The sequence below is a fragment of the Meriones unguiculatus genome, chromosome 1, assembly GCF_030254825.1.
Source record: "Meriones unguiculatus strain TT.TT164.6M chromosome 1, Bangor_MerUng_6.1, whole genome shotgun sequence".
In the NCBI taxonomy this organism is placed as follows: domain Eukaryota; kingdom Metazoa; phylum Chordata; class Mammalia; order Rodentia; family Muridae; genus Meriones; species Meriones unguiculatus.
In genome coordinates, this window is record NC_083349.1 from 113,753,407 (window position 1) to 113,897,585 (window position 144,179).

Sequence of the window (144,179 nt, forward strand, 5' to 3'; positions counted from 1 at the left end):
ATTAAAGTCTAAGTGGATCAAAGACCTCAACATAAAAGCAATCACACTAAAGCTGTTAGAAGAAAACATGGGGAAGAGCCTTGACCTCATTGGCACAGGAGACAACTTCCTAAACAGAACACCAATAGCACAGGCTCTAAGATCAACAATCAATAAATAGGACCTCATGAAACTGAAAAGCTTCTATAAAGCAAAGGACACTGTTGTCAGAACAAAATGACGGCCTACAGATTGGGAAAGGATCTTCACCAACCCTGTATCTGACAGAGGACTAATACCCAGGATGTATAAAGAACTTAAGAATTTAAATACCAACAAACCAAGTAATCCAATTAAAACATGGAGTACAGAGCTAAACGGAGAATTCTCAATAGAGGAATACCAAATGGAGAGAAACACTTAAAGAAATGCTCAATGTCCTTAGTCATCAGAGAAATGCAAATCAAAACAACCCTGAAATTTCACCTTACACCCATCAGAATGGCTAAGATCAAAAACTCAAGTGACAACTCATGCTGGAGAGGGTGTGGAGAAAGGGAAACTCTCCTCCTCTATTGCTGGTTGCAATGTAAACTTGTACAGCCACTTTGGAAATCAAACTGCTGCTTTCTCAGAAAATTGGGAATACTGCTACCCCAAGATCCAGCTATACCACTTCTAGGCATATATCCAAAATATGCTCAAGTATACAACAAGGACATTTGCTCAACCATATTCATAGCAGCTCTATTTGTAATAGCCAAAAGCTGGAAACAACCTAGATGTCCCTCAATGGAGGAATGGATACAGAAATTGTGGTACATTTACACAATGGAATACTACTCAGCAATTAAAAACAAGGAAATAATGAAATTCGCAGGCAAATGGTGGCAACTAGAAAAGATCATCTTGAGTGACCTAACCCAAAAGCAGAAAGACACACATGGCATATACTTACTCATAAGTGGATATTAGCCACATAATATAGGATAAACATACTGAACTCTATACTCCTAAAGAAACTAAACAACAAGGAAGACCCTAGGGAAGATGCTCAATCCTCATTCAGAAGGACAAATGCAGCAGACATCAGAAGCAGGAGAAGAAAGGGAATGGAAGAAGAGTCTACCACAGACAGCCTCTGAAAGACTCTACTGATTGAGGTATCAAAGCAGATGCTGACACTCATAGCCAAGCTTTGAGCAGAGTGCAGAGAATCTTATGAAAGAAGGGGGAGACAAAAAGAGGGGACAGGAGCTCCAAAAGGAGACCAACAGTGCCATAAAAACTGAGCCCTGGGGGCCCTGAAGAGAATGATGCCTAGCTAAGGGTAATGCATAGAGAGTACCTGGCTCATATGTGGCCTATAGACTCAGATTCCAAGTTGGGGCCATAGTAAGGGGAACAGGGACTTTCTCTGGCATGAACTCAGTGGCTGGCTCTCTGAGCACCTTCCCCTGGGGGATGCAGCCTTGCCAGGCCACAGAGGAAGACAATGCAATCAGTCCTGATGAGACCTGATAGGCTAGGATCAAATAGAAAGAGATGAGGACCTCCTCTATCAGTGGACTAGGGGAGGGGCATATGGGGAGATGAGGGAGGAAAAGTGGAATTGGGAGGGATGAAGTAGGGGGCCACAGCCAGGATATAAATTGAATAAATTATAATAAATGATAATAATAAAAAAGGAAAAAAAGAGGTTTATACAATATATTTTGATTATGTTCAGCAAAAGGCTATATACCCTTGGAGTGGGGGGGGGCTGTCCTTTCCTGCAGCTAAAATTACCAATAGTTCCATAGAAAGTGGTACCCAACTTCCATCTCCATGATGCTGTAGATTCTAGTATATCCATCATACTACAGGGGAATACCACAGACACAAAGTTGGGAGGGTAGGAAGGACGGTGAACATAAGATTTGGGGAGGGGTGAATATAATCAAAACACATTGTAAAATATTATAACAAAATAATAATCTGTTTTAAAAAGAACATATGAAGTTTGGAGAGGAAGTAGTAGTGGGAATAATGAAGAAATGGAGATGAGACAATAGGAGATAAATCTGATCAAAACATAGTAGATGTATGGAGGAAATTTTCATACAAAAATAATCAAAAGAAAGGGAAAAAAGACAATTCTTTTCAAAATGATTAAGTTAGACAAACTGATGTTTTGTTTCATTTTTTTTACCACCTACAGGAATAGTCTAGGTGGGAACTAATGCCTGCCTCCTATAGATTTACTCTCGTATACATACATGTTCAGCTATGTACAGCCGTCACAAAACATTATTCTCAGTCTGTGCAAAGTATCCTGCATTTGAGGGAGGAACAGGAAAAATTAAAAAGATCTGGTAAACAAAGAAGGGGCAGACGAATGGAATAATGAGAAGGAAATATAAAAATGGACTTTGATTTTTCTTTTCTTCACAACCTGGTACCTGACCAAACTTTTCTTTAGCATTGCTTTGATTTGCTTCAGGAAGTTAGTTCCCTACTGAAAAGCATGCAAGGCTATGTTTGACAGTTGTGTGTCAGGAATATTATAAATGAGACACTTACTGGACATGAAAAATGTGAAATCTTCTTCCAAGCAAGAGATGTTAGGATGTGTCTTTCCTATTCGATACCTCTCATCCTCAGTGTAAGTACCACTCTCCTTCATTTGGCCAATTAATGCTCCTTGTAAATTCCCTTCACAAAATAAGGGATGCCAAGCAGCATTCTGCCATGCAATGGGAAGACATTTGCATGTGCTTTGATTGACATGTGTCCAGCATTATATGCTTGTCTCCTATAATAGCACATACACATTTAGTATATGCCATGACCTTTTAGTAGTCACAGCAGATCTGTAAGGTAGTACTTTAATTTCTTCATTTTAAAGAAAAGAAACTGGGTTTAAGAGACTAGTAGATACTCACAAGTGGATCAAGCCAGCTAATTGCAATCTGAGGTGTTAAACATGGCTTGTTCTGACCTTAGAGTCAGCACATTATGACACTAAGACACTCTCTCTTTAATTGAGAAAAAGTGGAGTTATCCAAATGCACATTCCATGTGATTAAAAGAAACAGAAAAAAAAATCTGAAATAGAACTACCAGCTCTGTAGATAAAATATTTTGCCCTGATTCCTCTCACCCACTCAAAATGAAGAGCTGAAACTACCCACCACCTTATTAACTTCAAATGACCCCAGAAAGCATTTGGGACAAAAATGCAGCTACTCAGCAGTCTGGAGAAGGCACCAACACCATGAACCTTGATTTTTGCCTTCACTTTCAAAAAGAGGTCTTTTAAGTCCCTAAGAATCCAGGACATAATTTCGTGACATAAACTGTCATTGCAGAGAAAGGTTAAATAGCTTCCTAGCCCCTGTGTTGATGCCATCCATGGCTCAGAAAGAATTTGCTGTGTTTGGATTCTAAGCACGTTATAGAACCAAACTCAGGTTTTGTTGCCATTTCTATTTTATGGGTGAGAACAATGAACATAGGGATATTACATTTGGCCGGCCTAAGTGCAGATTCACAGACACTTCTCAGAGAAATAATAATACCAGAGAAATTAGAAAGCCTGGGGTGGGGGACAGGCAGTCAGGGCTGACCAATATCACAGGGACAACCCACCGCTACCTGCCTAACTTCTCTTTGTACCAGTGAGGCTTATCTTCTCTTCCATAGAGGTGATTGTCAGATTGCTCTAAAGCTTTGCTTTCTCCTCTATCTCTCCCCATTAGGTTGTGTCTTCATCTCCATGGTATTGCTGGTTGGCAGTAAAGTGTCTATTGTGTCACAGCCCAGGAGGTACTCAAGGTGAAAGAGAAAGCAGACACAGGATAGGGAGGGAAGGGGACAGAAAGAAAGAAGTGAAAGGAAGAAAAGAGAGAGGAAAGAGGAGAGGAAAGGAATGAAGGAATGAGATAAAAAGGAGGGGAAGAAGAAAGCAAGCAAGCAAGGAAGAAAGGTATATGGATAGAGAAGGACAGAGGAATAAAGCTAAAACGTAGAAGAAAAACGACGATGTGAAGGAGGAGGAGAGGAAACAAAATATGGAAAAAGGAAAGGAGGAGGGAGGATAAGTTTCTTATGGAATGAGTACAGCCTCCTTGAAGGAAAAAAACACTTGGTCCCTATTTCTTAACAGCAAGAAAAATTCTGAGCTCACTGCTATCTCACACTAGTGAAAATCTGGTTGACAACAGCTGGTCATTGGTTTTGTCTGGTCATCACCACATCCGGCTGGAGAGAACATCCTAAGGGGTCCCTGGATCTGGCAGCACCAGACTGGAAGAATAGGATCATCTCCTAAAGTTCCAAGGCAGAGAGGGTAGGCTTTCCATTCTGAGCAGGGAAGAGGCACCACAGTGGGAAGAGCCTTGGTCAAAGCAGGAGTGGAAATGGCTGACAGGCTTGGACCTCTTACTCTCTGCCTGGCAACCAACGCCTCCTGGTCATGCCAATTAAATTCCATTCCTCACTATCCTAAGCAAAGCCTGAGCCAGCAAAGCAGACCTGCTGATCCTCACGGAGGAAAGAGTGTTAATTGTAAATCTTCAAGCTGTGGAGATTCGACAGTATTAGTTGCAAAAAGATTAAATAAATAAATAAACCGGTTTTGAGGGGTATGTAAATGACAAACAGAACAATGAATTAATATGTAGCTCCGTGGAAAACACAGATCTGCCCCTCATTATGAAGGCTGATTTTGCTGTAACCAGGGGAAAAACGAATTGTTGGAAGTGTCTCCGAGAATGCTTTTGTATTAATGAGGGAAGTGATGTTGATTAATAGGCAGCCTCAAAGCTAAAGAGACAGCTCCCTCCCTGCTGTGTCCCTGTCATCTCTGGAACAAGTAGCCAACCAAGGCCCTCAGGCAGTGCACTAACTGTCCCCTGGGTCTGCTACTGGCTGGATCCTGGTGTCCAACCATACTCCTTTCAATTATATTGATAAACATGTTCAGAAACAATTGGCTTCTGTGAATTAGGCTGCATTAATACAAGAATCCAAACTTCTGGAGTGCCCCTGACCTTCACAGCTCACGAGCCTTCTCTTGTAACCCACAGCCCATCCAGGAAAGGATTTCTGAGTGTTAAGTGCCATAGCAGCATGTTTTTACCCTTACTGTCTTCTGACTCACCAACACTCTTGAACGTATTTAATATATTTCATGTCCGCATGGTTCTATGTAATATGCATTATATAACATACCTTTAGCATAATTAAGCAAGAGACTATAATTCTCATTTTATAGGACAGGAGTGTAAGTTCAGAGAAACTCCTTTATCAGTGTGTGAGAACTTGATCTTGTCTCTCATAGACTAGACATCTTTTCTTTAGTACAGTGGTTCTTGAGCTTCCTAATGCTGCAACACACAAACATATATATATATATATATATATATATGTTTGTGTGTGTCCTATCTACATGTACAACCGCCTGCCAGAAAAGGGCATCAGATCCCATTATAGATGGTTTTGAGACACCATGTGTTTGTTGGGAATTGAACTCAGGTCCTCTGGAAGAACAGATAGTATTCTCTGAACCATCTCTCGAGCCCTGGAGAGATGTACTTTTAATACATACAGTTCCTCATGTTGTGGTGATTCCCAGCGATGAAATTATCTTCTTTATAACTGTAATTTTGCTACTGCTATGAGTCAAAATGTAAATTTTTTGGAGATAGATGTTTGATAAAGGGATTGCGAGCCATAGGTTGAGGACCACTACTTTACTGGCTCTGAAGAAAGCATATGTTTAGGGGATGAAGCTCTAAACAACTCTGTTAGCCTCTGGGTCATACAAGCCTAGAGCTACCCAGAATGAAGAAAAGGTTCTCTAGTCTTATCTCCTGAATCCTAACAAAAAAAAAATCAGTCTTTTCTTCATGAAACTCAGGTGACATACTGGCCATGGTGGTTTGAATAAGAATGGACCCCATAGCCTCTTACGTTTGAATGTTTAGTCTACAGTTAATGGGACTGTTTGGGACAGATTAGAAGGTATGACCTTGTTGCATAAGTTGTGTCACTGGGGGAGGGCTTTGAGGTTTCAAAATCCCATGCCAGGACCAGTCTCTCTGTGTTGCCTGTGGATCAGAATGCAAATCTCCCAGCTTCTACTCCAGTGCCATGCTTGTCTGCTTCCCAGCATGATGATCATGATCTAACCATCTAAAACTGTAAGCAAAACCCTAACTAAATGCTTTCTTTTATGATAGCTGCATTTTCTATTGTTGGTGTCTCATCACAACAATAGAAAAGTAAGACCCTGGCATTGCTTTTGGCTTCTAGGGACAGAGAGGACTTGCTGTCAAGGATCAGAGGTCAGGGGCTAGGGGGTGGTTCTTTTGGTGAAGTCCTTGATACATGTGCATGAGGATCTGAGTTTGGATCTGCATGCCTATGTAAAAACCAGACAAGGAGGCACGCATCTTGGTGCTCAAGGCCACCAGATTGGGCAAACTGGCAAGCTCTATGTTCAGTGAGAGACATGTCTCAAACCTCTGGCCCCCAAACCCACATGCACAAATATATACACAGATAGCACTAAACACAAAAACACAAGATAATGGCAGACCTCATATGGTGCCCAACTCTGAGCACTTTGGCCTGTCTCCAGTTTCAGGTATACTTAAAAAAAATGGTATTCTCTGTAATCCACAGAACATAATTCTTGCCGAGAGAGAGACATTCTAAACAAGGAACTCTGTGGATATGTAAAAACCAGTGCTTTCACCAAGAGCACACAACCTTCAGACAAGCAGACTTAGTAAGCACAGAGCTTATATACAATTTAGTAGTCCATTTTGGGAAAGAAAATAAAGACACAAAAATACAATTTTGACTGTAAGTGAATATTTATAAAAACAAAATACAACATGTGGAGTTTTGTACTTTGTCAAAAAGCTGACAAATGCCATGAACAATCACGAAATCAAGGCAAATAACACACTTATATTAATCACTGTCTAACATACTTCTGGTAGCTTCCCTACATCCTTAGCTATTTATATGAACAGTTTTGTATCCTTTGAAGACACAGAAAAGAACCACCATGACCCAGTCACTCTGCCGGTTTCTCTTCACTGCCCACACACATCTGTTGTGAGGCACACGGAATACATTTGTAAGGTGGTGCACCCTGGCCATATGTATTCCTACCAGCACCAGGTAGCTCATTCCAGCAGACATAAGAGCATCCTACAATAGGATGACTGATCCACAAACTCCAACTTCTTGGGATTCTAATGTACTTTCCACTTAGCAGAAACATCAGTAGTTGCTCTATCATCCACAAAACAACAAAAGTGTTTGGAGCAATTGAAGAGAAAGCGTGTTTTTTGTTTGTTTGGTTTTGGTTTTTTTGTTGTTGTTTATTATATTTAAAATAACTTCGTTTTTTTTAATTAATAAAAGTGAGCATTTGATCATCAAAGTCACTAGTCTTTCCAGACTTTGAAAACGACTATGCAATGTGAAACTTTTATCTTAAGCTTCATTGTCTTCGTGATGAAACCACTTCTGGATCTCGGTCTCAGAAGTAGAAGCTGTGGGGAGCCCATGAAGAAAGCACATCTGGCATAGCTGAGATGACTTAAATTCTAAGACTGGAATCACTGCCCAAGAGAAAACGGACTCAGAGCTGTCTGGCTGAAAACGGGGACCTGAAAACAGCAGACCTGATGAACGCTCATAGCCTGAGATTCACACCTGCCTCTCCTAAAGCGATGCTTTGCCTAGCAAGGTCATCTGGTAGTATGTAAGAGACTTAGTCTGAACTTCCAATCTCTTTGTGGTAATGGGTGATTCCCATTGTGTGTGAAAGATGTGCATGCCCATACACCTCAACTCTACTGCTAACCACCACCCCTACATTCTGGGCAAGTGGCTGTCTGTCACACGAAGAAACATGTGGATATGTAATATAAAAGGAAGACATTAAAACAGAACAAAACGAACCCTTCAGGCACACAGAGGCATCCTCAGCCTACCCTGATGTTCATCATCATGAATTTGCACCTTTACTGAAAGCAGAGAATTTGGAGCTGGGGACATAGCTCAGTGGGCAAGGTACCAGTGTGAGTACCCGAGTTTGGATTCTCAGAACCAACGTAAAAAGGTGGGTGTGGCAGCATGTGCCTGGAATGCCAGTACTGGAACAAAAGGAGGGTGCTGGGTGCTCACCAGATAACAAACCCGTGAGTTCCAGGTTCAGTGAAAGACTTTGTCTCAAAAAGCAAGGGGAAAAGTGATAAAGGGAGACACCCTGCATTCACCTCTGGTGCCACGTATGCACACACATGCATAACACTGACACACACACACACACACAGAGAGAGAGAGAGAGAGAGAGAGAGAGAGAGAGGGAGGGAGGGAGAGAGGGGGAGAGAGAAAAGGGAGGGAGAGGAAGGGGGACGAAGGGAGAGAGGAAGGGGGATGGAGAGGATTTATAAAACTGAACATCTACTGATAAGGCTTCTCTTTAATTTTTGCCTTCAGTTACTTCCACCTGGTACATTAGATAAAACATAAATGCACACGGGACTGTACATTTAAAGCCTTGGCTATTTTAAGTTATAGATAATAGAAAAAGATTTTCCTGTATAATCTTAGCCTTATGTGATTTTCACCTTATTCACTGATTTCTGAATCTAGCACCTACATGAGATGTGACTTCACACTATTTTTGGTTCATTAAGTCAGGAAAGTAAATAATTTTCTTTTTAATAAGTAATTGCATGATAGACAGTTTAGTTCTATCACCAGGGGTTGGGGAGGAGCAGACTGGAAACAATAGCATGCAGCATTCTAATAAAGCTCTAGACACAAGAGGAAATTGGATCTCTAATCTTGAAATCGGATTGAACATGCTGGGGGGCAGGGAGAAACCACCATGCGATCTGGGATAACTCTTGTAAGGAAAGATGCCAAGCTCCCATCACAGGGCTTTCATTCAGGAATCTGTGCCTCTTTTACACATAGGAAGTTGCATATCACTCGGGAAAACTATGTTTGGTTCTATGTATTGAAAAGCCAAGTCTTTAATTTTTAATATCTACATCATTCAAATGAGAATGAGACAAGAAATTTTAAACAGACAAATAACAGCTACAAAGAATGTGGGACAGATGGTAGACATCATGGCGTGCACCCAATTGTCTGGTCAAATCCTGTTCATTGGCCACTCTGACAGAGCATTCCTAGCTTCCAAGTCCTCTCCTCTGGTTCTAGCAGATACTAAATGTAGCCTCCTCTTCATTTTAGTTGTGAATTCTTTTATTGTGATTGTTTAGATGTACATTTTTGCACTTACCATTTGATTTTATTCAGTCCAAGTGTTCATTCAGGACCTACAGTGTACCAAATATTATTCAGGGCATTGAAGACGGAACTGTGAGCAGATAGTGATTTCCTATTGTCTCAAATCATATGCCATTGCTAGTTTCATTAGGAGACAATGTTCCAGTATCAATAGCTTCATTATGGTTCAACTCAATGTTCGGGAACAAAACCATTAGTGGCAAGAATTTCTGCAGCTGAAATGCACCCTCCTTAGCTCTTAGGACAATGGACACATAGTAGACTCAGCCACTCAGTGGACACTTTCTTGACTCCTGCTCCACCTGTAAAACTGAAGATCAGTGTCAAAGGAGTCAGCAAATAGCTCCCATAAAGAAGCTGCATGAAGGGAATTTCCTACATCTTGTTTCTGATTTCACTTACCTTTTTTTTTTTTTTATGTATGATACACGTTCACTTTCTTACTGGCATGGTGATGGATTTCAATACCATTCATCATTCTGTGATTAAGAGTTTGAGTTATTTTTAACAGGATTTTTGACAGAAGACTGGTGTAATAATATGCAGAAAAACTAATATAAGTCACTTATACCAGAAACTTTTTCATTATTCTACTACTGTCACGATTGTGTCCAGTCAACTGGAATTTGTTTGGTTTTGATGGTTCTGGCCTTGAGCATGGTGTTCCTTCTAAAGGAATCATAAAATAATGTTTGGCTGAGAACATTTAGGTACTCTACGGTGCATTGGTAAGTTAACCTCTATTAACGTCGTGAGAGCCACCCACAGACACATATTTCTGTAAGAATCTGCCTGCTATAAAGACAGAAGGAGAAATGGTGGCTTCACAGTTACCAGAAAATTATAGTTTCTATAATAGTGTGGAGGGCTAGACAAAAGCCCTGGGGCTACAAGAAAGCTGCATCAGTGATCAGCTTCCACATATCATTAAGCTACATGGCTCCTGTCTCTCAGACATGCAGTGAGAATTAGGTCTTCTATTCCACAGATTGTTAAACGACAAAACAGATATAAAAGTACTTTATAAAGTGTAAATATTCAGAGGAAAAACTTTACAACTAAGGAAATAAAATTCTGAAAGAAAACAAAATGTGATTCATCCCGGGAATTCAAGGCAGAGTTCACAGATGGCTAAACCAAGGATTTCTAGGCCAATGGAGAAGTGGGGGCTCAATGAACTTCTTCTCGAATGAAATGAGAGCTCAGACTTGTAGTTCTACCCTGCAGGTATTTTAGGGCTTGCATGACCCCACAGAAAAGTGGAGACATTCCAAATGAAAAGAACATGCTGGCTTACCAAGAAAATAACTAGCTTTCTGATCCTGTCTCTATCACCATCCAGCAGTGCGCCTGGGCATGTTAGATCACTTAGAACCTCAGTGCCCATCTGCTAACAGGCAATAAAATTATCTGAAGAATAAACACAATCAAGTTTATAAGGTATCCGCACACAAACTGAACTTTTGAAATGTGGCTACTTTATTGTAGAGTCATCACACATAAAAACATGAGTTCTTATGTTGTGTAAGAGCATGAGATGTCACAAGAATACGAGTTGGATCGTTGTTGTTTCCACCTTTGTTTGTTTGTTTGTTTGTTTGTTTGCTTGAGACAGGGTTTCTCTGTGTAGACTTGGCTGTCCTGGACTCGCTTTGTAGACCAGACTAATCTTGAACTCATGGAGATATGCCTTCCAAGTGCTGGAATTACAGGCATGTGCCACCTTGCCCTGCTGTTGTTTTCATCTTAAAAGGGAAAAAAAACTGAGCTGTCCAAGGAAACATGCAGATGTAAATAATAATGCTATGTCACAAAGTTTATTTCTAATACTGATTCCTCCTACTACTATACTACCATTGTTCTTGGAATAGATCAAAGCTGCGGGTCTAGGACTGAGCAGTGTTTAAAATGTAATAACCAGACACCACCCTCCTACAGAAAACAGAAACATATGAGGTAGAAGTACAAGCTTCTTGGTGAGTTATTATTTGACCCTAATAGTAAAACAGTGGCCTGATGTTGTTTTGCAAGTGAACTTACTTTTCACCCTCTGGCATGCAATTTTCGTCTTAAATGTGTTATTGCTATATCTAACGAAAAAGTTTCAAACAGTAAGTTATCATGCATGTTAAGAACCAGGGGCTTCTAACCAATGTTACATCGTAACTAATGGCTGCAGAGTTGATGCTACCTGATACAAAACAGTGAAGGTACAATGTTGGTCCTGCCAAGTGGAAGTGATATTGAATCACTTGAGGATATTTAATATATGAATCATTTAAAAATAGTATATATGATAGCTGTTAGTATATGTAATAGCTAACGGATTGGCACTATTATGCCAGGAAATGTGTTGGTTTGTCTAAGCAATAAAATCACACTGATCAGGAACTAAAACTGGAACCACTACCACACTGTATGGGTGATAATCCAGTAGTGCCCCAAATCTGTCTGTCTTTTGCCAAAATACGTAGGTCCCAGATTCAGTAACTTAGAAGAGAGAAGTGTTTTTGCCTATAGTCACTCCTCCAAGTAAATACACAAGAGAAGGTTTTTGCTTTATTCATGATCATGAATAACGTTACAATCAACATATATGTGTAGATGCAGTGGAGGAGCCAGATTCTCCTACAGGTTAATTATGTCATTAAAACTATAGCCTTGAAAATGAAGAGACTGGCCTTATTTTGGTCCACCAGCACATCATCATGAGTTGTTGTTTTTTTCTTGCTCTCTCTGTAATTACTTCTTCCTGACTATCTACCATACAATATCAAGATCTAGCTACTAATGTGACATTTGCCCATACATTTAGTTCCTGATATTGAATCAGATGTATATACACTCTGTTATCATGTATACGAGTGAGAGTATATGTGTGTAGGTGTGTGCATGTGTGTGTGTGTGTGTGTGTGTGTGTGTGTGTGTGTAGAGATACGGGGGCCAGAGAAGAGGAAGAGAATACATATATACTTGTATACACTCAGCTAGCATTTCTGCTTCTTTGTTGCACTCTAAATACAGGACATGTTGGATGTAAGTGACATATCTAATGCTCCTCTGTGGCTCATTTCAAATTCTGATTCCAGGTGCCTTCAACTAAACAATACTGCCTCCATCACAGTAAGCCAAGGTCATCTAACTGGAGGGTGTTGACAGTTACAGCAGGGTGTTACCTATCACGCTTCTTAAGGAAATGGAGAAATATAGGCTCCATAAAGGGTTCTGGAATATAACAATGATTGAATGCCTTGTCCAAAGGTACAGATTAATGAACTGAAGTCAGCTTACAGGGGAGGTCTCTGGGAGCTTGTGTCATCCCAGGGGCTTCCTTCAACTTTGGCTCACTCAGCACTTTTGGATGTAAATTGCATAATAAAGAGAGAAGGTGTGTTGATCAAATTTTTGGATGACACAAGGGTGGGCTAGCTAGCAAATATGCTGAGTGATAGAACCAAGAATATGAGAGATTTGACAGGATGAATAATGAGATACAGCTAACAAGATGAAATTTAGCAGAGGTAGATATCAAATTTTCCCCTATTCAGTCCTGGCCAGGAAAACTATGCCAATGCCAAGAGGTCTCACTAGCCTGGAGGATTAGGCTGTCTATAGTGTAAGCTGTTTGTGGGCAAAAGCCCAAGATGCTTACTTCTTAGTTCAAAAGTCATCTCCCCAACATAGATTTTGAAAGCCTTGGATTAACAGCAGTCTTTGGGGGTAAAGACACTGAATTCAATATTAACCAGCATTACTATAACCATGTTTAAGTATTCATTAAGTACTTGGGCTTTATTATTCAATATATATTAAAGATAATCTTAATTTTTCCCCAGATTGAAAGCATACAGTTGAGCTTTGGAGTGCAATGTTAAAGACCGCACCTTAGATGTTAACTATAGTTTGATGATATAGTGAGGAAATATAACAAAATTCTATGTAGAACATGCTGAAGAGAATGATCATGAGAGATATTTTAGAATAGAAAGATAGCTTACTCAATAGAATATATTCTTAACAAGTATGAAGACTCACATTCAATCTCTAGGATCCTGGTAAAAATGCCAGGCAAGGTGGAAAGCACTTGTAATCCTAAGAAGACAAAGAGAGGTTCCTGGGGACTTGATGCCTAGCAAATCCAACCTAATTGGGAAGGCTCAGGCCAGTGAGAGACCCTGTCTCAAAGGTGGAAAGTTTGCCTGTTGGAGATGATACAAAAGGTTGGACTCTGCCCTGCATACCTATGTGCACACATGAATGGGAATCTGCACAGACGCGTTACTCCCACACATGACCTTGAATGTGAAAGCACATACATACACAACAATTTAGTAGGGTTTTTGTTGGAGAAAAATAAAACTCACACACATAAACATATGTATATATGTACACACACACATATAATGCACAGTTACTTCTTAGGTATACTGGGTTACCTCTGAGCAAACTCCCTAAATTTGAGTTCATGATCCATTTTCAGCCAAGTGACTTTGAGAAAGTCACTCAATCCTTCCTGCCTCATCTCTCTCACGTACAAAGTGTGAAAAGTAAAAATATCTCCCTGTAGGCTTGCTGTTGCAATTCTGTTTAGTGAAAACAAATGATGCCCATTTTACCCAGCTGCTGTGAAGATCAATCAAGGCAACACATACTTGTAGAGCATTTAAGAGTCACACACACAAAGGTGAATAAACATTCCCCAGGGAAATGGATAAATATTCCTCAGTGTCATCATTATAAAAAAGCACATTGTGGTGCTTAGAAATACCTGCAGATAGAGCACTTTGTAATGCAGCAGATGGCATCCCACATCCAAATGGCTATTCATTGGTCAAGGATGCTATAGAGGAAAATTTATGTCCGTGCAAATAGTACTTGTTATGTCTAGTTAAAATATGTTTTCTGACTAAGCAGGTCGAGGTCAGAGAATGCTTCAGTATGTCCCTAACATACACCCAGGTAAAGGCAAGACCTTTTTTTCAGGTCCATCACTCTAAGTGACCAGACTAGGCAGAAGTACTGCACTGAGTATCATGAAGGGCCTTGCAATCTCTGCCATTCTACAGCATCAAGACTGTAATGTTATAAATCTGTGAGTGATAATAATGCTGAAGTACATTATAACTGAGTTATCTAGAGCAAATGACCAAACCCCTTAACTTCTTGTGGTAAGTTACACAGAGCTCTATACCTACAACTCAGGGAACATCATGGAAGAGAGGGTGGAATGATTTTTAAGACCCTGATGACCAGGACATCTGCTGCAGTATACTGCCTTCTTTATATGGCAGGGAAACGGCACCCATAAAACTTCAACAATATGGTCACTTAAACAAGCCGACAAATTAGCAATACAAACTGACTTGCCAGCACAGATGGAGAAAATCTCTCAAGGGCCCACACCTCCATAGAGAGCTAGAGACAACTAGTGACTGGGGGGGGGGGGGGGTAGTCTTCTCTAGGGATTAAACTCTCCCTATAGGCTACCCAATGCCAAGTGGTCAGTCCTAAATGCATATACACATGATCAACACTAAGTTGGATTCACAGGTTGTATATATATACATCACTATATTCACATATATAATATAACATATATAATGTTACATATATATGTAACAATAATGATTTTAAGAGAGGTCATGAATTTGAGAGGGAGTTGGGGGATATGGGGGGAATTGGGGAGGAAGATGTTAGGGTGAAAGCAAGTAAATACAATACTCATGCATCAAATTCTCAAAAGAAAGGAAAGAAGGAAGGCAGAGGAAGGGAGAGGGAGGGAGGGAGAGAAAGGGAGGGAGGGGTGAATATACTTTACAGCGAAATCCAGAATCTTCAGATGAAAACTGAACTACTTCCACAGATTCAGCAGCAGGTTCCTCTCCTAATAGGTGAAACATCTGTTCTGATGCTGGGTACAGATTTATCTTTATCAAATACTGATTGGTCTCTGGCTCCTGCCAGCTGCTGCATCCTGGTGTGACCAGAACAAAGCAGGGCAGCTGTGAGGTGTCAAGAAGCCTCAGGAGGAAGGCGGAGAGAAAGCCAAGGAGAGCCAAGGAAGCACAAATGAGAGACGTGCTGGTCCCTGTCAAGAACAAGAGAAAAGTCAACTGTTTTCGGAGCTGGAGGAAACCAAATTGCAAACTAGGAAGATTCTCAGAGATCGCTCAGTCCATTCTCCTCTTTAAGTGTTAAAAGAAAGCTGTTTGAGAGGCTAGAGCTGTGGAAAAATTGGGTGCAGGTAGTATCGGTCCTGCAAACCAGGTTGTTTAGCTCTTGTTCCAGGGGTCTCCACCTAGACTGTGCCAAACCTATGTCTCCTCCATGGTCTCCCGTCCTGTAATGCTCCTCAGTGTGTTCACAGCAGGGGAATTTTAATCCAGCAACATGGCTGCTCTGGCAAGGGATCACATTCAAAGACCTAGGTCAGTGTGTTCAAGCTGAAATGCAGACACACCCGTGGTAAACACCTTTAATCCCTCTGGCTGGAATACATAGACACCTTTAGTACACACCATTAATCCCAAAAAATGATGGCTAATTGAGGGGCAGACAAGGTGATGAATCAGAAAAAGATTTGACAGAATGAGTCAGAGATAGGATACACCTAAGTCTCATGCAAGGAGTCTTTTCAGGAGAAGAGAAGCCAGTGAAAATCAGCACAGTAGAATAAGGGAGAGATAGCACAGTTCAGTGAGTGTGGTAGAGATGAGCAGAGGACAGTACAGTGTAGTACAATGCATGCGGTTCCATTGTTTGTGGTGCAGGCCGTTTGGTGCAGTTCATTTCGTGGAGTTCAGAGGCAGGTTTCCCAAGCAGAGCAATTCATTCAGAAGCTGAGAGAAGACCGATTGAATCAGACGGCTTGGAGAGGAGTTTTGAGCCGGACTAGCTGAGTTGAACCAGCCACCCGGAAAAGAACTAGAAAAGGTGAACTTATTCAGCAGTAAGTATCAGAGGCTGAAAACAGTCAAGGCCTAGATGAGCAGACAGAGGCTAGAAGCCGAAGCCTTCAAGGTTTGTTTTCACAGAAGACTAGATTGAAAGGAAACAAGACACTTTCAAGCCTAGGCCTAGGGATATTTACATAGAAATGTTTGGGGCTCATCCCAAGCCAAGTGTCAGTAAAGCTTGGGTACAGCTCTCATCTCACCTCCTCATCAAAGCAAATAAAAATGACATTTACAGTCCACCATGTCTCTTCCTGCTTCAGCTACTTCTTGGGAAAGAAGGATTGAGGGAGACTCCAGTGACACAATTAGAGAGCAACAACTATTGTTTGTTGTTAAATTTGTCAGGGAAGGGCTGTTCCAAAAGATCTGACAATTCCACATCATTCACTTGCTCTCCACTGCTGTCTTGTGAACACATAAAAGAGCAACTGTGACACCATCATATATGGCTGACTTCCCTTGTGTTGAATATAGGGTCATGACATGCCTCTTGAATGACCTAGAAACCTCAAAGGAGAAGCTAGAAAGCTAGATGGGACTGGTTTATACCTGCTTCCTCCTGTAGCCCATTTCCTCCAAATCCTTTCTTTTCTGTAGGCTGAGAACCTGGATATTCTTGGAAGGAAACTAAGTCATTAACACATATAAACGTGTCATGACCAAAACGTCCTAGGAGATTGGGAGGCTGTTGGGTGAGCTGTGCCTACCTGCTTAACTGCCAAACTGTACTCCTGCATGGCTTTCTAAAATTCCCTGAGAATCTGTGAATAGATTTTTTTTTTCTACTTGTAAACTTTTGCAACCTCTGCACCACTTAGAGTAAAATCCCATCTTTCCATGTGACCTAAACATCTGGTCATGCAGCTCCAATTCTCTCTTTGTAAATTTATTAGGCCACACACACACACAGAAAGAGAGAGAGGGAGAGAGAGAGAGAGCAAAATTATTACTTTAAAAAGAGAAAGTGCATTATTTTTGATATAAATAACTTCACAGCAACAGATATATTATACATATTTAAAAAAAGGCCCCCAGCTAATGATGTTCTTGGGAGCCTTCCAGAATCAAGCATTTAGTTGCTGCTGAGGCACAGCACTAATGGTCTAGTCTCCTGAATGAAGCCTAAACTAAGAATCCAGAGGCTGCTGGTGCATAGAAAGGTGACATATGGTTCACTACAGTTAGTTGATTGGGTAATTTTTCAAAATCTGCAGAAGTAAAAGGTTGCCACTCATTTATCAACCTGCCCAGTCTATGCTAACACATGGTTCGGTTCGAAGTCAACTACAAGCCACAAGGACAGTCTGCAGGCTATTGACATTGTCACGTTGATTATCACCTACAAAGGGAAGAACACATCTCTCTCCTGTAACGTATGCAGACGCATTGCTCTGTGTAATGTATGCAGGCACATTTCTCCAACATTACTTTAGTCTGAAAGGTGTACACAAGTTTAGACCTGTGTGCCAAAGAAACAGAAGAGTCAATGGTTTACCCTACAAGTTTAAAAGTGTTTGGCATTAGAAACAGATCATGTGGACTCTACAAAGCCAAACTAGTAAATCCTGTTGCCAGCTTGTCAACCCATCTTTGGCTTCAACATTACAGCAGCAGGCAATGGTAGAGCCAATGTCATTGGCTCCCTTCAACGTTACAACTCTTCACAGAGAGGGATGGTCCCCTGCAGTATAGGTAAAGAAGTATGAATTTCAGAACCACAGCTGCTCTTAATAGGCAGGTGTCTTGGTTTCATTTCCTGTTGCTATGATAAAATACCCTGTCAAAAGCAACTTAAAATGAGAATATGTTTATTTGACTCACAATTCCAAGTTATAGCCGATCACTGCAGAGAAATCAAAGCAGGAGCCTGAAAGCATCTAATCCCATCCACATTCAAGAGGAGAGAGAAAAATAAATATATGCCTGCATATTGCTCAGCTCACTATCTTTACTCTTATAAAGTCCAGGACTCAAACCCAGACAATGGTACCACCTATAGGGAACTGGGTAATGTGCAAAGGTCAATGTGCAAAGAATAAAGGACTGGAGGAATCAGCTCTAAAATGGGGCATCTGCATCTCACCTGTCCCCATAAGGCTCAAAAAGCCTTATGGATGAGAGGGTTAAAGATTGTGAAAGCCAGAGATAGGAGATGGCTGCAGAGAAACAGTATTTTCCAGAGATGGTAGGGCGATCACCCACATGAACTCAGAACAGCTTTGAGAGCATACACAACGTTTGTACAAGATCAAGCTGTACAAAATTCCAGCCTGGGATTTTGTAGTATCATTTTTGGTTGAGAAGCTATTGGCAATTGGTAAATGCAGGGAGAAAGAGAGTCAGTTTATTTCAAGGATATGGCCCCTAAGAGGTCGCTGAGTCTCTAGGAGATATGCTTACTCTCTTGCACGTACAGCCAGAGCTAACTGGATTTAGTGTTTTAAAAATAAGATGAATGAGAATACACATCTAGAGGAGAAAGTGATAAAGGGGAAAAGAGAGGATTGGAAGAAAGGGAATCTGGGGTAGGTTTGATCAAAACACATTATGCCATGTATGAAATGTCCAAACAAAATGTATATTTTGCTATGCAAAAATTCATTTCTAATGCTAAATCATCACTTTTGTACTGTTTTGTTTTTGTTTTTTGTTTTTTGTTTTTGTTTTTTGCTTAGTTTATTGTGTCTGGTTTACAATAAGCATCTGTTTTTTGAAAACATAAAAAAGGACAGGTGCCTACCACAGAGGACCTTTGAAAGACTCTACCCAGCAAGGTATCAAAGCACTCATAGCCAACTTTGGGCAGAGTGCAGGGAATCTTAGGAAAGAAGGGGGAGATAGAAAGGCCTGGAGAGGACAGGAGCTCCACAAGGAAAGCAGCAGAACCAAAATATCTGGGGACAGGGGGCTTTTCTGAGACTGATACTCCAAACAAGGAGCATGCATGGAGATAACCTAGAACCCCTGCACAGATGTAGCCCATGGCAGCTCAGTATCCAAGTGGTTTCCTTAGTAAGGGGAACAGGGACTGTTTCTGATATGAACTCAGTGGTTGGCTCTTTGATCACTTCCTCCTGATGAGGGAACAACCTTACCAGTCCACAGAGGAAGACAATGCAGCCAGTCCTGATAAGACCTGATAGACTAGGGTCAGAGGGAAGGGGAGGAGGACCTCCCCTATCAATGGACTTGGGGAGGGGCATGGGAGAAGATGAGGGAGGGAGGGTGGGATTGGGAGGGAATGAGAGAGGGGTTTAACAGCTGGGATAAAAAGTGAATAAACTGTAACTTACAAAAAAATATACAAATTAAAAAAAATCTCCCATAGACATGTCTACAGCCCAAGCTGATAAAATCTTTTATTGATACTCTTTCCTCAAGTGATTCTGGATTGTGTCAAGTTGACAACTAAAGCCAACCATCACAGTATGCATTCCTTTCTGGGTATTTTTATAGATATCTTCGGTACCTGTTTAATCCTTATTGCTCCCAGGACCTGCCACCTACAGAATGACAGTACAGGGAAGACCATATAGAAATGACCTGCAAGTTTTGCTTATAGTTGCAAAGTTGGAACCAAGAGCCCTCTTATCCATATTTGCACGCAATTTTCTGAATTCACTTTAATGGATATGACATTTCATTAATTCTGATTCATTGTGTACTCAAGCCAACATGCATGCAGTTTAGACCCATTTGCTGACAGAAAATGGAAGCTGAAAAATTTTAAGTCAGAGTAATAACTGAAGGTGTGTAATTACTCATTACCCAATCAGCTAGCAGGTTCAAGGGGGCAAGAATGGTTTGGAGATAAATTGCAACTTTTGTGAGTAAGTCTGACAGCCTGGGTTACTACGTGTGTTTCTTTTGATTAATGACACAAGGAAGAGAGGCTTAGAAAAGTTCTCAGTGATTATGCTACTCCTAGGCTGACCCTTCAAATGTTTCTACGAGTTACCAAGGAAAACATAAATTATGTGAGCAAAGTGTGAATTCTGTAAAAACACACAAAATGTTACATCCTCAACTCCTGTGCTCTAATTAAAAAGAAACTCAAAATGATAGACCCTAGGATAACACCAGGATGGGTGATTCCTTTCTGTGACAGATTTCAGCTTTCTCAGAAAATGCACTTACTAAAATGAAAAAAAAAATATAGCAAACACAGTTGGAAATATTTATCATTGGTTAACGTAATAGTCTGTCTTAGCAAAAGTACTTCATGAGTTATGACATTTCCAGTATCTTTCTAATCACTATTTCATACTGGTACAAATATAGTCAAAACAGTAATTCCAAATATATATAGATATGATTTTCAGAGGTAGAACAGCTATGTTCTTTGGCTTTCAGTCATGAAATGGATCCAAGAAAATCTCTTTTCAGGTGTCTGCCCTCCACACAAGCCTACTCAGATGCCAGTAAGAGGTAATAGTAAAATAATAGCAAGGCAACCACAAAACAAAAATTCTTTAAAAATAACTCTACAGAGTAGAACCTGACAGTGTCCAGTGAACTGACACATAAGGGGACTAAGATGCAGGGAGTCTTTTGGTCATCGGGTGATTTGGAAAGCATGTCAGCATGGTGACCACGAGAGAATTTTGTTCATAATAATTAGATGGGGCTCCACTGGAGGAAGAGGAGGAGGAAGACAAAAGGTCTGGATGTGATGACCATGACATTAGTGCATAGACCAGAGGTGACAACTCAGGTTACTGACACTCTACATGATTCTTCAGAAATGTTGGTGCCAGCCACATGCTGAGAATGATCGAAGGGAGCCCAAACCTGAAGACCTACCATGTATTCTTGATGAAAGCCTGAATTAGTGGGATGGCAGAGACAAGAGGGAGGTAGAGAAAGAAGCCATGCAATGGAGAATTGTCCTGATCTATGGATTAAGTAAATATGTGAGGTGAAAAGGGGAGATAATGGAAATAAGACTGGATATATTTATCATTCTAACCAGGAAGTCACTGACCTATAAAGAATAAAAATATCCAGAAGAGGAAGTTATAACACAGATGAGGGTCAAAAGTGGCCACCAAGTTGTAGTTCTGGATGATAGACAGACAATAATCAGTGTGGCAGGCATCACATGCACTCTCCTTGACACCGTTTCTGACACAAATCCCCCATCAACTGTGCAGGTAGATGGTCTTTGCTTTGCCCTTCTTTCCTACGCAGCCCTCATTCTAAACATGGGACTAGCATCAAGTAAGGATGGCAGCATCTATCCCCGGAGAACGCAAAGAGTCAGTCCCGTTAATATTCTACAGAATAAATCCGGCAGATATTATGGTGGGCAGAGGTGGCCTTGGAAGTCACAGAAGTTGGTTTGTAATGAATATAATCATGGAATTTGAGAGCTAGAAGACCCTTTGAGAAAACTCTGTAGGCTGTTTTTTTTTTTTTAATTGAGGACATATTTTAAAATTGAAATGTTATATGGACATGCGAATACATTTTTTTCTGTTTGGAGTTAGAGCTGAAGGGATCTGTTGGAACACAGGAGACAGCTACAAAATACTACACTGCTAACACAGATCCTTTATTTCTTACACACTGAAGCCTATACCTGGGAGCCAGAGAAACATAACTATGTTGGGACTGGAACACTGGGCTGAAGAATCCCATACAGGATGGCCAGACTTCTCCAGGAAAACAGGAGGGGCTTCAGTTCTACTCGTTCTACTCAGCATTACACCATTCTGGGGTGATATACTATAGAATATGTTTGAAAGTCTCCTTGAAATCCAATAAAAACTATACGGAGTACCCTTCACATAAGAGTATCCTTCACACACAGAGTTTCACACACACACAAAGGGAGAGATAGAGAGAAAGGGAAGGGGAGGGGATGAGAGAGACACAGAGAAAGACAGAGAGACAGGAGAGGAGAAGAAAAATGAAGAGAGGAGAGGAGAGAAGAGAAGAGAGGAAAGGAGAGGAGAGGAGAGGAAAAGAGAGGACAGAAGGGGAGGGGAGGGGAGGGGAGGGGAGGGGAGGGGAGGGGAGGGGAGGGGAGGGGAGGGGAGGGGAGGGGAGGGGAGGGGAGGGGAGGGGAGGGGAGGGGAGGGGAGGGGAGGGGAGGGGAGGGGAGGGGAGGGGAGGCAGGAAATCATCTTTGGAGAAGGGAGTTGCAAGCAATGGAAAGGACCCTTGACCTTCTGCTGCTACTGCTCTTCCAGTGCCGCAAAAGATGAGTCCAGCATATACAAGAGCTGCTGGCTACTTTGACCAGATTCAGCATCCCTCCTCTCATCTCCTTATCTATACCAAGTCTTTCTCAGCAATAAGCCTTCACATAGCCCTTGCTTGTTTCTCAGCAGATTCCTCCCCTGCATGGTACCTACTCCAAATTTTATGCCCAAAACTATTACGCAGAGACTCTCACTGCAGCCCTGGCTTTGGGGAAAGGTTGCCTGGGGCCTTCTCCTACTTTGAGAAGGAAAGGAAGATTCTAATTTGCTATGATGGGACATGAGCAATAAAATGTTCATTAACTTTAATTGTAAACACTTTAAGTCCCAATCATTGTAATGAAAGGATAAATTGAAAAATCAAGAGTTAAGTACCCTTTTAAAATTTCATATCTTCTATCTTCACCTGGCCTCTTAAACCAGACAAAGTCAGCTTCAATGTATAAAATGTTATCTACCCCTCAATGATCTCACCCAGCCTTCTTGACCTAATTCAGGCAGCTTCTCCATCCTTATTCATTGCAAGGTGTCCCCCACCCATGGCACCAAAGTTTCTCTCATGTCTTAATAAAGGCACTTTATTTATATTATAATATGCTTTATTTTTTCCAACTATACTTTCCTACCAATGGCCCGGCAATAGGGATTTAAGCTTAGCAATCTCTCCATGATGGCTGTTAATGAACTGAATTATTTAAGTAAAAGTCCTGACAATTCCATGAGGCTCCAGGATACATAAGTGTATTTAGTTTATATCTCAAACTGGATTGTCTAAGTACTGAAGAGCCTTGGTGATATTTCAACCATTTTGCTGTGTGCTCAACACTTCCAATAGTCGACCTAAATGCTAGCTTGATATGTACAGACAGCCTATGGGTAGCTGGACTAGGTCACCCATTTTCCACGTTCAGTTCTCTGTCTCCATCTAGGATGCTATTATAGTTCTTTATATACTAGGATTTGGGAAATGTCATGGACAAAATCTTCTCAGGAATGAAATGACTTGAAATAAAGGCTTAAATCTATGTTTCTAACCCAAAAGCATGCACACAAATCATCAAAAAATCATTCCGATCACTTTTCTATGGGCGAAGTTAAGTAGGAATGTACCCAGGAGCCAGGGTCTTAGCCTGCCAGGCAAATCAAATGGCACAAGGCACATAATTCCTGCTTTATTCTCACTGTGATTAGAATGGTAATTGAAAACTACCTCTCCATAGACTGCAATGTCTTCATTTGTGCAAATGATAACTATGACTCTTTTCTGCCCTGAAACTACTAAGATTAATTATCTACACTTCCTAAACTGAACGATTTCCTCCCCCCCCCCCAAAACTAGCTTATTTCTGTGCTTTTATATATGTTTCTATAACAGTAGATGCCGACATTGGCAGAATAAAAATTCTTCTATTTAAGAATCACATTTTAAAACAGGTGATGGCTTCTAAGTATATTAACAAGAGTATGCTGAGCCACAGTTCCACCTATCCCCTTTATTACATGTGGCTGGACAGAATAAGCCCAAAGAGAGATACTGAGTGAATTCTGGAGGGAGATGCCAGAAAAGAATTGCCATTTGTAGTATGCACATATGGTTGCTGGTGTACTGATTTGTCTCTGGAATGTAAAACAGAATCAAGAACACATGTGTATGTTTTCACATCCACAATAAAGGTCTCAGCTACAGAAGGATGTCTTCTTCATCAAAGGCAGAGGCCGTAGGAAGAGGCCCAGGTTTCATCACATCATTGTGAAGGTGCAGCTTAAGCTTGCAGGCTTTCAGCTGTGTGCATGCAAGTCCAGCCTGGTTGCAACCTTCCCTTCCTATCTGTCTGCCTGTAGACTTCACATTTCAGCCTCAGATGTGGTGACAGTCTCTGAGAACTGCTTACCCAGCCACATAATTATTCCCATATTAAATCCATACATTGGTAACTGTGGAAGATGGAGAAGAAGCAGGGAGCAATCCTGTTTCTGATGGTTCTATTTCTCCTCACAAGTGTCAAATGGACATTAACACATAATGCAGAATTCTAGGTTTGTGAGGGCCCCATCAATCTTTCTTTGCTTACAAATCATGCTAGATTTCTTTTTTTATTAATTTTTTACTTTTTTACACTAATTACATTCCAGCTATAGCCCCCTTTCTCATTCTCTCCCAATCCTACCCTCCCTCCCTCATTTCCTCCCATGCCCCTTTCCAAGTCTACTGATAGAGGAGGTCTTCCTCCCCTTCCCTCTGACCCTAGTTTATCAGGTCTCATAAGGACTGGCTTCAGTGTCCTCCTCTGTGGCCTGGTAAGGCTGCTCCTCCCTCAGGGCATGGGGGCCGGTGGTGGTCAAACAGCCAGCCACTGAGTTCATATCAGAGACAGTCCCTGTTCCCTTTACTAGGGGAACCAGTTGGATACTGAGTTGCCATGGGCAACATCTGAGCAGGGTTTCTAGGTTATCTCCATGAATGGACCTTGGTTGGAGTATCAATCTCAGAAAAGACTCCTGTGCTCAGATATTTTGATTCTGTTGCTCTCTTTGTAGAGCTCCTGTCCTCTCCAGGTCTTACTATCTCCCCCTTCTTTCCTAAGATTCCCTGCACTCTGCCCAAAGTTTGGTTATGAGTCTGAGCATCTGCTTTGAAAGATTGCTGGGTAGAGTCTAGATTTATTTTTTTTATTTTTTTTATCATACATAACATTGTCAAGCCTTTATTTTTTTTTCAATGCAGTTTATTCAGGAACCTTGAACAATCCTCGGACCCCGGGGAAAGCCAGCCCACAGCTTAAATAGCCTCTGGGTAGCCAACCCAGGCGTGCCACGGGGGCAATGCAGATAGGTCCACATACATGGAAGCAAGCCAGATCCTCGGCCTTAGCCAAATGTGGAGTTGTTCCTGACAGAGAGCACTCACCTTCGGGAAGGTGGAAGGCGGAAACCAGCTCCATCTTGACTGACAAATCTGACATGAGAACATCAAGTGAGCAAAAGAAAACAAAAATTTAAATTCTTCCTTCTTGATTAATATTTTAAAATTATTTTTCTTAGGCACTTGGGAGTTGGTTATGAATTTGAGTAGCAACTCTGTAATTGTTTTATTGTACATTCATGATCCATGTCTCCTAAATTCTGATGCTCTGTATCTCTGTATCTCTCTGTTTCTGTCTGTCTCTCTCCCTCTTTCTAACACACTCACACATACACACACATGCACACAGACATACACATACACACATGGAGTCAAACCAGATAGCCTACATCTAGGCCAGTCAAGAATGCTCAATGCTTGCACTTCCTAAATTTCCCAAATGTTTCAATACTTAGCCTGAGTCATTATTTCTTGCCCAATAGAGCTAACAAGATTGAACATATATAGTGTGTGTGTGAATGTATGTGTAAATATTTATGTATAATATACATATATATGTATACACATGCATCTGTATGCAAAGCTCCAAGGGTAGTATCCAGCATAGATGACACTTCCCTGACTTCTTTCCCCATCTTGAAAGCTCACCTATTGTTCCATTTCCTACCTGGAGACATTCCCAACAAAGCCACCCTGAAATGACTTCCTTCTCTATTCTACTGTAGCAAGCATGTTAACACCTTTGTGTTGTCTTCTCCAGGCACCCCACCAGCTAGATTTCATGTTTTTAGACAGGGAGCCAAGTATCATGCCTCCAAATTAATGAAAAAGACTTGCATTTGCCTCACGCTTCGCCTCTCATTGTGCTCCGCACCTACATTTCCTTAGTGGATTCCCACAGTGAGCACAGTCAACACTTGTGAGTACAATGAATGGCCACAGTCTGTAATCAAGCGACACTTTCAAAAGCATTAATCTTACTCTATTGCTGCTAGTCAGGAGCAATCTGAGTGGTCAGAAAAAAAAGAAAAAAAAAAAAGGTAGCGCTACCAACAGATGGAATGGTTATTATGTAAGAAATGCTGGTGATTTGGCCAACAACTAACGTGCACCACAAGTTACCGCTCATTCAGATTTTAAAGAAAAATAAATAATAGAAGGATTGAGTGGTGACTGCTTGTTGTGAGAGTGCTACAAAACCAGCACATGACCTGGGTCTGCTATCGGAAAGATCTGAGAAGCTACAGAGCAGAGTGTAAGCTCGCTGTCTTCAATATAAATGCCGTCTGCACAATAAGGACCGATTGCCAACTGCAGAAACTGTCAACAACTTTCAAGTCAAAGTAATATTGCCTTTGAAACACAGGAATGGGCAGATGGGTCTTTGTCATTGCATGCATGTAATGAAAGTCTCGAACAGTTTTTTTTTTTTAAACACAAATACATCTATGGAGAGGAAGATAGTTTTAAAATGTCATAAATGAGGCAAATTTAATTTGGGTTTTAATATACTAAATTATACATTCTATTCTAAACAAGTTTATAAATTGAACAAGTGTTTTTAAAGATAATTTGGGTCTTCAAAATCACAAATTAATCAAGATGAATCTCAAAAAAATAGCACATAGATGCTCAGATTATTATTACATTTTTAATTTACAGAAAAGGCCAGAATAGCATCTAGCTTTACAGACTCCTTTGCTTAAGACCTCAGGTCTTGGCAGAGTCTCCAGTACTCTTATTGGAAACTAGGACTCCAAGGCAAATTACCCTGACCTGAGGTGTGTAAGAAGGAATGAGTAGAAATACATTTCTAAAGCCACTTAGATGTGTTCATATCAAAGGCCATGGAAAATGGATTAACCTTGCATTTGAAAGAATTGTTTGTCAGAAATCAAAGGCTATATTTAAGAAAGAAACACAGAGTAGGAATGAATGGACAAGGAGTTTAGCCAAAGGAGATATGTAGAGCACAAATCTTGTTTAGCAGCCTATGGATGATAATAAAAGGAATTTGGTGATATCCCCATGTTTTATTTGACAATAAGTCCTTTGGCTCTAAAGACAACTTGATTAGAAATAGAAAATAGGCGGAAGTTGCAGGAGTAGACACAACACTAACAAGCAAATTCATCATGAAAACTATAATGGAATACAAGTGGAGGATTACTCCAATTTCTCTTAGAGATGAATGTGTTTTGAAATTTCTGGTCTCAGAACAAGAATGTGAAGTTTCTATTTGGGGGGGGGGATGTCTGTGACATTTTTAGCCTTATAGACAACTCTATGGAAAATGATTGGTCAAATGTTACATAGTGTCGTAAAAGGACTTGGACTAAAAATAGAAACTAGCCAGCTGCTCATTTAAAGTGCCCGAGGCATTCACCCTTGGAATTTGTTACTATCACATTAGAAACACGAGACTCCAGCACTATATCATAACAGAGTCTCAGTTTCACTTATTTTAGGTATAAAATACCCCCAACAACAGCAAAATAAAGAGAAAGTGGGTTTGTTCCAAGTTATAGTCCATCCTTACTTGAAGTCAAAGCAGGAACTCCAGCAGTGAGGCACATCCACTGTGAAAAATAATAGGAAGAAAATGAACATGTAAGTGCTTGGTATTCAGCCCACTTTCTTTGCTTCTACAGTCCAAGACTCAAGCCCAGGGAATGATGTATCACAATCTGTGGTCTTCCCCTGCAATTAAGGCAGTAAAGACAATCCCCTTCAGATATGCTGCTAGGCCAACCTGATGGAGACAACCTGATGGAAAAGGTTCTTTTCCCAAGTGATCCTACATTGTGTCAAGTTGATAATCAAAACTAGTTAATGGACAGAGAAAAAGAGCTGAAGAGTTTCAGCTGCCCAGAAACCTCCACAAATAAAAAGATCGATTTCCTATTCCCTTCCCCAGCTGGTATAACACAGCTTCATGATTTTACTATGAATATCAATATTAATATATGTAAAATAAAGATCCATTCATGCTATAGAGGATAAAATCTTTTATATAAAGTGATTTGTGTATGGATTTTCCTACTTAATATGCAGGATTGGTTTCTGCTCCCTGAGAAGGCTAGACCTCTTGCCAAGCCTAAAATACAAAAGGCAGATCTGAGTTCCCTCACAGAGAAAAATCTGTGTTGGGAAGATTATTTTTAATTCTCCTGAGTCTTAACTTTCTCTTTTACAAACACCCTTCATCACAGGCCATTGTCTGCCTAGGAAGTGCATTGTCTGTCATGGCAGACAGAGAACAAGGCCCATTCAGATATAGAAAACAATGTATATTCAAACTTCCATTGAATATAATCAAGAGGGCTTGTTTCACATCACAGCGTAATGATGCTGAAGCAACCAGGAGATCTCTGCAACATCATCTTAGGCCTACTCAAAATGCATGAGGTCTTGAAAATGCTTATTAGATAACCCAGTTTGACCTCTCAGCTTCTTCAGTGAGTTCTCCACTATAACTTGATGGAACAGTTGCTTTTGAATGAGCCCAGGATACCCATTAGGAATACAATGTTGTATGCTAGTGACAGGCTTGGCTGCTCAAATCTGTGTATCTCAAAGTATGTCAGGAACATTAGAGAGAAAGTGGGATGAAGTGAGGTTTAAATATAATATAGTTATTAATGGGCTTCATGCCTGTGAATAACAAGGTTGTCTGTCTGTAAAGTCCTTTTCTCAAATGATCCAAAGTTATCTAAGACCCTAAAAAGTCTACTCTAAAATGGTTCTCTCAATATTTCCACTAAATTCAGAGCCAGATCTCATCAGTGCAAGGAAATGCTGACCAAGCCATGTTCAAAAGAAAGAAAACATCCTGGCAAAAACAGAGCTTAGAAAGGTTTGGTGAACATGGCTCAAAAGGGCAGGTGCAATCTTGTTGAGATATGGGTTGTCTTTTGCTTCAATGTAAAATGTAAGGATAGACAATATATTAAAAACAAGGATACTTACCCCATCAAATAATTTCAGAGTAATATTATTCTGAACCAAAGGGATCAAAAGTCAATAGCATGTCCTTAAGTGACAGAGTTTGTAAAGTTGTATCCTATTAGTGTTAGTGGAGAACAAAATTAGGAATGTGTGTTTGTCAGGGTCCACCCTAGCAACAGATGAAGTGTTCAAGCTGAGTAACAAAAGCAGCAACTAATAAAGAACAGGGGCTGGTGATGGCTCAGTGAAGAGAGGTGATTGCTGCCAAGCCTGATGACCTGAGTTTGATCTCTGGGAACCATATTGTAGGATGAGAAAATCAAATCCTGCAGGTTATCCTCTGACCACCACAGTACCCTGTTGCACTTCCCATAAATACATAAATAAATAATATATTTTTAAATGAAAGTGTTCTGCAAGAGAATAGGCAGAATGTAGGGATGTAAAGAAGGTACACTTGACAGTGCAGTACCATGAGGCTGAAAATTTCTAGTCCCAAATTAGAGAGAGACTAGGTGGAGCTGTAGAGATGGCTCTAGGGTTAAGGGTACTGGCTGCTCTTCCAGAAGTTCTGACTTCAATTCCCTGCACCCACATGGTGGCTCACAACCATCCATAGTGAGATCTGGAGCCCTCTTCTGGCATGCAAGTGTGCATGCAGACAGAGCATTGTATACATAATAAATAAATAAATAAATAAATAAATAAATAAATAAATCTATTGAGAGAGAGAGAGAGAGACACTAGGGAATGGGGTTCACATTCTATACCCAGAAAAAGAAAAGCTGTGGACAAAGCTGTGAGTGGGGGCCAAGATCATTTTATTCAAGATCACCTAATCCAAAGTTACTCCAGAAGATTAAAGGCAAATGATATCTAAAACACACACTCACCTTCCTCTTGCAGAATTCCCCAGAAACACGCAAAAAGTGTGAGGAAGAGATTGCACCTGTAAGGACACAGGAAATGGTAAATGTACACATTATGGAAAGGCCACCTGTAAAACCCCCATATTATTATCATCATCGCCGTGATAATTCCAGTAATGAGGTGTGATAGCTAATCTCTGTTGTCAATCTGATGAGATCTATACTAATGCCTCTTGTCATGGCTATGGGGTATTATCTTAGTTTGATTAATTTAGGTGAGAAAATACACCCTTTATGGGTGACATCACTCATTTCTTGGACTGGACTCTGTGAAAGGAAAGTGGGTGGAGCATAGAGAACACGGAATTGTTCTCTTCTTCCTGATTGCAGATGCAATACAGAGCTGTTTCAAATTTCTACTCCTTGTCTTCTCCATCATAGTGGACTGTATCTTAATTTGGGTTACTATTGCTATGATGAAGCACCATAACCAAAAACAGACTTGGTGAGTTTATTTGGATTGTGCTTCCACATCCATCGTCCAACACTGAAGGAAATCAGGGCAGGAACTTAGACAGGGCAAGAACATGGAGACAGGATCTGATGCAGAGGCTGTGGAATGGTATTGTTTGCTGGCTTGCTCCCCATGGCTCATTCTGATTTAGAAAATGTTCTACAGCAGTGGCTCTCAATCTTCCTAATGCTGTGACCCTTTTATACAGTTCTCCATGTTGTGGTGACTCCCAACCATAACATTACTTTCTTGCTAGTTCACAACTGTAATTTTGCTACTGTTTTGCATTGTAATATAAATATCTGATATTCAGGATATCTGATATGGGACCCCCAAAGGCTCATAACCCACAGGTTGAGAAAAAGTATTCTACCAGCTTGCCTACAGCTAAATTTTATGGAGGCATTTTCTCAACTGGTGTTCCCTCCTCTCAGGTGACACCAGCTGTGTCGAACTGACATAAAATTAGCACAGACTTAGCATCTTAAATCATGAGCCAAAATAAATCTTTCATCTCTTAGGATGTTTTTATCAGACTGTTTTATATCACAGCAACAAGAAAAGCCACTAAGATACACGGATAACCCAAGCTAATGTACTGTACACATATTAACTCAATTTTACATGCTCATATGGCTGAGTTCTCACCTTCTCCCTAGCAGATTGATTTCACTGAAGTAGGTCGGAGCCTTCAGTACATGGAACCATATATTTATCAAACAGAAGAAATGCAGCTGCATACCAGGAGTGAACATTTTACAGAGAGAAATGCCTGCAGGATATCAGGCTGCAGTAAACATAGTCCATAATACAAGCTCTACTGTGCAGCACAGCTCTTCAAACCTCCAAGTAACCATTGCCTCTGTGGATAATATATTTTCTCACTTAGGCACAAGAACAATCTAACCAAGACCATTGTTTTCAAGTTCACAACTCTAAGCAATACGTTCCGGGCCACAGAGTTCCCAGAGGTCAATGAAAGACTGGCTGGTCCTATCGTGTGAAAATGCCACCCATGGGACGTAATGATGAGTAGAAAACAAGCCCACTGCATTGATGGGAAGTCAATCTTGGAATTTCCTTGCAGTACTATAGAAATTTAATCATGATGGCATATAATAAAGACATAAATAAAGCCCCAGCCTCCTCTAAAGCCTGGGACAGAACTAGGAAATCTCTAGAAAGGTGATATTGACAGGTGATGCTCACCTTCAGAACCCAACAAAGGTCTTTTAGGTAGACCAGCTGACTATACTTAGGCATCTGCAGTGAAACCATTTTAGTGATATATGATGGTATTTGAAGGGAGCTGATAAAGAGCTATGTGAACTAACATGACCAGTATTCTTATGACTATCTTCGCAAATGTTTTTGGGCTCTAAATTGTTCAGGAATGGTACCTACTTGATGATTAGTGATATGAAAAATTCCTCCTGCCTACAACAGAACCTGGGGAAACAGCTCAGAGAGGTGCCATTTATATTGTTCCCCAAATCCCAGGGCCATTTTTGGTCCTGTGTTCATGAATTTAATAGCCTGCATATTCAATGAGCTGCAGCAGATCATAAACTTGCTTTCAAATGAGAAAGATCATAATTGTTCTCCAAAGCAAATATTCAATTCTGAAATTAGACTTGCTTGACAATTTAGATGGATTTTTTCATTGCCCCATGCTTTCAGTTTCCATGAAAAGCCTTCTCATTCAGCCTCCAGAGACTCCCAGCTTTTGCCATATTGCCCCCAAAATTATTAACATTTTAATCTTGCTTTAATTAACTTTCGCTCCAATGGGATAACACTGACAGGATCTGAGATTGCAAACCAGAAGCTGAAAATCTGGCACACTTGATTAGTGGCTCAAAAGAATTGTGGAGACCAGGGGAGAGCTCCAGGCAAAGAGAACCACAGAGAGAGAAGGTATGAGAAAACTTCTGCCCCAGTCACCCTCTGACCCACTCAAGCACTATCTCTCATCTTTACAAATCAAAATGAGGCAAAATACCTGAGCAGAAAGTCATGTGATTTTCATTTGTCAAGATAGGGCAGCCAGGCATCACAAAGCTTTGGGGAGCTGAGGAAAGTAACATAGCTCCTCCAAACATATCAGTAATTAGAATATGTTTTGATTTAAATAGGAAAAGGGGGACTAGAGTCAGGGGGTCAAGGGGAGATAAATAAGGACAAAGTATTATGACATATACAGCTGATAGCTAGGATGAAATGTAACAGTAAAATCCACTACTTGTAAATGCCGACTAAGCACTAAATAAGTACACTAATACATACATACATACACACAATCACACAAGCACACATGTACACACACATACATACAGACATGTATAAATAAGAAAGACTGAAAACTCTTTCTACTACATAGGTTTCAGGGCATATGTGTGTCTTCTTGAGCGCTTTTTTTTTTTTTTTTTTTTTTTTTTCTCCTTGGAATCTTACTGTCAACGTGCCACATGGCTCCTTACTTGATTTTCTCCTTGTTTCCTCCCTTTATATTTACAGCCCCCTTGATAGTCTCATTAGGCTTCTGGCTTCAAGTACCATTTTAACATCGATAACTCTTAAACCTACACTTTCAATGTAGACATTTCTCCTATAACATTACCTTCACACCACCCCCAAAATGTTGCTTTGATTTCCTTCAAAGTGGTCTTCAAATGTCATTTCCTTGTAGAAGTTTACACCGAGTGTCAACTTAAAAATTACATTCCTCCTGCTGTACTCACATATCAGAACTAAGACAAGCACATTGGGGTGGCAAATCTCAATGGCCAACTTGGCAAATCTCAATGGGCAACTTGATGAGAATTGAGTCACCTTCAGCCATGCCTGTGGGGGATTCTCTTGGGTCAGGTCATTTGAGTTGGAATGCTTGCTCACTGTGGGAGACAGATCTCCTCAGGACAAGATTCTGGACTGTATAAAATGGAGAAAGTGAACTGAGCAAAGGAATTCATGGCTCTCTTCTTCCTGGCTATGGCTTCAACCTGAACAATGTCTTCAAACTCCTGCTACCTTGACTTCCTTGTCATGTGAACTCTACCCCAAACGATGAGCCGAATAAACCCTCCTTTGTGTTGCTTTCACCATGATATTATATTACACCAACCGGAGAAATAACTAAGACAGACATTTAATTTTTTCATTGGAGGTCCCATAGGTACCAAACTTACACAGTCACAGACATCTTTAAAACAACAAATGAGTTCAGTTTTACTTCTACACAAGAGCAATTAATTCTCTAAAAATAAAATTTTAAAAATCATCTCATTTACAATAGCACCTGACTATATTACCAGGGTGACTACTACAACCAAGGTGGAGCATAGCAAATGTTGATGAGACTGTGAAACAAAACTGGAGAGTAATATGTGGACCATTACACATTAAAAGTTATGATATGGATGGACCTTGAAAACCGTATTAAATGAGAAAAGCCAACTACAGCAGGTCATACGTTATGTTGTTTCATTAATAACAATATCCAGAGTAAGCAACACTATAGTTTGTGGTTTCTCAGAGTTTAGAGACTTGGGCATGGTTACTGACGACTCAGTGTTATAGGATCTTAGAGAAGATGAAATCATAACATGTTCTGGATAGCAATAATCAACCATCTGTTTAAATGAGTACATTTTATTACATATATTTATCAATAAGATTTTATTTTTAGAATTTAAGTTGTACCAGTGAAAGAGTTGAATTTCAATACCTTATAACACTTACTTCATTAACTGATATATACTGCATTTCTTATATCACATGCTAACAGATTGTATAAATCATTTGTGAATTGTTTAAAATACTGGCTTTTGCAGTCATTTTAACTAGAAAATAAGCTAGGCAAGAATGGGGAATCTTTGTATGTCTTTGTCACTTTGGTACAATTAGTGCTTGGAGCACAAGATGGGGCTAAGAAAGATTCCTAATATGTTAGCTTTCTTCAAGACTTCAATCTTAACTCAGGAGAAAACAACAGTGATCATGTTCCCCCATGACAAGAAGTTGAAAATTTCAGGCTATAAAAACTTAAAGATCTTAAAGATTTTGTTCGTTGAGTGTCTTCTAACTGGTGGTGGTAGGTTTAAATAGTTCAGGGCACCATGACTTCTACCCCGTGAATAGACGAGTATGCGGATATTTAACCAGCCTTATTATGTATCATATGCTAATTGCTGGATCTATTAGTGCATTTTTCAGCACTGTGACAAGGCACCTAAAAGAAACAACCTAGGTAAGGAAAGACTTATTTTGGCTCACTGTTTCAGGAATGCCACTTCATCGTGGCAGGGGAGGGAAAGCAGCTTTCATGACTTTCTCTAGGGAGCTAGGACATTGGAATATACCTTGCTCACATCATCATGAAATGCAAAGCAAAGAACAGGACAAAAATCAGGTCTGGACTAGAATCCACAAAGGCCACTCCTAGTTTGCCAGCTAGATCCCATGTCCCAAAGTCTTACAACCTCCAAAAGCAACATCAACCTCTGGAGTTCATACACTCACACTCATGTGCCTTTGGGGAACCCACAGTCCTAGGAATGTAGAGACAGCCTCAAAGGTTATTGCCAGTGGGCATTCCATCTTAAACCATAGGCCAGGCATCTTTCCTCTGCTTCAAAAAATCCTCACTTTATTTATCTTCTTGGTTTATTCTATTCACCTTTCAGGCTCCCCCTCCCCGCCCCATGTCCACAAAGCTTTCCATGCTGCTCAAGTCCACACTGCCAGCCTCTTATCTGACACCAAGCAATATGCATATGACATGTAAAACCTGAAATCAATATGTGTGTGCACATGTATATGCATGACTCCCTCCTCCAAAAGGATCATGCAACTAGCAGGAATTGCTATGCAGTGGGCCCCTAACTGAAATAGATGGTTAAAAGGCGGTTGACAATGGTGATTTGTATGTTTTGTGTTCAGACAATATAAGAAATCAGTCCTTTGACAGCAAAAGAAAAAGAAGAGAAAAATCTTCATGGTCTGCATAAAAGTGTAACTATTACAGGTGGCCCAATTCCCAGTTACTTTGTTCCTGACACCAGAGACCCGTTTTTCAATCAAACTCACAGCAGCTGAGGAGCTGGAAGGCTGGGCTGGCATCTGGGTCAGAGGTTCCCCATTAGTGCTGGCAGATTTTTCATAATCAAGACACTTCTGAAGGGCTGAACCCTATTCGGTGGCAAAGGTTAACGATTCAGTGTGCAGGGACTGCCGTGCAAGGCAGGGCATCAGACAGCTCAGAGAGAGCCGCCACCAGTGGACCTGTTCTTGCTGCTCCAGTTACATTCTTGAGTCTCTTGGACGCTTGCCTTCTTGCCAAGGAGTCACTCAGCAGAGAAGACTCATTAAGCAGGCTGCATTAATCCTGTTTTTCTAACCCTGGTTCATGTTGATGCATTTGACAGTCAACATTTTTTGAGCAGTCCCTCTGTACACTATTGAAGTTGATGATGCGCAAGCAAGAGAGTTGCAGAGTGAAGGGGTCACCTGCTGAGTTCAGGGTAGACTGGCAATTGGGAGAGTTTTGCATAACAATTATATCTTGCTTTCGGTGGCAAAATATTAGCAATATAGAAAAGACTGCTTACTTCACCTCCACATCATTCCCAGTAGTGTGGGCTGCTGCAGACCACAATTATTGGGCAAAATAAACTACAATTGTTTTTGATTAAAATTTGCTGGCATTCCTTAAGAAAACTGTTGTTTCCAAGCTGGAGGGAATTGTTTCATAAAACAAACCTCTCTATAATTCATAAGATTTTTATAGCCTACTGATGTTTTTCCCTTTCCAAGAACACTTCTGAGGGCATTAAATGAGCTGTTTGGTGACCCCACTGTTCTTTCAAATTCAACCTATTCTGAAGAGAACCATCGCATTTCATTCTTTGTCTTCTTTATCCCTCACACCCTTCCCTAGTATCTGTTAATAGCATCTCTCTCTCTTTACTTTTAGACATTACTTTATTAAGCTCTACTTAATCATTGATTGTGTTCAAAGTCAACTTAATTCCTCCATTTCTGCATCAGCATAGCCAGATATATGAACTTCTGCTATTTGCCTGAAGCTAGTGATATAGAAGTTTGCAAATTTAAATATAATTAGGGACATGAGTGATAAATATGATTTTCTTCAGAACACATACATTTTTTATTTACATTTTCAACTTGATCATATCTGGATGTAGTAGGTGTTGGGTAATGGTAGCATTAAATATATTCAATAGTTTACAGATTTAGTAACACAATGGTAAATTTAGTTTTCTTACTTAGACCATAGTATACAGAAAAGGGAAAAATGGAGTATAAAATCCAAGAGGCAGCAGTGGGACACAAAGTAACTGTTTCATGACAGGAAGAGGATGCAGCCAGCCCTGACGAGACCTGATAGGCTAGGGTCAGAGAGAACGGGAGGAGGTCCTCCCCTATCAGTGGACTAGGGAAGAAGAGGGAGGGTGGGTGGGACTGGGAGGAGGCGAGGGAGGGACTGCAGTGGGGATACAAAGTGAGTAAATTGTAATAAATAAATACATAAATAAATTAAAATTTAAAAAAGACTATTGTGCTATCTAAAAAGTTCCACACTCAATAGCATCTCTTATCTTAAGGAGCTAACTCCCATTCCTTCATTTAACAGATCTTCTGTTAGCCAATAAAAGTCTTAAATCCTTCGAGTTACATAGAATTTCCTTTTGTGTACAGAATGTATAGATACCATGTGAATATCACATTTTCATGTGGCTTAGTATACGGTTATCCATAGAAACAGAACGCACACAGTACATGCACACACAGTGGAGTTGAGGGTTTACTAGTTCTCCTTTTGTGGCATATACTTCTCAGTATATACTCATAGCTAAAGAAACATACACAGAGTATGCGAGGAAATGGAAACCATTCAAATGAGGATAAACAAATATCAGTTAATAAAGGAACTAAGCCATATAACTTTCTTTTCACAGGCTCTTAAAAGCATATAGGGAAAAATAAACATTTTCAAGTAAAAAAGAAAATGGAGGCTCTTGTGTGTCTCCATTGGATAATGTCAGTCCGGCAGAAGCCGGAAGTGGACTATCTCGTAGAAATGTGAAATATGGCCTTCTCCAGTTGCTTCAAAACCAGAAATGGTTATTGACTATGTCCTGAATTTTAGGACCTGATTGCTATAGATGTTAGGGATTGTTTTCTTATTCTCACTCCCTGGATCACGAATTGGAGTTCTATTTCTGTGTATGGCCTAACCATTGTCCATTTATAAAATCCCCTACAGGGATAGAGAGGGATGACAAGGAGAAAAGTTCTGCTGAGATTAAGACAGTGTGGGATCAATACTTAAATTCAACCTACCCTGTCTCAGAGCACTGTGATGTGAAAGGTCTCCAGGTACAGTTGGTACCCAGAGAGGAGAAATCGTAGCAGATAATAATGCTTTTAGCTGTTATTTGGTCTCAAGCCTTGATCTATGACTCCGGTAAGCAAGAGAAAAGAATTCTCATGCCAGGAAAACTTTTTAGCCAGCAAAACTGTCTACCTTCTTTATTTCCCAAACCCAAATCTGGAGTTTTTTTCACTCTTATCACTGTAATATAATAAAGGAGGGTGCAAGGCACGCTTGTAACATGAGATCAAAGGACAAAAAGAAAAAAGAAGAAAATATGTACCCCAGGGACTAAATAGCTTCTGAACTCACCAAGACTGCTCTCTCACATACCCTCACTTTCAAGAGGAGAAAAAATATATAAAGGTATACATTATAAAGGGCCATTGAAAGTCTGGCTGGATAGAACTCCCAGATGAACTAGACCTTATAATGAGGCAACATTGTTTTACTTTCCAACATGATAACTCAATAAAATCATCCAGCCTTGGGCCTGGGAAGATGGCTTTGCCTGTAAGTACCTGTCACACAAATGTAAAGACCTGAGTTTGGATCTCCAGCATTCACATAAAAACTACACATGATAGTGTGCTGCTATAACCCCAGCACTGGAGATAATAAAAGAAAGGAGCTTTAGCCCACGGGTGATCTCTGGGTTCGGTGAGACAGGCTGTCTCAAAAAACAAGACGGACTGGCATTTTCTCAGAAAATTGAGAATAGATCTACCTCAAGCTATACAACTCCTAGGCATATATTCAAAATATGTTCCACCATACAACAAGGACATTTGCTCAACTATGTTCATAGCAGCTTTATTCGTAATAGCCAGAAACTGGAAACAATACATATGTCCCTCAACCAAAGATGGATAAAGAAAATGTGGTACATTTGCATAATGCAATACTACTCAGCTATTAAAAACAAGGAGATCATAAGATTTGCAGGCAAATGGATAGAACTAGAAAATATCCTGAATGAGGTAACCCAGACCCAGAAAGACACACATGGCTCCTATCTTCTCTACTTCCAGTGTTTATCCTTTTTGCCCTTCTGAATGAGGATTAAGCATCTTCCCTATGGTCCTCCTTGCTGTTTAGCTTCTTTAGGGCTATAGATTTTGGTACATTTATCCTATATTATATGGCTAATATCCACTTATAAGTGAGTTTATATCATTTGTATTTTTCTGTTTCTGGGATACCTTACTCAGGATGATCTTTTCTAGTTCCCTTGGTTTGTCTGCAAATTTCATGATTTCCTTGTTTTTAATTGCTGAGTAGTATTCCATTGGGTAAATGTACCACAATGTCTATATCCATTCCTCCATTGAGGGACATCTAGGTTGTTTCCAGATTCTGGCTATTATGAATAGAGCTGCTACAAACATGGCAGGAGCCTTCCACAGAGGACCTCTGAAAGACTCTACCCACCAGGGTATCGAAGGAGATACTGAGACTCATAGGCAAACTTTAGGCAGAGTGCCGGAATGCTTATGGAAGAAGAGGGAGATAGAAAGACCTGAAGGAGACAGGAACTCCACAAGAAGAACAACAGAGCCAAAATATCTGGGCCCAGGGGGCCTGCAGAGACTGATACTCAACTAAGGACCATGCATGGAGAGGACCTAGACCTCCTGTTCAAAGAAAACCAGTTAGCTGCTCAGTTTCCTTGTGGATTCCCTAGTAAGGGAAGCAGGGGCTGTCTCTGACATGAACTGTGGCTGGCTTTTTGATCACCTCCCCCTTGCCAGGCCACAGAGGAAGATGATGCAGCCAGCCTTAACAAGACCTGATAAGCTAGTGTCAGATAGAAGGGGAGGAGGATCTCCTCTATCAAGAGACTAGGGAAAGGGCATAGAGGAAGAAGAGGGAGGGTGGGTGGGACTTCGAGGAGACAAGGGAAGGGGCTGCAGTGGGGATACAAAGTGAATAAACTGTAATAAATAAATATATAAATAAAATAAAATTTAAAATACACACATGGTATGTAATCACTTATAAGTAGATATTAGCCATATATTACAAGATATCACAATACATCTATAGACCCCAAGAAGATAAGTAAAGAGGAAGGCCCAAGAGAGGATGCTTGAATCTCACTCAGAAGGGGAAATAGAATAGACAGAAGAAGGAGGGAACAGGGTAGGAGGAGGGAGTGCAGGGGGAAATGAGGGTGGGGATTAGATGTGGAGAGTAGATGGGCAGGAGGTCAGAGGGTTTGGAGAAAGAATAGAAAGTGAGAGTGGGGGCATCACTGAGACAAGCTGAAGACATGCAGGGTAGGCTCCTAGGAGGATATAGAGGTGACCATAGCTAAGAATCCCAGTAGCAGAGGTTATGGAGATTCAAGAGGCCACCTTCTAGCCAGACAAGACTTCTAGTGGAGGGAAGGGAACATCAACCCACCCACAAAAACTTTGACCCAAAATTGACCCAGACTACAATATGTGTAGGAAGAAAGAGCAGAGATTGAAGGAAGGTTCAACCATTGCCTGCCCCAACCTGAGACCCACGGCATGGAAGAAAGCCAACCCCTGACACTGTAAATGATACTCTGCTATATTTGAAGACATGAATATAGCATAGTTGTCTTCTGAGAGGCTCCCCCAAAAAGAATTGAAACAGATGCTGAGAGTCACAGGCAAACATCAGTAGAGCATGGAAAGCCTTGTGGGAAAGTGGTGGGAAGAATAGAAGGACCCAAAGCGGACAGCAGCTCCACAAGAAGACCAACAGAGTCAACTAACCAGGGCCCATGGGTGCATTTAGAGACTGAAGCAACAACCAAGGACCATGCCTGGAGTGGATCTAGGCCCTCTACACACATGTAGCTGGTGGGCAGCTTAGTCCTCATATGGGTTCTCTAGTAAGGGGAGCAGGAGCTGCTTTTGACATAAACTCTGTTGCTTGCTTTTAGGTCACTTCCCTCTGGAAGAGCTGCTTTGCCAGGCATCAGTAGAAGAGGATGTGCTCAGTCCTGATGCGACTTGATGTGCCAGGGGTGGGTTGGTGGAGGAGGGGCTCCCATTTTCTGAGGAGTGGGGGGTGGCTATAAGAGAGAGAGAGAGAAACAGAGACAGAAAGAGGAAAAGGGTGAGGGAGAGAGAGAGAAGAGAGAAGGTCATAGTGGGAGGAGAGGAGGAAGAGGGTACAATTGGGATGTAAAGTGAATAACTTTTTTAAAAGTTAAAAATAGGATGGAGAACAATATAGAACACATTTCATGGATATCTGTCCTTCACATGCACATATGCATAGCTTAAAGAAAAGTCCAGACTTGTTCTAGCAGGGAATGTGGGATAAGCTTAAATATCTTCTCAAAATTGAATCTGCAAATTACTTTAGTAGTCTTTTCCATTTGTTACTTACAGGAGACACTTGCCCTAAATTGTTTTTCTATGAAAAGAATAGTTTGTTAAAGTTTTACAAAATTGCATTATGGGACTAAACTGACACTTATAATAAGCATTTCCCTGTTATGGGTATCAATGTTGTTTCACGTTTCCACTATAAAAATAATGCTGTGCTGAACACTCTAGCCTACTAAACATCATATAAATCTCTGCTGTTGTCTTGAAGAAAAGTTCTGGGAATACAGTTAGGTATCAAAACCTAGGGACACTTTATGACATATCGCTATTTTATTTGCTTGTTTGAATGATTATTTGTTTTGGGGTTTCTTGAAGCACAGGCTATCATCTAACTCAGTAGGTAGCCCCAAATAACCTTGAGCTTCTAATTCCCCTGCCTCCGTATCCCAATTGCTGGTGCTACCAGTGTGTGTAACCATGTCTGGCTCAAGAATATACATTCATTTTTAAAAGTTTCGTGTGTGTATGTGTGTGTGTGCATGTGTGTCATGCACAGATAAAGGTCAGAGGATAACTTTCAACACTTGATCCTCTCCTTCTACCTACCATGTGCGTCTCAGGGATTGAACTCAGGCCCTTGAGATTTGCCCCTGAGCCAGGTCACCAGCCCAGGAACTCATATTCTTTCTTTTTTTATTTCAGTGTATTCACTTTGTATCCCAGCTGTACCCCCCTCCCTCAGCCCCTTCCCAATCCCGCCTTCCTTTCTTCTTCTCTTCCCATGCCCCACCCCTAGTCCACTGATGGGGAGGTCCTCCTCCCCTTCCACCTGACCCTAGCCTATCAGGTCTCATCAGCACTGTCTGCATTGTCTTCCTCTGTGGCCTGGCAAGGCTGCCTCCCTCCCTCAGGGGGAGGTGAACTCAGCCACTGAGTTCATGACACATATTCTTAAGACCCTGAACATGTAATTCTAAAGTGCTCTTCAGAAACTATTATGGCAATAATGGAATGGAAAAGAAGTCAATTTGTTTCATCTTTTCTGTACTTTTTTTTTTTTGCTTTATACAATACTTAAATAAAACTATAGCATTTTAATAAATATAAATATCTTTGTTATTTATATTTCTTTAATAATGCATATGAACTTACACATTATTTCATACTAAAGAACTCAACATTTTATGTTGATTGACAAGGGAGTATTTAACTGAGTTTAATTAAAGTAGAATTAATTTTGTTATATGATGCAGAAATATAACAGTATTACATTTTCTAAAGATAAATCAATTGTTTTGATTTTAATACTCAAACAATTAACTTTTTCAAGAATCTAAAATACTATGAATTTAAATGTATCCTATTGATACTGCAAATTTCTTTTTTAACTTTTCATTTGTTTTTCTGTTCTATCTTTGATAACTTTTTCTTCTCGAAAGATAAGCCTCTTGGTTTTTAATCTTTGTGTATTTTTACAAATAGTAGATGTTACAAACATGTATTTTTTTAAACATTTTTAAACATCTGAACAGTCTTCTCTTGCTAGGTAAACTTCAGAGTAATTTCACCAATACTTCAAATAAACAGTCTGACTTCATGTGGAAGAACATGAAAAGTATAAATTAATTTACAGAAAGTCTGCATGGCTACAGATCAGTCTTATCTCTGAATATGGTGAGTCTTTGCATTTACAGAAAACATCTTTACATTGCCAAATGATGCTTTGTGCCAGTAAAGATCAGATCACCTTAGAGTTACAGAATTTCCCATTGTCCTATGATTGCCCCACTTGCTTAATAATCTGCACATCAGAAATGTGTATGACCAATAAGTGACTGTGATGCTGTCTCTGTGCCTCGCTGTAGGTACTTCCCTCTCACATTTTAGGCTTGCTGGTTTATTAGCATACATAGCCTCTAGTCCAGTGATTCTTAACCCTAGAAGCACATTGGATTTACTGGAGGAGATTTCAGACTGCTTGATCCCCAGGCTTCTGCACGACCTACTAAATGAAAATCTCTAAAGTAAAGGCTCTTGGCACCACTGGTTCTCACCACAGCCCTCTGGAGGGTTCTCATATGAAGCTAAGTTTGCAGTCTGCTGGCATTAGTGGTCAAGTGTTTAGGATAAAAATCAACTGGAAAGCTGGTTAAAAATGCAGATTTTCACAGCACCGATAACTTTCTTTTCTAGAGTTTCTCATTTGATATATCTTGAGTGGACATCCATCATCTGTATTTTTAACAAGCATTTTGACAAACATTGCTTTGATTAACATCTATCTAATACAGATAGGAGGCTGGAAAATGATTTGATTCCACTGCTTGCCTAAAGGAAAATTTATTACTGGATAATCAGAAACCATGGCTCATAGCCCTCCTACATGTTAGAAGCTGATGGTAAATTTGGAGGAAAAAAGAATATCTTCACACAAGCTTTTCTTATAGATATTCTCACATAAATACAAATGGTACTCTAATTCCTGTGGACATTCATTTACCACAACTATTTCCACCAAAGTTCTCCATTACAAAGGTTCTTCTTGGGTCTGTGTCTACCCCTCCTCCATAATTTTTACCCTTTGAGCAGGAGAAGAAAAAAGGTGGAAACTGGGTGGACCCATCAGCAGTTCCTTAAGCAAGCAGGATTTTTTGTTTGGATTTTGCTTCATGTGTGTGTGTGTGTGTGTGTGTGTGAATGTCATAGCTCTCATGTGGAGATCATAGAACAACTAATAGGTTCTATTTTTCTACTGTGTGTGTCCCAGTTACCTAAGTCAGGTTGTCAGGGTTGACATCAAGCACCTTTACCAACTGAACTATTTTAGTGGCCTGGTCAGCAGTTTTTGTCATCTATTTTCCATTAGTGCAGTCTTGCTGATTGTGTGGCTCCCCAAATATTTCCTCAAAGCTGTAGGACACTGTCTATCTTTCCATTGGCAAAAGAGCCAACCTCCATGGTGGTCGTGATTTCGATGCAGATACACACTGCCAGGAACCACACTCCTCTGAGACACCTGGAGCCTATGGACTTGTAAGCCTTTTCTCAAAAAGAATGGACGCTTTAATAAGAATCTCTGAGACTTAGGTCCTGACTTCTGCAAACATTACTTAGTATATTATAGAGAAATCACAAGTTATTGTCATCACAGACATTTATTGAAGGCCTCTCTGTACTAAACACAGTGTTACTTCATCATGAATGTTATTTTTTTATTGACAAGTCCTATATATTTACTGATGGCAAAATGAGAAAGCTGGGACCCTTGCCAAGCTATATTTCCACACAGCCATCACATGTCTCTGTGGCTTAGGGTATAGTACGTAGATGGGCAAGGGTCTCCTCATCCAGGTTCGGCTGCACGTTGAAACTCTCACCTGCCTGCTGCGCTAAATGGAGCGAGAAAGAAACCTATCTGAGCAATTCAGACAAAGTGGAATTTGTTTTGCTGCAAACGATTCAAATCATTAAATTCAACAAATACCCATTAAGCCTCTATTATGTGTAAGACTGTGCAACCCTTTGCAAGTGCCAACTATAAATTAGATTTGGTTTATGTGAAATCTTCTCTTGCTATTGCCAGGCTGCAGTGGTGTGTTTTCATTTGGGTTTTACTTGTCTGATCTTTTGAGAGAGAGAGGACACACACACAGAGAGAGAGAGAGAGAGAGAGAGAGAGAGATCCTCTAAGTTGTGTTAATATGACACACCAGTGATGGAGCAGTTGCAAGGACAAAGAACAGATGAAGAGTAGAAGAGGGAGCTGTTCACTCATGCAGCAGCATCAAGATCCATGGGGGATGACTTTCCACTGCCTGATCCCATCTAAACTGGTGGGATAATGTCCTTCCTGAGCTTTTTGCTATCTGGGCATGCCAATTTCTCATTACCCCAACATGGAGTCACTCCGTTTGTTCACCCTCAGTGCTCTTCATCCCCAGTACTCTATAAAGATTTGCAGATCCAGACAAGAGATGGGAGATAAGTAAGCTCCAGGCCCCCCGGATCTCTGTGTCCTGTCTGTGGTATGAGCAGTCCCTTGAGAAATGCCCACCAGTGGACGTGGTCAGTGCTTTCCCTTTAAAGTGGCAATAATAAGGAGATTAGTGTTTCATTAGATCTGCTATAATTCCTCTCTTGATCTCCCTTTTGAATATGTTCCATGGAGACCTGGGTTTCGACACTTAATATGCAGAAAGACAATAAGGAGCTTAAGATAGACACATCGCTAAGCCCCCTCTGAACCTGGGAAATCAAAATTGCAACAAATGCCTCCCAGTCCTCGGGAGTCTGAGGCATCAGTGGAGCCGCGCTGGCAAGGATGATTTGTTCAATATCCTCCTGCATACCCCATGGAGTCTGTAAATAAGGGGAGCTTGCACTCTGCCCCCTTCCATATCCACGAGATCAAGAAGCCAGACCCAGAAATGGTGCTGAGGGCATGCTGCATTGGCACCTTCATCTGAGCTCACTTTATCCAGGTGTTAGGAGCCAGAGAGATGAAATTTGGCTCAGGGAAGCCAATCATTGTGGAAAGAACACAGAATTCTTCGAGTCTGTTCATTTATTAATTCAATAGTTCTTTATATCCACTCTACCACCCTAAGCAAAGTTGGGTTGCCTTTCTACAGAGAGCAACATATCAGAGACCATCCATGCACTTCTCTCCTAAACGGTTAGTAACTAAATGTAGAGGGTCATTTTTTTTTTTTTATTAAAGAGCATCTGAATAAGGCCCCCAAATACCCTGGAATAAATTGGAGAAGAAGAAGAGTTTACTGTGCCAGATGACAAGAAAAACAAGCTTCTTGTTAAAGAGTTTGTTCTAACGGGGAAGGATGGATGGATCAGGTCAAATCACAAGAAAGAGAGCCTCTGGATAGTTTTTCTGTTACCCAGAATGGCAGCCAGACTGAACTTCCTGCTATAGACAACTAAAAAGGCTGGACTTCATGATTTGTCACAAAAAGAAAAGGCATTAAATAATTCAGCCAAGAGAAAAAAGAAGCTTTGAAATTAAAAGTGATCACTAAGGCCAGGTTTGGATTTAAACATTCACAAAATGAAAGAAATGTGAATCTCAGGTAGATCAACTTAGCCATAAGTAAAATTAAAGGATTGGTAGATGGGGGTGTGACATGGCTGAATCCTGAGAACAACACTAGCTAAAAGAGATCAGTCATAAAAAGCTATCTATTACTCATTTCTATGCATTATCCAGAATAGGCAAATATATGATAGCAAAGGATACATTAGTGGAGAACAGGATCTGGGAGTAAGGAGAATAGAGAGGAATTCAAAGACTCAGATAATGATGAGAACTACAAAACACTGAATACAATTTTAAAAAAATCACTGAATTGTATATTTTTAATGAGTGACTTGCTACATAATATGAAATTATATAGCAAAGCTGCTAATGATAACAAAATATATTGGGTGAGAGACAAAGGGAATGGCATATGGAGTTGGATTTAATGATAAAGGCTGAAAATTTAAACTCAATATTTAACATTGTAGAATCCTAAAAATAGAGCTCAAATGGAATTACCCCACATAGCTGGACAAGGTTACTTCCAGAAGACATAGGTTATGCAATGAAAATCACTGTCTAAAACATGGAATACCTCCCTATGAGGTATTAGCCAAAAAGGAAACAGAGGGTGTAAAAAACACAATATTGCCATTGCCCTTAGTTACCCAAATAATTATATGGTAACATCATGTTGCTGCTAAACACTTTGGTTTCAGAACACAAGAGACTTCAATCTCAAACTACATAGGAAACATCCTCCTTGTTGACAAGCTTCCATAGTCAAGGAAAGGTTCTATGGAAGCTCTCATAGGACAAAAGACATCAGTGGTTTGACCCAAAGCAGGACCATGAATGCTTCAGTACTGAGTGTCCAGGAAAGATGTGCCCACTGGTACAGTAGTGGCATGATTATTATGGAGTTACTGCTCTCTGACTGAATGTAAGCCTTTCACCACAGGAGGAAATCCCATGCCTGGTACCATAACCCTAGTCAAAAGTCCTTGGTTTGAGAGGTCCTGGGATGTACTGGTTGGTTTTGTCAACTTGACATAAATCTAAACCTATCTGAAGAGAAAGAATATTAGTTGAAAAAACACCTTCATAAGATTAACCTGGAGATGGTGCACACCTTTAAAGCCAATACTCAAGAAGGCAGATTTCTGTGAGTTTGAGGCCAGCCTAGTCTACAAAGCAAGTCCTGGACAGCAAAGGCTACACTGAGAAACCCTGTCTCAAAAGAAAAAAAAACAAAAAAACAAAAAAACAAAGCCTGTACATAAATCCGTAGGGAATACTCTTGGTTAATGATTGATGTGGAAGCGCCCCACCCACTATGGGTAGCGCTAATACCGGTGCAGACAGTCCTGGGATGCAGAAGAAAGTAGGCTTAGCAGAGTTATTAGAAGTAAGCCAGTAAGCGGCATTCCCACAGAGCTCTGTTTCCGTTCCTGCCTCCAGGTACAGGCTCGGGTTCCTTCCCCGACCTTCATCAGTGATGGACTGTTAGCGGAAAGTGTACAATGAAGTAAACCCTTTCTTACCCAAATTGCTTTTGTCGTGATGTTTATCGCAGCAATAGAAGCCCTAACTGAAACAGAGGCTCCCTGTTATTTTGGTGAAGGACATGACATCACATTGGCTCCTCGATGTTTCTGTTTGTAGCCATAGATTGGCACTGCTCTGAGCCTTGCTCAGAGAACCTTCTCTTCGTAGAGTGTAGCAGTCTGTCTTCAGTCATGTGTTGGCTGGTGACATCACCAGCCTCCAGTGAACAGTGCTAATTCGGTGTTCACATGGATAGCATTGGGTAAACTAAGTGAGTCACAAAACAAACCCAAACTTAGGTATCTAAGAAAGGGCCTGGTAGGGATGGAAGAGGGCTTGATAGAAATGGGAAGAAGGGAAGAGACAGTGAGAAGGAGAAGGGAATCAGAATGGATTATACACATGTGTGAAACTGTCAAAGAACAAAATTAATCAATAAAAAAAGCCTCAGCAAATGTCAAAGCCTTTCATATTGCTTTATAGACAGAGCAGAAAGCAAGTAACAAATCATGGTAAAAAGTTGACTAGGAAAAAACCTCATGATTGTAAATATAAAAGCATACTCCCAGGTCACTCAGACATGAATAAATTAATATATTTTTATATATATTAAAACATGTTGAAAGCCAGGTACTGATGCTGGAAGCCTTTCCATTGAGAAATGCTATTAGAACAATACTGATCAAGAAACCTGTGACTCTCCCCCTGAGGGGATGCAGCCTTACCAGGCCACAGAGGAAGACAATGCAGACAGTTCTGATGAGACCTGATAGGCTAGTGTCAGATGGAAGGGGAGGAGGACTTCCCTTATCAGTGGACTGGGGGAGGGGTATGGGAGGAGATGAGGGAGGGAGGGCAGATTCAGGAGGGGGAAAAAGGAGGGGCTACAGCTGGGATACAAAGTGAATAAATTGTAATAAAAAAAAGAAAAAAATACAAAAAAGAAACCTATGACCTCAAGTGTTTTGATTAGAAAAATAAAGGGTAGGGGAGGCAATGAACAAAGCATCTGTCCTGAAACGTAAAAAACATGAGATAACAAATATAAAATTAAACCCAAAGAAAGTAGAAGAGAGAAATAATAAAGATAAGAGAAGAAGAAATTAATAAAACAGAAAAGCAACCTACAATAGAAAAGATAAAACAAAAGCCAAATTTTGGCATCATGTGGAAAGTAATAAAATTAACAAACTTCTAGGAAGATTGGCCAGGATAAAAGGCAGAAAATGCATGAATAAACTATACTATGGATAAAACAAGGATTTAATTAAAGATTCTGTGATGAGATAAGGGGAGCTTATGAAGAGTCTATGCCAATACACGGGAATTTAGATGAAAATTTACTTGCCAAAATAAACAAAAATGTTAAAGTGAGCTCAGAGAGCATCCAAAGCAGAGCGGTGTCTGTGTGGGATATTTGCTGAGAGATTCTAGAAACACACAAGCAGGTGGTGTCCCCCCGGTCTATCCACTATGTAGAAGACATGGGAGGCTCCTCAATGCTACCCTGAAGTGCTCATCCCTAAACGAGATGCATAAGGCCTAACTGGAATATGTGTAATACAATAAAATGAAAGCAAAGGTTCACAAAGACATTACTGAAGCTTGGGCCAAGAGTGTGTGTTGGTATGTGTCAAGACAAAGAGGAAAAATGAGAGAGGAAGATTGGAAGATTCTGAATGTGCAGCTGAGACATTCAACTCGGTTTGGGACTAGATAGAAAACTATGAAGTTGTTGTATAATATGATCAGGCTTTTAGATTTAAGGGGCCAATGCAAAAATAGACGTGTGATAAGATCTGAAAATATTCAAAGATCAAGTATGGCAGCACTTTTGAAGGATATTATAATAGCAAGGATAAGTTGTGCCCATTGAGGGATAAGTGACAAGACTATTTATGAGGATAAAAAAACTGCTCTAGTGATTGGATTTGAGGCCTTCTATACAGGAACAAATTCATGCCTGGTATTCTAATATCATCAAAACTCATAGCTCAGGAAGTCCAGGCCCTACTTGGGAACCTACCATTGTTTTCCTAAATTTTCATATTGTCGAGCTAACTTCAAAATCTTTTTGTCTGTAGTGATAGATCTGTGCTGCTTCCCAAGTTAATCAGAGAAGCTTCATATTGCAGGGAGTAGTGAGACTCATAATTGTCCAAGGTGCCAAGAATAAGCAAGTAGATAGAACTAATGTATCAAACCAAATCTTTCTCCCACCAGGGTCATTAAACATCATGGAAGATGGAGAAGGAAGAATGTATGGTTCAAAGTGTATGGTGAAATGCTGTGAAATGCTCTCTCCCGGTCATGAAGATAACTGATACGCAAACATCAATTCACAACAGCTATGGTTAGATGTATAAGATAAAGCTATCAATGCTACAGCATACATGGAGGAGGAGCCCCTAGGCCTCACCCCTTTATAGGGACCTAGTGGCAAGTGATGACTGCTAGAAGAGGAAGAATCTCCTTCCTTTCAAGGAGTGGCCACTGGCAGGTTATCCATGCTCCAGTATGTGACCCCACATCCATGCATATATGGGCAGCATTAATTCAACTCAGTGAGCTTAAAGAGTTAATATATTTAAAGAAAATTTTAAATTGTGAGACAATACCTAATTAACCTTGAAGAGACAAAGAGAGAGTTAATAGTATGGAGGGTGTGCTAAACATGTCAACCCTAGGTGGGTAAGAATTTTCCAAACTGCAGATAATTAGCACATGGGCCACATGGAATACTCAAGATGGTTGATATGTGAGGACACTCCGCAGTCCCTCCTTCTGGCCAGCACCAAAGTCCACTGCACAGAACATGGGAAAATACAAAGATTTGAACTCTGGGATCATGGCCTTTCATCCTGGCTTTAACTGGGGCTATGAGTAAACAGGGTCTTTACTGAGCAAAGGTCTACTCTACTACCCTTTAAAGAACCATGCCATGTATGGTCAGCACCAAAGTGGGCTTATTCTAAGCATTGATGAAGCAGGTCCTGTCAGACATGTCACAGAACAAAGGAACGACCTCCTGGAAAGTCAATAGAGGAAGAACATCACTGAGGAAGCCAGGCCTCTGCTTCTCAAATGGCCCCACCGAGAAGCATCTCACTCTTTCCCATTAGAGGTCTGACTGATAACCACGTCATTCTATGTCAAGCGAACTCCCCCTATATCAGTCACAAGCTGCCTCTGAGGAGGCAAAGATTCTGCTTAGTCATGGAAATGAATGCATTATGAAGCAACCCTCTCTACTAAAGTTGATGTGTGTGGTGGCTCATCATAATTATCAACTTGATAGGATTTAGAAACATCATGAAAAAAAATTCTGCTATGTTTGTGAGAGATTCTGTTTATTAGGTTACTTGAGGTTTAGGAAGATCTACCCTGAATGTTAGTAGTATCATTCCTTAGGAGTACAGTCTCAGGATAAATAAAAACAAAACAAGATCATCTCAATGATTCATCTCTTTCTGCTTCCTGACTGGGTACAATGTAACCTGTTGCCTCCTGACCCTGTTGCCACACCTGACATGCCATTATGTACAACTGTATCTACTAGAAACCGTTCCTTCCCAAGGTGCTTTCATCAAGTGTGTTGTGGCAACAGGACAAATAACTAATACAATGATGTTACCCACAATCTTCTCAAGCCCTTTCTTAGATCTTCATGTGGTCTTCATGTTTACCACTGATATGTCTATCAGTGTCATGGCTAGGCGGTTGTGGTCCACACCTTTAATCCCAGAGCGCAGAGGCAGGCAGATATCTGAGTTAAAGGCCAGCCAGGTCTATAGAGTGAGTTCCAGGACAGCCAGGGATACACAGTAAACCCTGTCTTGAAACAAAACAAATAAACAAATGATCAGGGTCATGGCCTATGGAGATCTAGACTAGGCCAGGAGTTTCAGCTGTATATCCTTTGAATAAAGAACAAAATAAAGATAATGTTCATGGAGATCTAGAAGGAGCTAAGAGTCACAGCTATGTATCTTTTGAATGAAGAACAAGATAAAACTCCTGGTTCATGGAGATCTAGAATGAGCCAAGAGTCCCAGCTCTATATCCTTGAATGAAAAACAAGATAAGAGTTACTAACGCCTACCTTGAATCCTAGGTCATTCACTCATACTCTGTGAGATGCAAATGACTGTCACTAGACTCAACCACTGAAAACCATAAATTCTCTGAAGATAGATGAGCCTTAATGTGCCTGAGAGCCTGACAAAGGAGCTCTTCAGTTACCTACTTCTGAGCCGATATGGAAGAAGCATTCCAGCTAAATTTGCCACTAGAAAATAAGACTGTGTCTCTGTTTTGTATGAATGGCATCCTATCCAGTTTCACTAAAATGAAACAACTTTTCCTTCAGGACTGCTGATCACTGGGTTAGGCTTCTTTCTAAATTAGTCTTGAGTTAATACAGGAGGAAAGTTGAAAGCTGGCAGAGTATTTCCTATTCCATAAATAGCCCCAGGTTGCTACTCTCCTTTAATGCTTTCGCGTGCATTTGATGGGTGTTCTGGTCTCTTTTGCTCTCAGGCTCTCAGTGACCATTTCCTGAAGCTTTTCACCTCCCTAGTCCAGGTATCCGAGAGACCAAAACCCATCGAGATTAAGACATCTCACTTGCACATTTAAGAAATACAACTGTCAAAATGGTAAGTCACTAAGATAATTTGCATGGATCAAAGCAGGGCCTCTCCTCACAATAGGAGAGTTTGTGCTCGTGAACTGCAGCAGGAGGCAAGGCTCAGGAGATGATGGGTTTAACTTAGTTCAACATAGATCCTGCCTGTCGTGGCTAACAGAACCATTGGATTTTTTTTTTCTTGTTGTGTACAAACCAAACTGTTTCTTTCCTCATAACAGATATACATAGAACAAACTTTTTCCCTGGTATAACCAGTATTCTTGATTTGCATACACTGTATGACACTGTTGTGTCACAGCTTGATATGTTGGCATTGTATCCACTTTCTGGATACCCTGATTATCCAGAACAGAATTTTAAATATAAGTTAGAAGAAAGCCACTAAGAGCCGATTTACAAAAGACCTAAATAGTTCATTATATCTACCAAGCAACTTACATAAATAAATAAAGACATTAGTGTACCACGGCACTTACCAAGCTCCTACTATGTATCTTCACAAAAGATGCTGCCACCTAAGAGGGACCAGAGCAGAATCCCAGGGTGAAAATAATTGAATAATAATTGAGACAGTTGCATAGAGCCTCTAAGCACTGCTCTTAGCATTTACTGTTCGTTAATTTCATATATGTATAACATTCTCCAAACTACCCCATGGGTAGATTTCTGTTACTATCTGAAATCTTACTTAACAAAGAAATTAAGATAATTAAATGTACAGTTGTGGAGATTAAGCTATTAAGTGAGAGCTGCCACAGTTTGTAGTAGCTTAAGTGTCTATCTATAGTGTTCAGGAGAGTTATCTGAGGGAAATTGTTACCATTCGGGTGCCTGGTCTTCCCATTAGACTACTGGCTGGACCTAAAATCCTAGAATTCTGGGATCCTAGAATCTGCATTTTAACACAGTACATTGGCTGTTCAGCTAAAGCTCTACTACTCTTGGCACTTTGACAGTGTAGTAACTGGGCCATGAATGAGCCCACCAGAAACTCCATAGGAAGGGGTGAGTAGAAATGTTCTCAATTTGCTCTCTTCCCATACTTCCACAGTACCCATTGTTGAATAAATGAAATATTTGTTGAATAAATGAACTTATTCCCAGGGCACCAAAAAGTGTAAAAAGAAGTTTACTTTTAATACAGTTCAAAACCCACTCCATAATCTAAAAACTGGCTCACACTATTGAACAACTTCAGCAAATCTTCCATGCTACCTGCCAAGGTCATAGTTTCAATCTCACCTTCAATTATTGATAGATAGCCTGATAATTTGAGAAGAGAGAAACAGACTTTTTTCAAGATTTGGAAAAAGAAAATCCTTTTAATAAGAGATCCCATCCTGATTACATGGCTCTTATCAGGAAATCCCTTGAAAGCTGAATTCCAGAAGGCAACTATTAAAAATGTCATTGAAAAATTGGAAATTATCTGCTTACACAGCTTAGAACAGACCCAGGAGGGATTGTGTGTGTGGTGCAGAACAAGAAGTGAAGATTGTTCTTAAAGTCAGACTGGACTGGAGTTGTTTGAACTCCTTTGCCCCACAACTGAACTGTCTGCAGCATCCCAGCTCTGACTTCCGTTGCCCCTGCCCCCAGTAAGCATGACCCACAGAATGAATTCAGATGAGACCTATAGTACGGTGTATACAGGCAGAGTTTCTCTGACAGACTCATGGGAGCTGCTATGAAGGATGAGAATGGGCAATGGCCTAAGGGGTTATTGCAAAGCAAATACTTCAGAGGAAAGAGAGCGGGAGAATGGCCAGACACTATTGAGCTGATCTACATATTTAGGAAGGCTTTATACCATTTCCTCAGTTTCTAGAACAGACAGCTTTCCCAAGGGGTGGGGCGAAGGGACTCCAGTGTGAATGACTGGCCAGCTCATTTGATTAACTCCTAAGGAAAAGGACATCATTGTATCTTTGTCCATTACCTTGAGGCCTCTGTGTGATGGTAATGTTGTGAAAACGGCTCAGAGAAGACCAAGTAACTTGCCCTTTAAAGTCTACAGAAGACTGCAGCTTCTTTCAGTAGCATATCACCCTTTCTGGGAACTCACCCAATGCCCTGTTGTTTTCATGATTCCTCTCTGTGTTTTTGTGCCCCTAGCCCTCCATCTGTCACATCACAAGGCAACATGAACAAAAAATACTAGTGTACCTCTAGAATTTCAACTGCTGCTCTGCCCTGGTCAGTTAGTTTGGATGTAGCTCAGGCAATAGTTTGGTTCAGCACTGATTAAACTTCTTCATTTAACCCTGAACTATGAATGTGTTCGGGAGGCCTTTCAAATCCAAGAGCAATTGTGCATGTGGTGGGAAGTAAAGAGACATTTGTCTTTGTTTTTCCTTCTCTCCACCCTTGGTCTACTAATTAAGGAGTATCAGCTTTTATAGCCATGATGAGTGAATGCTCTTCCCGGCTTTCAAGCTGGCTTCAGAAAATTGCTATCTCCATAGCGTACATAAGAGACATGGACAGAACAAGCGAAGGTCAATAGAAAAATGACCTTGTTGCTCCTCTCATCTATCTGACTTGTCAACCAAATACTGAAATATTTGGTAAGGTAGACCCTCGCAGGATCCACTTGTCACAGAGTCATATTGGTTCTACCTGGTACACCTTCGGACATTTTGATGACAGAATATTGGCACACTATTTGTCTAATATCTTTAACAAATAGTGAGATTAAGACATAAGCCAGGAATTACTGTGATCCCTTGTTTCTCATTGTTAAACACAGAAACTACAATTTTAATATCTTGTTGAAAGAACCTTTTAAGCTAAATATGAATATGGCTTTATCAGGGATTAATGAACTGTATATTGTTAAGTCATCTTATCGGGGAAAATATTTGCCTTTGGGGCACTGAAAAGGAGCCACCTCCCTTGTATCAATATCTGACTGAAGGAAAATTCTATAAAACACATATACACTGATATTTTCTTTCTACTGAAATACGTATTTATCATATATGTATTCATCAACTCTCATGCCTGCTGTCAGATCTGGAAAATTAGCTTTTGCATCTACTAACTCCTCTGTGGGAAAGGGGTCCCTCGTGTGTTTAACAAAAGGGAGCTTTATTGTTTATGAGATTGAAAAATAAAGGTTGCCATGGCTTTAAGATCTGGTGATTGGTAATCAGTTTTCATAAATGACTGTGAATCACTTTTGTGCTAGCCGGGCTTTGTTTGGGATATGAGATAGCTGTTCTGTCTTACAAGGAAGGAATTATTAATGTTCCCTCCCTGGAGGGTTTCAATTTCCCCCGTACAAATAGCTGTATATCTACCAAGTGTATGTTCACCGTGCCTATCTATGAAATTTAAAATTATATGCTTTGTGTAAAACAGAATATATAATAGACTCTGAAATTGAATAAAACTTATTGGACTCATTTTTTATCCTTTGTGACATTTTTTCTAGTAAGAGAGTTCACACAAAAGGCATTGCCACCAAGGAGCCAGGAATGCAAAGTCCTGTCCAATTTAAATAATCACTCCTTTCTGTCATGTTTTACAAAGAAGTGTATTCAAACATGCTCTTTGAGCATTTCTATATTCTGCTCTTAGTTTTCACAAATATGAGCAGGCAAAGATCCCTTAGCCCTTTTGTAGGTTTTTGTTACTTGAAAAAAAAAATTCTGTCTTGGCAATTGTCTTATTATAAAAATAAGAGGGCTTTCTTCTGAGATAAATAGGACAGAGGGCCGACTCTCATGAGTATGTAACTCAGTTTCAAATTTCACATCCTCCTCTTCTCAACAAATGTGGTAAAGAGGTAAAGTCAAAGATAATAAGGGGTTCATGGCAAATCTGATCATGTCATTTGCCTTTGTGAAACCTTCCAATGTCACCCATCTTAGCATCTCCAAGCTTCTTAGCATGGCTTACAGACTCTGTAATCTATAGTCCTCCCATTTCTTAGGATCTATTTCTGTTCTCAGATCGTTTTCTCCCTCTCTCCCTCCCTTGCTTCCTCCCTCCTTTGCTCACTTCTTCCCTCTCTCCCTTTTTCCTTTTCTCCCTTCTTCTCCCCATGGGATTGAATTTAATACTGTTTACCTAACGCTATATAAATTATTGAATAGCGGCACAGTCTGAAGCTCTGCTGACAGAAAGAACACACCCACAGTGGGAATGTATGTTGATTCCCATGAAAGTGAAATAAAAAGGCCCAGCGTTCTCATTTGCCACCAAGAACCACTTGCTATTTTCAAGGAACAGTACTATGGGAATATTCAGCACCGATCTTCATTGCCACAGACTAGCTAGTTGGTAGTGGTATTAGACATTTCTAGCTTCTTAAGTCAGACCACATTGTTGAATCCACAGCACCATCCAAATGTGAACCTGCCACAGTGCGTCATCTTTCCATGCATCGGTCATGCCAGCATTGAGTGAGCTGATGTCAGAGGCTGCCTGACATAGTATGGACCAGTCATTTTTGCCTTCTTGGTTATTCGACACTCCTGTGGCACTATTACTCTAGTGGGCACTAATAAGTATTGTAAAACATCCCACGCTTTGTGGCACTTCCCATGTGTTTATTCATATATCACTGGCCCAGTTTTCTTTACTTCTGGCCTTCTAATTTGTATTTGCTGTTGCTCATGAGTCTGTAGACAGAAAATTTAGGGACATTTCTCTTTTGATAAAATGTGGCTCAGTGAAGTATTCAACACTCTTACAATGACGTTTTCTCCCGTTGTTTGTGAAGAAAGCATGAAGACTATAGTGTAGAGGTGTTATTTTTGGCTTTTGTGAATAAGTTGACAGATATGTAAATAAGATCAGGCCGCTTTTCCCTTCTTCAACAGCTTCGATGGGATCTTCCACCTGACAAATGGCATGAGCATGAGCTGAGGGAAATTCACAAATGCAACAATAGTGGGTACCACAGAGATTTGGACTATCTGCACATGAATTTGTGTCCTCCAGCCCTGTTCATTTTTCAACACACTTTCCTCCTGCAATAGCTGCATGGGTTTATCTGTCCAATCTATTGTGAGCTTGACAGGACTCAGATGACACAAGGTTGTAGCCACATGTTTGTTTGGTGCTCCGTTGTCAGGCATTCTATCTGTACCGAGCTCTATCTATACCAAATGCTTTATTGGAGATAGTGTTTCTTTTGGAATTTCATTCTGTTTCAGCTTGGAGCTGGTCTCATTTCCCTCATGGCATCTTTTTCATCTACTGATATACCCAACCCCCAACAACATGAGGTCTACTGGATGAGGTGAACAAGGTGGCAAAGCTATGAAAAAAAATTCTCCTGCTCTGGGCTCTGGCGATCTATTCTACTATTTTACACTGGGCAGCAGTGATATTACTCCATGTGCAATATGCTGTCAGTGGATCTGGAGCACTGGTTCCCAACCTTCCTAGTGCTGGGACCCTTTAATACAGTTCCTCATGTTGTGGTGACCTGCAGCCATCAAATTATTTTGAGTTGTAACTTCATAACTGGAATTTTGCTACCGTTGTGAATCGCATTGTAAATATCTGATAAGCAGGGGCATCTGATATGCGACCCCCGTAGGGGTCATGCCTCACAGGTGGAGAACCACTGGGCTATTGGGTCTTGCAAGCATTGCTGTGCTCCCTTCTCCAAAGCAAAAAGTAGTGTGTGATAATTTATCTTTCCTTTGCAAAGATGTTGTGCCAAGCCTTGGACAACAAGGTCTCTAAAACTGTAATGCGAAGACTATGGTATTGCTCTGCTGCAGAGCATGTATCAAGAATATGCATAATTTGTAAAACTGTACACACACACACACACCTTATTGAATGGGCACCAACACATTATAGATCTTTTAATGCAGATTTTTGTGTCACGTGCTGTGCTTGTATGAATATTATAATGATGCCCATGTAAAATATAATACCTAATTAAACTGAAATATTCACTGAAATTATAATTGCTTTTTTCTAATTGATAGAAATGTGCATTTTCTCAAATTAAAATGAAGGCATCTTAGGGATGCAAAGGTAAGTAAGTGAACATGCAAAAGTTAGTACTGTAACTCAAGAGGTAAAGTTAGAAAGAGGCTGAAAGGAAACACACCACAAATACATAATAATTGATTTTGAATTTTGCAGTAATGAACAAAAAGGAAAAGTTTTACACACACACACACACACACACACACACACGAAGCTCAAACTAATAATGTGAACTTCCAGGAACTATTGAGACATTTTCAGCAAATACATAGTGAATTTGATAAGCCAGCACATGGCAAACTGCTCCCTGCTCTCAACAGTGAGAAAAGCAATCAATAAAAGTCACCTGACATTAGAATTAAACATCCATCGATAATTTTGTAAATTTTAACAAGATTTGAGTGTTTGCCAAGGCCAGGATGTCTTGAATTAGTATACAAAATAGAAAATGATTTGTAGATGTGGAAATGATTAAAGACACCATCACTATTTCAGTTATATTTATCTCAAAAATTATGTGAAAAAAATATATAAGGCCTCCAGCTAAGCAACATAACAATTATACTTAGAATACCAAACACTTCTAACAGTATCAAATATAATATTGGTATAAAAGTTGAAAATCTCAATACTTTGGCTATATCATGCAGTATCAAGAGATGTGACACACTTAATATTTTGGTATATTTTTTCTCAAATTGACTTTCAAATTTTGGAACAAATTGCAGTTTGAAATCCATAAACATCAGAATTGTGACATAGACTTTTAAAAAGTCTTTACATTTCTCAAAGATAATTTTCACTTTGACAGAACAACAGCTTATGTACTCACCAGAGATGGTGTTATAACTATATTAAGTAAAATTGAAGTTGTTGCATTTTAAATCAAGGTTATGTGTTTCCACCATTGATGTAATACATATTGGTTTTTGGTTTCTTTTAGTTTTGTAGGTTTGTTTGTTTGTTTGTTTATGCACTATGAAACAGAGACTGACTCTGCCTCCAAAGTGCTGACATGACTGACAAGTGCCCTCATGTATAGCTGCATACATGTGGGAATATTTGTCTTCAGCTGTCTTGAAAAAAATATCCATCCCTCTATACTCTTGTGGTCAAAATCAAACCATTATCACATCCTAGATATGAATATTAGCATTGTTGGCATACTTCAGTAAGGTGAAAGGTCAGAAATTGTGGTGAACATCAAATCCCATTTGATTCAGGAGTCCTGTTCTTATAAAACCTGGGTAGAATTTGAAGGATATTAGATTATTGCAAGCTCAGTGAGGTAGTAGCCCCAGGCACAGCTGCCTTACCTGGGATGTTAATGATGATACCCTTGGGTACACGGCATACAGCCATTGGTTTGTCGATTGGCTCTGTTCCTGCTATTGCCAAGAAGACTCAGAAATGTTATGGATCCACATCATTTACAAAGGGTAGGCTCATACCCTTCTATTTTTTTAAAAATCAGGGGAGATGCTAACTCTCCTGCCTTCTTACATAGTATAGGCTGAGGAGTCCTGAGCCAGTACAGTCCAATAGAAGTAACACATGTGACATAGGATTACAAGCCCAGTTTACACGTTATAGCAGAAAATTATTAGTAAAAGAAAATGCTGTTAATTTTAATAGCACGATATTTAGTTTGATATTTCTAAAATATTATTTCAGCATGAAACAATAAAAAAGATCAGTGAGATTTTTTTTGTACAACATTTTCTCTACCTTTATGTTTTACACTTACAGAGCATCTCAATTCAGGTGCTAAATTCCCATCAGGATATAGCTGATAAAAAATTTACTATTGAAGAAGTAGATTCACATTCCCAAGATGTTCCAGACATGCCTTAAAAATTATAGATAACTAAGTCAGTAACCAAAAACAATGTTTGTTTTAAAAACTGTATCTATGTGAACAAAACTGTAGTATATTTAAAAAGAATTATTTTAACTTGGAAGTGTGCTATATGCTTCAAACTGAAGACTATTAAAGTTAACTAAATTCATTAACTCTCAAGTCAAGTCAGTATTATCAAAATAAAATCCAAAGAAGCAGTGTATTTGGAAAACAAATTTATCAATATAGAAAGCATTCTTCAGACTTTTCTCATACTTTTATAATCAATTTATATAATCCATAACCATACAGGTCACAGTTAAAATCCTTTCCATATTGATTCATGTTGAGACCATCTATAATATCATTATTATTAATTTGAATTATGAAAAATTTCAATTTGTATGTAAATTTGTATACTTGTGAACCAAGTTCATAGACTTTCATTTTCTTTAGCACTTCAAAGTTAGATTATATGCAGTAGGAACAATGGTGAGAAGTCCTAAATTGTGTTGTCATTTTTATCTTTGATTATTGAATATTTGTTAAATACTTTTCTGTTTCAGAAACACTGTAGTCTATTGAAATTAGACTGCATAATTCAGGAAACTTTTGAGCAACTTTTCCATGACTCAACAAAAAAGGATACAATTGTTTAGCCAATTAATTCCAAAGTTCCTTACCCTGGTATTTACTACAGTGTTTGTTTGTTTGTTTAATCTACATTAGGGACACTCCAATGGGTATTTGAAGTATAGGGGCAGGTCCAAGTCTTCACATAGGTACTGCTAATTTCATGAACTGATGTATATCTATTGCAGTTTTTCAAGACCAACTATATATTTAAAAAGGGAGAAATAATCACCAGGCATTTGTCAGGGCCCCCATAGTCCTCAGGCTAACAGGAAAACCATCTAACAACCATCTAGGTTGTTGCCTCTTAATATCATCTCATTTTCTATGTCCAATGGTCCTGAGGGTGGCTGCACCTGACCCTTTTCCTAATGTATCCATCAAGCCTTTCTAAGGAAGGATTTGGAAAGTCATGGCTATGTGTGTATGTCCTAATGTCACATGGTCCACCTTCTTAGAAATTTAACCATCTCTTTAAAATGCTGGGGTTTTTTTTTGGTTTTTTTTTTTTCAATGCAGTTTATTCAGGAACATTGAACAATCCTCGGACCCCGGGGAAAGCCAGCCCACAGCTTAAATAGCCTCTGGGTAGCCAACCCAGGCGTGCCACGGGGGCAATGCAGATAGGTCCACATACATGGAAGCAAGCCAGATCCTCGGCCTTAGCCAAATGTGGAGTTGTTCGTGACAGAGAGCACTCACCATCGGGAAGGTGGAAGGCGGAAACCAGCTCTATCTTTTATTTCTGGATGAAAGTTTTGTTAAGTATGTGATTATTGTGTAGTGATCAGCGTTTATAATAATCTTTTCATCCAACAATGTCATGTTCTTTGGGTTGGGGAGATGGCTCAGTAGTTTAAAGCATTTGCGGCTCGAGCAAGAATTCTGGAGTAGAACCCACGTAGATGGTAAACAGGGGTGGCTTTCTGATCATTCCAGTCTTGGAATGTAGAGAGAGGGAATCCCTGGGAAAATCTGGTTATTGACACTGGACAAATGGCCAACTCTGTTTTTAATTGAAAGACCCTGCTGCAAATAATAATGTGAAAGAGCCATTAAGGAATGTTTTAGATATTAACTTGTGTCATCCACATGCATGTTCACAGAAATGCATGCATATACACACATGTATACACACACAATGCTATACAAACATCCATACAACATGCATGTACACACATGCACACAACTACATGCATGCACATACATATCACCACACACACACACACACGTGGGCGTAAATACCTCATACATATGAAAAGAAGAAAAAGGGATAAGATGTTATTTGCTTATATTCATTCCCACTGCCCTTCCGTGTCCTTCCTCCTGGTCTCTTTCAGTTCCATAAATAGTCCCCTTCTATCATGTAGGTGCGTGTGCATGTGTGCATGCATGCAAGTGCGCATGTGTGTGTGTGAGATGTGTATCTGGATTGAGACTTCACATATAAGAGGTATCCTGTGATATTTGTCTTTGTGAGTCTGGCTTATTTCACTTAATATGATCAGCTCCAGTTTCACCCATTTGATTATAAATGACATGATGTCACTCTTCTTTAAGGCTGAATAAATTTCCCTGTAAGACATGGAGAGATGGCTCTGTGTATAGGAGCAGTTGCTCTGTAAGCATGAGGAGCTCAAATCCTCAGCACCCACATCCAAAGCTGGGCATTTCTGTGCATGCCTCTGGCCCCACCATGGTGGGGCTGGAGGTGGGATGGAGACAGGCAGACTCCAAATCTTTGCTGTTACCAGACTAGCTAAAATGGTGTGCTTTTCAGTTCAGTAAGAAACTGCCTCTAGGCAATAGAACAGGGAGCATTCTAGGAAGACACCCCCCATCCTCACATGCAAACCACACACATATACACACATACACACATTCAACCTCAAAGTTTCATGGGTTTTTAATGTATGTGTGGGTGTATGTGTGTCTGTGTGTGTTCATGTGTGTATATATGTGTGTGCTCATGTGTGTGGGGGGGGAATATACATAGATATAGAAGACATCATCCTCAGGAACATTGTCCACCTCCCTTGACGTGGAGTTTCTCATTGGCCTGAAATTCACCAATTAGGCTAAAAAGAGTGCACAAGGAGCTGCCTTCTATCTCTGCCTCCCAGCTCTGGGATTACACACGTGAGTCACCACACCAGGCATCCTTACTTGGGTCCTTACACTTGCAAGCTATTTACTAGCTTAGGCGACCCCCGAGAGTGGAATAGGAAAAATTAATGCTTTGAGACAATTGGCTTTCTGAGTAAGATACATTTGATGGCAAATACTAGAAACTGAGACTGGTTCCATGGCAATGGAGTCACAAGAGAATGCATTAGGAATCAGGAACTTCCGAGCTACAGTTTGAGCAAAACCTAGAGAGTAGCAGAGGGAAACAGAAGGCACCATCAGCTGGGGAGGAGGAGAAGCCACACAGGGCCTTGAGGCTGCCGGAGGAGGAGGTTTTCATACAGACGGCTTGTCAGCCAGATAAACCCACCACAATTCCCATGAGCTAATTTGTGCAAGTACTACACGGATACTTAATTTTTCCCAATTAACTTTTTTATGTTTTTCATTCATTATTTATGACAAATGTTGTTGCCAGATCTTTGATTCTTGTCTTCCCTCAAGGTTAGAATTTATTTCTTTAAATACACAAAAAGAAAAAAAAAAAAGAAGCTTGAAGTATGTCTTTTCTGATGAAGTCTCTGAAAAAGACATGGTAGCAAAAAACCTTTTGATGCTTCTCTGGCTGCCATTACATCAGATCTCTATAATTCATCATTATATGCCAATTTAAAGGGTCGGTAGTACAGTTAATGGCTTGTGCCCAAGATACGGATCCCTAGTGATGCCCTGTGTGGCTTTACATCCCTCAGCTGCAGTCAGATATTAGGCCAACTGGCAGCATCTCAGGGCTGCAGCTCCAGTTCTAAACACACAGAGCCCACTTAGGGGAACTGGTGGCTTATTATTTTCACATTGGATAAGAGTATGCCCAGCTAATCCTCGGTAAAACCTTGAACAACCTTCTCCCTCCAGCAGTTTTGGAAACCTTAAAGCTATCAAAACTCACAAGTGTTACCTTCAAGTTAATTTAAGTCAGTCAACCTAAGGCTCCATCTTTCCCTTCCTAACTCTGAGTACGAAAGAACGCCATTCCAGGTCACACACACTCTGGGTTCCCTTTCCACCAGGAACTTGTCCCCACCTTCTTGACTTACCTAAGCTGCGGATTCCTCCTGAGAAATCACTCTGCTTCTGCTGCATTTGGAAACAGTTTAATCATCCGTATGCATATTCCAACAGTTGCACAGTACTTCTGAGGGATTCCTCCACTACTTTTTCTATAACTTTCTTATTTCTTAATAGTACTTTTTTCATGAATTATTTTCTGTTGCTGTTACTATCATCGTCATCATCATTATCTCTTTGCTCCCAACAAAAAAAAAAAAAAAAAAAAATCTACAATGCTTGGCCCACAACTCTCTTATCTACACGGAGGGTTCCCAGGTCCAAATAGATGACCTTCCAACTCTCCTCCCCCCAACACATACTCACTCACATTTACACACACCCATGCTCACCTAGATACATTCTCATCTACTTCATCTTCCTTGTCTTCATATCATAAAACTGTTATTGCCAACAATCACTCCACTGCTGAAATGAAATTTAAATTAGACATTACCTCTGAGTACCACAATGTCTAGTCATGACCCTTCTCACATCAATACCTCCCACAATCAATCATCAAGGCCATGGAAACACTGATTATGATGTCTTCTACTCCTTTTAAGATCAATTCTATGTTTATTCTCTTCCTTGTTGTGCTTAAATACTACGGTTCTCCTTTAATTTCTTGCCCCAGGTAATGGGCATAACTGTCTTGCCAATCTGCAACCAGTTTAAGGTTCCTTCACTTAGCTGGGTGTGGTGATGCACACCTTTAATCCTAGAACTCAGGAGGCAAAGACAGACAAATCTCTGTGTTTGAGGCCAGTCTATGGAGTGATCCCCAGGACAGCCAGGGCTACATAGAGAGATCCTGTCTCCAAAAATAAATAATAAATGAAAAAGTAGGTAAGTAGATGTGTAAGTACATGAGTAAGCAAACATTCCATCACTTTTCTTTTTAGTTCTGGTAATGTATCCCTTCTCATCCCTTCTCCCCTCCATTCCTTTTCATAGATTTCTCTTTCCCTCTTCCCCCTGGTCACCCCTTCTTTCCCCTTCTCACCCACAACTCCCCTTGTATCTTCCTTTTCTCTTCAGTCACCATTTTGTTGTTCCCTATAAGACAGCCACTTATCCTGGGAATGTTCTCTCTAGAAGTCTCTGTCTTTTTCTTATTTATACTTAAGACAGCAACAAAATGCCTTGCAGAATGCTTTTCCTGGACCGTGAGTCAGTTTAAATCATGCAGGCAATTCACATACATTGCTTTAACAATATAAAAGATATTGCTTTATTAGTCAGGATGGCTGTAATTAAATAACATTGTGCATGGCATGGTTCATTGTTTGTCCCTGTCATCTGTTTACTTCCTTGGTTTTCTGGATCCTTCAAAGATTAGAGCAAACTACCCTCCTCATCTCATTTTCAATTCTACAAACTGGGCTGTTTATATGGATATACTTCCTGAGTACAATCAGCTCCTTAACAGCCCTTCCTGCACAAAGTTCCTTGAATCCTTCATATCTGCCTATTTTTTGCTTCTTAAGAAATCCTTTGATCACTTCCCCCTGAGAGGGGAGCAGAAGAGGCCACAGAAGAGGAAAATGCATCCACTTTTGATGAGAACTGATAGACTAAGATCAGAAAGAAGGAGAGGAGAACCTCCCCTATCAGTGGACTTGGGGAGGGGCATGCATGCAGAAAGGGGAGGGAGGGTGGGATTGGGAGGGGAGGAGGAAGGAGCTTATGGGGGGATACAAAATGAATAAAGTGTAATTAATAAAAAATTTTTAAAAAGTTAAAAATAAAAGAAATCCTGTCATCTGACAAAGGGCTAATATCCAAAATATATAAAAAACTCAAGAAGTTAAACAGAAACAAATCAAGTAATCCAATGAAAAAAATGGGGAACAGAGTTAAACAGAGAATTCTCAATAGAGGAATACCGAACAGCAGAGAAACACTTAGAGAAATGCTCAACATCCTTACCCATCAGGGAAACGCAAATCAAAATGACCCTGAGATTTTACCTTACACCAATCAGAATGGCTAAGATCAAAAACTCAAGTGACAACACATGCTGGAGAGGATGTGAGAACAGGGAAACTCACCCCCTTTGCAGGTGGGAATAAAAACTTGTACACCCACTTTGGAAATCAATCTGGTCCTTTCTCAGACAATTAGAAATAGTGCTTCCTCAAGGTCCAGCTATACCACTCAGGCATATATCCAAAAGATGGTCAAGTATATAATAAGGACATTTGATCAACCATATTTGTAGCAGCTTTATATGTAATAGCCAGAATCTGGAAACAACCCAGATGTCCCTCAACGGAGGAATGGATACAGAAATTGTGGTATGTTTACACAATGAAATGCTACTCAGCAATTAAAAACAAGGAAATCATGAAATTTGCAGGCAAATGGTGGGATCTAGAAAAGATCATCCCGAGTGAGCTACTCCAGAAACAGAAAGACACACATGGTATATACTCACTCATAAGTGGATATTAGACATATAATATAGGATAATCATACTAAAATCTATTCACCTAAAGAAGCTAATCAAGAAGGAGGACCGTGGGTAAGATGCTCAATCCTCATTCAGAGAGGTAAACAGGATAGACATTGAAGAAGGTGAAAACAAGGAACAAGATAGGAGTCAACCACAGAGGGCCTCTGAAAACTCTACCCAGCAGGGTAATAAAGTGGATGCTGAGACTTATAGCCAAACTTTGGACAGAGTGCAGGGAATCTTATGAAAGAAGGGGGAGACAGAAAGACCTGAAAGGATCTGGAGCTCCACAAAGAGAGCAAAAGACCCAAAAGATCTGGGCCCAGGGGTCTTTTTTGAGACTGATACTCCAACTAACAACAATGCATGGCGATAACCTAGAACCCCTGCACAGACGTAGTCTGTTGCAGCTCAGTCTCCAAATGGGCTCCCTTATAAGGGGAACAGGGGCTGTTTTTGACATGAACGCAGTGGCTGGCTCTTTGATCACCTCCCTCTGAGGGGGAGAGGGGCAGCCTAACCAGACCATAGAGGAAGACAATGAAAGACAGTCCTGATGAGGCCTGATAGGCTAGGATCAGATGGAAGGGGAGGAGGCCCTCCCCTACCAGCAGACTGGGGAAGGGATATGGGAGGAGATGAGGGAGGAAGGGGGGATTGGGAGGGGATGAGGATGGGTGCTACAGCTGGGATACAAAGTGAATAAATTGTAATTAATATAAAAAATAAATTGATATTTTAAAGAGGTTAAAAAATAAAGAAAACCTGTCCTTGTTTTCATATCAGGGGAATTCTAACTCAGTCTGAAGATTGTGCTCAGATATCCAACTCCAAGCAAGTCCAGTCCTTTTCTTAATGAATCCCCAACATTCAGCTCAAACTTTTTCTGAGCACAGAACTCTTCAATTCCATGTATGTGCCTGTGTATCCCACAGAGAAAATGCTTTCAAAGACAAATCCATCTATTTAGCTTCACATCCTTCTGACTTTGTACATGGAAGACAAAATTCAACAATCACCAGACAAGTGTGCTATGGTTCAAAATCCTTACTCAAAATTTTCATTATTTCCCCAGTTTTAGCTATCATTTTCTATGCCAATTGTCAGCGAATCACCCATTAAAATGTATGCACCATATATTTTACTTTAACCAGTTGGTATTTATAGACAAAACTGTCTAAACTGAATTGTTTATGTGTTCATGAGAAACAAGAAATTGCTAAAGGCAAAGTTAGTTGTTTTGACCATACATTTTTTTTTATTTTCTCCCACAGGAAGATGATGATGCTGTTCTATTTTAGAATAACACATAAGTCTAAGTAAGAATTTATTAGAAGAAATGTGTTTTGTATGTTGAATATTTCTTCTCATCCTATAAAAACCTACTACCATCTGAATGAAAAGTGTGAAAATGGAAGAGAAACAATGCAAAAGGTTGTTTTAGTTGTTACTCTAGAGTTTGATTAATGACTAATTGTCTTGAACATAATAATGTTGTCTCACTGGAATAATATAAAACCTTTAGATCGTTATTTACTGTATCTAAAAGGAAAGCATTTATATATTTAGTTTTGCTTCTCTTTTACAGTAATTTTATGTAAGGCTAGGTTCTTTGAATTATATCTTGTACTTGGTAATATCCCAGTACATGTTGCCAAGGATCTAACTTGAGTGTCCACTCCCTGGCATCTATATTGAATCCATAACATAGTATAGAAGCTAGGAAAGTGTGTTAAACGTCAGTAGAGAATTCTGCCTTCCTCCTCTATTTGTTAGGTACTTATGAGATACAAAGAAATGTATTTAAACTATTGGGATATGGTGACAAAAAAGGGTGACACCATCACTTTCTTCCTAGAGGTTCCAGCCTACAAATATAATAGGCCATTTAATAGAAATTACAGTTCACGTTTATAAGTGGCATTATAGGGGAAGTAGAGGGAACCATAATAGTCGCTATGAAGCATGGATTCTACTGAAAAATATTCACCATCCTTAAGGCAATACAGAATTCTTCAATGTACTTATCTAATACAGTTGATCCTAGAATTCAGTAGGCTCTCCCTAGCAGGAGGAGCAATTGGATTCAGTCTAACACCGTGGTTCCCAACCTTCCTAATGTTGCAATCCTTTAATACAGTTCTTCATGTTGTGGTGCCCTTCAGCCATAAAATTATTTTGTCGCTATCTCATTGTAAGGTTGCTACTGCTATGGATTATAATGCAAATACTGATATGCAGGATATCTGATATGCAACCCCTGCGAAAGAGTGTTTGACCCCCAAAGGAGTCATAACACACAGGTTGAGAACTCGACTGTTAGGCTGTTAGACTACACTGTTAGACTTGAACAGTTTGGCTTGCCACATATATCTAGGACACCATGACAGTTGTTAGACCTTAAAGAGATTCATTGTTCAATACTGTCAGGTGGAAAAATAGACATTGGAAAAAACATCCTTTGTCTTTCAAACCATTAGATACCAATAAATATGCTTAAATTCATTCTAAGAGTAGACATTAAAAAATAAGGTTTTTAAGACTGCTTACTGTCTGGCATTTAGTAAGTCCTCAACTTTATCTCTTGGATAAACAAAAGAATAAATTCATAGGCTCTTAGTCATTTCCTTGGATCATGGATAACACCTAAGGTTGGACTCAGGGCTGTATTATTATTTAGCCCTAAATATATACCAAAGTCTTAAACACCAACCTTTTGAAAAACTATTTTATGTGCATATGTGGTCATCTGAGTAATAATGGCACTCATAGGTTCATATATCTGAGTACTTAATCACTAGGAATCATACTACTTGAGAATTAAGATGTGTGGCTTGCCAGAAGAAATGTGTCACTGGGGGTGGGCTTTGAGCATTCATAAGTCCATGCCAGGCCCAGTCTCTCTTCCCACTGCCTGCAGATCCAGATGTAGAACTCTCCAGTACCATGTCTGCCTGTGTGCCACCATGCTCCCCGCCATGATGATAACAGACTAAGCCTCTGAAACTGTAAACAAGTCCCAATTAAATGCTTTCTTTTATAAGAGTTGCCACAGTTGTGCTGTCTCTTCACAGCAATAAAACACTGACAAACACAGTATATGTTTGATTTGTGTATGAGTCTATGGTCTCCACAGAGGACAGAAGAGAGTGTCAGATGAGCTGGACCTGGAGTCACAGGTATTTGTGAGCTATCTGACACAGGTGCTAGCATCCAAAGTCACCAGTTTCTTGTAAAAAGCAACAAATGCTCCTCCACTGAGCCATCTTTCCAGCCCCAACAACAACCAGTTTGGAAAGATTGAGACCCTTACAGAAGAGCCCCGTTGGGTCAGATGCAAATGGAGAGTCTGTACTTTGTTTTTAGACTTTCATGCAAAGTTGACCCCACCAGGTCCTTTAGCACTCTAGGTCTAGAGACAATACCCACCACATTCACAAATAGATAATGACCACCAAGAAGGCAAATGTGGTATGATTGCATTTACTTCATTTTTCACTCAAATTCAGTTCTCTCCAAACAACAACAACAAAAAAAAAATCTCAGGAATTCTGAAAAGGGCCTACTTTTTAATGCAAATATAGGAAAAAAAACTGTCAATGATATGAGACTTCTAAAATCCTAATCAGCTACTCCCTTGGTATAAAACTGCTCCGTTGAAAACTTGAGATGTGTCATTTTCAGTCTTTACTTGGCAAAAAGAATTGTGTTTTTGCCAAACCATTTAACAAGTGTTTGCAGCACTTCAATCTGTCATGGGTTATGTTTAATAAGGTGTGCGATTCCACAGCCACCAACCCCCAACCAGGCTGAGTGGAGTCTGTCACCTGCTGGGAGGTTACAATCACTCTTTCTAATAAGGACAGATAGAGGAAGGCTCAGTACCAACAACCAGGTGCCATTTGCAGTGGGAGGAAGAGAGACATATCAGAGATGGTTCTCTGAGACTAACACAGCAAATCAGTGTGACTGACATGCTTAACTGAATAGGTGACAAACCATACCCAAAGTAAGCCATGGTTAAATACCACCTGACCTCACTCTTCTCAAGTACAATGAAAATTAAAGGGCCAGTAGATAAAAGATCTTCAGAGGATCAGCATTCATCCTGAAGCTTCTGAATAAAACATCTTTACTGATGAGGGACCAAGGTAAAGAAAGGTCAAATGCACTGTCTAACACCCAAATCAAGGAAATAGTTGTGTCTAGCAATTTAGTCTCTAATCTAAAAAATGTTCTTCCTTAGAGCATTCCAAGTCTCCTAACTAAAAGCTCTTTAGTTACAGAACAGGTTATACAGTAGCCCCAAGGGGAGAGGATATAACCCATAGCAGCTGGCCACAAGAATGAACTGTCTTTTAAATCACAGTCTGCAATTCTTTTACGTTTCTGCAGATTTTGTATTCTACTTTGTGAAGCATCTGGTTGGCTTTATATCAAATCGGTTTTCCTCAGAATTGCTGGTCAAAACTCATGTTTTGCAAAGATGCCATGTTTGTTTTCTAGTTTTGCATATCCCCGGAGCTCTAGGTACCCAAATTCAAGTAGCATATCCTCTTGAATGAGGAAACAATCCTAGGTTCTCTGGCTGCCTTCACTGTGTCCTAGAGGAACTTTGTGTTAAGAGCCTTATCATATAAACATCATTACTTCACCTGAGGCATCCAAAAGGATTTCTTTGAGAAGTATTTAGAGTGGAACAATACCAAAATTAACCACTCTCTTTACACAATTCTTTTTAAAATTTCATTTATGAGAATTGTGTATGTGTGATGTTCTTGTGTGTGTGTGTGCACGTGTGTGTGTGTGTGTGTGTGTGTGTGTATGCACAACACAACACAGAACTCAGAGCATAACTGTGGAATCACCTCTTTCCTTCCACCTTTACATGGGTTCTGGAATTAGAGGTGAGGTCATCAAGCTGAGCCATCTTGACAGCTCTTATATCAGCCTTTGAAACCTTAACACTCCAAGTAAAAAGTTTGTCCTGTGTCCCATGTCATAAAACTTGTGTAACATCAGGTAAGTCCCTTAAGACTTCATATATAAATACATTGGCACCTTATCTTCTGAATATGTATGTAAGAAATGCAAAAACATGATGGCCCAAGGTGACTGTGAGTTGATTTGGAAACCAGAATTGGGTGGCTATTGTAGATTCTGGTTCCATTTAATAAGTCCAAACTTGTTGTCTTGGAAAAAAACAATATCTTGAAGTGGGAGTTAAGTTCCTTCTTTCAATATCAATTCATCTGTATCTCTTAAATGGATTGTATTACAACCATAGCCTGATATCTCTAATTACTTTAGATATAAAATATTAGACATCAAATGCACAGTAATAGGTATGACATCATGCTGAATATCTTATTTCTGTCACAGAGTTTTTATTCTGCAGCTTTATAATGTCTGCTGCATACACTGCTTATCCATGGCTACAAGTCAAGTAGGTATCCAACCTTTGCTGGAACACATCAAGATATAGCTTCTTTGATGGGTAATCTCATATGTCATCTTGAGTGGACCATGAAGTATTTAGATATATTGTCCAATGCTTTCTTGGGGATGTGTCTATGAGGATGTTTCTGGATGGGATTAGCATTTGGAGAGAATGAAGAAAGCAAATGGTTTATCCCAATGCATGTGAATCCCATCCAAAAAGTCGAAGCATGAGTAAAACAGAGGGGCTTTCTATCTTCCTCTCCCTCTCTTTCTCCCATGTACCATACTCCTATACTGCTCCTTTTTTATGAACTCAATCTCGAACTGGATCTTACATCATCCATTCCTCATTTCAAGTAGTTCAACTCACACTGCAGCTGTACCGCTGGCTCCCATTGGTCTCTAGTTTACAAAGTACGGATTCTGGGCTTTCCCAGGCTCTGCAATTGTATAACCATATGTATATACAGATCTGAAAGTGCCTGGAAATTACTGGTGACCAATAACTACAGCACTGCCACTGTCCCAGGTGCAATCACACAGCAAATGTATTTATTCCTCCTGTTTTGAAATGTTTGCTTTTAAATTGGAGTGTTTACTCGGCCTATGCTAACTTTCATAGCTGTCCCACAGCTGAATTTTATGGTATGACTACACATTGGTCCCACAGAGGAATTTATGCATGTTTCTTAAGTTCAATAAAATATTATTTATATGCACTTTTATGTATTGGTAAGATTGACATTGCCCTGGCTTGGTGCAGTTTATGATTTCTTATTTGCTGTTTTAATATAGGCTTGACTTGCTGGGATTTTTATTAGCAATGGGGAAAGACTTGGAGAAGGCTTTTAGAAATAAAAAGTTGTTATTTAAGACCTACTATAGTGCATAATTAAGTGCATAGCAGTGGAAGATGGCATGGTACACTTAATAGGTGAAATCAATTACAAAGACAATTCAACAAAAAGGTTTGGGATTCTACCCACAGTATTTGGTCTCAGAGGTCAGCTAATAATCCATCCTTAGTTGTATAACAATACCTGGAAGCCATGCTATCTAATGAAAGACTCAATGACCACGGTGCCAATTCTCTAATATTCCAATATTAAGAATAGCATAGTATCCCAAAGAAATTAGTTAGACAACAAAGTGCTCACAAGCCAAAAGGGGCCTGCCAATGTCCTTGATAGCTGAAAAGGAGGGTTTTACCTGGGGTCCTGTCCATAAGTCCATTCCCTTTGTTTCACCTAGAATATTTTTCTGCCATCAAGAATCCATTGCACAGTCCTACACTCCCCGACAGTCTTACTGCAAAAGGCTGGACCCATATATCTCTCCTATGTTTAGCATCTCGAACCAAAGACACAGAGGGAAATCCCACGTGCTCTGATACATGTAGTCTGTAACTAGAAATTCACATTGTATTTCTTCAGAAAAGATTCCCAGGGTACTAAGCCTGAGCTCATATTAGATTTTACAATTATGTATCAAGTGCCTAGTTATACCAGGCCCGGAGCCAGGCACAAGGTAATGAGATAGAGGCTCTGCCCTGGGAAGGCAGCCAGTCATAACTGGATCCTTTTTATGCAGTGTCACAGGTGCTGGGAAACATGTGGTTATGAGAAATTACAAGAGAGTCACTAACTCAAGGCTGGAGTTCAGAAATGACTTTCTAGAGAGAAAACTGTACTAAGTCTGGAGAAAGCTGAGAATGTAAATGAGACAAACTGAAGATTTCCTTAAACTTTCATCCAGTACCATCTTTACCTTCAAACTTGCTTTTCTAAAAGTAGTTTCATAGTTTAGAATATATATAATTATATATGTGTGCATATATTTAATATATGTTTTACATATAGGATTTTCTTTAGGTAACTATATATATGATATATATTATATATACATATATATTTGGTGATTTAACATATAACATTTGATATGTATCAAATGACATATATGGCTACTTAAAAGAACTTATATATATATACATATATATACATATAATACATTTCTATATATATGTATTATCTCATATATATTTTAAACCATGGGACTACATTCTTAGAAAAACAGAATTTAAGTTAAAGATGGGACTGGATAAGAAAGCCATATATGATATATGATATACACACACACACACACACGTCAAAGCTATAGGGCATATTGTCCTCATTCCTAGGGTTCTTGGTCAGGACTACCCCATGACACAAGTCAAGGAACCACCTGCTTGATGACACTGACCTCCTCTCTCTCTACCCCCCACCCCGTGTTTGGTCTATAGCATCTCACAGACAAACGGAGTGCCCTGCTGCAAGTGACAAATCTGACCAAGGATCTTTCCTTCCTTCCGGGGAGCAGGAAGATTCACTGGGAAAACATCTAGCTGTCTAAGAAGTCTGGAAATATGGAGAAAATACGTCAGTGCCTAGCTGTGAAGGGTTGCTCTCCAAACATCCAGGGAATGGTTACTGACCACAGACTGGATTCTCAATTCCATTGCCAATTCTGCATTGGAAGAAAAATCTCAATTTCTAGGTTTATAAATAAATTGAAAAAAAAACTGTATGTTCTCACTGAAACTGTGGTGCACATTTTTGTCCTCATTAAATGTGATTGCTGCAATAATGATATATACCCCAAACTCCTTTAGCTATTTAGGAGAAAACTTAGGCTCCAGCAAAACCTCAGAGCAAAGCATTAGGATCACTCCCCCTCCAACACACACTTTTTTTTTTCTTTTTTGCAAACCAATTATGGTGCTGAAGTGGGCGAAACATCCCAAGGAATCATCAAGAAGATCATATAGTAATTGGGCCAATTTATAGTAGGTAACTGAGAAATGCCTAAAATTGTCATTTCTCCTGGTTAGGGCTGAATAGGAAAGAATGTGATTAATAAATAGCTTAAGCAGCAAACAGAAGGTACTTACAATGCACGAATGCTCCGGGGAGATGAGGTATTGAGAAAATCATTACGATAAAGTACAGGCAGACGTTTTGCTTAAAGGAGCTGAAACAACTTTTCAAAACATCACATTAAGGGAATATTTGGGATGGAATTGCTTATTAAGATTTTCTTTAAGTGGCCATTCAATTATCAGGTCAAATTCTAGGTGCATTAAGGTGAAATTCAATCAAGGACAGTATTTTTGTGGATTTTTTTTTCCTCAAGGTGTACGAAAATCCAAGGGCCCAGAGTCAGGCTGTTTTTGAGCTCTCCTCCCATGTTCTGTCCAGAAGATAGTACTCAGCACCTTATGCAATACCATAATTCAAAGGGGCATTATTTGGTGGATGGTAGGCAGAGGCAGAATATGCCATTATCCTATTATCAATCTGGGATAGAAACTATGGCACCTACTAGCCTATTTTATATAAGATGTTCAGAAACACACCTCAGAGATGAACAGATGCCATCCTTCAGCAGGCTAGTGAAAGCCCTGAAATGGACAGACATCTGGCACTGACATTGAAAGGTCCTTAGTTTGGAAGCGTAAGGATGTGTGTCTTGGCTTTGTTGCAGTTATTCTTGTAATTTATTTTTCTTTTTCAGTTTCCATAGGAGATAGCCATTACTGTTGACTAGCCAGCATCTTTTCTGTCACCTTCCAGAAACAACAATCATCCTTCTTGGGAAGCCTGCTTGTCTTCCAGATTGCACTGAGGTGCTCCAAAACACAACAGTGCCTTTCCATGCCCGCCTTACAATGGCTGCAGGAAAACTTCACCCAAGCGTCACGCTTGGTGGTGCCTCCGTAGTCACAACATCGAGCTCGGGGAAAATGTTGCAACCCAAGCCACGCTCATCAGAAGTTTCCCTTTAGCTCTTACAGTGGGTGCTTCTGATGAAATATTACAAAGTGCAGATAAGGGCAGTCTGGAGCTGCCTGCACTTCCTCACCAAATCTAAGAGATGCGTCTGTAGTTGGAGTCCTGGGCGCCAGTTCCTTCTTTCTATTTCTTTCCTGTGTTGCTTTCCCTCAGAGTTTTGCTCTGCATCCCTGCTAGTTAATTCCCTACTAGACCCCTAGTTATAAGAGTCTTCACTGTCATCGCTTGAGTCAGTGTGTCATGTGCTAATACAAAACAGAAATATGTCTACAGCAAGGTGAAAAGGGAAGAGAGTTTAAAAATCCTGAAACCCGGGGGATAGCTGCAAGTGTGGAGCATGTTCGCCCTCAAATGTGATAACTGTGGATACATGAACGCTGACTGTGAAGAGCCTGTGCTGTCCTGCCCTTATATGTGAGGCTTAGAAAATAGAGCAAATGCAGAAGGAAGGAATGCACAGAGAACCACAGATATTTAACAGCGCAAACAGGTTTTAGGAGTCCAATTATTATAATGTACAAAGTTCATCCATAAAATGGTAGGCATTTCTCATTGATGAACATATTCAAGGAGGCACTAGATATCAACAAGGGTATATTTGAAGTGGTCTTAACACTGGGGTATATAGCTGATTCCAGATTCTAAAAGTCTAAAAAGAATTTAAGTCACGGATTTACGAGTATCAGACATGAAGCTAAATAATAAACATTTTTTTAAACGATCCAGGTCCATTCCTGTTAGTAATAATGGGAGCCCATAAGGAGCTCCTTATAAGGGAGCCTGTTTGGAAAGGAAAACAGTAGCTTCCAGAAGTCTAACTGTATATTGCCATTCCAGCTTAAAGTGCTGGGCTGGACATTCTGGGGTACAAGTAGCTCAGGCTGAAGAAAATCATAAACAATGCATCAGTTCCTGGACGTCACTTGTGTATCAATTTGTTAATGAGTTCCCTCAATTCCCACTTTCAAATCCATATTCTACGTTGCTCCTGGCATGAGTGCTCTTTCAAAATTGAAGACCATGATCCATTTACTCACCATTACATAAAACCTTCTAATGTCCCTTTAAGGACATCAAATCATTGTCTGTGAATTTTAAACCCACCTAGAAATCATCAATTTAACAGTCCCCCTTTACCGTACTCACTTTGGCCCCACACTGAGCTTCATGGAATTTCCCATGTGCTCCTTGTTATTTCTCTTTCTTTGCATAATAGTTTGAGTTCCTTGTTTCTACCCCAAATAACTTCGCAGCAGCAATCAGATTAGTAATGCTTGTTTACTGTTCAAAGATCAGTCAAACATCACTATTTAGGAATGTTTCTTGCTGTTTACACTCTTCTTTGTTTTCCAAGTGTGGTAGCTTCGACAAATGGACAACCTGTCACAGATTTAGGCACAGATTAATGATGGTATGATAGAGTTTTGGCTTTAAGTAATGGACACATGTAAAGGTTCCCTTTGAGGACTGAAAGCTACTCCAGCACAGTGGACGTGGACGGTAACCGTTACTACAGAGGGATTGCCCATCATCAAGGGAGCCAGATGTTCTGAAACCTGAGGGCACCGTCCACACTGAAATGTTGTTTTCACTGTCACTCACTCTGACAGAGCTGCTTCCAGCCTCAGGAACTTCACGTCTATACAGCAACATCCTGGAAAGAACAACTCCAAATAAAGAACACCGTAGCTGATCCCATCTGAGTCAGTCTTGAATCAATGGGTTGTAAAAGCCAAGACATTTTAAAGAATAAACAGAAACATTTGTTCCCATTCCACAAAAGTTGCTGAACATCATCTGTACCTAGAGCTGGTGGCTCGGTGTCTTTGTTGAATGTCATCCATGAATAGTATACCTAACAGCATCCCATCTCATCAAGAGTCAACAATGGAGGTAGAGATGCTGTTGTTCTCCTGGCTTTCATTTCACTTCATGCCATAGACCTATGAGACTCAAGTACCATTCTTTCTGTTTAGTGTTCAGTTTTTGTTTGTTTGTTTTGTTTTTGTTGATCAGTGTCTTGTTGTGTAGCTCTGTCTGGGACTTACTTGGAACACCTGGCTGGCTTCAAACTTGCTGCATCCTCTTGCCTCTGCCATATTGGCTGCAGGTGTGCACCTAAATCTCATCTTTAACTACATTTCTTTTTGTGTAGAAGTGCTAACTTCAACAGTAAGGATTAATGAAATTCAGGGTGTGGGCCAGATAGGTTGAGTTCTCTAGAGTTCCATGACTATATCAGATATGTAATGGATACCCAACCTTTTGACACTGCAACATTAGGTTGCCTTTTACAATGTTCGTGTTCAAGAGATGTGCAGCTGGGTTACAAAAAATATTACCAGAAACATAATTTAAGATATTAATTGCAGTCATTTGTTATATATGTGTGTCCTCAGCATACATATGGTGATCAAAGTTCAGATGCTTGGAGTCTTCCTTTTCCTTCCTTCTAGATCCCAAGGACTGAACTGAAGGCATGAGGCTAGATAGTACATACATTTTCCAGCTGAGCTATCTCACCAATCCATCACAATGTCTAAAGTAAATTTACCATTTGGAGGTCAGATTCATTCTGAGCTATCTTTGGATGCATGCAGCATACAGCCAGTGGGGTGCATGTTAAATGTGGCCACCCAGGAATATGGGATTACAAAACAGACAAAGGGAGCAGGTGAGAAAGATGGGAAAAAAGATTAGTTTCATAGTTATATGAGTTCCACCCAAGCTCTATTAAGCTTCATGTCCAGTTGAAGAGATGAACAACACACAAAAAATAATCTCAAATATGTTGATTGCCTTGGTACAGTGTTGCCTTCAGCCCACATAGTCACTTTACACATGCCAGACTCTCTTTTTGAACACCAGAATCTAAGCATTCCTTTCATAGATGCTGATGAGGAGCCAGAAACCTAGGTAGAGAAGGTAGGCCCATTATTTGAGCAATTTTTTATTGGGCTTTAACTGTATACATTTAAGGCAGACCTTCCATAAAATTCAATAAATGTAATGTTAAAAAATGAAAAGGCTTCAAATAATGAACTTGGGTTAAATCAGGCTCTGAGAGTCATTACAATCACTGTCATGAGGATGAATTAAGAAGGTTGTCTGTTCTCCAATTTAATAACACTTCTGACCGCCTCGTAAATTGTGTGATATATGTTCATTTGGCATCCAGTATTTGATTGGCTTGCTCCTCCAACCCTTCCTCATAAATTAATGTCATCATGAACATAGACAGGTTCTTTCCTCCTTTCTCTGCATCCTTTTTAAATAGCTATTAACCCTTACTCACCCTCAAGACACTATTAACCTAAAAAAAAGTAGGCAATTAAAAGACTCAAGAATCTCTTCAGTCATCAGCATATCTAGTTGCAAACTTTTCAGAAAACAAGATATACATGTTTTCTTTTCAAATGACCTCAAAGAATACTTAACATATCTTCCATGCGCTAGGTTCTGTTTTGGTTCCTAGTCATACAAGACAAGCCTAAGCATTGTGAAGGTTCACAACTAGTTAGAAAATCAAATACCATTCAGGAAAGAATTCTACTGACACCAGGTTTTAAAGGATATACTGTAGCTAATGTGAAGGAGACAGAACATTCAGACAGCAGGTTTAACTTGGCAGTCAGGTTAGAAGAGCAAAGAGTACTATGGAAAGATATTGGTAAGCAGCCAGGTGTGGTGGTGCATACCTGTAATCCCAGCACACTAGGGGGAAGAGGCAGGTAGATCTCTGTGAGTTCAAGGGCAGCCTGGTCTACAAAGTGAATCTAGGACAACTAAGGCTATGCAGAGAAACCCTGTCTCAAAAAGCAAACCAAAGAAAAACAGACCAAAAGATGTTGGTAAGCATCCAATTCAGTCTTTGTAAAGCCAAAAATTTGGTGAGAGGAGAATCTTTGGGAGCTATGAGAGTTCATGTCTAAATTACCACAAAAGAGGAGTCACCAGGGCAACGTATAAGCATTGAGTCAGGAGCAAGTTGTATACTCTTAGAGGAAAAGAAAAAAAGAGTGAGCATTGAGCATCACTTATCTAAAAAAAGGAATGCGTTTTAGAACAGTTTAAGCAGAAAGAACAAAATAAAGAAATTGTGAAAGATGTTGGTGAGGTATGAAACAGTCATGAAAAGAAAAGCAACATGAACCATTTGTTTAGATTTTATCATAAGAGTATTTTCTGAGCAGGGGAGTTTTCTGAACATGACCAGATTGCCATTTCTTAAAGTTTATAGTAGTTGTCCTGCAGAGACTGATACACAATGAAGGACCATGCATAGAGGACCTAAAAACCCCTGCTCAGATGTGGCCGATTGGCAGTTCAGTCTTCATGTGGATCTCTGTGTGAGGGGATCAGGTGATGCCTCTATCATGAGCTCAGTTGATTGCTTTCTGATCACTCGCCCCTGATGATGCAGCCTTGTCAGGCCATGGGGAGGAAGAGGATCCAAGCAGTCCTGATGAGACTTAACAAGCAATGAGCAGGTGGCAATAGGGGAGAATTCTCCTTTCAGTGGTCTAGGGGAGGGGGATGAGGAAAAGAGGGAGGAAGGGTAGGATGGAGGAGTTGAGGGAGGAGGCTTCAATCAGGATATATAATGAATAAATTGTGAAGAAAAAAATAAAAGTTTTAAGAAAGCAACTTAGAAAGAAAATCATAATAAACACTCATAGCAATAAAAAACAAAGAAACAAACAAAATAAAAAAAAAAACTTGTTTGAGACTCTGGAGTGATGGCTCAGTGGTTAATAGAACTGACTTCTCTTCCAGAGGACCCAAGTTCAGTTCCCAACACCCACATGGTAGCTTACAACCATCTGTAAATCTACTCCCAGAAGATATGATGTTTTCTTCTGGCCTCCATGAATACCAAATCACCATGCATTCAAATGATATACAGACATGCATGCAGTTTTCATGATAGTGGAATAAGAATTTAAGTTTGGTATGCCAGTTTTGTTGAAGCTATAACCTGAATAACAAATTATGATTACTTGGCTCTAGGAAATTACAAGGGAATGGAGAGAAAGTTTTTAGATATGAGAAGTTTACTGGTCAGATTTATATCACTATGCAAAATACCTAAGATTTTTACAAAGTCTTTTAAATGTCAGAAAGGCTTATTTTGGCTTCTGGCGTCAAGGTGTCAGCCCATGGTCACCTGACTCTATTGACTTTTGGTCTGTGGTATGGCAAAATAAAATGATAGCCAATAAAAAGAAAGAGATAAGAAAGAAGCCAGAGACCCAATGTGTCCTTCAAGGACAGGCCTCTAGTGATGTAACTTCCACCAGGTACCACCTACTAATGCCCTGCCACTTCTAATGGCACCAGAAGCTGACATTCAAAGTTTTAACATATGACACTTTCAGAGAAACTCCTCATCCAAACTACAGAACGAAGTACTTGTGAGGTGAATGAAATAGGGTATAATGGTTGGTTAAATGTGACAAGTATGAGAGTAAAAAAGTGTGAGTAATGATGCCCATATTATTCACTTGGGCAATGGACACAGAGGAGCCATTGTCTGAGGTGAGACACTGGGGGTGAGATTAGCAGTTGAGGTCTGTCTGTGATAAAGTTGAGAATTTCCTTGTGGAATTCTGGGGGAGGTGGGAATTTTAGTAGGAAGCAGTGAATATGCATCTCGAGGCTAAGAGATATCAGGACTCTGAGGACAGCTTGCTCCCAGTGCAATACCTCTCTTTATCTAGAATTATATGCTCAGGGCCTTGACTATGGAAGTGAGACAATGGTATCAAATAGGAAGAAAGCATGCAGCCAATAGCCAGAATCTGAAAGAGCTTTTAGTGCCTGCTTGAGAAAAATTGAGCCACTCAGGTTAAAAGTGTCTAAAGAAATCACAACATGAGAAAAGTTGATGGCACCATGGGAGGAGGGGTTATGAGTACTGCCATTTGGTTATAGTTTGAGGTCTATTTGTAGCTGGAAAGAAGATTGAGCAAATATTTTAGGGAAAACTGAGTGAAAGGTAGAGAGACTTCATTTTGTAAGTGATGTGGACCACAAGGACATGTTTAAATTGGAAAATATCACATGGTGTTTTGAGATCATATTTAAGCTGGGAAATGCCGTGTGATGTTGAGAGATCATTGGCGCCTGATGTAACAGAGAGAGCAGCAGAAGGAGAGGTGTGTGTGGAGTCGTGTTGCTTGCGGTGGGTATAGTCACCTGCGCTTGACTAGTCCTGGCCTCCCGAAAAACACAGGAAAATCAAAAAATAGTTCTCATGAAGAGGGCAAACCTGGCTTGGGAGAACCACATTCGTTCTCCAAACAAACACGCCATCACTACTCCATTCTAGACAGGAAAGAAGTCTCATCAGAAAAAAAAAGGCTGCCTTACAAATCAGCTTGTCTTCATGTGGGTTTCACACACAGTAAACAAAAGTGACTGGTAACCCACTATCCAAGTGAATTTTTCTGTTTTGTTCTTGGAGACAGGGTTTCTCTATGTAACCCTGGCTGTCCTAGAGCTCACTTTAAGACCAGGCTGGCCTTAAAACCAAGAGTTGCCTGCCTCTGCCACCCAAGTGCTGGGATTAAATACATGTGCCGCCACGCCTAGCTCCAAGTGACTTATTTTTAATAATGCAAAGTATTTTATTGTTATATAAGTTAGAAATACATAAAGATAAAAGCCCAAAAGAATAAAGTGCTTTGAAACATTTCAATTCCAGCCTCTGTTTGTTTTTGTTTTGTTGTTTTAATTTTTAAATTTTTAATTATTATTATTTATTACAATTAATTTACTTTGTATCCTGTCTGTGGCCCCCTCCCTCATCTCCTCCCAATCCCACCCTTCCTCCTTCTTCTCCTCCTATGCCCCTCCCTTAGACCACTGATAGGGGAGGTTCTCCTCCCTTTCTATCTGATCCTAGCCTTTCAGGTCTCATCAGGAGTGGCTGAATTGTCTTCCTCTATGGCCTGGCAAGGCTGTACCCCCCAGGGAAGGTGATCAAAGAGCCTGCCACTGAATTCATGCAAGAGACAGCCCCTGCTCCCCTTACTAGGGAACCCACTTGGAGACAGAGTCTATGAGCCACACCTGAGCAAGGGTTTTAGGTCCTCTCCATTCATGGTCCTTGGTTGGGGTATCAGTCTCTGCAGGGCCCCCAGGGCCCAGGTTTTTTTGTTTGTTTGTTTGTTTGTTTTATTTTGTTTTGTTTTGTTTTGTTTTTCGGCTCTGTTGATCCCCTTTTCAAGCTCATGTCCCCTACACGTCTTTCTATCTCCCCCTTCTTTTATAAAAAGCAGCCTACCACAGATGGCCTCTGAAAGGCTCTACTGATGAAGGTATGGAAGCAGAGGCTGAGACTCATAGCCAAACTTTGGGCAGAGCGCACAGAATTTTATTCAAATGACTTTTAAGGGCACAGCTTCATTAGTCTCCTGAATCTGAACTTGAGCATGAGGCCCTGGAGGGAGCATTTCAATAAGGTACTGGACTTCTTCGCGTTGTGTGATGTCATTGTACTGAAAATAGAAGACCAAGGCCACGACTGTTAGCCATACGTCAAAGACTATCTGTCCACAGGAATTAATGAGACAATGCTTATCTACTGTAGACTGAAGAGAAGTCCTGGTATGGTAATGTTATGCTTGATGTTGTTCTCAGAGACCAGTAATGCATTCAGCCTCTTTAAGATCTTGTGAATAAAGACTTCTATTGAGACAAGACTAAAAGCATACACGAAAGACAGGACTAAGAACAAATGACAACTTGGTGCAATAAAATTATACAACCTGGTGACAAGAATCATATCCTTAAAACAGAAGCGTGGAGAGAGAACCATAGTATCACTATTACATGAGGGCCTGTGAAGGGGCTAATAATTACCCAGCTCACAAGCTAACAAGTTAATGCAGCTCGGTTTCACATACACTTGCTTAAGTGGGGGTCAAAAGGACTTTGCTCCTTAGAATCGGAAGCAGTAGCCAGACCATTTGCCAACCCCACATCAGAAGCCTCTACCTCTGTAGTGAAAAAAAACCAGTTTTCTATCTTAGAGGAGGTATGACCTTGACCTTCAGAGTTGCTTCCTGCAAACAAACCTTGACAAATAGCCCAGATAAGGAGTGGCCAGCTCCTTGCAACTGGCATAGCCAGCAAGATCTGTGGGCACACAAGAGAGGCATGAGGGAGTTTAGCACAGCACTGGCCCTGTTCCACTAGTGCTGGCCTATAGATCTGCAATGCAGCAACTTAGTATGTAATTTTTTTCTCTTTTAAACAAGGGGGTCTTGTTCCAATGACTAAGGGGGACCATTAGGGCTCACTCCTGTTCACAGATGTCACTCTGAAGGTGCCTTTATTAAATAAATCTCCTTAATGAGTCCTTAGTGAGCGTACTATGATAAGTAGGTCAAACCTGGGTGAGAAAGAGAGAGAGAAGATTTAGTTATTTTTTTTTTCATCCTTTTCAGAGCACTGCCTGGTTTTGTAATGTTGAAATCAGAATATTTCAGCCTGAGGAAGAAACTTTCGCTACTTCTCAAAGAGCTCACAATCTGCCACATAAATCAGAGTGATGTGGTGAGTTGTGATAAGCACGGTCACCCATGTGCAGTCCCATCAAGTCCTTTGTCCTCCCCGGGAGAAGAGGAAAGGCGGCTTTATGTCATCTCACAATATCAAATTATCTGCTATTTTTTAATATTGAACATCTTAAAGTCATATCTGGGGTTGTTCTGTGAAAAGTGAGCCAATGAATAATTTAGAATGGTATCTTTGCACCTTTTCCTGCATATAAAAAATGTAATCTGACTTAATTGTATGTTGCCATGATAACATTAAAAAAGTCCCTAAGGGATAACTGGGACATGCCCAGCTTAATGAAAAGTCAAAGGACATTACTTGAATTTATATGCACTCAATTCTCGTGGTCACGCTGCATATTGTCTAGGTTCTGGTGCTGGCCTCCCTCTCTGGAGAACATGGAGTGCCTAGAGGTGTCTGTGGTGCCTTGACATTGCTCAAACAGCTAATTAACTGCTTATCATAAATTTCTCATTTGGAAATCAAGAGGCTTATGGAAATCTGTTGGAATCACAAGTTGGGATCCATGCAGCTTCACTGTTTATTAAAGTCAGAATCCTTTAGATAGTGACAGTTTTTTTGCTTTAGTTTTGGTTTTGGTGCACACGCACGCGTGTGTGTGTGTGTGTGTGTGAGTGTGTGTGTATGTGTGTGTATGTGTGTGTGTGTTTCCTTGGTCCTAGGGTATCCATAACTTTGAAAGCCACGCCAGGCATTGAAACAATGGCATTTACAACAACAAAGTGATATTCCTAAAGGAAAACCATGCAATAGAAGCAAAAATTACCAAGGTAAAACATGTCTTTATTGTGAGAAACTCCACTCAGAGCTCGTAGAGTCAGATGGAGGAGGTTGCCAGTGCCATTTTTGGTGGAGAGCTAGGTGCTGTAGTAGACAATCAAGTCAAAAATCTAGGCATAAACTGGAGGCTAGTGTCAGGCAGTCCACGTCATGAGGGTTCAATGAACAAAGAAAAGGGTGAGAATGCACATTCAGAATGTCAAAGAGACTTGGTTGAACAGTACTTGAACAATGGAAATCCCCTTAGTTTCAGCTCAAAAACCATTGCTTCTAGAATGTGCATCCCTCAGGAAACAGTCCCTCCTGTCTCAGCAATGAGCCAGTACTTTTACCAGGCGCTGTCATGTACTGACATAGCATTGGGTTTGAAGGCTGCTTAACTTTCCTTTCATGCTTCCTCTCACTTTCCCCTCCCTCTCTGAAAACTCCTGCCTCATATACTAGTCTTCCCTTTTATAGCCATATTCTGGTCCTGTCCTCTCTTCTCTTCTAGTTCCTCTCCTATCTGTATGCTTTCCTTTTATCTGCCTACCTGAAATATGCCTGTTCATTAGGCACAAGTCAATTGCTAGCTCCTTTAGAAGTTGCTTCTAGCAATTTCTGATTGCCATTCCCTCCACCAGAATTCTTTATTCCTTCATCTTTGTAATTATGAGGTTTTTTTTTCTCATCACAGATTATAATACCTAAAATGATTTTGACTTTGTTTAAGCATTCATGTTAATTTCTCCCTAGCTCACCGGGTTATAGCTATTTTTTGAGCTTAAATACCATCTTTTCCTTCTTCTTCTGACAAAATGGAAGACAGTACTCTAAACTCAGCATATGCCATATATATATAAAAGGGATATATATGTATATCCCTTTTTCAGTGTCACAGTGTTGATTTTGACTTGAGTTCCTCTTTGTTCTTGGGGCATGTAAATGTCTCCTCATCTTTCCCAGGTAACAGTCACAGTAAGTCCCAACTTAGTCTCTACAAATGATGGAGTGAGGTCTTAGATTAGACAAATGAATAGATATAACACCACCAAATTGAAAAAAAGACTCAAACCTGCACCCAAATCTGATTTCCCTGTTATCTTGATTAGAGACAAGGAACTTCACTGCTAGGTCAATAAGGAAAATCCAGTACAGTGGTCTAGCCCTCAGGCGCCATTGGCTTTCCAACAACCAAATGTTCTTAGAATCATGACAACTATGAGGTATTTCTGGCTCTCCTGGACCCATGGCTTTGGACAACCCTAGCTATAATGAAACCTCACAGGTAATTGCCCCGTATGGCCATCTGCTTCTAGAATATTTCATTGGCGACTCAGTCCCAGAGAAAAATTGAGCTCAATTTGGAACCTTTGTGGTCAGAGTTCTTTGTTACAAAGAAGTGAAGTTCTGGCTTGTTTTTCTTGAGTGTGGTGGTGCTGTTTGGGAAGGTTGTAAAAACCTTTAGGGCATGGTGCATCATTGGAAAAAGTAGGTAATGAGGCTGGCCTTGAGGTTTTACTTCCTGTTTCGTCTTACTTTCTGTTCCTTCTCCACTCACTGACTGCACATGTAATGTGACCAGCTACTTCCCATCCCTGTCATCATGAAATTCTACCACAATGGACTCTATCACCTCAAACTGAAAGCCAACCTTTCTTCCCTTGAGTTGTTTTTTTCCAGGTGTTTAGTCACAGCATTGAAAAAAGTAACTTATTCCAATGAGGATCCTCTTGCACAGGTGACAGCCTGAGGTACGTCTCCTTACTTGTCTCCTTTGTGAATGTTGCATACATATGTGCATGCTCACACATTGTCACAAGTAAATCGTATGTACCTTAACTCTTTCCCTAAATAAGGGTAACAGAGAGGAGAGTGGAACAAATATCAAAATTGATAAAGTTAAATTTCTGAAGGATTTGAGTTCATGGCAAGACTGATTTTCCCCCAAAGCACCACTGTTTTCACAGGAGGACTTGGGTACCTTGGATGGCAAGTTCTAATGAGTTTGTGGTGAGGACAGAGAAAAAAATAGCTCTCTCTGGGGGCACAAGAAGTCTTCACTTCTCCATGTCAGCTCAAATTAGACACAAGTGTGACTTCTGAGAACTGGTGACAGCAAAGCTGATTGCATTGAGTAGCAGGTCCAAACCATAACAATAAAGTCCAGTGACAACACTGTGTGTTCACAAATATTCCTCCCTCAGCAAACCCAGAAAGTAGACATCATAATTTCCCTCATTTTCTGGATATGGAAATAGACTCATGGGGATTAGGCAATTTTTGCAGATTTGCAGAGTGGTGGGAATATCCATTTTACAGTGGAAACCTCACTCTGATGATGTCCATGGTCTGTCTTTCCTTCCAGGATGCAGTCCTGTCTCTTATTTGGAACCTCCAACTAAGAGCCAAATCTTGCAGCCTAACAATTGCCAGTAGCTCTTCACCTTCTCAACAGGCCTAGTGCCAGCTGCTGAGGCAAGAACACGTAGCAGCATCTTAGTCATCTTCGTTCCTTTATATAGATATTTGTGTTTGAAAAGCATTGACAATATCACTAGTAAGACACCCGCGGCGGTAGAAGAGAGGGATGGGAGCCTACCACAGATCTCCTCTGAAAGACTCCACCCAGCAGGGGATCAAAGCAGACTCATAGCCAAGCTTTGGGCAGAGAGCAGGGAATCCTATGGAAGAGCAGGGAGATATGATACAGAGGGGACAGGAGTCTCACAAGGAGACCAACAAAGCCAAAATGCTAGGCCCAGAGGGAACTTCAAAGACTGATAGATACATCAACCAAAGACCATGCATAGAGAGGACTTAGAACCCCTGCTCAGATATAACCCATAGACAGCTCAGTCTTCATGTGGGTTCCCTAGTAAGCAGAGTAGAGACAGTCTCAGACATGAACTCAGTGTCTGCTCCTTGATCAATTCTCCCTGGTGGAATAACATAGCCAGCCCACATAGGAAGAGGATCCAGACAGTCCTAATGAGACCTGATAGGCTGGGATCAGACAGTAGGGGAGGAGGATTTCCCCTATCAGTGGACTAGGGGAGAGGGATAGGGGAGGAAGAGGGAGGGAGGGTGGGACCAGAGAGATCAGAGAGGGGGCTACAACTAGAATACAAAGTGAATAAATTGTAAATAATATTAAGAAGAAGAAGAAGAAAAGGAGGAGGAGGAAGAGGAGGAGGAGGAAGTGGAGGAGGAAGAGAAGAAGAAGAAGAAGAAGAAGAAGAAGAAGAAGAAGAAGAAGAAGAGGAGGAGGAGGAGGAGGAGGAGGAGGAGGAGGAGGAGGAGGAGGAGGAGGAGGAGGAGGAGGAGGAAGAGGAAGAGGAGGAGGAGGAGGAGGAGGAAGAGGAAGAGGAAGAAGAAGAAGAAGAAGAAGAATGCAATAACCCAAACCAGGGTCTTCTGCTACCCAGTAAATGTTTAATCACAGAATTTAATTCTGCTTATTTCAGTTACTCTTTGCATAGATATGTACCCAGGAGCAAATCAGGCACCTCTTAGAGGAAGTCTGTGAAAGTGGAACTTAGATGGAAGCTCTATAGAAGGTAACAAAACAGATGTAAAGAGTTATGAAATGTTCCCCAAAGGCTCATGTTACAGGGATGGTCCCTAGCCTGTGGCATACCAGGAGACATTCAGAATTTAGGAGGTGGAGCTGAGTGGGAACATTAGGGCATTGATAGTAGGCCCTCAGTGAAGTAGTGAAGCCCTGAACTCCTCTTTCCATTTTGCACCTTGAGCAGTTTTGCTCTGCCATGAATTTTACACCATGGTAAGTTGAATTCCCAGAGACTCAAACATTATGAACAAATTTAAGTTTAATATTCTGGCTACATATTAGGCTTTAATAAATATTAGTACCCTTTACATTTGCCAATATAAATTTTAACTAGATTGTTGATTCAGGATTAAGCTACTGTGATATCTATAATATTAAAATTAACTTCAAATAACTTATAACTCAGTGTGTTACATAAAGCAAAATGATAATCTATACAAATTTTTAGATGCTGTTAATTAACACATATTTTGAGGTAGGGTCTTATGTATCCCAACCTAGTGACAACGTCACTATGCAGCAGAAGATAACTTTGGGACTTTGATATGCCTACTTATGCAGTGCTGGAGATCCAGCACCAGACTTCATGCATGACAGGCAAGCACTCTACCAACAGGACTGCATCTTCAGGCCTGCTCTGTCTTTTAACAGAACACAAAGATTGGAGCGCCTGGAATATGAGCTGGTCCACGAGGAGTAGACTAACTTTGAAACCATGATCCAAGGAAGTCTCTTTTGAAAACCCATACCAGGTATAGAATAATGACCTAATGCAAGGAAGTCAATTGCAATATGGTAGATCTATGGTAGAATTGTATAAATGCACTTAAAAAAAAAAGACCTCTGGGCATTCCTACTAGGCAATGCTAACACTTCACAATGTGATTCACTTCCATGAGTATGTATGTATCTATATAGATAGCTGTGTCCATTCAGTGGCACCATCAAGTCTATTTCATACTCTGAGTTCCAGTCAAGTGTGCTTTATGCCATCACTTTTGATGTTACTCCTAAGGCTCCAGATTCAAGTCTTTCTCAACAGTAAAATGTTCCAGAAGTTTTTGAGGATGTTCTTGGAGAAGCCTCCTGATAGCCATGACAATCAAGTGCAGCTTATACCCCACAATGCTGTCACCTATCCTCTGAGCCCTATTCACAGATCCAGTCCATCCACAGACAAGGGTATCTCTGGCCATAGAACAGGAAAATGGAGCTGCCAAAGAATGGAAGTTTTAATGCCTTGTGCTTGCCCCATTTTTCTGGAACTTGATCATGAATCCAACCAAACTTGTTCTTCCAAGAGCCTCCAGCCAACACAAGGCTGGGAAGGAGGAGGCAAGAAGAACATCTTACAAGTAAATCCTAGTTATCTATCCTCTCAGGATTATTTGCTTGACTGAAGCAAGCAGTGGACTTTCTTCTTAGACATATTTCCTGTCCTTTGGGTACAGGAACTGCTGAGATATGATTTTACTCTTGGATACTCAGAGATGTTTTGTTTCCTTTTGGCCCTTGTTTATTTTCTCTTTCCACTTCTCCCTCAGGAATCTGGGGTAGAAAATATGATATATGTGTGTACTCTCAATGTGGTCCTAGAAATAATATGTATGCATGTGTTGTTTCTCCTGAAAGGGTGAGTGAATTTCCTTACCTCAATCTGATGTGATTGGCTGCGGTTGCAGTCGTAGAGAGAGTCTAAGGGAGACTGTCAGGTCAGGTAGAGAACATGCTAGAATAACCAAGGCTTCTAAGGTGGAAAAAAAAAAACAATTTTGACACATTGGAGAATGTATCTCTGTGTGGATACTGCCGAAGTTGCCAAGCCCTCTTCCCACAGTGACAGCAGCCTCCCTCAAACCTCCAGACGCCCTGTCTTTCTGTCACATTGTGAAGAGCCAGCCCAGAGCTATATTTTGGTCTTTCTGTCAGAGAAGACTTAAGAAGTAGGAATCCCTGCCTGAGTTGCCGGCATTGTTGATGATGCTTTCGGGTATTACACAGAGGTCCTATCTAACGCAGATGGAAACAGGTGGGAGGAGGGTACTAGTTTTACCTACCCCTTCTGCGGGTAGCTCTCTGATCTTCATGTGAATATTGGTAATGTTTTTATGCCCCAAATTTGTCTCGATTTAGAAAATCAACTGACTTTATTTTAGCTTGAGATGGGAAATGAGCAGGGAGTAAAATCTTTATGTGTAAGCAGGAAAGTTAACACTAGAGCTAGTGTGGAGGTAGGAAGGCAAATCCATTTAGCCTTTCTTCTGTGCATTAGGGACCCTTGTGAGAAACTTGCAAGCAACCCAGAGAGAGAGAGAGAGAGAGAGAGAGAGCAGACAGCAGGGAGTGAACAAAGCAGATACTTAGTGCATATAGATAATATCCAACTCCAGTATCAGGGAGTGTGTGGCCAGGGAGGGCATCTCCTAGGAAACCATCAGATTATACCGGGAGAGACAGGCTTTAACATAAAAAGAGCTACAGGGGAAACAACGCACCTCGGCTAGGAACAAACTGTGTTCTGCAACGCTCCAGTCATTCCTTGTACAACAAATAGGTCTGCATTGCTCCTGTGGATATAGCTACACCCAGGGCGGGGACTCCGCTGCTTCGGAGTCTCTGTAAGAATAGCATTCTCACCTACTAGGGAAATAGGAAAAGCAGAGAGCTGACCACTCACCTTTCCAGTCCACCTTTGGGCTAGGGGCACTATCTGTAATAACAGTGCTACTGAAAAGGCATGAAACTTAGAAAGAGATTTCCTATCGGCTGAGCTGCTGCTACCTGTGGGGTCCTGGCAGCTACTGACAGATAAAAACACTCTTGGGGAAGGGAGGATTGATGACAAGTTAAGAACACTTGTTGTTCTTCCAGGGAATAGAATTTGGTTCCTAGCATACACCCTGGGTAGCTCAGAACTACCTGAGATTCCAGCTCCAGGAGACAGGCACACTCTTCTAGCACCCTCAGTACCCCCCACACATATACACATGAGTAAAAATAAAAATATGCAAGAAGGAGCACCTTGGGTAAGATGTTCAATCCTAATCCTAAAACAGGAGAGACATTGGAAGAGGGAGAAAACAGGGAACAGGACAGGAGCCACCAGAGGGCCTCTGAAAGACTCCACCCAGCAGGGTATCAAAGCAGATGCAGAGGCTCATAGCCAAACTTTGGGCAGAGTACAGGGAATCGTATGGAAGAAGGGGAGTAAGTAAGACCTGGAGAAGACAGGAGCTCCACAAGGAGAGTAACAGAACCAAGAAATCTGGGCCAGGGGGTCTTTTCTGAGACTGATACTCCAATCAAGGACTGTGAAAGGATATAACCTAGAACCCCTGCACAGATGTAGCCTATGGTAGCTCAGTCTCCACGTGGGTGTCCTAGTAAGGGGAACAGGGACTGTCTCTGACATGAACTCAGTGGCTGGCTTTTTTATCACCCCTAAGTGGAAAGCAGCCTTACCAGGCCACAGAGGAAGACAATGCAGCCAGTCCTGATGAGAGCCAATAATCTAGGGTCAGAAGGAAGGGGAGGAGAACCTCCCCTATCAGTGGACTTGGAGAGGGGCATAGGAGGAGATGAAGGAGGAAGGGAGGGTATGTTTGGGAGGAAATGAGGGAGGGGACTACATCTGGGATACAAAGTGAATAAACTGTAATTAATATTAAAAAAAATTTAAATACATCTTAGCATGTAAATCATTCTTTGTCTACTACCCTCCCTCATTGTATTTCCTTTCCTTCACTTCTTTCACACACACACAAACACTCACACACTGTGGGGAAAGAGGGTCTGCTCCACTCATCTTGTTTGTAGACTCACTTCCAGAATTCATTCATTCTTTTTTTTTTTTAATGAAATAAGATTAGAAACTAGGGAGCTGACTCATGGGTTAAGAGCACTGGCTATACTTCCAGGGACCTGGGTTCAATTTTCTACATCCTCATTGTGGCTGACAACCATTTGTAACCCCGGTTCTAGGAGATTTGATACCCTCTTCTGGCTTTTGCAGATATCAAGCATGCATGTATGCACAGATATATATGCATGCAAAGCCTCTATACACATACAATAATATTTATAAATAAATAAATAAATGACTGAGTTTCATTTAGGATATGCCTTCATTCTTCCGTCTGCCTCCATGGCCATGGGTAGGCATGGGTAGGAGGGCCTGTCATTTCCAAGCAGAGGCTCCCTGGGCAAAAGCAGCCTCCATGCATAGCACCAAGTCCCACACTGATGGCCATGGATCACACAGAGAACATAAACTGTTAGTACTCTCACTGATAACGTGAAACTATTGGTTGCCTAGCAACAGATAGGGATAGCGCAATCATAAATAAATATACTTCGGGAATAATTTTCTGAATCTTGTCATTTAGCCATTTAACAAATAAAAGCTTCAGGGGATAATGAGATTCCAAGGTTGCTGTCCCTTTCCTGAACATGTTGCTTCGATCTGGTCAGGGACATATTTCATCTCAATGTTTCTCTTGCCCAAAAGTGTCCCTTGAGGATGAACATGCAGTCCAGCACTGGTAATGGAGGACACCAAGCTGTCCTAGCTGATTTGGATCCAGAGCTGGCCTGTGGTCTGGTGACCAGAATTCTCTGGATTCATGTGATTCTCTAGATTCATCCCTTCATGACAAGGGATGTTTTACCAAGTGATGTGGAGGGAATTAAAAGGACAAATTCTTATCATGTACAGAAAAAGGAATGTTAAGAGATGTGACTGTCTTTGGTTGGGGAGATGGCTCAGTGGGTGAAGTTCCAGTTGTACAAGGCTGGGGGCCTGGGTTCAGATTACCAGAACCCACAGAAAACCAGACAGAGAAAAAGTACCATGCATGTTTTCGCACACCCACTGGGAAATGGGAGGCAGAGATAGGAAAGTCCTTGGAAGCTTGCCAGCTGCCTAGTCTGGCACACACAGTTTTGAACTACCTCTACGTTGCCGGACATGCACAGCTGTGCTCTCACAAATATGTGTGTGCAAGACAGACAGGAAGAGGGGCGGGGCAGAGAAAGAGTCAGAGATTTTTGAAAAGAAATGTAATTTTCTTAAATGAAGAGGCTATACACATAAACCAATCAGCATATTCCGGTGGAAGGACATGTATTTGTTTCAGGACATTCATTATCACTCATTACGGGAGAATAAAAAGGCAATGATTTAAGATGGGACAGATCTAGCCAAGTCCTAGAGTAGTGGCCCAGCATCTAAAAGTCAAGCCTTAACTTAGAGGATTGTTCTGAAAGATGTTGCTTCAAACTGTTGCAAGGAATATACAAGCTAAGCAACACAGGGTGCCTTCCAGTGAGCATGCACAACAGGTGCTTGATAAACAGGCCCTCCGCTGATTCCACTAGACAGAAACACTCTTGGTTGGGTTCCAGAGAAAGCAGCTTTAGGTGCTGCAACATGCTCCAGCAGCACTGAGAGAGAGCTCTACCTCGGCTTCCTTGCAAATGCAAACCAATGGTCCAGTATCACTCACTGCTAATGCTCCATGATACCAGCAGGAAAGGAGCTGCACTCAGTACTACAAAACTCTGCAAACTTGAAGCCACCCCCCCTACACACACACACTCACACTTTCTCTCTCTTCCTCCCTCCTTCCAGCTGTTAACGTTACTTTTGATTCAACCCCCGCCCCACGCATCCTCCACCCCACCGGCTCACTTGTCCACTGTCTCTCATTCCGCTTCCACCTTCAGCCTTCATCCCACACGCTCTGACCTTCCCTTCCCCTCCTCTTGCTAAATTTAGAGGAGAGCTGTCTCCCTGGTGTGAGAGGTTGGGGGCTGTGGCAGCGGGGTACTGAGCCGATCTCGAGTTGGCTGTTGGCAGTGAGGGAAGGACAAATGTCAGGAAGACCTGCTGGCTGGTCACCCTCCCTTAGCCTTCCCCCAACCCACCCCACATCAGCTCCTCAACAGTCTCTTGACAGGCAGGGGAAGGGGAAGAGGGCACGGCACGAGGGCCTTTGAAGTTTGGCTGCCTGTCACTGCAGCTCAAAGAGACCGAGGGCTTGTCAGAGCACAAGTCGCTAGGGCTCTCTGCCTTTCCCAATTAATTCAGTTGGCTCCAGAAGGAAAAGATTGTGATCTGCCCGGAGCTGAGTCACAGGCTCAGCTCGCTGGTGCGACACTGGCACGTCTTAAATCCTCAAGCGCTGGACCACAGCCATGGCACAAAAGTTTACTCTGTCCTCTTGGGGTAACTTTTTCTAAGCGCTGGCCCCAAAGGAAGTGTGCAAAGATTTCCTTCTCTTGGTCTGATCCTTGGTCTAAGTGCTTGATGGTCAAAATCAGGAATCCTGATCCTAGCTCTTCTTCCTTCTTCGGGTTTACTTTTTCCTATCCCCCAAGTCTCCCTGAAACCTTCCACCAGTCATTCCTAACAGGGTAATTAATCGCATGCAACTTCTGGTAATATATGAAAGAAAAAGCGTAGCTCCTCTGAAAGTTGGATTAAAAGGGTAGAATGAACAAGAACAAAGAACAGTATGTGTGCTTAGAAATACCATAAAGAACCTCATTGCTTTGTAGGCTGCCCTAATTACTTTTCTCATCGCTGTAACAAAATACCCGATAAAAATAATCGAGGAGGTTTGCTCTGGCTCACAGTTTGAGGGTCTAGCATATTTTTTTTTCAGGCTGCAGGATCCTGAAGCAGTTGTCACGTGGCATCTACAGATTAAAAAAAAAATAGGGGCAGGTGAATTCTTTGACTCAATTCACTTTCTCCTTTTCATTCAAAAATGAAAGGAGAATGAAAAGTGCTTATAATTTCCAGCAACACAGGTACAGTCCTCAGAAAAAGAACAGGGACCCTAAAACAAATACCCTCACTATTTTGCACACTCTTCATCTTTATAATTGTTTTCAGTTTTAATTTGAAGTGCCCCCACTCCCCTCAGTCAGTCCAGGGGATACTCACATTCATCTGTGTCTATTCTACCTTCTGTTTCCCCTTCTGGAGCTGCCTCAGAGCTGGCCTCAAGAGCTGCCTCTGGAGCTGGCACAAGCACCTAGTGGCCAAATCTATATATTTCAAGCATTTTCTCAATGAACACACAGCAGAATGGGGCAGGGGTGGGCTTAGGGTCAGGAAGAACCTTATTCTTGATCCTGGAATGGTATCAAATTGGCATCCAAAATGGGTGAGAGATAAGAAAGGAGAATATTATGTGTTAAAACTAGTCATGCCTTCAGCAACACCAAAGATTCATGGGAAAGACTTAAGGCAGAGTATCTGTGAGAAGAACATGGCATTTGTGTTCGAAAAGAATGTGATCATCTTAAGGGTAACAGTGTGCTGGGGTGGGCAGGGGGCACTGGTGCAGAATTTAGAAGTCTCAAGTTCTGGTGTGTGCCTTATTTATTGTCAATCAGCTGAGTGGTTCTCAGTGAGTCCCTTCACCTCTTTGAGCCCTGGTCTCTCAATCTGTAAAAATATGGACCATGAATGCCAAATGAGTCTCACAGGAACGATATGGGGACCAACTTCAGTGGCAGACGGGGAAGAGCTTTGTAAGGTGTGATTTGGAAGCCGTGGTTGTACAGATTGTACTAGCAAGACAGCATAAGGGCGCACAGAAAGAGTCTGAAGGAGAAGTAAGCCCTTAAAGTCATAGGCTGAAAGACAACGTGAAGTCAAGGAGCCAGGTGTGCTCTGGGTGGACGATACTGGATGAGTGATGGCTTTTGTGGAATGCCAGTACATGGAGCATGTTAGACACAGTCCTGACTCTAACCTTGAATCACTAGCATTGTTTCATTTGAACTTAGACTAGTCTAGTGAAGGACTGTTTACTTGTGTAGTGTGCCATACCCAACTCTTTTAAAGAAACACAATGTCAATAGAGTCACTGCCTCCTGAAGACGGTGGGCTTACAGAGCACATTCAGTTGACAGTGTATCTCAGTTTCCTGAGCCAGGACTAGCTGAAGTTATCAAAGGATCTGGGTCGTTCCTCTATACCAAAAGTCTTACTTCCAGCTGGAGATCCAGGTCTTGATAGCTGATCAATCAATAGTAAGTAATTTTGTTCTTTCTCCTGTCTCATGGCTTCCTTGTTTGGTCTTCCTAACATATATTTATTTCAACTTGGTGTTACTTATGTCAAAACCAGCTCTTACATGGGAGAGTCATTCACTGGTTCATTATGGCTGAATATGCAGTATTCTTCAGACAGAGCAAGACACAGAGTGATGAGGAAGAGTGTGTAAGCTTTACCTGCTTAATTAAGCAAATGACTCCTGCTCAGAGAAACAAACGCAAACTACATCCACCATGTCTGAGAGAAGAAGAGAAAGAGTGTCTAGAGATGACCTCAGCGGAGGACACTGGCGACAGGTTCCATTGTGTCAGCCACAGTGGGGTAGAAGCTGCCAGACCAACTGCTTTGTCCTGGAGTTCTTATCATACTGTCATGAGAGGTGGCAACTGTCCTTAACACTCAGACTACAGGGATCTGCACCCTCCAGGACATGTGGAAGCACGCTCTGACTTTATGTCCTCATGTAGAGCAATGGCAATGAATATTTAAAGGTATGGTGTCATAAAACTGTGGGATATGAGGAAAACACAAGCCTTTAAGGCCTGCTTGCTACACATTGCACCAGAACACGCACATTTACTGCTCCCCAACTGCTTCTTAACTCACTCACACAAATGCCACGCCCGCACACTGGCACCGTGCCCTTCACCCTGGAAGTTTAAAAGTCACAGAGAAGACATCTAAAGGGTAGAAAAGAGTGAGGCAGAGGCTTGGCTGCCTCTGCGAGATCTGAGCGAGCCCGCGGGAGCCAGCACTGCACAGCTGCCCGAAGCTTCAATGAAGTGCCGGTGAGCACACAGGAAAAAGATCTGGCCAGGCAGTGGACAGTGTCTGGACACAAAGACAACAAAGATTTCCTGTTCCATTCTCATGTTTAAGTTAATTCTCATTACAGTGCTTAGGAGAATATTTTCAACTGGAGTTGTATGACCAATGCTCAGGATTTATTTCTACATTTATATATTAAACTACCAATCTTATAACTACAGTATTTGCTGGTACATAGACACACATTATGTGTGTGCATACTTCTTCAAACACTCTGACATCTGTCATGTTCGATAATGTATATATTTCAAGTGACATTTTCGTTTCATCCTGATGCTGGCTATGCCATATCTGAACATCCCATGGGTAATGTTTCGATGGGACTAAAGTCCTATAGAAGAATTTTAATTCAGAACAAGGCTGTTCTGGCAAGAGATACATCCAAAGATATTCCAGGTCTGGGTGAGCCAGCAGGAATACAGACACACCCTTAATCCAGGAGACAGCAGCAAGCAGATCTGATTTCAAGGCCAGCCTGGTATAGAACAAGTTTCAGGTAAAGAAAAGCCTGGGTTCAGGAGTGGTGGTACACACCTTTAAACAATGAAGGTAAAGTTAGTTTCTACAAGGAAGCACCTCATGCTTGAAAGTGATGTCTAATTGAGTGGCAGAAAAGTGACAAATCAGAGAAAGAGTTGGCAGAATAGGATACACCCAGAAGAGAGAGAAAAGGGAAACTACTTAAAGGGCAATACAAACAAAGAGAGGAGGCAGTTTTACTGGGACAGTAATAGGGAGACAGGTTGCAGAGAGAGAACTCAGTGTAAAGACCAAATGAGCCAGAGAATGGGAAGGAGCCAGGAGATTAGAGCAGATTGCTTAAGACAGTTTTGAGGCCAAGTAGAACAATTCAGTGGATGAGGGAAAAGCCAGATTGGTGTAGTCAGCTGGGAGAGGAGTTTGAGCCAGAAGAGCTGAGTTGAACCTGCCAGCCCAGAGCTCAGCCAGAAGAAAGGGTGAACATATTAAGCAGTAAGTCTCAGAGGCTGAAAACTAGGTTAGATTGTACGGAGGCTGGAAGCTTCCAGGAGGAGGCCTAGGTTAGCAGAAGGAGGCAGTAAGCCTCCAAGACAACAATTGAAACAGAAGGAATTAAAGTTCCTTTTGCAAGCTCTGAGAGGAAAGCAATGTTTCTTGCAAACTTCCCAAGTTCTTGGTCATACCAGGACTACCTGTGACACCCTTCATTTTGGACACTTCTGTTATGAGTATAGCCATAGTATTCTCTGGTCACTGAAACCTAAATCAGGACATTCCTAGAATCTAGATTAGACCAACCTTGTCATCAACTAATTTCCACAGAGCTACAGAATATAAATGAGAATTTAAAACTGCATCCCACCTACCCCCCACCCCCAGCAGCCATTAAGCTGACAGGAAACATCACCCTTGGCCATGAAGTAGAGCTTTATGTCCTTGAGCTTTATGTCCTTGCAAGTCACAACGCAATGACCTTGTATGGGAATAGAAGTACAGGGCCACCATGTCACCCAGCAGCTGTGAGAATAGCCATCCTCTTAAGGACTATGAACTTCCCATGCCAGGAAAACTCTGCTGCCACACACGTACACACACCACGCCAGTGATGATGAAGCAGCAGCCAGAGGGAGACTCTGGAGGAATCATATTTTATTTTCTAAATCCTTTAGAGCTTCACCTAGTAACACCCAACAGTTGTCTCTGAGGGAGGACATAAATGAGTGAACGTGCAGGTAGATATGAGAAGTGCTAATTTTCTTACTTTCTAGGACCACAACGGCTTTTTCTTTCTAGATTTGAATCTTCTGGTTTCTCCTCTGTGAATACAGAAGGGCCATGCTCCCTAGAAGATTCCTGAACCAGGAAAGAATGCAGTCTGGTAGCTGGAATCCCTTCATATGACAGGCACATACATGCCCCATATGGCTATGGAACTCTCAAAGCTGTTCACCCTCTTCTCTTTGCTTCCCAAGTCAAGAGTCTTACCTCATCTTGCAGACAACTACACAGAATCCAAGCAAAGCAGCCAACTTTAAAGTCACTCTCCTAAACAATCTGCATGCAGGTGGCTTTGAGATCCTCCTTCATCATCTCCTTCTTCCTCCCTCTTGCTTTTGCATAATCAAGCTGCTCACTAATGCTCCTTCAAAGGTATAGTCTACATCCAAGGACTACAGAACAGCTACACATGCTTGGGCTGTGTGCTGTCAGGGATCTGTAGAGAGACAGAAATGCAGGCAGAGAGAGAAAGCCTTGAGAGCAGGCAGGCACACACCAAGCATTGAGAGCCCAGGCTTTTATGAGTAATCCTTGTCCTCTGGCACCCTTCATTGTCCCTGTCCTTTCTCTGCCCTGCTCAGTGCACAGACCCAGAAAGGAAAGCTGTCAGAGTAGACAGGCCTGGGCAGTGAGGAGGCAGCAGCAAAAACATCTCCCTGCTACTGATGTCTTAATAACCGCCAAGTTTTCAAGGAAACTTCCAACCACAAGGAAACTTCCAGACAAAATTGACTTACAGTGAAAAGCATTTACCTTGCAGTTCTTCTCCATATGTGCCTCATGAAAGCACCGTGAGCCTTTGCCTTCTGCCTTTCTGCCTTGAGTTGAAATCTTGTCAGCTTGTAAAGCAGGATGGAAGATTTACTGGTAAAGGAAAAAAAAGTGTCAGTCATCTTTCTAATTACCTCAGAACTTGCTAAGGAGGTACCTGATTCTTAGCCTGAACCCCCAAAATACCTAGTAGATCCATTAGTCTCTCTTTTCAGACAGTTCTGAGCTGACTTCATTGGGGCTATGGGCCCTCCATGGTCATGGTCGCCTCAGGATCTATACTCAATTATACTTGAGTAAGAAAAGGGCCAGATCTCATTGGGAGGACACTTAGGGACTGAAGTAACAAGATGGCTGGGGTGGACTGAAGAAAGCAGAGATATGCCTTCCTTCCCTGGGACCTTTTTCACCACAGCCTTCCTCTACCAAGGCCCTTCAGAGTCTGTCTTTCTATATCAAATCTTAAAGGCTTCTAACAGTTCAGTTCACAGACAACTATCATCCAGAAAATGGGTCTAGCTCTCCCAGACACAGAGGATCTCTCTTTTTCCTGAATTGAGTTCTGAGACTCAGGTTCTGGCTCAAAAGGTCTCTGGCCAGAAAGCGAATTCATCACTACTCTGTCTCCCTGCTCCACTTGGTGGACTGACCATAGGTGTCACACACAAACAGAGAGGCAGGTCTGTGCTTTAGACCTGTACAGAACAAGGGGTGCATGACCTTCCTCAGCACTACCCATGGAAGCTGGTGCCATTGTAACAGCCCCATTTCCTGATCTGCTAGTTATTGAAGTACACAGCTTCCTGGCAGTGACAGGAGAGAGGACCACAGTATTTTTCATCTACATCCAGGACTCAATGAGTAAAGAGCTTGGTTCATGGGCAGGAGGAGCCAGTTGGAATTCTTAGAGCGCATGTGAAGCCAGAGATAACAACATATCTACCTACCAGGTGTATCTAGAGAGATACAAGAGAACCTAGGAAGCTCACAGCAGGCTAGCCTGATTTACATAGCACTAAACTGCAGCAAAGAGACCCTGTCTCAAATCGTGTAGAGAATGAAGACCAAGACCTGAAGTTGTTATCTGGCTTCTACTACAGAAGCTGCATACTTGGACTCTTACACCTGAATGTGTACACACGTGTATATGCGCTCAACCCCCTCGCCCTCAGGAAGTATAAAAACGAACATTGTCCAGATCTGGAATAGGCTTAAGGGGCTGCCATGGCCTAGACACTCCAATTCAGAGCAAAAAGCATCATAGGGTTAAAGTCAGGGGCAACAAATGAAGGGGGTGGGGCGGGCTGGACAACTACAAAGTGGCAGGAGGGAAAGCTATCTCCGAGACTAGACACATGGTAGCCTGGGGTAAACAGTGAGCGCTGGAAAGCAGAGAACCCTGCAGACCATGGTAGGATGTTGAGGTTAGATCCAATTGTGGGGATCTCTTCCCAACTCTGGATTCAGTGACTTCATGGTGAGAGGTCACCAAGAGCAGCCTGCAGTGGGGGCAGTTCAGTGTTCAGACCAGGGAAAACTGGAAAAACAGGGCTTCCTTTCTGGTTGCTGAAAGCTCATAGCTTCCCAGGCCCGCCATACGGAAGGGCCAGGGCTCTAGTGTGGATACGGCCTACATTCAAAAATTTTTGTTCAATTGTTTCCTCAGTGAAGTGCTGCTGGGAGTGGAGAATGGTAAAGGACGGGGATGTTTAGGTAGTAAAGGTGGAACCATCATGAGTGGGTTGGCGCCTTACTTGTGGGAATGAGTTACAATTTTCTCTCCCTACAGATGCCTCCTTCCCCTATACCGTAGGCCTTCCCTATGCCTAAGGCCTTCACCAGACACCCAATAGAAACCAGCAATGTGTTCTTAAACTCCCTAAACCATAAGGCAAAATTAACCTTTTTCATTCATCAACTCCTCAGTCTCAGGTATTCAATTACAGCAACAACACCGGAGAAAGAGAAAGTCCATGAAATATGCATATATGTAGAATGGCTTACAGGCAGTTGTCTAGCTAGTGCAACTCTTGTTGTCTACCAACAAACAGTTTGAGAATTCAGTAGTTGTTCAGTCCATGAGGCTGGATGTCTTAGCTGATCTTCAGAATACATCACAATCCCGTAGAAGTTGGATATAATGCTGGTGAAGAAATGGATTTGCCAGAGCGAGAGCAAGTAGGCAAAGAGAGCATGCGTCCTTCTTTCATGTCCTTATGCAGGCTGCCAGGAAAAGGTGCGCCCCAGATTGAAGGTAGGTCTTCCCACTCCAAAAGATCTAAATTCAAATTATTTAGTGAAGAAAAATTCTCTCACAGATGTGGGCACTGCAAGCATGAGGCTGAGAGAGCAAATTAGGAGTGGCTTGAGACTTTAAATTCTCAGGACCATCCCCACTACCAGTATCCAGTCACTAGGGTTTTAGGTGATTTCAGATGTACTTAAGTAGTTCAGATGTAGTTACAACAACCAAGAATAGCCATGACGGTGTGTTGTTAACAGCAATAGAGAAGTGGCTAGGCATCCTCTGTCCTCCACATGTGTACCACAGGCATGCACCCACAGGTCCTGTCTCTACAGGAATTCAGAAAACACTCAACCTGGAACCTTAGAATGGAGAAGAAAGGAGCCTGTGGATCTAAGGCAGGAAAGAAGGCTCAGGTAATAAAGCTCCCAGAAACACATGTTGCATTTGGCGGAACCATTCATAATCTCTTGCTAACGTACCCTGACTTCAGTCACAGGCTTCCCAGACAGCTGGGTGCCTCCCCCTAACCCCCAGAATGGATGCCGAGGTGACCTTGGTGTGTATCTGTCTCCACACCCTGCTCAGGCTCCACCTCTGGCTTTGGGAAGGCCATATGTGTAATCCACAGACATTCCTTCTGCCATTCTCTCTAGATTCCTAGTTCTTCAGGAAGACAAAAGCACAACCCCAAAGCTATTTTCTCAAGAACTAAATTCTCATCAGGGACCCTTGAGCCAGACATTGTAGAAAAACTGCATCCCTCCTGATAAACCGAGAGAAGGCATTTGTGGGCTTGTTTCTGGCTGGATTTTACTCAGATTCCCTCAGACACCCACCACCCCTGACTGGCACCTCTTGTGGTGCTGCAAACCTTCCAGACCCTTCCCTGAGCATGGGGCTCATTCTCTGCAGAGCACTGGCAGGCAGCAGTTACATTATGTATCTGCTCAGCGTTCAGGCAAGAAACCATTATGTTCACGGATCATTATTGACACCCTGACATTTGTCACCTCCTTTCATAGCAGTTAAATCTTGCTTTATCTGTAAATGTCACCATGTCATTTATTCATGAAAGGGGTCACATTCCTGAAATAGCATGCTTCAGTTTAAAAGGGGAGCCTAGCTTTATTCGCAGCAGGTAATCCTCAAACAAACTTTACTGCTGATAAATGCGTTTTTATTGGAGTTTCTTGGCCTCAAATGACATCCTCAAATGTAGAATGCAGCTCTGTGTTTGTGGAAATAAAATCTGAATGTTGAACAAGAGAGAAAACTGTTGAGACTAGAAAACACGGAGCTTTTCTGTGGCCATATGTACTGAGTTGGGTATAAGCAGATTTGAACATTTTGAGAGCAAGCCATGATTTTAATAAAATTGTTATGCTTCGGGAAACATGGCCTTTTTGAATCATTTATGTCACCAAAACTTCAATGAGATCAGGGGGCTTTTAACCTTCCTGAGTGGATCCCTTTGTTAAGAACCTTAAAAAAGGGGTTCCCATCCCTCTTGCCCAAGAACATGGGGTGGGAGAGGTAATTCACTCAACCCCAAAGCTTATGTTTGGAGCAGGGGAAGCATTTCTTCCCTTTGCAATGTTTACCCAAAGTTCACTTTCAAAAGGCCTATAACTGCATAATTTATAGTCCAACACAGACACTTTTCTGAGAGAGGGGAAAGAAGCATCAACAGTAATTAACAGGTATTAATTGATCTATATCTACCTGAAAACCACACAAAACAGGACATATTGCCACTTAAACTTTAAGGCCCTGTCAGCTGCATCATTAAAAAACTTCCCCTTCGCCAGCAGCTAATTAAGAATTACCTGGAAAAGGCTTTTCTTTGTGTGCAGTGGGGGCCGCTTCAGCTATCTGGCTGGAATTCTTTTTTTTTTTTTCCTAACCCACTAGTTCTAAAAGTGAGACCATGAACTGAAATGGCCTGAAGAAGGTTGTTAAAAATGTAAGTACTCCCTCCCTCCCTTGGATCTCGGTTCAGAATCAGGCACCTGCATTTTAATACACCTCCCAGGTACTTTTTTACACACATGCTGAAATCTTAGCGCCAGCAGCTCTGCTCCAGATCTTTTGTTCTCTGTAGCTACCCTTGTGCTCTGGTCACACTGTGGTTAATAGGATGTGGGTGTTCTTCAGTGTAAGCAAATACAGAGGCACTGACACTTCCTGCATAAAGCTATTCACACACCCCAAGCTCCTCCCAGGAGCGGGCTACACATGTAAATATGTAATATGAGTGGAGGAGGTGGGAGAGAATGGTAAGATGACATCGAGGTCCTTGCAAAAGGTGATCGAATGCAATTAAAGCTGCTCATTCTTAGCAAAGGAAAAGTGCCTGGTAGAAAGACTTCCCCAGGTGCTAATGAGATCCGTTGTGAGTGTGATAGAGGTGGCAGTTTCAAATGTCACAGCAAAAAGCTGAGCTCCTGTTTGTAAGCACAGGGCAGGGCCATGGTCCTACGGCTAGCACCAACTCAGACAATGACTTCATTAGCTTGAAGGGGTCATCAGTGTCCAGCCTGGCAACAGTGGAATGGCCTTACATGGCTTTTAACAGTGGAATGGCAGTATGGACAGCCACTAAAAAGGACTGGACTGTTAACCAACAAAACACAGGCTGTTGGATGGTACATTTGATAGGAGGGGGGAAGGGAACATTGACCTAAATGTTTTCCCTTTTTTAAAAAAAATACTAGGGTCTTCCTGGTTGTTTAACTTCTTTAGGAGTATAGATTTTAATGTGTGTATCCTATATTATATGTCTAATAACCGCTTATGAGTGCGTACATATCATGTGTGTCTGTTTCTGGGATACCTCACTCAAGATGATCTTTTCCAGTTCCCAACATTTGCCTGTGCTACCTCAAGATCCAGCTATACTACTCTTAGACATATATCCAAAATATGCTCAACTATACAACAAGGACATTTGCTCAACCATTTTTGTAGCAGCTCTATTCATAATAGCCAGAATCTGGAAACAACCTAGATGTCCTTATGTCCTTCAGTGGAGGAATGGTATAGACATTGTGGTACATTTACCCAATGGAATACTACTCAGCAATTAAAAACAAGGAAATTTGCTGGCAAATGGTGGGAACTTAAAATACTATAACAAGCATATAAAACAATTTTAACCCTTATTGTTCCTTCCCAGTTCCTCTGGACTCTTCCTTCTTCTTCTAAAAAACTCCTACTGCTGTTTTCATCTTTGTATGTGGATTTTTCTGTTTGATGATGATGGTGGTATTAGTGGTAGTCAGGTGTGTGCTTGCATTGTGTGTGTGTGTGTGTGTGTGTGTGTGTGTGTGTGTATCACTGAGTTTAATTAAGATTGCTTGCATAAGTATGGAGCCATTTACCGACATGTGAACAACCTACATGTTGCTACAACATGGAAGAAAATAGACTCCCCCTCTCTTCCACCATTCATTAATTTCCAGTATATCCTCAGGGAGGAGTAGAATTTCAAAAGCCCTCCCGTTCCCATGATGGAAGGTTGACAGGATTCATTTTGAAGAACTCTTCTTCAGGTAACTAAAATTGCTATGAACTCACAAGGGCAACAGGCCTGTCATTCCCAGCATTCCTTCCCATTCTCCAGTTCGTAGAAGTTTCCTGAGCCTTTGGTGAGGTGTGTCACATGCTAGACCTGTGAAACAAAGGGACAAGTGTGGTAACAGTTGCTAATTTTAGGGCACTGTAACCATATTTCATCAGGTCATTTGTAGAAACCAGAATTTCTCCTCAAGCCCCCAAGCAAAAGGCCTCTGAAAGACTAGTCCTGTGGCTTCTCTCTATCTCAACACAGTCACTACAGACCTATGTAGGGCTGAACCTAAAACTCATAGGTAAGCCTCACTCCACCATTACCTCCATGTCTGTTCTCTTTAGCCTACGGAGGAAAAACCTGCGTAAATTCTTAATTGAGTCAGAGCTGCTGAAGTGTCCTGGACCCCCGTATTTCATAAGCATCTCCCATCATCTCTGAGCATGAGTCAACCTTCATCCTGGGTTCCATCCAGGCTCGGAGCCACCGCTGACAGTCACAGCTCAAGGACAGAGTCATCATAGGCCCTGAAGTGCCAACCATGGCCTTAGTAGATGGAAAGCTCTGGACCTCTCCATTTGTCCTTCTGTACTTGAGCAGCCATGGTCCCTTCTGTGACCTTCTCACACGTCTGTTTCAACCTCCCTTTCCATTAAACTTAGAAAATTCACTTTGAACTAATCCTATCTGCCCAGAGACCGTCACTGCAATGAACTTTAAGGCAAGGAAAAAAAATTTGGGATCAATTTCGCAGTGAAAATCAGGTTATCCCAACTCTCTAAAGACCTGCTCATTGCTTCCATCAGCTTACCTACTTCTGCCAACCTCAGAAGCCCTCGTGTTTAATAGGGCATAGTTTCTGATCTGGAAGAGGCTCCACTGCAACTATGATGGCGAAGTAGTTATCTTGGGGATCTCCAAAAGTTCAGAAGACTATCAATTCAGACCTTAAAGACCCCATATTCTCTGCTCCAGGAGTCTACATTAGCTACATGGCATATGTAATATACAATATAATATATAATAATATATACATATAACATACATATTTAATAAATAATACATATAATGATCTGAATGAATGCCCTCATCTTGCTAAGCCTGTTTCTTAACAAATAAAGAGGCTATTGACCTACACAACTCGCCATTAAAACTAGTGCCAATACACATGTCAAGCACTACGCACAGTGGGACCAGCACACAGTAGGCACGCACATGAATAACTTTTCTTCAACTGTGGTCTTCTGTTCCCACGTGAGAGGAGGATTTTCCTAACTGCAAACTGGCGCATCCTTAACTTGCTCGAAGTCCATAAGAGAGTAGATTAACCCCTGGCTCCCTCAGGTTCCCCATCTGTGGACAGTAATTGCTGTCCCTCGAGCTACCCAGCTCTAGTTATCATTGAAAGCAAAGCATGCAGCACATTTCAGGATGTCTGGGAGCTGGACGGAAGACAGTTTCTTGAGAGGTACGGGGTGGGGGTACTATTATGACCACAGGATTGAAAAGACAGCTCTATTTTCTACTCTGTCTTTCTATTAAATTGAACTTCAGGCCTGGAAATTAATATCCCCGCTGCGTTTTCGTGAGGTGGCTCTATTTTTACAAGCACCACAGACTCAAGCCCTAACCTGTTATGCTGTGGCCTTTCACTGGGCTTGTGCATCAGGGAATCGTAATTCAGGGCCAGCCTCAGCTATGGAAACCTCCATAGGCCTTTTATGACATGAGTGCTATTGAATATTCTATAAAGTCTCCTTGGAAAACTGGCCCACATTTCTTTATAATCTCCCCAGACTGTTTCTGAAGTCTCTCTATAGATTTTTTTACTCTGAAAATCCATAGTGTTTCTTAATAAGGATTCGAGGATCTTGGAGAGGCTAAGGCTGGACTGGGTCTCCAGGGGAGGCTGAGGTGGGGCAGCCAAAGCTATTCTGTTGCTGTTAAGCCCATGGATGAAGAGCCTGAGCCCAGGAGCCTGTCAGCAGGATGCAGTCACTTCCAGGCAGTGGAGATGAAAGGAGGAATTTAGGAGCTGAGTGGTACCCACCCCTTCTCACCACCGGATTCCAAGTCTCCTAACCTTGAGAAAGAAAAGACCAGTGGCTAGGACAGGGAACATGCTGCTTTTTCAAAACCTTTAATTCTCTAACTTTTCTTCTCTTATAAGAGACCCTCCCTATTTCCCGCATTCCTACATCACCTCTCTGCTTGCATGAAACACAGCATCGCTATGTACAGAAAGTGCCCATCTGAATAACATTCTGGACTAGGATTGCTCTCACAATGCGTAGTCTTGTTGGAAAATGGTGGAGAACTTGGCAAAGACTCACCTTTCTCTCTGACATGGAGAAAAAGTGATTCAAGGTCTGGCTTATTTTCCTTGCTAGTAGTATTCCCAAGAAGTCCAGTGTGCCACGTGTCCACATCTGACGGAATTCTTTCTCTTTTCTGAAATATAAACGCAGTATAAACCTCTGGCCAGCAGAGCTGCAGAAAGCGCTGCATGGCTTTGTGTCTTTCCTTGCCTGGCTTCCTTCTTCCTGCCTCCTCCACCTCTGTGAGCTTGGACTTATGTTCTCCAATTAACGTGGCCAAGCTTCTATCCCAAGCACAAGAACTTTCCAAAGGACCTAGGTGCTCATACCTGTGACTTTGCTGAAAGCAATAATTAGTTAAATTGGTAATTGGCCCATTAGGGGCACAGATGCCTCAGGAATAGAACTTCTGTGAGCTTTATTTCTGTGTGATACCATTCTCCTTAACCACAGGGCTTGGTATTGGATAGGGATTCTGTGTGGAGCTGTGGTCTAATTGAGTATATTACAACCAGAAATGAACCTGTAATTCCTACTCCATCCCTTCCTCCAAAAAACGGTTTTCATTTTCTTTTCCAAAGAGTAAGCTGAGAGTTACATCTCCTGAAGTAACTGCATTTTGAAGAAACCCTATAAAGCATCATACACCCATCCTTCAAACTTTTACAATTTCAAAACTCTTTCACAGGCTGTACTTCAGATGATTCTCGTAACAAGTCTCCAAAACAAGGATGTGGACAGGGTTTCAGTGCAGTGGACATTCAACACACAGGCCAAACTCACACAGTCTGTTCCTTGACTTTCTTGGCACTTTCTCAATGAAATCAGGCAGAGTTTCCAGCCAAGGGACTCAATGGCACCAGACTTAAGTGCTTATTATTCAGTAGAAAGACTGTTCTTAACCAGATGATACATGTCTCCTGTACATAGTCTACAGATAATACCCATAATCCAGTATTATCAATGGATCACTTTCCTGGGAATGAAGGGCCTGCAGCCAGGCCTGAGATAAAGGCAGTTTTGTAACAGTCCCAATGGGAACCGTAATTGTCTACCTTCAACTGTGCTTGTGGGGTCTCTGTGCTGCAAGCTGTATCCAAGGGTACTACCAAGGCAAGAAAGGGAAAGGATCAAAGAGTCACATATCTCTTATCCAGGAAAAAAAAACTGCTCTGACAAAGGTATCACAGAGGCTTCCTGGAGGAATCACTGCAGGAAACTAAGATCTGAGAGAGGGGAAGGAGTTCAGCTCAGCACAGGTGTGATGTCCACTTGACCTTGTCCACATTGTCATGTCAGATCATCAGAGCAATAAGTCCCCTCATTTTACAAAATGCCTAGCTTCACAGCTGTTCTAGCCTTCTATCCCTGGGACTATCTATAGACCCAGCAGGGATTCTGAGACCTTCCTCAGAGGTTCTCCCTTACCATCTGGGGAGGAGGCTAGAGTTAATCAAAGGAGGAAGAGAAGAGAAAAGGCAAGAGGAAAAGCCTGCAGGACAGACTGAAAGAGGTAGAAACACACTTCACCTAAATCTGAGATTCTGTTCCCCACCCAACTGCAGGCCAAAAGGAGAACCTGGAAAGCAGACTCAGAAACATCCTCCAAAGCACAATGATCCACAACCACTCTTTTATCTCCTCCCACCATCACCAAGTTCATGTCTGACCTCAAAGGGCCACCAAGGTCCAAAGCAGCATCCTTTTCTTCCCATGATTATTATGGGTAAGGGGACATTGACAGAGCAAGGCACAGATTAGAACTGTCCTCCTCCAAAGTCACACAGATCTCTTTTCAAGAGTGGGTCCAAGGTGAAGACAGAGGCTTTTGGCATTCCCCTTACATGCTCTCTGCTTTCCTCCTTTAGTTGTTCAATCGCACTTGGTGTCTCCACATGAATTTTAGTGTTAATCATTCATCATGTAACTACCCTCCTTAGACTGTGTTCAATGTGTTCTTCTCCCCTCCTCTCCAGGGGCCCTTAAAGAGACCACAGTCTGAAAAGAAGAGATGTATGAGTAAGTCCATGTGACAGTAAAATCAAGAACAGTCACGTGGAAGAAAATAGCTGACTCTGCCTGGAAGACTGGGGCTAAGACTTTGCAGAGGAGCTGGCAAAGGACAGGCAGGAGTTTGCTGCAGCTGAGGCAAGAGTACCCCAGGGACACTTGTTCATATGGATGCACACACGTGGGAAGAACCAGACCCAAGGCAGTGGCTAGAAAATCAGGTGTGTGGTGGGGTGTGGGGGTCTAATATGTGGATGCAATGCTGATGAGCAAAGCTCATATTATCTTCAGGGGCCATGCCTTTTACACCTCTGGCCTTCTCTAGCAGATATTACCTAACCTAGAAATCATGTGCTCCCCTATTTCTCTTTCTCTCTCACTTTTTAGAAACGGTTGCTTGAACATGTTAAAGAACTAAATGCCTTAGGAGGCATCAGATTAAAAATAGTGATAATAATCACAATTCATCACTAAAAAGAAGCCCTCCCTCTCCTGCATAGGTGAGTCTTGGTAGGAGAGTGGAGAACAAGCCTGTGCTGAGGCATGTTCACATGCACTCATGACCTATGTGCCCCCATTAGTGCCCAAGGCCATTTTCCATGCCTACTTAAGACAAGGAATGGCTATGCACCTTAAATTCCTGTCTGACTCTGGAATGGAAACAGAGAAAGACAGACAGACTGACTAGCTTATCAATAAGTCAGACAGGCCAACCACAAAGATACAAAAAAGAAAGGGGGCCAGGAGATGTAGAAAGAGAAAGCCAAAGTAGACAGAAGGAAGACCAGTGTTCTGATATCAGAGAGGCAAACAGGGAACAGAAATGGACAGAAATGAGCAGACTTACTTTTCATTTTTAATTGATTTTTATACTTCATTTAGCATACAAAATAATGAGTTTGACATTTCACATACACACACGCATCTTAGTACATTGCTCTAATTCAACCCAGGTAGCCCTCCCCTCTCCTTCCTCCTCATTTAACATCCCTTCTCTGACTTAAAGTGGTCCCCCTTTCCATTTCACCTCTCTCTCCCTCTTGCTATGTCTCTGTCTCTCTCTCTTTCACTCACTCACACACACACAGAAAGACAGGGGTTAAATTTAGATGTTACATGCAAGAGGAAGCCTGCAATGTTTTCTCTTTGCCCTTCAGTTATCCCCTCTTGTTCCTTTCCCTGACCTATGGCCTTTTCCTCTGCCATCACGGCCCCCACTGCCATATCATATATTCACATACATGATAAATGTACAAGAATATATACCACATGCACATGAGAGAGTTACTGAAAAATAAAGTAGCATGTTCCAATAAGACAGAAATGTTTGAAGATTTTAACTGATGAATAAACACAGGAGTGAAAGAAGCATTAGGAAAAAGAGGATCACTCACTACCAAAGTTTTGACCACCAAAGAAGAACGTGCAAAATGAACATGAGAAAGATTTGGTTGGTACCATGCTAACTGACTTAGCACCTCTATCCAAGCAGGCCCCACCCAGAGGGTCAAAGTGGTATCAGGCTCTGAAGCCAATGACTTGCCAAGCTCACTACCCTCCCAGATTGCTAAGGAAGTCTTGGAAGGGTCTGGCAGTCCTATTGGCAGGTTAGAGAGTAAACAGACCCACTTCCATGGAAAGCTCGCTCCTCTTACCTTGAAAAACTGCATGCTTGCATTTTTCTACCATCTGTCAGAAATCTCTCTCTGGCTTACCGACATGACAGGTTTGAACTTTTTCAGCACACACTCTTCTTAATGTTCTTTCTCCAAAGGCCTGAGCTCTCTGCAGCCCTAATGTCTGGGCATTTATCCCCACCCTCTGCCTGCACCTGCAGACACAGACTCCCAGGCCACCCTGTGTCAGATCAGCATCTTGTGACAGGGCCTCTCACTGAATGATCCTTGCACGTGCCAGTGGTCACAACCGAGAGATCCTGAATGAACTGCCCTGGTTCTTCCCTGAAGGGCCTTTGAGAGACACAAGGATCAAAAGTAAGAACAATAAACACAGTGGCATGAAGACAGGAAAGGACAGAAAACCTCATATTTTCACTAACAAACACATTGCTCCCCGCACGGTAGACGTGTCTCCTACTTTCCGTTCAGTTTCTGTGATAAAATGTCCTGACAGAAAGCAACTCGGTAGAAGAAGGTGTTTATGTGGCTTATATTTTCCAGTTATAGTCCATCATTTCAATGAAGTCAAGGCAAGAACTCAAGTAGCGAGTCACCACACATCCTCAGTCAAGAGCAGAGAGAAACAAATGGATCCTTGCTGACTGCTTCTCTCTGCTTTCGGCTTTCTCCTATTCTGTGTAATTCAGGGTGCCCTGCCTAGGGAATAATGTCCCCCTCCATGGGCTGGGCCCTCTTATCTAGGGTAGCAATCAAGACAGCCCCTCGCAGATGTGCCCATAGGCCACTTTCTTGTAGACTTTCTTCTCAGGTGATTCTAAGGTGATGGCAACCTGACATTTAATGAGCACAATGTCAAGTATATGTGTATATATACATATATGTATAAACATTGAATTTGGAGCACAAACTTAAACCCAGAAGCATATGGGGGACCACTGAAATTAAAAAAATATCAGTTAGTGTGTCCATACCCTATAGAATACAGAAGGGATAGTACCGTCTTGTTGAGTGACTTTTCCTAAGGAGACATGAACAGACATTTATTCACCCCAGTTAGGGCACTAACAACCTACCAAAGGAACAACCCCGGAGCCTAGCTTAGTGAACACTGAGTTTACTGGAATTACTTAGAGAAGCATGGGTAAGGGGTCACTTACAGGAGCATGGGTGACTCAAAAGCAGCTACATCACTGAAAAGTCCATGTCAGCCTGAGCACACAGCTCATGAGAGCTGCACCCTGGATCTCTCAGCAGTGCTTGCAGGTAGCTGGACCTTCCCTTTCGAGGAATCTCCCGCCATCCAACAATTGCCACTGCAGATATGACTTTAGGGAGGACCTTATGACTCCGGAAACATTAAAGAGCGTCTTGGTGCTTGTTAACATTTCTGATCCTCTGGACCTTGCATGTTTCATTTATCTCCAGAGTCTAACGAGTCTCGGTGTTTTAGTTTGGAAGAAAAGTCTATACAACAGGCCTCCATGCTGTTATCCACGGACTTACCGTTGTGTCTAAAAGTAAAAGCATACTGAGCATGTTTTGCCTGATCCCACATCAAATAAAGAATTGCAAACCCGAAACCAAGAAGTAGCGTACAGTGGAACAACAACAACAAGAGAACTTGCCAGGAATAGCGCAGCGGCTTGAATGAGAATGCCTCAAAAGTTCTGCTATTAGAATACTCAGTCCCCAGGGAGTGGAACTGCTTGGAGAGGTTTAGGAGGTGAGGCCTTGCTGGAGAAAGCCTGTCGCTGGGGATGGGCTTTGAGAGCATAAAGCCTTACCTTACTTCCAGTTTACCAGACTCTCTGCTCAGCACTTGCAGTTGAGGATGTGAGCTTTCATCTTGCTGCTCAAGCTGCTATGCTTGCCTGCCACCAAGCCTCCCCTGCCCCCCTTCACGGTGGATTCCTATTGCTCCGGAATCCTAAGTCAAAACAAACTTGTCCTTCTATAACTTGCCTTGGGCGTGGCTTTTCATCACAGCAATGAAAAGTTAACAAATGAGGTGGTGTAGGGTGGGAGCTGAATAGTGTGGATTTCATGATAGAAGGTCCCATCTTGAGAAGATTGGTTCTACTGAAGACCAAGAGCTTCCAGGGCTAAGGAGGGACTGCAAGTTCTGCGGAGCAGGTAGGAAGAGCAAAGCTCAAGGAGGCCATAAAGCCAAGAATAGAGGCGAGGGTGGCAGGCACCATCTTCATTGTTTACCGTGAGCAGAGACACTTCAGCTAAAATGGTGCGCTGACTGCTCTTAGGAAGCAGAGCTGGGAACAGGACACATCTCTCCAAGAGTTCTAGAAAGTATGTGTGCACAGAGGCAGCTGTACTCTGTGAGTGGGAATACACCTCCATGGGCAGCCCCTTTCCCAGATATATCAGAGAGGCAGGGTACCCTGGAACCTGTGGGAGAGGAGACTAGAAAAACAGCTGTTCAGAAGGCAGGCTGGCACCCCCAGCACTGCAAGCTTCCTGCCTGCAGCCTCAGCTTCACCAGCCTAAGACCTGGCCTCCCATCTCTTGAGACCTAAAGAACGAAAACTCACGTATGGCCAGAAGCAGGGAAATCACCCAACAAGCCTTGGGCATGCTACTGGATTTGGGCAGCTCCTCTGCTGAATTTTAACGAAGTAATTAAAAGCTAGATAATAGCGATGGGGCTCTGCTGAGCAACACTCGCAGACCTAACCTCTTTGATACGTTCCTGCATCAGGAAGCAACTCTGTCACTAGATGGCTTCATTAATATTCCAGCCAGATCCCGGCTCTTAAAGTGATCTATGCCAAAGTTTGTTAGTCTTTTAAATTACCTGCTGAGGCCCCCTGGAACAGAGAATGAGGAAGAGAGACATTCCATGCAAAAGGCAATGTCACAGAGGACACAGGGAAGACAGCCCCAATGTGACTGTGTGTGATTCCTTTCCAAAAAGTAGCCCAGGTAAATTCTTTTAAAGAAATTGTTATAGGGTCACTCATCGGGAGACACAGACTTGGATAGAAAACATCCCCTGCTTGGCAACCCACAGGAACAAGACCCCCATGTTTTCAAGGATACCTCTCTTTCAGGGTCGGCTTTTGGTGAATAGTCTGTGAGTAGGCAGAATAACCACAAAAAGTCTGATGTTTGGACTCCATCGGGCCCAAAGCCTTGTGCTCAGAGCCCCAGTCTTAGCCCACAGAGGCTCACTTTGTCCTTGGAGCACTGAGAAGGGCTGGCTCTTCTTGTTGTGCACCTGTTCTGTTCACTCTTGTCTCTCCTTGTCTCCTTGTTCTCTGGGGCCCTTTTGAAATCTACCCCAGTCCAAAGATTCTCATCTAATCTCAAACACACAGAGTGGAAAACATGGAATGTATCCTTAGCCATCTTTTCTCCACCTCCAGGATGATCATCTTGAAGAGTCCTTGGAAAAGGAGATCGGGCTTCTTTTTGAGTGTTTCTAAAGACAGTTAGCTCACTTCTTCACAAGTTCAGTGCAAGGCATTTAGTACTATAAAAACTTTCTGCTACTTAGGAGAACTCTACTCCTGATCCCTTAAATCGATTGAAAATTACAACTTGCTAGAGTAGTATGAGGGAGCATTATAACAACTGTCCAGTGTGAATTTTGGTCACGATAGTTGTTATGTGAAGAGGGCATGACCATACACACAAACACACACATACATACTCACACAAACATACAAAAACACATGCATAAATGCACACACAAACACATGCATAAACACATTCACATATATACACATACATACATAAACATAGACATGTATATACATACACAAAACACACAGATACATACATACAAGAAAATACACATATACACATACATACACAATACACACACACAAACACATATGTGGAGAACAAGTATAAACTGGTAAAAACTGAAGAGTCTCAGTGGGTGATCTAATGTCAGTTTCCTTCTTCAGACACTGAACATTACCTATGCCATATATTAACACACGTAGAATTCAGGCAAAGAAATTATGGGAACGCCCTATATTTCTCTATCCTGAAAAATCAGTGGTTATTTTAAAATAAGACTTAAAAAACATAGTAGTTATCTCTTGAAAGATGAGTATATGCCATGAACTATTTCAACACTTTTTAATATTTTAACTCAGTTAAATCTGACAGCCGTCATGGAGAGTTTCTCGTGTATGTTTCTCATTCTACACGCAGTAGAATCAAAGTACAAGCAGACTACGTTACCTTCCCCAGATTACATAGCTAACAGGTAATAGAACTGAGATTAGCACCCAAGCTATCTGGTACGAGAGCAGATAGCAGTGTCCTGCTTGGGTACCACTTTGCCTTAGGATGCTGTATCTGACATTAGGAAGGGGAAGAAAGCCCAATCAGCCTTAACAGACACTGTGACTGTTCTTTTAGCACTATCAAGGCAGGATTCTGCCACCATGTGCTTTCCCATGCTCTGTCTCCTTGGAGCTTCACGTCAGCCCTGTGAGGGATTTACTTCTTATATTTCCCAGAGGAGCACACTGGGAGGCTGGCTCCTTGACCCCAAATCACAGACTACTCACCCAAGGACTCTATGGCTTTCCTAGATTCATCAGGAACTGACCCAGCTAGTAGATGCTGAGCTTTTGTTAATTCCAACGGGCTCTTTCCTGAGGCTGAGATGTCCATTTCAGAGGCTACCTGGAAGAAGATGGGTTCAGTCCCTTTAGCCATCAGCATAGGCTGCACACGGGAGCAGCAAGGAGCAATGTCTGGATCCCAGCCCTGCAACAAACCGGGGGATCGGCTTCCTTCTAAGAGTGCAGGTCAGCACAAGCAGGCTGTTGTGCAAACACATGTGCCCTGAGGCCCCTGTAATGTCAAACACAAGTGGCTCACACTGTCCGTTGCCTGCCTCTATCTCATCCCAAACAGAGGGTAACAAGTAATGCACGCAGATGAGGAGGGCTTACCCAAATTTAGGAGGGTTTAGGAAGCCTCCAAGGGAGCTCATGAAACTTTCTACCAGGCAACAGCGACAGCGTCACAGAATTCTATCATCAGACTCCCCCCCCACACACACACACACACACTTTTTTTTGACAAGAGAAGATTTTTCTCAATTTTTATATTTTACTTTAAAAAACATAAATGTCTTGGGAAAGGGTTATTTTATTTCTCATGCCTCTATGAAATCAAGTAAAGGGATCTACTGATAGCCAAGGTTGGCTGGATAAAACATCACAGTGGTCCTCATATTTTCTGGGTGATGAAAAAGAAAAGCACACATAAAAGGCAAGGAAGAGGGTGTTTAATTACACAGTCAGACTCAATTCCAGAAAGGAAAATTCTGTGAAGAAATTTCTGTGTCTCCCTCGCCCCACTGAACTCATGTACTATTAATGTGACAGTATTTGGAGATGGGACATTTGGGGAGATAATGGGATGATGAGTGTAGAATCCTGATGACATTAGTGCCTAGAAGAAGAAACAAAAGATTTTGCCTTGTAGAAACGCACATGCCCTGAGGCCTCTGTAATGTTAAACAGAAGCAGCGTGTAATGTGCTCTCTGTGCTGACCATGTAAGGACACAAGATTAAGGCCATCTGCAAACCAGGAAGAGTCCTCACAAGAACTGGTCACACTGGTGCCCTGATTCTAAACATCTTCATCTCATACTCCTGAGTTTTTTTGTTATTTAAGTCACCTGGGCTATGATAATCTCTTAGAACAGCTTAGAGAGACACAGTCAGTCAATGAATTTTTTTCTAGGAAAACTCTCAAGGGCCACATTGCTAAGTGTTAGGGTACCTATACCATCTCTCTTTGAGTTAATTTTGCCCTGGGATGGTCCAGGCCTACCCTTTCTATGACTGTTTCTCTACTCTGAATCTTCAGTGCTCCTAGAGAAACTCCAATATTTGAAAATAGTAGGCAAGTTATCTTTGTCCTTTCTTATGAGGAAACTAACCCTATCAGGAGGGTCCAGCTCTCACATCACATTATCTTCCATACTCAATTTACCTATATTTTTATTTCAATTCAATAAGATACATCATACATTTTTCAGCTACCTACTCTGAGCAAGTCATCAAATCAGGTGTTAACGGAAAAGAGAAAAAAATCAGATTCAGCCAGTGTTCGCTAAAGTCTCTTCTAGGAAAGTAATTTTGGTTTCTATCAGCCTGTCTTCAGCCATCAAATTCTCCTCCTACCCAAGACTCTGTGGAATCCTGTGTACAGCTATGTAACAGCTATCCCCCAAGTCTCATTGACCGAAACATTTGGTTTCTCCCTCACAGGCTTGTAACTAGGTCTGGATTCAGCAGCTCTCACCCAGGCTCATCTGGGCTTGGGTCCAGATTAAGAACTGAGTTCAGACCTGTCTCATATGTATCCTGATTCTCCATGGTACTAGAGTTATCCAGGGCATGTTGCTAACACGGAGCAAATACTCTGTTGATATAGGATATGCTAGCCATGCCAGCATCGGTTTGGTATATGCCCCTCCTCCGGCTGGAAGTACTCCAAGTCACATTAATATGTAATTTTGTTATAAAAAAAGGAAATAATTAAAGTCAATTATCTGTCCGTCACTTAGTAATAACTAATTTACTACTTGAGACAAGGCTCTGAAACCTTAGATGCCCCTGACAGAGTGGGGCCTGAGTCCAGAACATGGATGTGAATCAATAAGCACCACTTCTCTTCCATTGTGGCCTGGCACAACAAAGGGCCATTGTAACTAGAAAGCAGCTGTGGACACAAAGGGAAACATCCTTCATTGTGTCTCTCTGGCTTTCTTCCAGGCCCCAGTGTAACACATGGTGTAATCTGAAGCCGCCTTCACTCAGAAGTAAGGTGAATTATCTTTATAGTAAGTCTGGCAGTAGGGTGATTGGGGCAAGACCCATGGAGCCAGCCCACCACCCCCATTTGTCCTCTTCACTATCACCAGGCTGTGGTTTTATGGCCTCTAGAAAAAACTAGACCCATATGGTCCTCATGATCACAGCCTTACGGTGATACCTGCCATTTTCTTTTTGTTTCTTTAATTTTTTATTTCACGAGTATGAGTGTTTTACCTGCATATGTGTGTGTGAGTGTGTGTGTGTGTGTGTGTGTGTGTGTGTGCGTGCGTGCCATGTGCCTGGTGCCTGGTGCCTGCAGAGGCCAGACTAGGACATATGAGCCCCTAAAACTGAAGTTAGAGACAGTTGTGAGCTGCCATGTGCATGCTCAGAATCAGACCTACAGAGCACCCTCTGTGCCTTTAACCATTGAGCCATCTGACTGGCCCCGATACCTGAAAGGCTCCCTATGTTGCCAAACACTATGCGAAATATTCTGGGTTACTACAGTCCCCTGAAGATCCAGGGGGATGGGCATTTAGCCTCCGTAATTTCCCCAAGGCTATATATATCATGGGGCCTTGCAGGTGGCAAAATATAAAGGTAAATGAGACACGGCTCTTTTGTGAGTCTTCACACTGTTAATTCCAATGCTAGGGTCTCGGTTTCGCCATCTTTCAGTAGCTGACAGGACTGCAGTGAAAAGTGAGGAGAGCTTTGTGCACAGCTGGATTTTATATACCCAGGAGAAACACACAGGAGAGCCTGGCCTATGGTTTCGGTTCCTGCGTGTGTCTCCCATGTCTCTTGTAGTGGCGCGGCTGAGCTTCAGAGCGCCTCGGGGATTGGTAAAACTCAGTATGCAGCCTCTGGGCCCCAGGGAGAATTCACCCTTAAGCCTGACAGCGAGCTCTTTTGACTGGGAAAGGGCAGACCTCCTCTGGCCTTTCACTCCAGAAAGAGAGAGTTGCTCCCCCCTTTGCCGTGATTGCATAAGATCCTCGTGAGTACTGTGGTGGGGACTGCTGCTGTCCCATTAAACAAAGGCTGTGGCTCTTCCCCACATATCCCTGAGTGAGTATGCAATTCAGATTTTGGGGAGCCTAGACTAGAGTGCTTAGAAGAGAAGGGGCTTGAGTGACGAGACCCTAGTCTTCTCTGATGGCCTGTCTTCCAGTCCTGATTTAACAACTGTCTGTAACTCCGGTTTCAGGAAACTGGAAGAAGCCTCTTCTCCCACCCCTTCCCAGAGGCAGTGTTCCAATAATCAAGGGTCTCCGAACAGCAAAGCTGTCCTAAGGCACTCTTCTGCCCTCTGGTGTTAATGCTGATGATAGCAGCCTTTTATTACAGGTGACGTTGGAGAATGGACTGGTTGCTACAAAACCACCTGGCAAGTGTCCTAAAAACACACAGGATCTCAGCAAACAAGGACAACAAAAGGAAACTTGAGCCCGGGTTAGGCCAAGGCTGCCTCTAGGTCATTCCTTCTGCCCAGCTTGTTCCAAATCCTGTGTGACATTCAGTCGAGTACCCACTTGAGGCAAGAAGGATGGCATGATGTTACTAGGAATAAAAAAGTCCCCGGCAAATGGATGCAATCACAGATGCCCACATCTGCAGCGGTGAGGAAAATACGGAGGGCTGCCAGATACGCTTCCGATTTCCCTTTTTCAAACATTTCCTGCAGTGCAAGATGAGTAACGCTAGAGGGAGCCACTGAGTTTTCCTTCTCCAGAAAGTCCTCACTGTAGGCCATTTCAAAATCCTTTTTTGGAAAACAAAACAAAGAAAGAAAGACATAAGCACCAAATGCAAACTGGGACCATGCGCGGTTCTTCCTAGAACACTGGCAGATGCTCTTTATTGAGCTGAAAAGGAAAAATGTCTCACTGTGCTTTCATGCATCTACCTCTTCGGCTTCCGGAAGTTTCACTCACCCCTTGCTTTTCTCACCACCTCTATTCCCACAAGGGAAAAGCATCTTTAGTCTTTTCCAGAAAGTTCACTGATTAATAAAGCTCCATTTTGCTTATAGGCCTTCTCTGATGCCCCTGAAAGTCCCCTCTCCTACTTCTTCCTAGGCCACACCGATCTCCTTTCCACTGGCTCTTGATCAGCCACTGCCAGTGAGACTAGATTCAAGACTTAGTCCCTTCAGAAAGAAGTGTCAGCAACTCAAGTGTAGACATCCTAGCAGGCAAGTCTTTCCCCAAACCTCACTCCCTTCAACATAGTGTGTGGAACCCAAGGCACGTGCTTAGTCACTGTTGTTCAACAGTGCCATACCATCTCCCAGGCTCAGCCCAGACACTTGGCACCAACGCCAGGATTACCAGAACTAGACTTCCTATCATATGCCACGCACAGAATCAGAGTGCGAATGTTCCCTAGAAAATGCAGCCACATCCTGCCCGTCTCTCGACAGACAGCCGGAAGTAAACTATGAAATAGCCACCACATAAGGGGGAGGGGAGGCAGAGAAGGAGAAGAGTGTGTGCTCAAGATAGACGTGACTCTGCTGTACAATGAAGAAAGCTGCACAGTCTTGGAAGCAAGAGCCTTTGCCATAGAGCCACACCCAGCTGCCCTCACTTTATGCTCCCAACCTTGCCATCTTTCTCCCAAGTCCCAGATAATGTATTCCCTCATATCTGAAGCTGCTGAACTCAGGGATGCCATCCTGAAAGCCAATGGCTTCCGAGAGGGAAATAGGAGCCTCAAGTGGTCAAGAGGTGCTCCTTTGAGGCACTCAGTGTATTGTAAGGTCCCTAAGTTGGGAACTGAGAAAAGCTTAGGTGCTTACACACACCAGGCTTCCCCCTGTTGGATCAATCAGCAGACATTGTAATGAGTAATCTAATGAGCCATAATTTCTGTCTTTGTGAAACACCCAGTTTTAATGGGGTGGCAGGGCTTACACTGAAGAATTAAGCCAAGAATGACATGCTGTCGTGGGGTAGACTGCAGGGGTACAGAAAGTAATAAGTATTCCCATGAAGGAAAAACATTACCTGTGACCAAAGGCTTCTAAAGCTAGCAAAGCCTTCAAAGACTCCTAAGTGAGACAAGCATCCATTCACATAGAGAAAAGGATTAGGAAACTGTAAATTGCGATACCACATATATATGGGGACAGTGATAAGATCTGCCAACCATACGTTTAAAGCAATGGCAGAATGGGCCATTCAGTCCTCCTGTATGAAACAACGCTGTCTACTTGGGCTTGATATTAGTTTAAAGTAAAATAAAACCATTTCCCGCTTGATTACAGTTAGACTCGGAACAGGATTTCCAGTGTGACCCTCAGTAGTGTTTAAAGTAGTGGAAAAGAGCAGAGAAGGCATTGCATAAAATAAATGTTTCCGATCTCAGTCCAGTTACTGCTGAACGCAGCAGCCGATTGGAAAGGTAGGGTCGCCCCTGGCATTCTCAGTCATAAGAAATTTAACGATGGATGAAAATGGATAGAATCAAGATGCTCTGATAGGAGCAGGAAGCTTCAATATCTCGGAAAATTGGGATCCTCATAACCAGTTTTACACTGGCTGGATTATAGCTAAATAGGATTTTAAGTCTATTGTAAATGAAAGGAAATCTAATTTAACTAGGCCACATCATTTTTACTAAGATGCGATAAATGCTAATTTCCTACCTCGGGCACCAGTAGCTTGGCTTGTGGTAGCTGTTTGCTGGGTGCTCAAGTCTGAAAGATCTCAAAATTGGCCTTTTGCAGTCCTAAGGCCAAGCAGAAATCGACACTTTCAGGATGATGAGGACAATGAAAGGGAACAATCAAAAGCCTTCCCTAGTTTGTCCCTGGACCTCATAACTATAGGCCCAGGGGCATTCAGCCAAGATTTAGACATTGTTTAGATACCAACTTTACCCTGACCAGAGCTACAAAATAGAATCCTGAGAGCCAGCCTTTAAGGTATCTCCCTCTTGACTTTTTAGTATACACATGTATGCCACATGCATATGAAAATATCCAAAGGGGAATTTCAAGTACCTGCGTGAAAATCGATGGAAGAGGCGGGCATGGTAGACAGCAAACAGAGATGATGGTTGGTGCTTATGCTGCGGCAAGCGATGGGAAGGGTGCGTGCTTACACTGCCACATACAAAGCCATGCATCGCTCTGTGTTACCGAAATGCCCTCAAGCTCTCCAATTTTAGACTCACTCTTTTCTTTCATTTAACATCCAAATAGAATAATTGTGGCCTCTGTTTCATTACACTACCGAACTACTTCCTTGGGAACGAAAGCATGTTGTGGTTTGCCTCTAGTCCCCAGGGCACTTGCAAGCAACCAACGATGCTAGATGGTAGCAGCTGGCCGACTTTCCTGAACACTCTAGGCCATTTTAAGAAATTAGAATGCTGGGAAAAGAAAACATGATGCCTGTGTGTCCCCAGATCCTAATCCCTTAAAATTTATGCACATGGACACCGTATCTTCTCTCCTTGCCTTATTGCCGAAACCTGCCCCTCTCTTACAACAGAATGTTTCACACTGATTTGTCTATTCCTACCTCCCAAGTCCACAATCCTTACCCTCAAACCAGCTACCAAGTCACTATGGTTATAACCACAGCTAACACCCCCACCAGACGCTTCTCTTCCTTCCTGTTTCCATCCTTCCAGTGTTCATATGGCATGAGGAGCACTGCCATCGCCACAAAGCACAGAGAGCTCACATGAATTAGTCTAGACTTAAGGAACTGGTAAGTGGAGGTTAAGATTCAGACAGGGGAGTCTCCTTGCAGCATCATGGTCTTTACTGTCCCTGTTAAAGTGAATTAATTATGTCAACTTGGGTAGGCTCTAGTGCTCAGTTTGTTTGTTTGTTTGTTTTTCAAACACCAGTCCAGATGTTTCTCTGAAAGTAAGTCTGAAAATAGGCAAATCCTTTGAGTGACCACCTGGGTATGCCTGCTAACAGCTCTCTAACAAGTGACCGCATCTGACTAGATCAATGGTTCTCAATCTGTGGGTTGTGACCCCTTTGAGAGCCATGTACCTTTCACAGGAACCACAGGTCAGATATCCTACACATCAGATTTTTACATTGGGATTCATGACAGTAGGAAAGTTACAGTAATGAAGTAGCAACAAGATGATCTTATAGTTAGGGGTCACCACAACATCAGCATCAGGTGGCAGCATCGGGAAGATTGAGAACCACTGAGCTAGACGAAGGGCTTCAAAGCAAAGAATTATCTCTTCTGATATGGAAGAAATGTCCAGGAGACAACAGCGCAGAAACCCTGCATGAGTTTTCTGCCTTCTCCCATGTAGTACCTAGGCTCAAGACTGCAGTATCAGCTCTTTCTTCCGACTTGCCAGCTTTCCCTAAACACCACATGCCCTCCGTCATCCTTTATCCAGAGCATCTTCTATCCCCATTTCCCTCTCTTTCTCATTCTTGAAGTTGCCATATCCATGAATGACTTAATATAACTCTTAGAAAGTTTATCAAAATTTGAAAGGACTCGCCTTGAATTTTGGCAGGCATTTTATACATGCATTTGTGGCTATTTGACTTGAAACTCATTCCAAACCCTGGACATGAAATGTCTCTCCATTAGATGTTCATTTTCTATGCAGTATTTTATCTTAACCTTTTTGTAAAGCATTACTATACTGTTTCATTTGGGTTAATTTCTAGGTAGTTTACATATTTATGGCTCTCTTACTGTCTAGTGTTACATTCTAGTTCATTGCCGCTAAAGCAGAGGCACATTGTTGGCTTATAAACTGACGTTCCACCTCAGGACACTGCTCAGCTGTCTTACCAGTCCTAATACCAATCATGAGAAAACTTAACATTCTTTTTTATTTGGAAAAAGTAATCATACCCCGTGCACAACTTTTCCCCTCTTGATTGTAGTCATGCCGTTCGTATTTCATCCTATGATTTTAACCTTTCTTTTCAAAACCTAACACCTCAAGAATGATTATGGGTCTGTATGTGGGTGATAACTGGCATGCATAGTTTTCCAGCTTCCCCCTGTGATCCTGATATGTTCGCTCAGCTCTTCCCTCATGATGGACCACTGCTCTATTTAGCAGCGCCCGTGAGCTCAGCGCAGGAAAACAAAGAACTTGTATCAGGCACAGGCTTTGCCTCTGAATCACTTACTGTCTCAGTGGGGAAACAAAACATATACTGGAAACCATCAGAATATTAAGTACTAAATTTTCTGGGAAATTATACACATGGAAGAACATTAAGATAAACGCTGTAGGAGACAGTAGGAAACGAAGAACAACTTGGTCATGTGTGAAGGATTCCTTGTGATTATTAGGCCTGAATTTTATAGAGGACAGTAAATAAAATGAGGTTTGGCTTGGAGCCTTTGGAAGTGGGTTGAAGCAGGCAGGCATTTCTACTGAGGCTTCTAGTTTGTATTTCAGCTAAGTACCACAAGCAAAAAAAAAAAAAAAAAAAAAAACCATAAGATAGACAAAGTAAAGGCTTCAATTATTAAAAATTGAGTGGCTCTGGTATCATCTTATAAATTACATAATTACAAATTACATGAGTCTCCAAAATACATGACTCATTACATCTATTTTTATGAGTGTGCAGGGATGTATGTGTGTGTGCATGTATCTTTGTGTGCATATGTATATGCATGTATGTGTGTGTGTGTATAGGTATGTACATATGTGTGTATGTGTGTGAATGTGTATGTGTGGGTCACAGACTCATTGATGGTTCCATGTTTCTTTTGCTTTAATTTTTCAACTCCATGCATATGCACTGTAATCACATTTTTTCATCCCCTTCTTCTTCACATGCCTCCCTGCTCAATCTCAAATTCAGTCTCTTGATCTATAAGTAGATATATTGGTAGATAGATGGGTAGGCAGATAGGTAGATACATACATACATACATACATATATACATACATACCTGCATGCATACATACATGATAGGTTGATAGATTAGGTAGATACATAGATGATAGGTAGAAGATGATAGATACATACATACATACATACATACATAGATAATAGATATACACACATATATGCATTTATATATAAATAAAAACATAAGTAGAAACTGCTGCACCCATTTAGTGTTGCTCACATATGTTTTTAGGGCTGACCATTTTTACTCTGCCATCAAAAGCATATGACTTTATTAAAATACATACTGGGATAAGCCCAGTGCAAATGCATTGAATTCTGGGATCTCCTACTTGATTCTCAGTGAGTGAACTGCTGAGCAGTAACAGCAGAGACATCTCTAGACCCTAACTGCAGTAGTGGGCAGGGCAGCCAATGGGGCCGAGCAGAGTTAGATGATTTGAGCCATCTTTGGAACACTTTGGGTAATTCAATTTACTGTGCTGCTTCTGATGATAATGCTGTGAGGAAACCCCCCACAGACCATGAAGCTGTGCTGAAATGTCAGCTTTTAGTTGAGACTGCTGCTGTTTTGCTTGCTGTATTTCATCATGAATCTCTTAGGCTGCATTTCTGGAAATGCCAAAGAGTACCCATCCCACTGGTGATGGTTATTATTGTTAGATGACAGGATCCAGAACCACCTAGGAGGAAACCTCTGGCTGTGATTGTGGAGGTCTCTAGACTGGGTTAACTGAGGTGGAATCCACTCTCACTATGGGTAGTATCATTTCATGAGCTGGGTCCCAATGAACTATAAGGGAGACAGTGAGGTGCCTATCTATCATTGCTCTCTGCCTCCTCACTGCAGAACAACATGACCATCTGCCCCTACCAACAGGCCTTCCCTGCAGAATGGACTGTGGGCTTATTAAACTGTAAGCTACAACAATTCTTTCTTTTTCTTAAACTGCATCTGCCAGGTATTTTTGTCATGATAACAAAAGTACAACAAAAACACTGAGTTCCCTAGCAAAAACCCTCACAATTCAGATCTGTGGGATTCAATTTCATCCCTAATGCCCTTTTACTTTGTTAAAGTGAAACAAATAACATTAATGTGCATAATTTAAAATAATGAAATTTGCCAGATGATGGTGGTCTTTAGTTCCAGCATTCAGGAGGCAGAGGCAGGGGAATCTCTGAGTTCAAGGCCAGTCTGGTCTACAGAGTGAGTTCCTGGACAATAAGGGCTACCCAGAGAAATCCTGTCTTGAAAATCCAATCAACCAACCAACCAAACAAACAAACAAACAAACAAACAAAATGCTCTAATGGCAATATGAATAAGAAATTTAAATGAATGTAATTTATAAAAAATTAACATGTGCCTTAGTAAGTCACTGTTTGGGCAAGCCTACTCAGGAATATACAGGACACTTCCACGCTGCCTGCAAGCAGAACCTTCATAGACACACATTACTGTAAGTGTACTCTACTGGGCCACTTGGATGTGTTGTTCTTCATCGTCGCCTATACTCCTACCAATAATGTTATTTTCCAAAATGGAGGACAACACTTGGTAAAATTCTGACCATAAAAGAATAAAAATGCCCCTCAATCTCCATAGTGACTATACTGAAAAACTCACGAAAGGTTAAAACATAGTAAAATGAGCTTTGAGTGCATATTATGAATCCTGTTTGCCTCCAGACTCAAATAATTATAAAAGTTCATTTTAATCTGCCTGATATCTTACATGTTATTTGAGAAGCTCACAAGAACCACAGTATTACCGAATTTTCAGACTATTTTATCCATTGACCTTCTAATAATCTACTTCATGTCTGCCAAGTGCTGGTAATACTCACCCAATTATTTTTTTTTCTGTTTCTTTTTTCTTTTCTTTTTCTTTTTCTTTTTTTTTTTTTTTTTTTTTTTTTGAGACATGTATAGCCTTGACTGTTCTGGAGTTACTTTGTAGACCAGGATGGCCTCAAAATCACAGGGATTCATGTGCCTCTGTCTCCCCTAGTGCTGGGATTACAGGTGTATGCCACTAGGCCTTGCTTATCCAATTATCTTGATAAACAATATTTCTGCATCTTAAGTTTCTAAGACACCCCTTAAAATAGGGCAATAAATGTTCTATACAAAAATTTGTCTTGATACTTGTTTGCTACTTACTAAATGGCTCACACCATTAGTATGTTTCCAGCATGGTACTGGATAATTGATGAGATCACCAAGTGTACCATTCATCAGGAGGAATGGAACACACATGATCATCAATAGACAAGCTAATGTAATGTGTACGAGATTCTGCACATAAAAGGAATTTTAAGCTACAGGAGCTTTATAGGATGAACACATCAATTCTGTGAACCATCAGAGAAGACATCTTGGAAAGCATACTTTGGGCATTTCAAGATGGGCAGGATACAAACAAATGGTGACAGTGAAGGGCTATCCAGGAGGAGGGCATGTTCAGAGAGAAAAAAAAAAGTCTCTGAGGTCTGTTTGGGAGAAAACACAATCATAAACTCAGGTTTCTCAGGCAAAGGCCTGTCTTTTTTTTTTTTTTTTTTTTTTTTTTTTTTTTTTTTTTTTTTTTTTTTTTTTTTCTTATTCCTTGTAAAAGGTCCCTGAACACTCTATGGGCCTTTCTTTTTCTTATCACTATAGAGAAGGAGCCATGATAAACCTACCCATCATTCAGATTCCAATGATGCAAATTTCTCAGATTCTTTTATACAAAAGGTTTCCTAAGCAGTCGTGCTTTCAGGTACATTCTGATGACAAGTGGACCTCAAGTACTCCAGGGACTTAGGCTTTTCATCACAGGGACCAAGGGTCCTTTGGTCCCCTGGGACCCTTCTCCTTCATTTTCCTTATCAGTCCTATGCAGTGGAATTTTAATCTCAATCTCCTAGCTCTAACACAGTGGTTCTCAACCTTCCTAATGCTATGAACCTTTAATACAGTTCCTTATACTATGGTGACTATCCCCCAACCACATAATTTTCTTGTTGCTACTTTATACCTATAATTTTGAAACCGTTATGGATTGTAATGTAAATAATTTTGGAGATAAAATTTTGCCAAAGGGGTTGTGACCCACAGCTTGAGAACCACTGCTCTAGCACAATAGGACTTTCCTTCCTCTGGGTCTACAGAGGTCTGCTCCTTACACCCCACACTGCGCACTCAGACATGTACATAGCTTACCCCAGTTCCTCCTCCCATAGGAAGCAGAGAACCCACCATGCAGGGGCCATGGGCAATCATGGGTTTCTCTCTGGGTTCATGCACCTGTTGTCACCTGTATAAACTATTCATGTAAGAGTGCTACCTTTGACATGTCCAATCATCGTGAAAGGCTCTACTTATCAAAGGAAGCAAGATGAAATTCCCACCTATTGATGAAGGAGTTTAGCAAAAGAATGCTGGTGTCCACAGTAAATACAGGGGGTAGGTAGATGGGTCTGGGAATCAAAACTCCAACACTCTTCAGGGAAGCAAAGATTGTGTGTTCCTACAGAACTGATGGACAGATAAACTGTTTTCTACCAGCTAGTAGAATTGACCTGCTCCTATCCTGTGCTAAATTTTTACTTCCTAAATGGCAGGGAAGCCAAATATAAATAATATCCAAAATAGGAACTATAGGAACTTTTAATGTGTGTGTGTGTGTGTGTGTGTGTGTGTGTGTGTGTGTGTGTGTGTGTTTGGAATAGTGTATGTTCGTGGAGGTCAGAGAGAAACTTGAAGGTGTTGCTTCTCTCTTTGTGAGTCCTAGAGATTGAACTTGGGTTTTCCATCTTGGTAATAACTGCCTTTACATGCTGAACTACCTCTCTAGCTCAGAAATAGGAAATCAGAGGCTGGGTATATAGCTCTTCTGGAGCCAATAGACAAGTCTGTGCACTCAGGGAACTACCATCCTGTGTGTTTCATCCTCAAGAAGATATGATTCTTCTAGTCCAAGGTGGTCACAGGCAGAAAATAGACTGGACTCAAGAGCCACAACTATGCATTTTTTAAAGATTATAAATTGTTTAGGAATGTCTCAAATACATCTCTGAAAGATTCCATAGGAACTATGCAGGTAAACTAACCAGCTCCCTCTGCAAGTCCTTCTCTGTATGTGACCGTCAATCTTAATGTCAACCTCATGGAATTTACACTGATCGAGAGGACAAAACTCAAGGTCTGTCTATGAAGTCTGAGTATGATGGGAAGACTCACCCTGAAGCTGGCCAGCAAGATCCCATGGCTGAGGATCTCAACCAAATGAAAAGCAGAGCGAGTGGAGCACCAGTGTTCGTCTTTTCTGCTTTTTGAACACAGACTCACTCTCCTGCACCATGCCTTCCCTGCTGTGATGGACAACACCCTCAACCTGTGTAGCAAGTTGGTACCCTCTCCCGGATTCTGTTTTACTCTGCTCTGTTTGTCAGCAGTAAGAAAAGTAACCAGTGCACTATAGCAAGTTCAGTTGTGGGGTGCCAGGTCCCTCAGTGTTGCCCAGCTTTTCCTAATTAATCACCTCTGTGGTCCAGTATCTGAGCCTAAGAAAATACTCAGCAAGGCAAGGACAGAGAGCCATTTTTATCCTTAACTGCTAGAATGCATTATTGGACTTATAAAGCTGGTGATTTGATGCTGAGTACAATATTCATATATAAGGGGTTAATGTGAATCTTCATTTTACTGTATTTTATTTTGTCATATTTGGCTGGTATCTCTCAGATGCCTCTTTTCAAGTGAGAGACAGAAAAGGAGTAGATCTGGAGGAGAGGGGAGAAGAGGCAGAGAAGAACTGGGAGGAATAGAGAGAGGAGATACTATAATCAGGATATATTGTATGAGAAAATAATCTATTTTAAATAAAATGAAAAATATAAAATAAAATAAATATTTAAAAACACTTGGGCTAGATATCTTATAAATAGTTACAGAAAATACAGATATAAGAGAATTGCATCTCCCAAGCAAATTGTGTCTTGAGATAGGATTTTGCTAAATACTCCAAGGTGACTTGGCTTCATAATCCCCGTGCCTCAGCATTCTGAGAATTAAAATTATAGGTGTGTACCATCACCCTTGCCTCTTAAACAAATTTTAGGAATTTATGACTTGGTATTTTTTTACTTTATTAATATTCTAGTTAGCATATAAAGCAATGGGATTTATTATGACATGTTTATAAACAAATATATATCAATATACCAACATATATACACATATACCAACATATGTATACATATATATCATCATACATTGTTCTTATTCACCTTAGCTGCCTGTCTTCAACCCTACTCCTCCTTTTCTTCTTTCCCTAAATAGCCATAAGTCCTCTCTTCTGCTTCTGCTTTCATATCACATATATTCCATTATCTTCTCTTTTTATCTTTTCCCACTTCACTTCCTACTCTCACTTTGTACCTCTCTGCCTCTGTTTAATTTTAACCCTGGACTCCTAATAATAAAAAGCATGCAATATTTGTTTTGAGTCTGGTTTATTTTACTTAACATAATGATTCCACATGTGTTTATTTTCCTGAAAATGTCACAATTTCATTTCTCTTTACATCTAAATAAAATTCCATCGTACATATGAACCATATCATCTTTATTCATTCGTCCATTGATGGACCCCAAGATATCCACAACTCAGCAAAATTAAGTAGTCCCTCAATAAACAGGTACTATTTAATGGTTGGTATCTCTTAGGAGCCTCTTTTCAAGTGAAAGACAGAAAAGGAGTGGATCTGGAGGAGAGGGGAAAGGAGGTGGAGAGGAACTGGGAGGAGTAGAGGTAGGGGTAACTATCATCAGGGTACATACAGATATGCACACATGAGGAGGAGTGTCTGTAACATGCTAAGATTCTTTTGGATCATGTGGTAATTTTATGGTTTGTTTTTTATGTTGCTTTCCTTAAATTCACTTATTTATGTGATGGGAGAGGGAAGCATGTCCATGGCATGCAGGTATGTTGAGGTCCAAGAACAACTTGTGCAAAAGTTGGTTCACCCATTCCAGCAAATGGGCTCTGGATAAATTCAGGTCGTCAGCCTTGGCAGGAAGCACCACTACCTTCTGAGCCATCTTGTGAAAGCCAACTGTCAGTTGGTTTTTGTGAAAGCCCCAATACTGATTTGCATAATAGATACACTAGTTTATATCCCTACCTGCAACGTAGAAGTTTTTCTTTCCTCAAACCCACAACAGCATTTATTGCTTACTTTGTTAATGATAGCCATTCTGACAAAAGGAATCTCAGTGTAGTTCTGATTTCATTTTATTTCATTTCTATAGAGTAGGAGGAATATTTGCTAGCAACACATCTGGCAACATGCTTAATATTTGTAATAGATTAAAAAAAAAACAAAATTCAAACGAGTCAGTTAGGAGAGTTCACATCTCTAACTTCAGTAATTTGAGAAGCTGAGGTAGAAGACTCAACATTAGTTTGAGGTCAGTATGTCTCAATAATAATAACAACAACAACTGAAAATCAACTAATCCAACCAGAAAGTGTAATTCAATATTTTATTTTAGTGTTGCAGGGAGAGGTGGTGTATGTGTTCACGTAGGTGTATGCAAGTGTGTGCAGGTAACCGGGCATATATGTATTCATGCATGTCGAGTGCAGTGGCCAAGGACTGACATCAGGCATTTTCTATCCCTCCCCACCTTGTATTTTGAGGCAGGCTCTCTCACTGAACCTGAATATCACTCACTTGGCTAAGCCTGTGACCTTCAAAGATGCATCTGCTTCTACCTTCCTCCACAGCACTGTGGTTAGAGATGCTTGCTGTCATGCTCCTTACTAATGGGGTGATGGGAATCAAACTCAGATCTTTATGCTTGCACTTTTCTGCCTGGGCTGTCTCTTCAACACCCTGAACTAGGAACAACACACACTCTTTATCTGAATAAATCCGAAAGACAGCAACATAAAGAGAAAAATATCAAGTTCTCTGGAATCCTATTCAGATGAACGGCGTCAACTTGCCTTTGCTGATATGTATTCACACACATACTTTACATCTGCATCATATAAACAATGTTATAATGAGGCTACATCTATAACCACAAAGCTGAGGTTCTTAAAATGATGTTTTATAGGCATATTTTCATGTAAGCACACAAATAATGAACTTATTTGAGACATTTTGTAGAATTTCATCAGGTTGATAAAATACTCTTGCGAGTACAAACACTGCTACAGATGAAAGGCTCTCGCATAATACTTTGCAACATGCGCAATGATTTCTCTGAGGTTCATTTCTGGAAACAGAATTGCTGGATGAAAAGTTATGCATGTTTTAATTGTTAGTATGCACTGCAAAATTGCCATCAGAAGACTGTACAATGTGTACTTTCACAACAGAAGTTGAAATGCCTCTCTGATCACACCATTATCAACAAGAGCAGCTTTTAAACCTATCAATACAATATGTGAAAGGTTATAATCATTGTTGCTTTCAGGTAGAGCTTGATTTGTTTCATGTGTTTATTGGCTTTTTTGTCACAGGATAAATTAGCTTTTCATGTATTTTGCTCATTTTTCTCTCAAGTTGTTCTTAGTTTTGCTATTGATTTGTAGGAATCCTTTACATAGTGAAAGCATTAATGTGTGTGCCTTGTGTGTAATAATAACACAAGAAATATTAGTAAAGAGAAAAATAATGAATGTCACAGTTTGCCACGTGGAAATTCTGAACTCTGAAGTCAGATTTGTGTTCTTGTCCCTTGTGGATTCTTGCTTTACGCCAAGCAGTGAAAAGCTTTTGTCTACTTAGAAGATTAAATTAAAATATTCTTCTTATAATAATGATTTTAATTAATATTTAATCCATTTGAGCTTTATTAATGTGTGAAATAGATTTCTTGCTAACTCAAGACAATTCTTATTCAATATCTTTGACTAAATAATCAACATTTTCTTCATTGATTAGAAGTGATTAACTCTATCATACACAATATCCCATCATATATTAGACTTTGTTCATGATTTTTTTGTTTTTATCAACTTAAATACCTATCATTATGCCCAAACATTATTACCATTATACTTGCTTCATAGCAAACTTTAATCCACAGTAGCACAGATTCCCTCTCCCTCCCCAAATAGCCTGTCCATTAACATTCACATTCTTCTTCAAGAATAAGTAATCCATTTATCATTTAAAGAAAAAAAAAAAAAAACAGGCTCTGATTCTGTAACCCTGGTTAGCTTGGAACTTACTATGAAGCCCAGGCTGGCCTCAAACTTACAGCAAACCTCCTCCCTAGGAATACTTGTATGCTGGGCTTATCTCCACAAGCCACAATAACCAGAATATCAATATTCCTTAAAGTTAACATTTTTATTGAATTAACATCAAATTTACAGACTGTTTTGGCCAGAATTGACATCTTTATTATATCTTCTACTGTAGAAGACACATAAATCAAAAATCAACTTTCAACATTGCTTTGCACAGCTCTGAACGTGTTCTCCATTTTTAAGCTAATTACAATAAAGTCTAATTATTACCATTAAATTATTATATCCATTTGACACCAAAGATTGAGTGTTAATTATAAAACAAATTAATTCCACATTGACATTTGTTTCAGGTTATTGGATGACAGCTTTGTTAAAATGTGACATCTGATTGAAGACAGGTTCGCCTAATAATTAAAATATTTGTGACTCTCCACTAATGGATAAATTTTTCCCAACCAGTGTGGGACTACATTGGGACTCATATTTCTGGGTAGAAGTATTCATAGTATGAATAATGAAAAATAATATAGTGTTTGCACAAACTCATAATTGGTAAAATGTTGAGTAAAATCCGATTAGCTTGCTTGGTGTTTTTAGAAAACTTGGGCTTTGGAGAATGCTGTTAATACATAAAGCTGATTAGCATAGCCCAAAGTTGAGGCCACTCTAAAGCCTTGCTAACCCCCTCTCTGAATAATACAAACTGATTGATCAAAATGAGAGAAACATTTCTAAAATATAAACTGAATGCCAGTGTTCTACTCTAGGAAAACCTACTACATAAATAACTTTGCCTGACATAGGAAAAACTCATATTTGGGAAGCTAGACGTGTGTGTTAGAATAAAGCTATGTGACATCCTCAATTAAAGATTATCCTTAAGTACCTAACACTCTCCTCATTGCCTGTTATCTGTAGCCAACAGGTAAGAATATGTGGCCAAATGCCAGAATGCATGGTATAGCTTTCAAGTTTCATGGGGCTTTAGGATAGAAAAGGCCAGGGGGTAGAGAGGCTTAAGAAAGATTTTGCAAGCAGGGGCCCAGGCACATATAGTTTTGGTAGTAAAAATAAACAAGGAAAAAATATGGGATCAATGAATTCTGGTTCTCAATCTAGTCTAACCTCAGCCAAACAACAGAGGAAGAAATAATATTCTCTCAAAAAAAGAAATAATAACACTACCGAGTAAAGATACCTGACATGAGAGAAGATGCAAATAGAATTAAAGCACAGTTATTGGATAACACCAAACACAGACTCAGCCATTCATTTATTCAGGAAATGAGAAGCAGTTCACAGAACTGTCATGACAGAAGAAAAGACTCGGGGAAAAATAATACACAGACAAGCAAGCACTGGTGAGCTACATCATTTTAACAGCTATGATGGGAGCTGGCAAAATGGCTCAACAGACAGGGGGGCTTAATACAGTGTGTGTGGGGAGGTCTGTGTGTGTCTGTGTTTGTGCGTATGGCTCAGTTTCTGAGTGTCTAATGTTTAAATAGCTACTCAGATTGTTTTTTTTTTTTTTCAGTAGATGACTACCCTGAGGAAGAGCCTTCCATACAGAGAGATCCATAATGGTAAATACCCCCAGGCCAGAGCATCAACAGGATCCACTGTAGCCATTGCATGCCAGAACCGGCTATCTAGAAACGGTAGAAAATGAAACTAGGGAAGCAGTGTTAGTCAAGAGTGCATAAATCTTCATAAGTTTTAGTAAGAGTTTAAATTTGTTCCAAACATGATCAGAGTCTTCTGCTGGCTTTTGAGAAAAACAAGCAAGCAAAAGAAGATGATCTGATAATGTTTCTGTAAAAGCAATATTTTTCTATGCTGTTGATGTATTGAGAGTGATTAAGAGGGAAGCGAGGTAGCGGAATGGAGGCCAGTTTGAAGTTCAGCCAAACAGAAAAGTGGTTTGGGGTTAGGTGGTAGACATTAAAGTGGTAAGAGGTAGAATTTTTCTCTATCTTTAAATTAAAACCTACTTGAACTGCTGATGGACAGGACACATCAAAGGCATGGGTTAAGCAACTGGAGAAATAGCCCTAATCCATCATGTCATTTTTAACTTTCCAGGTCTCTGAATTCTCCAAGTGGTTCTCAATCTTCCCAATGCTGAGAACCTTTAATACAGCTTCTCATGTTGTGGTGACCCCCAATCATAAAATGATTTTCATTGCTACTTCATAACTGTAATTTTGCTACTGTTCTGAATCAGAATGTAGATATCTGATATTTCCCATGGGCTTAGACCATCCTCATGAAAGAGTCATCTGACCCCTAGAGGAGTCATAAGCCACAGGTTGAGAAGCAGCACTCTAGATCCTCTGGAAATCACTGATCATCAGCAAAGTCCGTGTTGTCTTCCATCTTTCCCATGAGCATTACCCGTGTCTTCTTGCTCTAAGCAATGCCTTCCCTCTGAAGGACATTCTTGCTATAACATCCACCATGTGTTTACTTCCCCATACTCTCCACGTGTCTGACCCTGGAAGAATCCCCATGATATCAGTTGCTACTTCTCACTTATTTAAACGCAAGATACTCAGAAACTAAAGCCATATGAAGAGCAAGGGCAGACCCATGCTTGTTTGCAAAATTCTCCTGAGAATGACAGCAAACTTGAAAGTTATTCAGAGATCTTAGAAGCACATTGCCAGGCTTGACTTTACTTGTAGTTAGCATTGTGTTTAAAAATTGTATGTTTGTGTATGTGTCTGTATGTGCACAGGAGATCAGGTGCCCTCAGAGACCAGAAGAATTCGTTGAATGCCCTGATTTCAGAGTTAGGTGGTTGTGAGCCACCTAATCTGGGTGCTGGTAGCCCAACTTGGATCACCTTTAAGAGCAGACTCTTAACCACTGAGCCATCTCTTCAGTGATGGAATCTCCAAGATTTCATGATCACAGAATTTTATCTATAAAACCTGATCTTGAAGACCTAGTTATTCACCTGTGAGGAAGAACTGTTATCATAGAAGTAGTAGAGGGTAAGAGCCTAATCACATTTTTTTTTCTTAACGATGGTGAATCAGTTGTACTATGACAAGTAGTCACATGCACACACAGTCGTGACTCCTTGCAGGGAGTTTTCCTTAAGGGGCTTTTTTTTTAACTGTGTCATTCTCCACAGCCAAGAAAGATCTACACTGAGAAAACATGGAAGAAGTGGGACCTCCCTAACATATCTCGCTCTCCAGAGAGCCTCACTGCACATACGTGGTCTGGTTGTGTTAGCTGCAAGCAAAGGAAAAACTGGGGCCCCACAACTTCTTCTTGTTACACCTAGGCTTAGGAATCCCCTGCTTCTGATAACGTGCTTCGTGTGCTTAACTAAAGGACAGCCAACACTCGTTAGGCATTCTCACAGTAAGTGCTATGTAACCCATCCATCCATAGCTGTCCTCATAGTCTAGCTGCTTCTCTGACTGACCTGTTAAGCCATGGCATTCTTGGGAGAACCTGTGATCCAGGAAGACTTGTCTACAACACATAAAGAGAAAGCGCAGTGGGTTGTGTGCAAACCCTTACAACTATCACCTACCCCAAACTGCATTTTCAGCCTTTATCAAATAACCCTCCAGCACTGAAGAACCACTTTTCTAAGTAGTCTTCATGGTGTCTTCACATGATCTTCGTCTATGGAAGTTTACCGTTCCATCTAAGCATCCTCTATACTTACTATCAAGTTTAAAAGGAGCTTTAACAGAAAAATATCAGAGTTTTCTTACCTTTATAACCAAGTTCTAAAGTTTAGTATCTGCAGGACAAATAGATAGACAACAAGCTCACACAGAGGTAGATTTCATTTTAAACCTTGAATCCACAAAGTCAATGTACTAGAAATTCAAGTATGATTCTATGTCAAGCTTTCAGGCAGAATTTCTTCCAGGGAAACATGAAAATTTTCTTTTAAGGTATTAAACTAAGTGATTGTAGCCCACTACATAATTTTTGATGCCAAATGATTTTCAGTCTTAATCGCACCTGTGAAATACTTCCAACATCTAAAATAGTGTGTGATCAAAAGATGGGCTCTATTGTGTAAGCAAGTGGACACAGAACATTTAACCACAACATTTTTTTTGTATATAACTAGCACTATTACTGTAATCAAATGGAGCACTAGAAAAAAAATTGCATCAAATAGTTGTCTCCTATTATAGGTGGGAGTGGAAATTGACAAGGTGATCCTTATATTTGCAAAACTTAAAATAACTAGGTCCTAGATAAATAAAAAGAATTAAGTTAGAAGACTGACATTACCTTAACCAAGTCTCAAACTTAACAGTCGTCAAGTTGGGTTAAGAAAGCAATAACCAAAAACATACAGGCCTATTGAATGGGACAGAGTCCAGAATATGTTTATGCATGTATGTGGAACTGTCTTGTCATAAAAGCTGCAAGGCATGTCAATCTAAAATGATAATCTTTTCATAAGCTGGCCCTGGGCCAAGTGGATATTCATTTGGGGAAAATGCAAGCTTTGTCCCTCACTTCACTTCATCTATAACAAATAACTGAAGATGAATTTGAGTGAAATGCAAAAGCTAACACTTTCAAGCTTACAGGAGAAATGCAGAGAAAGGCATTTGTAATGTTGCAGTAGCCAACGATTTCTGGAGTAGCATGCCAAAGTCCTAAACCACAAGAGGAAAAGTAAGAGATGAATTGGATTACATCAACAACTGTTTATGATCTTCTCTTTGGAAAAACATCATCAAGAAAGCAAAATGACAAAATATTGCAATGAACATTCTAATAAAGATTTGGCATCTAGTAGTCTCTAGAATATATATATTCTAATATATATATTCTAATATATATATATATATATATATATTCTAATCCTCTAATCCAAGAAGACTAATAACTCAAAGTTTGAAAATGGACATTAGAAGAGGCACTTAACAAAGATATATACATAACAAGCACATGAAAAAAAAATGCCCAATGCTACTAGAAAGGGGAAAAAAGCAATTTAAACGAAACCAGATACTATCATACAGTTATTGGGATGGTGAAAATTATAAATATTTACAACAGAAATGTTGACAAGGATGTAAGAATCTTATTCATTGCTGATGGGGGAGTTAAGCAGTTAAAGAATATTAGAAAACAGTTTGTCAATGTGTTTGTCACTGTGACTAAAACACCTAACATGACAATTGGTGGGAGTATGGCTCTGGGCTCATCATTCTGGAGGACTCATTCTGTTACCCAGGGTGGGAAGTTATTTGTCTGGACTGAGTGTTTCTAGGTTCTTGGGATCTTGTTTTAAAAAAAAAATGGAAGAAAAATGTACAAGTAGCAAAGGGATATATAGAAGCAAAACAAAAATACAGTCCTGATATATTTCTATAGAGTTGCAGCAACCTGCTAGGAATAAGCCACTGTTTGCAGCCTCCTTTAGTGGGTCCAGGAGGAGGCGGAGTTAAGTGGAATATGAGTTTTATCAGTTTTGATCAATTGATAGGCTTCAGTTATAAGCATCTCTTCTTTTCCATGATGCACCATATTTTCAGTCACGTCCACATTGATTTTAATCATATCCACACTGAATCATGCAGAGTCATCCTATGGAAACAAAAGGCTTTTCTCTAAAACTTCACTCAAAGCACAGAGTTTACCTTAATGTCATCTACCCCAGACTGGTCCTGGCTGTATCAGCTCATTTCTCCTACTTTTAAGACTTATTTCAGAATGCATTTTGTTACAAAGGCTAAGTTACAAGCAGGTTGCTAGTGAGGTATATCTATTGTTTGAAAGGGGTTCCATGTGCTCCCGGAAGCAGGTAGGGGGCCCAGGTTGCTAGGTTCATTGTTAGGAAATAAATTTGCATCTCAAACCAACAAGGAAGCACTGGTTTCTCAGCTGTGCTTGCCTGTCCCAACTCCTTGACGAATTTGTTCATTGCACACAATTGAACCCATCATCAGGAAATGTGACACTTCAAGTTTTAAAAAATGAGTTTAAAATATCCCAGGACTGGTGAATTCTAGGGATCAAGGGTTGTTGTAGGCTATAACAAAGGATAAGCCGGGAATCTGGCATTGTATCAGAGCCTATTTAATTTAACCTAAGTTCAAACTATTTAAGAGTATCCCCCTATACCTGGCTGGGGTAGGGTGGTTAACAACAGAAGATGGCCAGCTGTCCTGCAGTCAGAAAGCTGTCTAGAGTTGGGCAAGGAACCAACTTGTATTTCCAGACAACATATTAAAAATGTTGAAGTATTATAAATAATTTAAGTAGCTGAGACTCATTAACTTTAACATATTCTTTACAAGTGCTCCATGAAATACTAATATATTAGCTCTTTTGTTTCCTTGCCTTCTATTGTTTTAGCTTAATGAAGCTCTGGCTGTTATTGAGAGCAGCGTTGTTTGTGATGGAAAATAGGATTCTTGGGTAGCAAACCAGAACTTTTACCCCACAGTATTAGAAGATGAAGAATATAAATTGTTTAGAGCCTCCTGTCAGTTTTCAATCTGGTCAAATGCTGTCTAAAACTCTTGTTATCCTAGGACAGTACTGATCTGTCCAACTATCTAGGCTATAATGGTCACATGTTTGATGAGTGGGCTGCCTCTGAAAGTGGAACAATTTTGACAGCAATCCATGATCTGAAATAAGCCCCCAAGTGTCCTGAATAAGGTGTGTTGGCCTCCCCTTAGCCCTTCTCTTCAACCGTTAAGTTGGCATGATGATTTGGACACAAACTACATATGGTGCTCAAAGTTCAGGTGACTATTGAAAGCCGTTTTGAATGGCATCTTTGTTTTCAGGTGGAAAACTGCAAAGGTTGGGAATTGGAGTGTGTGTTCACTACAAATGTAAAAGAAAAGGAGTACAATGAGGAGCCAGAAAGAGGGAGAGAAGATAGAATGTCAAGGGTATTCGGATGCTCTTGTAATGGCTGACACTTTCTCATATTCTGTTCATTGCTTCCTCTACCCTTTGCTCTTGAGCTTCCCCTCCCTAACCTTCACATCTGACTCATAACTGCCCAGAAAACAGCTGTGAAGACTTATCTCACCCTTAGCACCTAGGTGTTTAACAAAGGTCCAAATCCTATGGCCTTTCATTCATTTGTCACATTCACTACATAATTCACTACATCACTTTCTGAAAGGCTCTAAGATTCAGCTCTTGCCAAGCACAGAAGATCCCCATGTCATCTTACTTGATCAGTTTCGCTCACAGGCAGTTCCTGCTTTTAGGTGTAAACAGTTCAGTTGTGCTGATCTTTAAAGCATCATTAAAACTGTATCAATATCACAATATATCTTAAATCATGTCCCAATCTAGGTATGTATAAAACCGGATTATATGTCTCTATGATTTTCTTATTCTGCACTTCATATTAATCACCCAATTATCATTTATATAAATCTGAGCCAAACAAATAAAGGCTGAGGAATAATTCAATTACAAAATTTCTTCATAGAATGCAGTTCCCCCCCCAACAAAAATCTCTCTCTCTCTCTCTCTCTCTCTCTCTCTCACACACACACACACACACACACACACACACACAAACCACTCAAAACACCATTAACCTTTGTACATCCTGCCACTACAGGATATAAACAGGACACTGGAGACAGTGTGCATGGATAGTGAGGCTCAGCCCTTACCTCGGGGCCTCCCTGGAATTCTCTATTTCACAACCAGACTTTAGGTTTTGGCCATGTGTTTCTTGTGTATTCTGTAAACTTGTTCTGTGACATCTGCTCCTCAAATGGAGAAGTCGTGCCCTGGCCATATTTTGATCAGTTAAGAAAAATTAAGGCATAATCAGATGCTTTAGTTCTTGTAAATGTAGGATATTGTTTCTTTGAAACAATTCTCTTCGGTTTAAGTAAGTCAAACTGCTGATGTGTTTTCAATTTTTTCTTTAAAATGGAGAGTGATCTGAAAGAAAGTTCATGAGTGAAGATGGCTAAGGTGATGTAAATTATATACTTGATCTGATTATTTTATCATACCACCTATATTTCAGGAAGGTAATGTAAGAAACAGGAGACAATTACTATTAAATAGAGAGTTTTTCTTGTTTTCTACATGACTGAATCTTCTGATCTTTCCATTATAGGCTCCTTCAGAGGCAAATGACTATATGCATGATTTTGCAAAATATTAAGCTCAGGGCTATATAAAGAGAAAAGTCAATAAATGTTTATTGACTATGAGTGTTGTGCCTACCATGGTGATTGGTTATGGATCTGTGTGAACAAAGTAAAAATCTCTAACCTTGGGCATCTTACAACGAAGATGAAGAAATATAGTCATCTAAGTAATTATAATTCCATTTGACAAAGGATATTTAAAACAAAAGTAGAAAACACAGAATGGTGCCTAACCAAGATGGACTTAAAATCCAGAAAACATGAGTACCCACTTCAGAGGGAGAGGGGAGAAATGAACATAAAAATGTGAGACAAAAAGCTAAATACCGAGAGCCTTCCAGGTTATAGTAAGAAGTTATATTTCAGTTTGAGAGAATGGAAAATTACTATAAAAATCTTTAAACAGAAAGCTAGGCATTGTTAGATTTTTTTTGTAACATTCTGTGTAGAGTATGAAGATGAATTGAAAGAAAGGGCAGTCTGGGGCATGGTGTGCAGAGAAGGCAGCAGCCTGTTTTGGGGATTGGCAGTAAAGATAGAGGGAAAGAAATTGACATTTCAAAATGCTTATGATCGATAGTACATGATGACCAGCCAAACGTAAGAAAGAAAAAGAAAAAAAGAGAAGGATTTGAGACTGAACAAACCTAGAAATAGTGTACATGCAATATTTAACACTAATGGATGGTTCTAACAAGTGCCTGAATATACAAATCTGAAGGATTAGTGTGAGGTTGGAGTCCTGAACATTATCTCTTTTAGGTGGTGAATAAAATGAATGTGACTGCCAGGAAGATGTGGGGGATATGTAGTGTAAGGAGACAAGAGAGTATCAGCACGGAAGGGACCTCATGGAGGAAAAAGTAATTGCGAATAAAATAGAAAAGAACTGGCTGGCGGGCAGGAGGAGAGCAAAGGAATATAGCAGCATGCACAGCTAACAGTGCCCGTCATAGGCAATGCCTGCCAGGTGTCAATAGTGGACAGCCTACTGGGAATGACAACTGAAGCCTAAGAAGATGCCCCGCACCCCAGATAGTGCTCCACGGGTGATCCCAAAAAGCAAAACTCCCAACCACATATTTTTAATTCCCTTGGCATGCCAGCTTGTTTTATGCCAACTTGACCCAGGCTAGGGTCATTTAGGAAAAGAACAATCGGTTGAGAAAGGGCTCCTGCTAGATTAGCCTGTGAGCAAGGATGTGGTGCATCTTCTTGATTAGATAATGATGTTGGGAGGGGAGCAAGTCACTGTGGGCAGTGCTGCCCCTGGGCTATGCTGGTGGACCAGGCGAGGTGTAAGAAAGCTGGGTGACCACAAAGGAATTTTGCACCTCATGGAATTTTCTCCAAAATTGGCCATATACTTGGTCACAAAGCAAGCCTCAACAGATAAAAGAAAATTGAATTAACCCATTGAATCTTATCAGATCACCATGGATTAAAGCTGGATTTTTAACAACAACAGAAATAAACAATTCCCTACTCAATGACCACTGGGTCAAGGACGAAATAAAGAAATAAAAAACTTTCTAAAATTCAATGAAAATGAAGGCACAACCTATGGAAACTGTGCAAAGGGGAAAGTTCATAGCACTAAGAAACTGGAAAGTTCTCATAGTAGCAATTAAAAAGCACACCTAAAAGCTGTAGAACAAAAAGAAGCAAATAGACATTAGAGGAGTAGATGGCATGAAATAATCAAACTCGGGGCTGAAATCAATAACTTAAGAAACAAAGAGAACAATGCCAAGAATCAATGAAGCCAAGAGCTGGTTCTTTGAGAAAATCAACAAGACAGACAAACCCCTAGCCAAACTAACTAAAAGGCAGAGAGACACCATCCAAGTCAACAAAATCAGAAGCAAAAAGGGGGGGGGGGGAGCAGAGCAACATCTCTAAGGAAATCCAAAGAATCTTCGGGCTTATTTCAAAAACCTGTGTTCCATAAATTTG

General features: G+C 41.0%; 1 long non-coding RNA gene across 1 annotated transcript; it reads right to left on the reverse strand.

Annotated features, from left to right (window-relative positions):
- Window positions 1-27,867: 27,867 nt before the first annotated feature.
- LOC132649438 (uncharacterized) lies at window positions 27,868-99,894 on the reverse strand. The gene is made up of 3 exons (XR_009587883.1): window positions 99,779-99,894; window positions 30,173-30,228; window positions 27,868-27,910 (listed from the first exon to the last, which is right to left on the reverse strand). It is a non-coding gene; the product is annotated as an uncharacterized LOC132649438 (long non-coding RNA).
- Window positions 99,895-144,179: the final 44,285 nt, after the last annotated feature.